At 39.2% G+C, this 144,179-nt stretch overlaps 1 protein-coding gene across 2 annotated transcripts; it reads right to left on the bottom strand.

The window, feature by feature from the left end:
• Positions 1 to 28,726: 28,726 nt before the first annotated feature.
• On the bottom strand, positions 28,727 to 132,552 carry LOC149230182 (uncharacterized). Of its 2 annotated transcripts, XR_016247998.1 has the most exons (11): positions 132,283 to 132,552; positions 131,992 to 132,157; positions 77,778 to 77,838; positions 77,545 to 77,677; positions 30,777 to 30,900; positions 30,584 to 30,640; positions 30,342 to 30,438; positions 29,544 to 29,754; positions 29,358 to 29,418; positions 29,129 to 29,247; positions 28,727 to 28,961 (listed from the first exon to the last, which is right to left on the bottom strand). XR_016247998.1 is itself a non-coding variant. In XM_089378884.1 (10 exons), exons 1-10 carry the CDS (start codon positions 132,357 to 132,359, stop codon positions 29,194 to 29,196), a joined length of 1,041 nt encoding a protein of 346 aa, XP_089235010.1. In that variant the 5' UTR covers positions 132,360 to 132,552; the 3' UTR covers positions 28,727 to 29,193. The 2 variants fall into 2 exon arrangements, 1 of the variants encoding a protein (XP_089235010.1); XM_089378884.1 differs by having other exon boundaries at positions 28,727 to 29,247.
• Positions 132,553 to 144,179: the final 11,627 nt, after the last annotated feature.

Genomic DNA, 144,179 nt, shown 5'->3' with positions numbered 1-144,179 from the left:
TTCCTATTCCCTTTTGCATAATCATTTCCTTTTTCATATTTATCTTTATGAGGACATCTGACAGCACAATGACCGACCTTACCACAAGAAAAGCATTTGAAAAGTAGCTTACCTCTGAACCTTCTAGAACCCCGTTGAAGTTTCTTGACAAAATTTACCTCATCTTCTTCATCTGAAATGTGTTTTGATTCATTGTGTTCTTCCTTTTCTTTTCCTTTTGTTGAAGCTTTAAATGTGGCTTCTCTCATATCTGATGGACCTCCTTTTCTCATCTCAAAAGCAATTAGGATTTCGTGAAGCTGTGTCATAGTGATATTCTGCAGATCCTATTTTTCTTCTATGGCAGACACTTTTGATTCAAATTTAGCAGACAAGGATTTCAAAATTTTCTCATCTAAGGTAGACTTCCTTTATTTCTTCACCCAGATTCTTCATACAATTAACAACCTCATCTATACATAAGAAGTAACTAGCTATAATCTCATCATTATATATCTTAAGAGTTTCATACTGAATTCTGAGAGTTTGAAGCTTAACACATTTTACCTGAGAGTCTCATTCATAGCCTTGAACGATTTTGTCGGATATCTCTTTGGCTTATTTGAGTTGCATGACTTTGACAAACTCTGATTGTGACGAACTTCCCAATAAAGGATTGACAGCTTTGGCATTGATTTCATATTGCTTTTTACCTGCGGTGTCTGTAGGAATTGTTGTTGGAAATTTATATCCTCCTTCCACAATTTCCCAGACATCTCTTCCAAAAGATTGTAGATAGGTTGTGGTTCTTATTTTCCAATAAACAAAGTTGCTCCCATCGAATATTGGTGGTCTGATGGATCCCATGCTTTCGTGATTATTCATGCTGATGGATCTTCCTTCAAGCAATCAAGCTTCTTCTGAAGGACTTGCTCTGATCCCAATTGTTGGAAATAATACTGAGAGGGGTGGTGAATCAGTATTATCAGATCAATATTTTTATTTCTCAAATGGATTTATATACGCTACTTCAGTGAAGTGAACTAACGTGTACACGCAACTGTGATATAAAAAACCAGCGTATATCCAGAGAGCTTGTGATTTAGACAATTTATCATGTGTTGATCTTAAACCAGTATATCAGTAACTTATTAGGCAGTGCAGTAAAAGCAGAATAAAGCAACACACATGAACACCAAGATTTAAGGTGGACACCCAATGTGGATGAAGACCACATGCTGCTGTCGTCTTTGTCTTCTTTTAATAATAAGAAAATCTGTTTATAATCTTGTACTAATGTAGACTCATACCAGTACGCAGGCTTCTACCTGCAGAAGGTTACAACCTTCTCTCGTTCTCCAGCTTCTACTGGAAGGGAGCTACAACCCCCTAGCTCTTGTACTAGCCAACATGTTTACTAGTACATAGGTGCCAGCCTACAGAAAACTCCACTCTTCCACCAGGGACCACATTTCATGAATTTTCACACTGAATGCTCCAGGCACATATCAAGACATATGAAGACCTTGACTCATCAATAACCCATCAAAAATTTAGAAACTCAAACTTCATCAACCAACATGCAGTTAATCTAAAACAATTAGATCACTATCACCAGAACATTGTGCTGAACACAGAAACCTGCATCATCATTCAGAACCAGTTGTAACCTCAGAAACCATGCATCAGATTGTATACGCTACTTGGTTGAACCCAAACTGCATGTATATGTTACTTTCGTTAATCAAACCTGCGTATACCTCCAAAGCTACTGCAAACATAAACTTTTGAATCAAGTCTGTATCAACCAGCAATATACTGAACATTAATTATCAACTTACAGAGCTTTACACAGGCAACAACAAAGATCACTTCTTCTCACTTATACAATCAATCTATTAAATATCAAACTCCTTATTCATTCAGTTTTACATTCAGATCTAAGAAGACTTCATTGACAAACAACAGTAAAATAGCAGCACTGATCTGATAGATCAGTCATCCTTGAACATCAAGCTTTTCTTTTGCATACACTACTTGGAAGAGCCGAACCAGCGTGTATACGCACCTTCACCAAAGCAAACCAGCGCACAGATCTGCAAATACTTACTTCATACCTTCACTGCACCTCCGGACTTCAAACATACCCAAATCAGAAAATTTACAGTGTAACTCATGCATTAGCATTCAGATCTAGACTATCCATGATCAAACCATATAATAATGATTCATTTTAGATCTCATGATCCTGATCCATCATTAGATATCGTCCCCATCAACCACTAAGGTTCATCCTTAGTTTAGATCAAGCAAAGCACCATAAACCCATAACATGCATATTTGCTTTTGATCTCACTCTTCATAAGATATTCATTACTTCCACACTTAGCATAATGATCTTCTCCTCATATAGTTTTAGGCCTTTCTCAATACCTTGGACCAAAACCACTTAGGATCAATACCTTGGACCATATACCTCAGACCAATACCTCGGGCCATATACCTCAGACCAATACCTTGGACCAAAACCTTGATTTTCCATCCCATACGCGTTTTTCCTTCTGTGAAAATGCGAGTATACGTATACGCCCCTTTTGTTCTGTGGACCAGCCTGTATACGCTATTTTGACTAGTTGGACCTGCCTATACTTCTTAAACTGCTTTACATCAACCTTTTCCTTTACCTTCTTTATTATGATCAGTAGACCTTAGTTCCATCTTCATGTTCTTCTGTACCAGTGCCCTGTTACCTCTGAATAGACCTATTACAATGCAATTTTCCATATTACTTCTGAAATGATTCCTTTGAACTATCTTGCATTTTGTCACATCTGTAAACACAACTCCCATGCATTTTGTTACAACTGATATCTCTCATGTAGATTCATCTAGTTACATAGATTCATCTCGTTACCATATAAAGTGAGTTGTTCTGCTACAAGTGGTTTGTCATCAAGTACCACACATACATCATAATGCCAACACCCTGAAGCTATTAAACTCACACTGGCTGACTGGACACACATACAAGTGCTAGACTATGAGCAACTCCCATTTAAATGCTAACACTGCCATGGCTATGGGCATTTTTCCAAGCACTGTAAAAAGAAATCAGAGGATTGAGTTGAGAAGGAGAAAGGAGATCAATGGACTCAGGTTCAGAAATTAGGAACAACTAAGCAGAGCAACAGGAACAAAGGGAAAGCCTTGTCCACTAGGAGGGGTGCTCCTCCCGAAGCCCAAGCAGAAGGAAGCTCAGTCCCACCAAGAGCAGACATACCCACAAACCCCTTTGAAATACTCAGCACACCAGAAAAACTCCAAGATCCAGTAGATAAAGAGGATGAACAACAGGCTAACAACATGGAAGAAAACAAAAGGCAAGAGGAAACAGTCCCTCTCCAAAGCGAAACCCCAAAAGGTGCCTCTAGCTCCCCAACCTATGCAGATATGACAAGGAAGAAGACCCCAGAGATATCGGGATCCTTGAAAGATGAAACAACTGAGAGGGCCTCGAAAAGAGTGGGGAGGAAAACACACAGAAAGGCTAGAGAAGAAGAAGCAGACAGACAAAAATGCAAGGCAACCAGGACACTATAGAGATGTCTATTGGCAAAAATACTAGAACCAGGCCTCCCAAGGGAGGTGTTGCCCCAACCCTTGCCAGTAAATAATGCGATTAGTCTCTTGGAATTGCAGAGGACTGGGGAATCCATCAAAAGTTGAAGCAATCAAGAACCTACTAAAATTAGAACTCCCCGAGATCCTCATGCTCCAAGAGACTAAAATAGAAGGCGAAGCCCTTCTGGAACTCAGCAAAGGAAAATGGAAAACAAAAGCTGGAAAAGCGGTAAGCGCCAGAGGTACATGCAGCGGGATAGCCACTCTCTGGGAGGCTGACAAGTTTCAGCTTGAGAGCTCCTTTCAGACGCAACATTGGATTTACACCGAACTTCGACACCTCACAAGTAAGATAAACTTTGCTCTCTTTAATCTCTATGTACTTGTCCTCTATGCAGAAAATGAAAAATGCTGGAAAACTTTGACTGATTTTCTAGAAGCATACTCCCTCAAGAATATAATTATTGCGGGAGACTTCAATCTAATCCTCGACCCAAAGGAAAAAAGAGGAGGAACCAGTAGTAGGGACCGCTTTCTTCCCTTAGTGGAAAACCTGATTCAACAATGGGATTTATTGGACTTCAAGCCAAAAAAAGGGCTTTACACATGGACAAATAACAAAATAGGGGAGGAGCACATATCAGCCAGGCTGGATAGATTCCTTCTTCAGAGTTCCTTCCTCTCTGAGAAGATGATCATTTCCACAAAAATTCTGCCAAAGTGGAATTCAGACCATAAACCCATCCTCCTTCTGATGGAAGAAGAAGAAAACCTGGGGCCAATCCCCTTCTGGTTCAGCCCACTATGGGCAAACAGAGAAGGGTTTATGGATACAGTGAATAAGGCATGGTCCATCCATGTTCTTGGATCGCCCAGCTATGTTTGGGAGCAAAAGATAAAAGCCACCAAAACAACCCTGAAACAATGGATAAAAAAGCCCATAGATTCTCCCACTACCCAACGAAAACAGAGCACAAAGCAGTTGCTGGATCTGCAAATGGGCCTAGAGATGCAAGACATTACCAGTGCAGAAATTCATAGCGAGCAAGAACACCAAATCAGCACCCTCCAGACATTCAGAGAGGAGGAAGAATACTTGAGGCTCAAGTCACACAATCTCTAGCTTGCGTCTGGAGACAAAAATACAACCTTCTTCCACAAGCAAATTCGAACTCGTCTCTCTAGAAACCACATTGTTGAAATCACCTCGCCAGATGGGGCTGTCCTCAAAGGCACAACTCTGATAAAAGAGGCGGCAACCTCTCATTTTTAGTTGTTGTTCAAAGAAGAAGGCGCGGAGGATGATGAGGAAGCTCATGACTTCCTCAAGCACGTTCCAAGGATGGTTAATGAGGAGGACAATGCAACACTCCTAAAGCCATTCATTGAAGATGAAATTAGCAATGTCATATGGAAGATGGAACCAGAAAAAGCCCCAAGACCTGATGGATTCTCCATACACTTCTATAGAATTTGTTGGGACATCATCAAGGGTGATTTGTACTGAATGATGAAAGCCTTCCTTTGAAAAGCCAAAGTGGGAGGAAGCATAAACTCCACCTTCCTAGCTCTAATTCCCAAAGAAGCCAACCCGGAGGCGTTTGACAGATCAGGCCAATCTCGCTATGTAATGTGTCCTACAAAATTCTCACCAAGTTATTTGCAAATAAAATAAAACCTTTGCTGGAAAAACTCATCTCACCCAACCAAGGAGGTTTTGTCAAACGCAGGGATATCCTAGACAATGTGATACTGGTGCAGGAAATCATCCATTCTAGCCATCAACGCAAAGAGAAAGGTATGCTCATCAAACTGGACATGGTGAACACCTTTGATCAAGTAAGGCACTCTTTCCTCCTCCAAGTTCTTTCTGCATTTGGTTTCAGTTCTGAATTTGTAAAATTGATTAAAGCATGCATTGGAGAACCTTGGATAGCCCCTCTAGTAAATGGCAGGCCGACAGAATACTTCAAAGCTTCGAGGGGAATCAGGCAAGGCTGCCCTCTGTCCCCCTTCCTGTATATTCTGATGGCAGACTCTCTAAGCCGAAAGCTCACAACTGAGAAGTTCAATGGGACTATTCCTAGCATTAGGGCGATAACCAGAACAACCCCAATCAATCATGCCTTATTCGCTGATGACTTTATCCTTATGGGAGGAGCCTCCATTAAAATAGCAAGAGCCTTCAATGGAGTAGTCCAAAGCTTCTGCAGAGTCTCCGGAGCTATGGTCAACAAGAGGAAAAGTGAGGTGTACGGCTGGGTAGTAGACCAACAAACTATACTCAGGATTTCCCAAGCCCTAGGCTTTACCGACTATGTCTCTTGGTAAAAATTCAAGTATCTTGGTTTGCCTTTAACCTTGGGTATCAATAAGGCCCCTCATTGGATGGAAACTACCAGCAAAATCAAGGCAAAAATGACTGCTTGGGGCAGATAGTGGCTTACCACAACCGGGAAGCTCACTCTAGTCAAGTCAGTGCTCTCATCCCTTCCTATCTACCAGGCTTCGTTCATTTTAGCTCCAAAAATGATCACCGAACAACTAGCAAAGCTGATTCGAAATTTTCTATGGCAAGGAGGGAAGGGGAACCAAAAAAAAATTCATATAGTAAGCTGGGACATAGTGAAAAGGCCAATATTTGGAGGTGGACTATAGGTAAGAGATCCTGGGTTGGTTGTACGAATTTACAAGGTAAGTTCCTCATACAGAACACCAAAGGACGCCGCTTACAAATAGATTACAGATCAATACACCAGTATTGTTGACATGGTTAAAACCCTCAAAGAGGGAAACAGTGCACGACCTGAGCCAACGCGGCGACTTCAAGCAATTTATTAATAAAAGAAAGAAATTTTACATACGCTTCTCTCATGAACGGTTACCCTACAAATGATCATCCATGCTCTTTAAATAGAGATCATGGACCAATCGGGTGTTAAGCCACGGATCAACTGTCGGTAATACCGAGGAGAGAATGAACTGTCGGATCACTACATACCATGACCGTTGGATTGTAAGTTACAAAAGTACATAGTAAAGAAACACACTTTACCTAACTCTACACTAGACCAAGTTATACTTAATTATTTCCTATCTGTCGGAATATCCTAACATTGGCCAATTTGGCAATGGGAGGCAAGATCCTCTGGAAAATCTTCTCAAATCAAAGACACCCTGTAGGTCAAGTTCTAATTAAAAAATATATGCACAAACTCTCAATAAAGAATATGGAAGGAGCTTTCCATAAAGGAACCACGTTGTGGAAGTTGTGCAACCAAGGCTGGACGTTCTTTAAAGACCAACTCTACAGAATACTAGAAAACAGGAAAAGAATTAGACTGTGGGAAGACAAGATCATGGGCCTCCAACCCCTAAATATTGCACCGGAAATAGCAGACTTGCGTCACTGGCTCGTCCAAAAAGGTATCCATAAACTTGATGACATATGCACTTGGGATTCAACAGGGAAGTGGGGTAATTGGGCCCTCCACCACCCCCCTGACTGGATGCTCCCTCAACTCCATCAATTACTAGCTAAACTCATTGGTCTGGCTCTTGTGCATCTCCATTCGAGGGACAAGTGGGGCTTGGGAAGACCAGAGCTTACTCAACACGGTTGGGCTTTGCAGCTCTACAAGAACAACAACATCAGATCCAAAGCTTTGGCAGCATGTTTGGGACCCATTTGGACTCCCAAAAATCAACTTCTTCTATTGGATTCTCATGAATAAAAAGACCCTCACTGGAGACAACTTAGAGAAAAGAGGAATCATTGGTCCCCACAGATGCCCTCTCTACTGCAAGGCTCAGGAAACAATCAAACACCTGTTCATAGACTACCCCTTTTCTCAAGAGGTCTGGTTGCAAGCAATGATGGGGCTCAACGCCCAAATCCCTGAGCAGTCATCAGTTGTTAGTCTCTTCACAACTTGGAAAGAATGCTATCCTCACACTCTGAATAGAAAATCAACATGGACTAAAATCTGGAATGCAATCCCAAAATATATCTGTTGGGGAATCTGGTTGGCAAGGAATGGCTTCATCTTCAACAACAGACTTCAATCCACCAACTTAGTGACTGCCAAGGCCAAAGCTCTGTTGCTGGAAACTTTTGAAAATAGACCTCATAAGTCTGACAATTCCCTACTCCCTGAAGAGCTCAGCTGGCTAGGTGAATCCCTGAGACGGGCCAGCATCAAAAAGAATATCTCCTTGCCTAGCCACAATCCAGAGTGGCGACTTCAGATCTTTGAGGCGGACTTTAAAAAGTGGTGGAAAAATCAGGGCAAAGTCACGATATTCTTCGACAGAGCCTCCAAAGGAAACCCGGGGATATCAGGGGCAGGAGGAACAATTTACTCCATAGATGGGCACAAAAAGGACAGCGTTAGTGGGGGCCTAGGACAGAGCACCAACAAATAGGCCAAGATTCTCAGACTGCTCAAAGCATGTCAACTGGCTCAGAGGAATAGAGGAGAAAACCTTCAAATCTTCGGGACTCTGAAATCTTGATTAAAATCCTTAACACGAGTGACCAACTCAATAGCTCTACTCTAAACAAGACCCTTGAAAGAATAAGAAAGGTGACTCAAAATTTCACTTCCTGCTCATTCTACCATGTCCTATGAACTCTGAAGAAGGAAGCTGATATAATGGCTAACAAAGGATGTCTTCTAACCCAAGGTATGCTGGCAAAGAACGATGAAGAAGCTGAAAGGTACCCAATTCCTTAACAGAAAAGGAGAGCTGAACAAGGACAGGTTAGACAAGGCAGTGGGCCTGATCCCTATGCATAAGTCTTGTCACCTTGAAATTGCAAATCTTAAAGATCATAGCATCCACCAAATTCGCATTTGAGTGTAGAAGAAATATGCAGAACCAAGGCTCTGGCACAGGCTGACATTCATTGACGAGAAAGAGTGGGAAATTACTTGATGGTTTAACATCGCGCGGAGTCGACAGGTAATCGGTTTATCGCATGGGCCATCAGTGTTGGGTGTTTTAACAGGGCGTAGAATTGAATTCAAACGGAGGACGGTTTTAAAGGACGCAAGGAGTGGTAAGTGGTTTTTATCGCACCGTTTTTGGTTGTTGGGCAGTATTTCTCAATCGGACGTGATGTACCTGAGGGACTAACACGTGGCAGGTCAAAACTGCCTATATCGCGCGCTTCTAAGGTGTTAAAGGTCGAACAGTGAGGGACGCAAAAAGCGTCGAATCTAGGTAGGGGAATATCTAACGGTTATCACGTGTTGAAAATGGTGGGGTACTAATGACACGTGGAGTGGTAAGCGATTTACATCGCACCGCTTCTGGCTGCTGGGCAGTACTTCTTAAATGGACATGATGTACCTTAGGGTCTGATGCATGGCAGGACCAAACTGCCCATATCACGCGCTTCTGAGGTGTTAAGGGTCAGACAACGAGGGACGCAAAAAGTATCAAATCTGGGCGGGGAAGATCTGACGGTTATCGCGTGTTGAAAATGGTGGGGTGTTAATGACGTGGGGAGTGGTAAGCGGTTTACATCGCACCGCTTCTAGCTGTTGGGCAGTAATTCTTAAACGGATGTGATGTACCTTATGGTCTGATGCGTAGCAGGACAAAACTACCCATCTCGCACGCTCCTGAGGTTTTAAGGGTCGGACTACGAGGGACGTCAAAAGCATCGGATCTGGGTGGGGGAAGATCCGACAGTTATCGCGCGATGAATATGGAGGGGTCTTAACCTTGACGTGGGGTCGGGTACGGAAGAGCAGCATGATATAATGGAGGTGGGGGCATGATATATATTAATATAGTTTAATATATGTGGGACTGCATTATTTGGGTTAGGGATTAAAATATATGTGGGAATTAATTTAAGTCAAGAAAGTTTCAAAGCAACAAAGAAAAGCGGAAATGTAAGACAGGATATTCAAAAGCTAAGAGCAAAGCAAGGAACACTCATCCATTCCAAAAGATTCAAAAGCAACAACTAATCTTTGATACAAAAGCTAAAATATGAGGATTCTAAAAAGCCAGAAATCTCTCAATTGACTATAGTCGAGGTTGTTTGGTCATGCCCAATCTCTTCTTATAAATAAAACTCAACCGTTTCTGTTAAAAAAAAAAACAACATATCTTAGTGATTCAATCAATTTTCTTCAATATTTCTCCATTGACATGCTCTCTACCTTAAGCTCATAGAACTCTTACATTTTCCTTTCCATAATGTTATGACAATTACTTCTTTTGAAAGTACCTTTTAAATCATATCCATGAGATTTTCCTCTTATCCAAGTGTTTGACTTCCTTGAGTTGATTCCATCACAGATTTATCTTTCCTTTTAAGTGGTAAATTGCAATTTGGGCCTCTAATTTCAGTTTTCTATTTTTATTTTCAATTCGCTACTCTTTCTAGTGTGTGTGTGTGTGTGTGTGTGTTCTTTTCCCTACACTATATACAATTTCAACAAATCGAAAGCAAAGTAGAAAGTGTATTATTTTCTATGTATGATCTTTTTCATGCACTTTGTGTGATCTCAGCGAATCAAAAACAAAGAGAAAACTTCTATTTCCTAGGTAAGCTAACTGAAATCTAACCTCATTGAAGTTGAGCTTTGAATGTTTTTTATTTTAAATTGTTGTTTGTTTTTTAATGAGCACTTTTTTCGCAATAACACACTTTGAAATGAGGTTGCAACAACAATAGCACCCCCACCCTCCCTAACTAGTATTGTTATTGTTTTGGACTAACTCACTTGGTTCAAAGTTATGTTATTTAGTAAGAGGTCATGAGTACAAGTTTCATATTTATGTTACTTTTTGAGAAAATTTATGCAAACTTAAGTTATTTCATAACTTTATTGTTAAGTGTATTTCACTTATATTATAAAAGTAAATCCTTATAAAATAAGTTAATACATTTTAAAATTATTTTTCCCACCCTCCCTAACTAGTATTGTTATTGTTTTGGACTAACTCACTTGGTTCAAAGTTATGTTATTTAGTAAGAGGTCGTGAGTACAAGTTTCATCTTTATGTTACTTTTTGAGAAAATTTATGCAAACTTAAGTTATTTCATAACTTTATCGTTAAGTGTATTTCACTTATATTATAAAAGTAAATCACTATAAAATAAGTTAATACAATTTAAAATTATTTTTCATTGACTCATTTATAAAGTAATTTCATTGTAAAACTAATTCTCACTTGTTTTATAATAACAATAATAATCTAATTTTAAGGTTGCAGCCACGCCAAACACTAAATTGGTGCATGAGACCCCTTTACTTGCAGTACAAGGGGGACCCTTTGCATAGTGATTTCACTGCAAAAGTCCACAAATGTGTAAATATTATAATCGCACCGCTTCTGGCTGCTAGGCAGTACTTCTTAAATGGACATGATGTACCTTAGGGTCTGATGCATGGCAAGACCAAACTGCCCATATCACGCGCTTCTGAGGTGTTAAGGGTCGAACAGCGAGGGACGCAAAAAGTGTCAAATCTGGGCGGGGAAGATCTGACGGTTATCGCGTGTTGAAAATGGTGGGGTGTTAATGACGTGGGGAGTCGTAAGATGTTTACATCACACCACTTCTAGCTGTTGGGCAGTGATTCTTAAATGGACACGATGTACCTTATGGTCTGATGCGTAGCAGGGCAAAACTACCCATCTCGCACGCTCCTGAGGTTTTAAGGGTCGGACTACGAGGGACGTCAAAAGCATCGGATCTGGGTGGGGGAAGATCCGACAGTTATCGCGCGATGAATATGGAGGGGTCTTAACCTTGACGTTGGGTCGGGTATGGAAGAGCAACATGATATAATGGAGGTGGGGGCATGATATATATTAATATAGTTTAATATATGTGGGACTGCATTATTTGGGTTAGGGATTAAAATATATGCGGGAATTATTTTAAGTCAAGAAAGTTTCAAAGCAACAAAGAAAAGCGGAAATGTAAGACAGGATATTCAAAAGCTAAAGAGCAAAGCAAGGAACACTCAGCCATTCCAAACAATTCAAAAGCAACAGCTAATCTTTGATACAAAAGCTAGAATATGAGGATTTTAAAAAGCCAGAAATCTCTCAATTGACTATAGTCGAGGTTGTTCGGCCATGCCCAATCTCTTCTTATAAATAAAACTCAACCGTTTCTGTTAAAAAAAAAAAAACCAACATATCTTAGTGATTCAATAATTTTTTTTCAATATTTCTCCATTGACATGCTCTCTACCTTGAGCTCATAGAACTCTTACATTTTCCTTTCCATAATGTTATGACAATTACTTCTCTTGAAAATACCTTTTAAATCGTATCCATGAGATTTTCCTCTTATCCAAGTGTTTGACTTCCTTGAGTTGGTTCCATCATAGATTTATCTTTCCTTTTAAGTGGTAAATTGCAATTTGGGCCTCTAATTTCAGTTTTCTATTTTTATTTCCAATTCGCTACTCTTTCTAGTGTGTGTGTGTGTTCTTTTCCCTGCACTATATACAATTTCAACAAATCGAAAGCAAAGTAGAAAGTGTATTATTTTCTATGTATGATCTTTGTCATGCACTTTGTGTGATCTCAGCGAATCAAAAACAAAGAGAAAACTTATATTTCCTAGGTAAGCTAACTGAAATCTAACCTCATTGAAGTTGAGATTTGAATGTTTTTTTATTTTAAATTGTTGTTCGTTTTTTAATGAGCGCTTTTTTTTTCGCAATAACACACTTTGAAATGAGGTTGCAACAACAATAGCACCCCCACCCTCCCTAACTAGTATTGTTATTGTTTTGGACTAACTCACTTGGTTCAAAGTTATGTTATTTAGTAAGAGGTCGTGAGTACAAGTTTCATCTTTATGTTACTTTTTGAGAAAATTTATGCAAACTTAAGTTATTTCATAACTTTATCGTTAAGTGTATTTCACTTATATTATAAAAGTAAATCACTATAAAATAAGTTAATACATCTTAAAATTATTTTTCCCACCCTCCCTAACTAGTATTGTTATTGTTTTGGACTAACTCACGTGGTTCAAAGTTATGTTATTCAGTAAGAGGTCGTGAGTACAAGTTTCATACTTATGTTACTTTTTGAGAAAAATTATGCAAACTTAAGTTATTTCATAACTTTATCGTTAAGTGTATTTCACTTATATTATAAAAGTAAATCACTATAAAATAAGTTAATACATTTTAAAATTATTTTTCACTGACTCATTTATAAAGTAATTTCATTGTAAAAGTAATTCTCACTTGTTTTATAATAACAATAATAATCTAATTTTAAGGTTTCAGTCACGCCAAACACTAAATTGGTGCATGAGACCCCTTTACTTGCGGTACAAGGGGGACCCTTGGCATAGTGATTTCACTGCAAAAGTCCACAAATGTGTACATATTCTACCCCCTTTGGATTTGAACATGTGGCCCCTTGAAAGCAAACACATGTTGTTAACCATTAGGCTCATTGAAGATGTACTATAAAAGTGGGTAACTTCATAAAGTACCTTGGTTGTAAAAATGAATTTATAGGTAAAGCTACTGAGGGAAAATAACTTTCTTTTGTTTCTCAACAACATCAACCACAAGGTGGGCCAAGTTTTACCTTGCATGGGGCTCTTTGTTACCATTAATATATTCTTTAAAAAATGTCACAACTTTCGTATCTAAAGTTCATTTTCAATGTTGTTTTTTTAAACAACCTGTTTTTCCAAGAGCTTTTTATCCAAATAACTAGTTTCAACTTTTGAATCAATATTGCATATTTTAATTAGTTTCATCTTTTGAATTAATATTGCATATTTTAATATGGCCACACCAAGCAAACTTTTGCTCATCAATACCAAGTACTTCTCATGGAAATCCCACATGGAGATGTACTAAGAAGCAAAGAATTGTACTGAATTACCATATGAAAAGAAAAAACCCCCACTCATGCTAATAAAAAAACAAATGGGATAACAAAAATAATAAAGCACATGGATTAATCAAAATATCCATTATTTCTTTTGATTTACAATTTCATATTTAAGGAATCGATGATTCAAATGAAACCTAAAAAAAGTTGAAAAAGATATTTGATGAACCTAATGTGATTAGATCTCATCAACATGAAAATCAAATCATGATTTTAATTCTAATGATTTCTTTTGCGTTGAAAATTATATATCTAAATTCAAAACACTTGGACATTTACTTAAAGATCGTAAAGTCAATATAAAGAATAAGTCACATATATTATTATTTCCAAGCTTGGTTCTACATATTATATTTTTGTATCTACAGTTTTTACGCCACTAGAAAAGTTGCATATCAAGATCCTACTCTTGAATCTTTTTGCCACTCTTTGATTAGAGAACAAGAAAAGCTCTTACATATTGGAGTGATCATCACTGTAGGTACATCTAACAAGGCCTTACTAGCCCAACAGAAATATGAAAACAAAAACATCCAAAGAAGCAGCATCCTCCAAACAATAAGAAAAACAAGGGTCCCAAATCCTCTTGGCTGGGTTCTACTCCCAATGGTGACAAAGGACCAAATTAAAAAAACAAAAAGACTAACAAACATCGCAATTATTGTGGGAAAGATGGTCATGTACAATCTAAATGTTTTAAGAAGATGGCGGCTTTAGAAGCAATAATGAAGAAGTACAACATAAATCTTGATTCTTTTTCTTCAAACATTTCTTCTCATGGGCAGGAACTTTTTGCTTCTATTTTTTCTCTCAATGCAACCTCTACTTCTTCTGATGAGTGGCTATCAATTCTAAAGCATCTTATCATATGGCTAAAGGATAAAGCCATTTTTTCTTGTTTTTAATTATTGTTAACACCAAACCAATAATTATTTGTGATGATAAATCACTTAGTTTTATTGGGTCTGGAACAGTTAAAGTAGATAATGGTCATTTTGATTATGTATTATGTGTTCCAAGTCACTCATGAAACCTTCTATCAAAATATCATATCACTCATTCAGATTAAGATAAAACAATAGAATTTTCACCTCACCAAGTTGTAATCAAGGATCTAAATGATTCTAAGCATTAGTTGACGATATTACTAGGTTATTCAAGTTTCACAAATTAGGGTCATCACCTTTTCCCTTAGTTTTTATTACTCATAATGATGACTTGAGCAAACTTTGGCATGAGTTATTTGTTTATCTAAAGTATTGTCCATTGCAACAATTATGCAATCAAAATATGATGATTGGTATTCCTCTTGTTTCTTGCAGATATGGTGTTCGTGGCAATCTGTTCTCGACAAACATCATCATGTTAGTCTTAACAAACATACCTCTTCACATGCCTCAAACCCTTTGTAGCTTGTTCACATCGATCTGTGTGGTCCAATTTATTCTTCACCTTTCTTTGGGTACAAGTAATTCTCAACTTTCATTGGTGACTTATCTAGATGCACTTGGGTTTACTTCTTAAAATTTGAAAGTGAAGTTTGACCTATTCTTAGCCCACAAGACCGTTGTAGAAAACAATTTGGACATCAACTACAAATGTTAAGAAAAAATAATGAAGGTAAATATGTCAACAACAAATTCACAACTTACTACACTACATAAAGCGTTCAAATACAACATATTGTTCCATATACACCACAACAAAATGTCAATCGGGGTACTCTCGGGTGGTTTGGCGTAATCACTGTTATGTTCCCCACCCAGGTTCATATCCACGTTAGTGACATAATGTACTATAATGCCTTGATAATATTGTTGTAACATATTAGTGCCTATGAATATTGTTGTATTGACTTCGAGCCTTGTGAACTCTTGAGGGAGTATATTGTGGGTTGCCTTGGTACTAGCAACCTCACTCTAGCTTTCGCACTACAAGGGAGGTCGATTCCTGTTAAATTGGAAACTAGAGCCAAACTCCATGTGGGTCAGCTTATTTAGGGCAGCTGATATTTTTATTGGATCCCTCTCGTCGATAGGTGTAGGATTGATCCAAAGATCATCCGATTCTGATAAGTATTTATGAAGATATGAATTTATTTTGTTTATGTAATTATTATCAAGCCGACCAGCTCTTATGTAGGCTCTAGAAGCCCAAACGTCATGTCTATTCAATCATCCGCTTTTAGTATAAATAAGAGAGGATTTGGAGTCATTAACATAACATATTCTTCAAGTGATCTCCTCCTCTCCACGTCTTGGGTTATTGGTGAAGGAGAGACACTAAGAAGAATACGCTGGCCTTGGATGATGCCCTAGCTGTTGTACGTTGTGGAGATGATGATCTAGCCGCAGTTCAGCTGTGCCCTAGCCACAGTTCAGACGTGCCTTAGCCGCTGTCAAGGGAAGGCCCTATCTGCAACAAAGGAAGGCTTGGATAAGGCTAGATCCACAGACATTGAGGAGACCCTATACACAGTTCAGATGATGCCCTATACGCAGTTGAGATAATGATCTAGCCGCAGTTCTGCTGTGCCCTAGCCACAGTTCAGACGTGCCTTAGCCGCAGTCAAGGAAAGGCTCCTATCCACTAACTAAAGAAGCTCCATTACACAGTCAAGTGATGCACCTAATACGTTGTCCAGAAGTTTAATATGGAAGCACTAAATACGTTGTCAAGAGGTTTAATATGGAAGCACTAAATACGTTGTCCAGAAGTTTAATATGGAAGCACCTAATACATTGTCCAGCAATTTAATATGGAAGCACTAAATACGCTACCCAGAAGTTTAATATGGGGGCACTATTACACTGTCCAAAAGTTTTATACGGAGGCCCTAATATGCTGACCTGTAGACTTATACTCAGGCCCTAATACACAGCCTAATGTAGTCCATCTTCGCTAGCCTAAGGAGGCCCTAACCACAGATAAGAAGGAAAGTTCGAGTTGCTGTAGGGGATAGCGCTGTCATAGAGACAGGATTGTTTGCGTATTCTTTTGTGATTGCATGAAGTTGTTCTCTTCTTGTAGGAGAACCGAGTTAGAGTAGCTAAGGGATAGATCTATTGGGTTCTCGTTGGAAGGACAAGAAACAAGGGTTATGTTGCTTGGAAGCCACAGAAAGACTGTGTGTTAGGCCACATGCCATAACACCACAATCTAGGATTGTGTATGAGTTTTGAGGACTTGTACATATGCCCAAATCAACAACATATCCAGAGAAGTGTCCTAGTTTGTTTGAAGGATTGTTTCAATAGTGCTTGGTACCCTAACCAGTCATCATGATGACAGCAGCAAAATATGTACAGCGTGATGATGGAGGGCAGTAAAGTTGTGTACAACAACTCAGCAATAGAACAATGTGATGCAGCATGGGCAGCATGAAGCTTGGTGATATCATGGGCAACATGGGCAGCATGAAGCATGCTGACGCATGAGCAGCTAAAGTATGAAGTCATGGACAACTTGATGTATGGGCAGTAGTGATCATGAGCAGCATGATGATGCTACACAGTAAGGTGCAGCTGATGAACAAAATGGATATGTGAAGTCGTCACCTAGGAGATTCAGTTGAAGCAGAATGTCTTCAACTAATCTCATCATTATAGGAAATGATCTATGCTCAGATCCATATAAGTCAAAGTGTTGACTTCTGTTGTAAATGTATTATCTCTCTCTCTCTCTCTCTCTTTCTTTGCTGAACTTTGAAGATAAAAGAAGATTTGATCAAAGGGTTTCCCCACTCATTGTGGGGTTTGTCCCTGGCTTGCACCACATCTTGTGTCCTCTTGTCTTGGCTTGTCTTCTACGATTTATATTTATGTTCTACTTGCAGTTTACTTTATGCTGATGTGATTACTAATATGGAAAAGAAATTAAATGCATTGCTCCAGCATAGGACATACCCAGAATTAACATGGTATCAGAGCTGAGGTGAAGACAATGCCCAAGCAAGAGTGAAAGAGCAATCACTGAAGACAGTTGGGACAAGACAGAAGGATCAATGGGTTCCTCATAATTCACCTAGAGTGAAGTTGAAGCAGAGAATGTTATCAGAATGATGCACCGGAAGTCTCCGATGACATACCTAAAGATCATTTCATTGGGAAGTTCAGATCTAAGGGTGGATGGAAAGGTAGATGTCTTGGTTATGAGTTCAGCCCTTATGTGAAGGAGTGTGTCCGAATGACAGAGATGCAAGTCATCAAAGACACGACCGACTCTTCAAGAAAGCAAGGAACCCCAGGTAAGAAGAATCAAATATTGTTTCTGATAAAGAAGTGTTATCTTGTACAGGCCCTTTCCTTCAGATTCTTTGGGAATCTGGCATATTGATTGTAGTGCTTCAAGGCACTTCATCGGATAGAAGGGTGCACTCTCTAATTTGGTAGAGATGGAAACAATCATGGGATTACACTTGGAGCCGATGCCACCTATCCCGAAAAGGGAATGGAAGTCAAAGGTTTTATGGTGGCATTTGTCAATGGAAAGGTACGTGTTTGAAAATTGAATTTTCGAAGATGTTTTTGAGTTCAGGGTTGTATCAAGTTGCAAGAAGTCCACTAGGGACCATGTCCATTAACACAACACCGGAGGTTTGTGAGTCAAATGGTGACAGAGATGCCTGAATTCAAAAAGAGCATGAAGGTACATGTCTGAGATGTACCGAAGGAAAATCTTACAAGGGGACCATTCCCCCTCATGTAGCAGGTCCACAGGTTTGGAACAACCCGTGGAGTTTGAGATTCATGAACAGGAATCTCATGTATACAGGTGGAAGAAAGCCCTCTATGGCTTGAAGCAAAACACCCCGGGCATAGTATGAGAGGATTGATAGCTATCTGATGAAGCTGAGATTCACTAGGAGTGAAATCGATCCAAACCATTACTCAAAGGTTGTGGATGATAAACCTCTCATACCGGCACCTATGTCTGACAGGTGCAGACCCTCTCATTTGTAGGAGACAGAGGGAGTTGGATTCCGTATGTGGAATGATAAACTGCAAGCCTGTGACTACCTCAAGGATATTAACTTTCAGAAGCTATATGGTAGTGATGTCAGACCAGATTTGGGAAATGCCTCTGAATTTCATAAACTCAATCACATTGATGTTCTTGGTGAACTTCCGTCCGGACATATGTTTTGCAGTTAGCATGGTGAGCTCATATTTGGTTGAGCCTCACTAGATTGGTGCTAAGAATCCTCTGAGATATCTTCGGGGCTGAATCTCTCATGGATTGAGATACACTACCGGAAATATGAAAATTGCATGATTATTCGAATGTTGACTGGGCAGGCATTGTGGAGGATCACTAGAGCACTTCTCAGTGTTGGTTCTCTTTGGATTCTGCTTCGATATCATGGATGAGCAGGAAGCAGAAATCGGTTGTTATAAGTACCGTCGAGACCGGATACATAACTACGAGTATGACCTAGTATGAAGTTGCCTGGTTGTGGAAACTCTTTAGTGAGTACACATGATGAATACCATTGTGATTCTCTGTGACAACTAGAGGTGGGATTCGATTATTGAGGAATCCCATATTCAATGATTGCTCCAGCAGATAGACATCAAATACTGCCTTATCTGGGATATGGTAAGTCGATGAGCAAGGAGGCTCCATCGCACTGAGATGATGTACAAGTTAGAGCCCCGAGGAAAGATCAAATTTGTGATTTTCCCGAACGACTTGGAGTCGTCAAGAGACCTTTGTAAAAGGGCCTTGCATGTTGCATACATTGAGCTCTGGGAGCTCTGGGGGGCTTGTGGTTCTTACTGGAGGAACATACGACCACAAGGTGACTCACCCTCTCCTAGTGGTGCGCACTGGAACAAGATGATTCGCTCTCTTGCGGGACAAGATGATTCGCTCTCTTGTGGAACAGGATGATTCGCTCTCCTGTGTAGCAGGATGATTAGTTCTCCTGTGAGACCTGGATTGATGTGTTCTCCATGGCGATTGTAGCAGGATTGATGTGTTCTCCTGTGAGGCCTGGATTAATGTGTTCTCCATGGCAGCCTGGATTTATGTGTTCTCCATGGCGATTGTAGCAGCATTGATGTGTTCTCCTGTGAGGACAGGATTGATTAGTTCTCCTGTCGAGGCATCCTACCCATGTAGTCTGGGACTCATGGGAAGTATCTCTCATCTGATCAATGAGCAGGGAAATGAAGTTAGGGAACATAGTAGTACCGATGGACGCATCATTGTATCTACCATACTCCCTACGCTAGGATGACCTCCATTGACATGGGATCAATGATACTGGTCTGGGACCAGTGGTCGGAGTGATACCCACTATGACGCTGACTTTGGGTCGGTTGAGACTAGTCTGGGACCAGTGGTACATACTCCGAGACTGACTTCGTGTCAGTGGTACATACGCAGTAAAGTTGTGTACAACAACTCAGCAATAGAACAGTGTGATGCAGCATGGGCAGCATGAAGCTTGGTGAGATCATGGGCAGCATGGGCAGCATGAAGCATCATGATGCATGAGCAGCTGAAGTATGAAGTCATGGACAACTTGATGTATGGGCAGCAGTGATCATGAGCAGCACGAAGACGCATGATGCAGTGTGATGATGCTACACAGTAAGGTGCAGCAGATGGACGAAATGGATAGGTGAAGTCGTCACCTAGGAGATTCAGTTGAAGCAGAATGTCTTCAACTGATCTCATCATTATAGGAAATGATCTATGCTCAGATCCAGATAAGTCAAAGTGTTGACTTCTGTTGTAAATGTATTCTCTCTCTCTCTCTCTCTCTCTCTCTCTCTCTCTCTCTCGTTGTTGAACTTTGAAGATAAAAGAAGATTTGATCAAAGGGTTTCCCCACTCATTGTGGGGTTTGTCCCTGGCTTGCACCACATCTTGTTGTCTTGGCTTGTCTTCTGCGATTTATATTTATGTTCTATCTTTAGTTTACTTTTTGCTGATGTGATTGTTAATATGGAAAAGAAATTAAATAAATTGCACCAGCATAGAACATACCCAAAATTAACATGGTATCAGAGCCGAGGTGAAGACAATGCCCAAGCAAGAGTGAAAGAGCAATCACCGAAGACGGTTGGGACAAGACAGAAGGATCAATGGGTTCCTCATAATTCACCTAGAGTGAAGTTGAAGTAGAGAATGTTATCAGAATGACGCAGCGGAAGTTTCTGATGACATGCCTAAAGATCATTTCATTGGGAAGTTCGGATCTAAGGGTGGATGGAAAGGTAGATGTCTTGGTTATGAGTTCGACCCTTATGTGAAGGAGTGTCTGAATGACAGAGATGCAAGTCATCAAAGACACGGCCGACTCTTCAAGGAAGCAAGGAACCCCAAGTAAGAAGAATCAAATATTGTTTCTGATAAAGAAGTGTTATCTTGTATTGGCCCTTTCCTTCAGATTCTTTAGGAATCTGGCATATTGATTGTAGTGCTTCAAGGCACTTCATCGGATAGAAGGGTGCACTCTCTAATTTGGTAGAGATGGAAACAATCATGGGATTACACTTGGAGTCGATGCCACCTATCCCGAAAAGGGAATTAAAGTCAAAGGTTTTATGGTGGCATTCGTCAATGGAAAGGTACGTGTTTGAAAATTGAATTTTCGAAGATGTTTTTGAGTTCAGGGTTGTATCAAGTTGCAAGAAGTCCACTGGGGACCATGTCCATTGACACAACACCGGAGGTCTGTGAGTCAGATGGTGACAGAGATGCCTGAATTCAAAAAGAGCATGAAGGTACATGTCTAAGATGTACCGAAGGAAAATCTTACAAGGGGACCATTCCCCCTCATGTAGTTGGTCCACAAGTTTGGAACAACCCGTGGAGTTTGAGATTCATGAATAGGAATCTCATGTATACAGGTGGAAGAAAGCCCTCTATGGTTTGAAGCAAAACATCCCGGGCATAGTATGAGAGGATTGATAGCTATCTGATGAAGCTGAGATTCACTAGGAGTGAAATCGATCCAAACCATTACTCAAAGGTTGTGGATGATAAACCTCTCACACCGGCGGCACCTATGTCTGACAGGTGCAGACCCTCTCATTTGTAGGAGACAGAGGGAGTTGGATTCCGTATGTGGAATGATAAACTGCAAGCCTGTGACTACCTCAAGGATATTAACTTTCGGAAGCTATATGGTAGTGATGTCAGCCCAGATTTGGGAAATGCCTCTGAATTTCATAAACTCAATCACGTTGATGTTCTTGGTGAACTTCCATCCAGACATATGTTTTGCAGTTAGCAAGGTGAGCTCATATTTGGTTGAGCCTCACTGGATTGGTGCCAAGAATCCTCTGAGATATCTTTGGGGCTCAATCTCTCATGGATTGAGATACACTACCGGAAATATGAAAACTGCATGATTATTCGAATGTTGACTGGGCAGGCATTGTGGAGGATCACTAGAGCACTTCTTAGTGTTGGTTCTCTTTGGATTCTGCTTCGATATCATGGATGAGCAGGAAGCAGAAATCGGTTGTTATAAGTACCGTCGAGACCGGATACATAACTACGAGTATGACCTCGTATGAAGTTGCCTGGTTGTGGAAACTCTTTAGTGAGTACACATGATGAATACCACTGTGATTCTCTGTGACAACCAAAGGTGGGATTCGATTATTGAGGAATCCCGTATTCAATGATTGCTCCAGCAGATAGACATCAAATACTGCCTTATCTGGGATATGGTAAGTCGATGAGCAAGGAGGCTCCATCACACTGAGATGATGTACAGATCAGAGCCCCGAGGAAAGATCAAATTTGTGATTTTCCCGAACGACTTGGAAACGTCGAAAGACCTTTGTAAAAGGGTCCTGCATATTGCATACATTGAGATCTAAGAGCTCTGGGGGGCTTGCGGTTCTTACTGGAGCAACATACGACCACAGGGTGACTCACCCTCTCCCAGTGGTGCGCACTAGAACAAGATGATTCGCTCTCTTGTGGGACAAGGTGATTCGCTCTCTTGTGGAACAGGATGATTCGCTCTCCTGTGTAACAGGATGATTAGTTCTCCTGTGAGGCCTGGATTGATGTGTTCTCCATGGCGATTATCGCAGGATTGATGTGTTCTCCTGTGAGGCCTGGATTGATGTGTTCTCCATGGCGGCCTGGATTGATGTGTTCTCCTGTGAGAACAGGATTGATTAGTTCTCCTGTCGAGGCATCCTACCCATGCAGTCTGGGACTCATGGGAAGTACCTCTCATCTAATCAATGAGCAGGGAAATGAAGTTAGGGACCATAGTAGTACCGATGGATGCATCATTGTATCTACCGTACTCCCTACGTTAGGATGACCTCCATTGATCTGGGATCAATGATACTGGTCTGGGACCAGTGGTAGGAGTTGTACCTTACTATGACACCGACTTCGGGTCGGTTGAGACTGGTCTGGGACCAGTGGTACATACTCCGAGACTGACTTCGTGTTAGTGTAGGACTGGTCTGGGACTAGTGAGAGGTACATACTATGACGCTGACTTTAGATCGGTTGAGACTTGTCTGGGACCAGTGGTACACTCTCTGAGCCTGCGATACTGGTCTAGGACCAGTGGTAGGAGTGGTACCCACTATGACGCTGACTTTGGGTCGGTTGAGACTGGTCTGGGACCAGTGGTACGCACTCTGAGACTAACTTCAGACCAATGGAGAATGGTATAAGAAATTCTCGATCAATTCTTCTTCTTCATAGTTCAGCAGAGCAGAGCAAGCAAAGCTGAGCAGAGCCAGCAAAGCTGAGAAGAGCAGAGCAAAGCCAGCAGCGCTGAGCAGAGCAAAGTTGAGCCAATAGAGCTGAGCAGAGCCAACAGAGCTGAGCAGATCAGAGCTGAGCAGAGCAGAGCAGAGCTAGCTGAGCTAAGCTGAGCTGAGTTGAGCAGAGCAGAGCCAGTAGAGCTGAGCAGAGTTGGGCAGAGCAGTGCAGGGCACTGATGGCAGAGATAGTACAATCGGACTTATGGATCACCGGATGGAGTTCTCCCTAGTTGAGAGGGAGTGTTAAATTGGCAACTAGGACCAAACTCCATGTGGGTCAACTTATTTATGGCAGATGATATTTTTATTGGATCCCTCTTGTCGAGAGGTGTAGGATTGATCCAAAGATCATCCGATTCTGATAAGTATTTATGAAGATATGAATTTACTTTGTTTATGTAATTATTATCAAGCCAACCAGCTCTTATGTAGGCTCTAGAAGCCCAAACGTCATGTCTATTCAATCATCCGCTTTTAGTATAAATAAGAAAGGATTTGGAGTCATTAACATAACATATTCTTCAAGTGATCTCCTCCTCTCTGCGTCTTGGGTTATTGGTGAAGGAGAGACACTATGAAGAATACGTTGGCCTTGGATGATGCCCTAGCTACCGTATGTTGTGGAGATGATGATCTAGCCACAGTTCAGCTATGCCCTAGCCACAGTTCGGAGGTGCCTTAGCCGCTGTCAAGGGAAGGCCCTATCCGCAACAAAGGAAGGCTTGGATAAGGCTAGATCCACAGACATTGAGGAGACCCTATACACAGTTCAGATGATGCCCTATACGCAGTTGAGATAATGATCTAGCCGTAGTTCTGTTGTACCCTAGCCATAGTTCAAACGTGCCTTAGTCGCAGTCAAGGAAAGGCTCCTATCCACTAACTAAAGAAGCCCCATTACACAGTCAAGTGATGCACTAAATATGCTGTCCAGAAGTTCAATATGGAAGCACTAAATACGTTGTCCAGATGTTTAATATGGAAGCACCTAATACGTTGTCCAGAAGTTTAATATGGAAGCACCTAATACGTTGTCCAGAAGTTTAATATGGAAGCACTAAATACGTTGTCCAGAAGTTTAATATGGAGGCACTATTACACTGTCCAAAAGTTTTATACGGAGGCCCTAATACGCTGACCTATAGACTTATACTCAGGCCCTAATACGCAGCCTAATGCAGTCCATCTTTGCTAGCCTAAGGAGGCCCTAACCACAAATAAGAGAGGCCTAATACACACTCCCAGAATAGACACTATCACAGCAAATCGAAGCCTGTTGACAGCAAGAAGGAAAGTTCGAGTTGTTGTAGGGGACAACACTGTCATAAAGACAGGACTGTTTGCGTATTCTTTTGTGACTGCATGAAGTTGTTCTCTTCTTGTAGGACAACCGAGTTAGAGGAGCTAAGGGATAGATCTATAGGGATCTCGTTGGAAGGACAAGAAACAAGGGTTATGTTGCCTGGAAGCCACAGAAAGATTGTGTTAGGCCGCAGGCCATAACACCACAGTCTATGATTGTGTATGAGTTTTGAGGACTTGTACATATGCCCAAATCAACAACATATCCAGAGAAGTGTCCTAGTTTGTTTGAAGGATTGTTTCAATAGTGCTTGGTACTCTAACCATTCATCATGATGACAGCAGCAAAATATGTACAGCATGATAATGGAGGGCAGTAAAGTTGTGTACAACAACTCAGCAATAGAACAGTGTGATGCAGCATGGGCAACATGAAGCTTGGTGAGATCATGGGCAGCATGGGCAACATGAAGCATGATGATGCATGAGCAGCTGAAGTATGAAGTCATGGAAAACTTGATGTATGGGCAGCAGTGATCATGAGCAGCATGAAGATGCATGATGCAGCATGATGATGCTACACGGTAAGGTGCAACAGATGAACGAAATGGATAGGTGAAGTCGTCACCTAGGAGATTCAGTTGAAGTAGAATGTCTTCAATTGATCTCATCATTATAGGAAATGATCTATGCTCAGATCCAGATAAGTCAAAGTGTTGACTTCTGTTGTAAATGTATTATCTCTCTCTCTTTCTCTGCTGAACTTTGAAGATAAAAGAAGATTTGATCAAAGGGTTTCCCCACACATTGTGGGGTTTGTCCCTGGCTTGCGCCACATCTTGTGTCCTCTTGTCTTGGCTTGTCTTCTGCGATTTATATTTATGTTCTATCTGCAGTTTACTTTATGCTGATGTGATTGCTAATATGGAAAAGAAATTAAATAAATTGCTCCAGCATAGAACATACCCAAAATTAACAACTCCTTTCTTAAGGAAAAAATACACCACAACAAAATGGTGTTGTTGAAATAAAGAATTGTACATTAAAGGAAATGGCTAATTATATGATTCAATCTAAAGGATTAAGTCTTCATTATTGGGTAGAAGTAATCAATTATGCAAATTATATAGTAAATTGCATTCCCACAAAGGTTTTAAAAATCATACCGTTGGAAGAAGCATCCACTAAAATCAAGCCAAATGTAAGCCACTTTTATGTATTTGATAGTGTAGCATGGGCACACATTCGAGATGAGAAAAGGAAAGGTTTACGATCTAAAAGTGCGAACTGTATTTTTGTTGGACATTATGAAAATGTAAAAGGCTGTAGACTTCTTTAACGTCATTCTAATGAAATAATCATTAGAATAGATGTTAAATTTGATAAAAATATATTGATCGGAGAGCAAAATTTGACAGTTGTGCCCTCCTCGATTTGCAAGCCATTTTTCGTGTTTCTACCATCTTCAGCATTTGTGTCACCCTCTATTACTTTTATCGATTCTTCTTCAGATGATGACAGTTATGATGGAAATCCACCTTTCCCTACTCACCTTCCTCTAAATGAGTCATTTGAATATGATAACACCACAATTTCCCAAATTGGTTTGTTCGACACGAGAAATAATCGGTGATCTTGTTGATGATCCTACATATCAACATCATACTCATTTGCAGTTCCAACAAGCCTCCTCTCTTTTGGCTCAAGATTCAAAGACTCGTGATCTAGAAACATTAGCAAAAGCTTCAGGCCATCCAAATTGGGAAATAACAATGAATGAAGAATATTGTTCCTTGTTGGCAAACGATACTTGGGTACTTGTCCCTCTTCGAAAGGAAGAAATTTGTCAGATGTAAATGGGTGTATAAAACTAAGTATTCATATAGAAGTATCAAAAGACATGAGGTCCAATAAGTTGTTGAAGGATTCTCTCAAGTTGAAGGAATTGACTATAACAAAACCTTTTCCCAATGGCCAAAACGAATTCCATCTATCTTTTTCTAGCCATTGCTACCTCACATGGATGGGAGGTCCAAAACATGTCTTCTTGCATGGGGATCTACAAGAAGAAACCTACGTGGAACAACCTAAGGAAACTCTCTATGGTCTTAAACAAGCACCTTGAGCTTGGTATGCAAAAATGGATAGCTTTCTTCTTGACATTGGCTTCTCTAAATGCATTCTAACCTCAATGTCTATGCCAAGAAAGTAGGAATCCATATCATAATCCTTTCTCTTTTTGTTGATGACCTTATCCTCATTGGCAGTGACCCTAAACTTTTATCCCGTGTGAAATCAAGAGTTAGTAAAAAGTTTCAAATGACAAGCTTATGCTATTTGCATTATTTCCTAGCTTCCAAGTATTGCAAACCAAGGAATGAATTTCGCTTTCCCAATCTAAGTATGGATGTAAGCTTCTTTGCTACATTCCCAACAAAGATTGTAAACTAGCCCCTTCTCCCTTCTAGTCTAGAGTCGAACTTGCTCCCACCTGCACTACACCCAAAGTTGATGACACTTTGTACCATTAGTTAGTTATCAGCCTCTTATATTTGACTCATACCATCATGATATTTCCTTTGTTATTGTTCTTACTTCCCAGATATGCAAACACCCCATGAAAGTCATTGGAAAGCAACAAAAAGGATAATTTTGTATATTTGAGGTACAATTCATTTTCGGATACATCATGGTTTAGGGGGGCCTCCTTGGTTGCTTTCACTGATTCAAATTGGACAAACGACCCCAATGATCAGAAGTATACCAGGTTATATTTCAGTCTTGGTTCCAAACCTGTCACTTGAGCTTGCAAGAAGCAAAGGGCTATTACTCTTTCTTTACCAGAAGCAAAGTATCGAGTTGGGGTTAATACAAGTTAATCAGTCTTGTGGCTTCAGCAGATCCTTTCAGAGTTTGGATTCCAATAGTAGCATCTGACCACCCTCTAATGTGACAATCAAAGTGCCATCAAGCTCACCAAACATCAGTTCAACATCAATGCAACTAACACAATGAGCTATAATTGCACTTCATCAAAAAGCTCATTCTTGACCAAGTTATTGAAGTCCTCTTTTGCCCAACAATTGATGAAGTTGTATACATTTTCACAGTGTCTTATAGAGGCAAAGTTTTCTAGCTTTGGTCAATGAAAGGAATTTAGAAATTTGTCATTAAAGGGGGATAGGCTCTAATGCCTCATTCCTTCTCCTATAGTGTCATATTCGTTAATCCTTCAATCCTATCCTAAGTTGTCATCAAGGGGGGATGTTAGGGAATTTAGACACTTAGGAGTTCATTAAGTTCAACTTGGTCCAATAAGTCTATTATGTAAAAGTGTGTTTCTTTAGTATGCATTAGTTGCATTTTAGTCCAATAGTCATAATATTTTCTAGACATAGAGTGATTTGACAGCTCATATTCTCTTCAATACTAAAGGCTATTGATCTGTGGCTTAGCACACAATTGGTCCATGATATCTATTTAAAGAGCATGGAGGGTCATCGCTGATGACCAATCGTGAGAACTTTCTTATGTATATATATATATATGTGTGTGTGTGTGTGTGTGTGTGTGAGATATATTTCCTGCTAATATTCATCTCCAACATGAAAGATTTGGATGTAATTTGATTTTTTATGGGACATTTCCCACAAGTATTTGTCTCCAACATGAGAGACTTGGATGTAATCCAAATTAACATCACATTAACCAAATTGCTAACTACATGACATATCTGCCATTATTTTTTATTTGAATACATGAAAGATGAGGATATCAACAGCACAACTTCAAAATAAGTTGAATTAATCAAGTTCTCACGGAACCTAGGTCAGTTCAATGACAAAAGCAATTGCCCAATGTTTCAATAGTGATTACAAAATGAGGAAACTCATTTTTCTCACCCACTATCTTGTACAGCATTACTTGTCATAAGGGAAAATCTTTCCCTATTCCCTGCATAGCTTATGCAGTGGTGGCTCTGTTTATTACACGACATTCATAACACAAGACGTGATCATCTTCGGACTTGCAATTCCTGATTTACTCTGCAATGCCTAAACATTATTTTTGAATACCCATGCCTCATTATCAGGTGTGTATAACCAATAATGTAGAAAAACAAAGGTATCAACGAAGAATAAGATTTTTCCAACACCAAAATATACACAGACTAATGTTTCGGTTTTATTTGTTCAGATTCAAGTTTAAGGGCTTAAATAATAGAAGGCCAATGAAAAATTGGCATGTTTACCAGATATTCTCCTAAAAAAAATAATTGGCATGTTCACAAGACATTCTCGTAAAAAAGTACCCTTCCTAATGTATCCTCAACATTTGTTGCAATAATGTTTAACTCCATCGGGTCCACGGTCCAGGTTAGTTTTCAACATTGCCAATCTGAAATTGCAATAGGGTGGGAATTAAAATGGAAGGCATGGGTGAACATTGACGTCAGAGATTCAACTGCTATATATAGACCTAACCTCAAACAGTAACATATAATTGATTTCAGTGTAGGAATTTCTCATTCTGGCTGCCATGACCTAGCTCACAAAAAGCCTCACCTGAGATTTGACAAATAGATCTTCACTTGGTTTGCAGACTGTGCAAGCTGAAATTCCCAGTGAATTTACGAAAATAATTCATGAACAAGATCCACTACTTCCCGCATGGAGGCATCATTCTACAGTCAAACAATCATAAAGGCTGATAGTGAAATATTCCAGGAAGACCAAACCAATGCAGTATAATAATAACAACAGCAAAATCACATTTTACCATGCTAAAGCCTACCGGTAAGACAATGTCGAAAGCCTGCTTGTAAGTTTCCATCCATTCCTCAACGTTGTCATTCCTGAACACACAGGTTACATACAATTCACTGAACAAGAAGGAAGAGTTGCTAAAAGCCAAACAACTGATAACTATATCAAATAACCATGCCAATGGAATTCCACAATTAAGATAAATATAACCTACAAAAATGCAATTGAGATACGATTCTCAAATTCCAAGCCATCAGACATGCCAAGATCTCCAATGTGATCCCCGAGTAGCAGGACATTTGTTCTATTCCTCACACCAGAAGCACCACTGTCATCAGGCACATCACTGCTGCCCAAGTTTTCATGAATGGGGGCAGCCATTTCAAGGGCATGTTCATTCTTATTTAAGACGTGAATTGTCTTGCCTGTAAGCCGATCCGATAATTTGCATTACAAGCTAATACAAAAAATTGATATGCAGAGAAGCCAGATTAAAGTCACAAAGTTCTGTTTTACTGTTACAATCAAGCAAAAGAAACAATTAAACATAACACTAAAAAAGGGTGGATTATGTCAATGAGAAAATTTTTATTAGAATGCATTTTAGAGATAATTCTAAGAATATGTATACAAGTTCATATCATAAAATTTGAACCTCAAAATTAATTTGATTACCCTATCCTTTGCCTTTCTATTGTATGATGCAAGTATATTAATTGGAGAAATGAAGTCACACGTGATGAATGATTACGGTGTGCTTGGTTAAAATAGGTTGACTCAAACAGGCATTAAATTTAAAGTGAAACTTTAGTTATATCGAGTTAAATTTCCAGACTTCGTGAACAGTTAGTATATTGGTCGATATGGCATACCACAAGAAAATCAAGATATTTATTCAGCTTTTGCGTGGAGACACAGTTTTCACCTTTTAGCAAGCTACTTCTTGCATCAATCTATAAATTGAAACATTAATCAGACAGGTTAGTATCACCTAAAATTGCTAGATATGTACCTCTAAACCCAGTGAGATTTCCATTGTCATCGAAGACCATACGATTTGAAACCACCTTTATATTCTTGAAATTTCTTTTAAGTTTCTGCCGCATAACCTGGCCACAGGTTGTTTTCACATTAAGTTGTACATGTGCAATGATATTTTTCCTATCACCAAAGGAATTAAATAATTCATTAAGTATTTCCAGCTAACGTTTCTAGTTTAAAAATATGAATATCAAATTATGCATATCAGATTACCTCTTCAATAATGTCTGCAAGACCTGCTGAAAATATAAGAACAGGTACCCCATTTTTCTGCAAATATAGTTTCCTCATTGAGTAGAAGACATCCAAATTACAATTGTCAAAATTCTAATTTATGATCAACCTTAAACAACAACTTGCAAAGATACTTCAGGACAATTATACACAATGGCAATGGAGTCTCTACCTCAAGAATCTCAAACAACTGGATCACATAATCTCGAAAATCAATTACAGAATTTGCAACTGAGTTCCTGATGGCTGCATAGGTCAGACCACCCTCAATAAGAAGTGCATGAGTCTTCTCCCACCTGTTCTTGAAAACCAATTTTCAAATTCAGTAATCATAATCAAACCAGAAAGATCACCAGATCTAATTCCTACAATGTGGGTCATATTTTTCCCATTAATAAAACAAATATCAAGCGGCAAATACTAAAACATATAGTGCAAAGAAAATAAAAAGGTTCGGAAAATATCTTGAGAAGATGGGCTTAAAATCCCGGAATAGTAAAACCAAAATGCAATTTTGCTTCATTTGGCGAAAGAGGTGCAATGAAAAGTGTGAAAGAGATTATGCAGTCCCCATTTGGGACCACACAAAGGGGTTGTTACTGTGACCTTCTTATAAAGGACTAAAGACAGAACTATAGGAAGAAACAAGGGTAAGCCAAGCACATTTCCAAAATCAAGACAATCTTAGAAAGTATTTCTAGTGCTAGAATATCAAAATTGACTTCCATTTCAAGATCATAACATCCTTAGACTTTATAGCTTTTTGCATCAACCTTACGTACAATATTTCAGTTGAGATGGAACATTAGGTGCATACTGTACATCATTACTAAGATATCAATTCATCAAAGAACCTTCTAGGACCCATCTATCCAAAGAACAGTGTATCCAATCTTCAGAATCTTTCAATTTTTCACCGAGATAATTCAGCCTACTCCTCTCTGTCCCGCAGTATCCTATGTCAAATTGCATGACAGAATCTTGCTCGCCAGAATCAAGTCTGTTACTTTGACCCTGTCAAATGGGCTTATTCTTGAATTTCAAGGAAGAAGTTAAATATTTGGGGCTCATATTTCTAATGTGGAAGCTCACGAAGGTCATGCAACAAGCTCAATAGACATAGAACATGTTGAAGTGATTCAGCACTATTAAATTTCTTTGCACCAAGCCCATGCCTACCTAACGAAGGACACAAGAAGGGTGCTTTTGGACATCCCCTGATGGAATGGGACACTCATTGTACTTGGGGCATATTTACCAAATTCGAATATATATACAAGTACAAATATGGTTCAGTACAGACAAACTTGTATTAAACAACACCCAATACAACTTCGATACAGAGGTGTACATCTCATACATACAAATTAATTACTAGTATTATTATTATTATTACTAACTACCAATATTAACATGAAAATTATAATATTACAAATTACTCATGGTAGTGATTTTAAAACTCATTACTTAAATTATATTATTTTATTATTATTATTATTAATACTACTAATTATTACTGGAAAAAGTCAATACAATTGTAAAATGGTAAAACGTGGATAATATTGCTAATTATATATACATAGGTAGGAGAATAGAAGCAGCATGATTCCCACACCGACGACCAGGAAGCCAATACTTAATACCCATGACGCCAATAGAAGCTCTAAAGTTGATCCCTGTGCTAGAAGGCATGAAGCCCATACTCAATGTCGATACCCACAAGCCAAAAGGAATTGCAGCCAATACTAGAAATTTTCCTGATAGTAGATACCCACTATGTCTACAACTGAAGATATGAAGCCGATACCCACAAACCACAAAATGGACGCACTAAAATTGAAACCCACCAGCCTTAGATCCATCTTAACCCTAGAATCCTAGATCTATCAAGCATTGATAGGGATCAAATCTCTCAAGGTGCAAACCTCTTTTAGAGTAGAAAATCTGAGGAAAGGTTTGCACCTCGAGATTTGATCCCTCTCGACACATAATGGATTCAGGAATAAGATGGATCTGTGTTGGTTTTAAAATTATAAAAGAATTTATATATTTAATCATACTACACCCTTGGAGTCAAAAAAATAAAAGATTTTGATCGATATAAATTGTATTTTTTAAGAATACTATTATATGCATCACAATAAATTTTAAAAATAGATTTTTTTCTAAACGAATATTGTTTTTCAAATAATTAGCCTTGCAGATAAAACAATATTAGATAAATTTAATAACTTATTATTGGTGATACAATGAAGAAGATGAGTGTTGTTGAGGCTAGGGTTTACCCTAGTGGCAGCCTGGGTCGAAGGATTACATATCCAGGCCATCCATCATCCGATTTGCACGGAAACTCTAAGAGAACAGATCCATCAATTGTCACCGGATCCAAGCAGAAGCTACAGACCCAAAGAGAGGACACATAACCCACAGGCCAGAATTATGTCCATGGATTCAGGGCATTATCGAATGCTACCATCCAAAACAAAGCCAAGAGACGAATCTCAGTAGTGTGAGGGACTTCTTTTTAAGTGAAATTCTAAAAACAAAAATTACCTATATAAAGTAGCTAGTGCCTCAGAAAACCTCACCACCCACACAATGTGCATGTATATTTTAGTTGGATAATTGATACTCTTGATTTATTTTGTAATTTTCTAATGTAACATTACATTACATGACATCTCCCCCATACTAGACTATAGAACACCTCACGACATAATGACCAAAAGTATTAAACATTGCACCCAATACCTGTAGATGATATCCATCACTACATTGCAAAAAAGAAAGATGGGAAGCCCTCAACATATAGATAGAGGAGTGAAGTCAAGATTCAAAATTTTCTAAATAATACAAACAAAGGCTAGCACATGAAGAGAAACCCTAAACCCAATTTTAACTTCAATTTCACTACTTTCACATAAGGTAATTACTACAAAAACATGTTGAAAATTATGGCACTCAGAGAAATTGAGTTCATCCATTATTGTGTTTCCACAAATAACTAAAAGAACATTTTGGGTATATTTATCATGTAGAAAAACGATATATTTCATACAGGACTCGGATTTCAATACAACTAACCTGCAATATGGCCAAATTCAACGAGGATCACACGAGGGCACAACCTCATAAAAATATACAACAAAAAAATTAACAAAAAGAAAAAGATTATCTCCTTTAACACAAGGTGAGGATCCCACCACCCTTAAGTTGCATTTGTTGCTATATATAACCTACATCATAGGATTCACCGAATTTGAACCTTGAGGTTTGAAATTCACTGGACCTCGAAGAAAAAGGTTCAAGTTTGTTGAATCTCAAAGACAAACCTCAAGTCAAACCTAAACAAACCTGAACCTACTCCCTATTTTGAACCTAAAGATGGATTTCAACGCAAATTTTTTTAAAATGGCCATGAAATTCAATTAAGGGTCTTTCATGAGGTTGATTTAAGGATTTTGCTAAAAAGAAAAAATGGAGGGTATTAACATTGAGTATAAGTTAACCGTCACCGCTGTGTTTGAAGATTAACATTGAGTATAAGCCCTTCACTCAGGCCATCACCACCACATTTGAAGAGTGAGTTGTATATATTATAAGCCATCATCACTTGGGCCTCCATTGCACAGGTGACAAGCTAGCCACATGCTTCTACAGCACAAGTTTGTCGCACAGCCACAAGTATGAGGTGAGTCACGACCATTGACACCACTCCATCGAACCATTGCTCAGCCTATAGGTGAACACAAAGTTCAGACTTCGAACAATGACAGGCATAGCACTCCACCTTCACCCGAAGGAGCATTTAGCCATGGCCATTGTGAACTTTTTCAAATTCAGCAAGGGGTTTGAGCATCGAGCCTGAGGTGATTTCTGAGCCTATTTGATTTCAATTGAATTCCCAATTAGCATTCATGAATCATAATTGCCTATATCCACTGTGTCACTATAGATTTAAACGTCATGCACAGATTACTAGGATACCAATTCTCTGCCAGCATCAAACAGTTTTCATCCATGCGATACATACTTTACAATGTTACACTATAAATCCAAGAATTCAACATTGCACATATTTGCATGTGCAGATGACAGAGCATTAGGAAACTAACATTTACTAAAACAACAAACAGTGATATATGAAAAGAACATGACAATAATCATTATTGAAGCAACAAACAATCATTATTTGCTTTGGTATCTGTTGTTGTAGGAATATTGTATGTTCTTTGTGCTAGAAACTTTTGTAATATTTCCCATTCTCTATGCTGGAAACTTTTGTAATATTGACTGTTCTCAGTGTTGGAAACCTTTATATTACAAGTGACGGTTAATTTTTGAAGGCAAAGGGGGTGAAACAATTACATAGCCTATAGCCTATAGAGTTATTCATATATGTTTAGTGATGTAAAAACATTTGCCATGGCACCTCCAAAATCAACAACAAAGAGAGGGATGCAAACATGTGGATAAATTGAATGGGTCCATGAGAGACATCTAAAATGCAAATTATGTAATGTTGAGTTTGTTGGGTCTTTAACAGAAGTGATGGACCACCTACTTTCTATTAGTAATGGTAAAAGAGGTGGTGTTAAAGGCTACAAAAATGTCTTTGTAGAACTCAAGGAGATACTTGAAAAGGATTATGACAGAATGAAGAAAGCCAAGAAGGTGAAAGAAAACAAAAGACGATGCACTCAAATAAAGGTTTCAATGAATTATAGCCCCTTTTCCTCATTTTCTTCAAACATGGTTGAAACTAGAAGTTCATCTCAACCAAGTGGGACAGCAATATTAAGCTCTCTTTGGAAGCTCATACAAAAGCAAGAAGCTGATGATGATATGGCTGACATCTTTTTTGAAGCTACAAATCCCATATAATGTGTCCAAAAGCCCTTATTTTACGAATGCATGTAAGATGATTGCAGATTTTAGAAAAGGATATGTACCTCTCAGTTCTAAGACAATAAGGACCACTCATCTCAAGAGGTCAAAAGAAAGGGTGACAAGAAAACTGTTAAAGATCAAAGAGTCTTGGAAAGAAACAAAGTGCACAATTTTATCAAATGGTTGGTCATATATGAGTCATAGGTCGCTAATTAATCTGTTGGTTTATTGCCCCAAAATGGCATTATCTTTTAAGGTAGTTGATGCACCAAAACACAAGAAGTCCTTTGAATATTGTTGAGTATGTTATCATTGATTTCCTCAGTATGCTTGCACCCATGGATGAGATGATGCATTGGTGAAACCCTAGCTCTAGGATTTGGATCCCTTGGAAGATGCCCTGCCTCTGTTGACCAAAATGACATGGCAAATCATGTCTTTTCATGACAAAACCACCTTCGTTGATTTCTCCTTGTCATGTCGATTCTGATCGTTTGTGGCATGCCACGAGAGCCCTCTCAGTTTGAAAGATATGTTTGTTCAAAGCATTATTTTAAAATTCGGCCGAACCGACTCCAAAACAGTTGAGTCAGACCGAGCCAATGCATGACTGGGTCGACTCAGTGGCCATCTTGGTTCGGCCGGTTGGGTTGCTCGGTAACAACCCGGCCAGCTAGGCGGAGTCCGAGCCAACTCAGTCAGCTCGGTGGGCGTGGCCGAAAAGCATAATTTTTTTTTTCCAGTTTGGTTTTTTGGGGACCCCAAAGCCCATTCTTATGTGCCTTTGGGTTCTTTGGGGTCCATTTCCCCCTCCCAAACTCTATAAAACCTACCCAACCCCTCTCATTTCCTCACAGCCATCTCATTGCATTTGAGTGAGAATTTGTGAGGAGTTTGTGAAGAGTTGTGGAGTTTGTTTTTGGAGCAACAGTGAGGAGTCTCGGGCAAGCATTGGAGTAGGACTGAGGAGCTTCTTGGGCAGCCATTGGAGCAACATTAAGGAGTTGGTTTGTTGGAGCAACTTTGAGGAGGCAATTTGTGCCTAGAGGTATTTTTTTTCACTTCTAAAAATCTGTTTTTTGCTTATTTATTTTTTTGTGCAAATCTGGAAATTGAAAAGAGTGTTTTTTGTGACAGAAATGAACATTGAAGCAATGCTATTTTTTTTTGTTTTCGTTTTCATATTTTTTCATTTCATTTCCAAGTTAAAAAACAGCACCTAGAGTGAAAGATGTTGCTTGGGCATATGTTGAAATGGTTGATAGTCAGATGCATTGCAAATTTTGCCATAGAAAAATTAAGGATGGTCCTAGGGGCATTAATAGGCTAAAACAACACTTCGCAGGGCTAAGAGGCCAAATTACCCCATGTGAATCACCACAAATTGGGGAGATTAGGAAGGAGTTGTTAAATAGCTTTGAGAAGTTTAAAGAAGAAAAATCTAGGCAAAAAGATATAGAGGCTGAAATTGGGAGCAAGAGGAGTATACAAAAAATGATGGCTAGCAACCCCCATTTTGATTTTGAGGGTTCTTCTTCTATCCCTTATATTGATGCATCCAACCCCTTCCGATATGTTCCTCCCTCTTTGGAGTCTATTCAAGAAAAGGGTAAGGGTAAAATGAAAAAGAAGGGTGATATGAATATCAAAATTTAATTCACTGTCACACCCTCCTCTCCATCAGATGCACATGGTCCTAAAGCTAGTAGAACTTTGCAGCCCACTTTAGATGACCATTGGAAGAAAGAATTGAGGGAGATTGCTTGTGATTACATATGTAGATGGTGGTATGATGCTGATATCCCCTTCAATGCTTCTTGTTCACCATATTATGAGCCTATGTTTGATGCCATATTTGCTGCTGGAAAAGGCTTCAAAGGCCCTACTATGCATGAGATAAGGGGGTATCATTTGCAGAAAGAAATTTCCTCCATTAATGAGTATTTGAAAGATTTCAAAGACTCATGGGCAAGAACAGGATGTACCATCATGTCAGATGGATGGACTGATCAAAGGAACCGTACCATCATAAACTTTCTTATCTTCTGCCCACAGGGAACCATGTTTCTAAAATCAGTTGATGCATCTGATAAGGTGAAAGATGGACAATTGTTGTTTCAGCTATTGGATGAGGTTGTTGAGGAGGTGGGGGTGGCTAATGTTGTTCAAGTCATCACAGATAATGCCTCTAACTATGTCATTGATGGTAAACTGTTAGAGGAAAAACATAAAACTATCTTTTGGACCCCATGTGTTGCACATTGCATAGACCTCATGCTTGAGGATATTCGGAGATTAGATTGGGTCAAAAACATTGTAGATCATGCCAAAAGCATATCAAAATTTATCTACAACCATTCATGGATTTTGAGCCTGATGAGGAGACACACAGGGAGCAGGGATATTATTAGGTCTGCCATCACTAGATTTGCAACTCATTTTTTGACATTGCAATCTATGCTTTCACAACATAGAAACTTGCAAAAGATATTTTCCAGTGATGAATGGAATCAAAGTCAGTGGTCTCTCAAACAGGACGGCAAAGAATTGAAAAAGAAAGCTAATGAAGAAATATTTTGGAGAAAGGCAACAGAGATTGTGAAGGTTGTTGAGCCACTGGTTAAGATGTTCCAGTTAGTGGATGGGGAAACATTGGCTATGGGCTTTATTTATGAGGCTATGGATCTAGCAAAGGAGCAAATAAAGAGGGCATACAAGGATAAAGTGGCTAAGTATGGGCCCATTTGGGCAATCATTGATGAAGATGGAACAATCAACTCCATCGCCCTATACATGCAGCTAGTTATTTTTTGAACCCCCGGTATCATTATAAAGCTCAGGCAGCAGGCGCTTTGAGTGGGGAGGTTAGAGATGGATTAATTGACTACATTGATCGCATGATCCCATTGGAGTGTGATCAACTGGAGATACACCGACAAATCACAACCTTCAGCAAAGCCACAAGTACCTTTGGGAAGAACCTAGCAAAGATTGCAAGGGAAGCAGATGAGGCAGGTAAACAAAAATTTCAATTTCAAATTCCTAATACATATTTTGTTAAATTGTTTATAATTTGAAAGTTCGATATAATTTGTTGAGCTAACTCATTACAGTACTATGTTTTTTGCAGCACAATGGTGGGAGGCTTTTGGTAGCCATTGTCCTCAATTGCGGAAGTTTGCAATTCGTATTTTGAGTCAAACTTGCAGTGCTACTAGGTGTGAGCGCAATTGGTCTGTCTTTGAGAGGATTCACACGAAGAAGAGAAATCGTTTGGATCAAAAACGGTTAAACGATCTAGTCTATGTCCAGTATAACCTCCGGCTCAGACGCAACCAATTGCTGAACAAAAGACCTGATTTAGATCCCATTGTGTTGGAAGATATTGATCCAACATCAGATTGGGTAGTGGAGAGTCATCCAGCAGAGTTTGATTCTGATGAGAAACTTGATTAGTTTTACAGGCGGCGGCATGGCTTGAAGAAAATGTTCAGTTGAATGCAGATCCACTTGTACCAGCCTCAGGCCCAGCCCCAAGTCCTCCAGTTGCAGGCGCTTCCTCTACTCAGCAATGACAGAAGCGCATATCTCATCTATCTTAGTGTGCAGCAGTTGCACAACCTGCTAGTGCTACCACTACTACAGTTGCAGTTGAAGATGATGATGAGGAAGAGCCATGGGTTTCCCTGTCAGACTCTGATTTAGAAGTTGAGCCAGAATCCAGATGATGTTGGCTCCTCTAGCAGTAGCCAGTAGTACTGAGGAGTGGTCACTAGTGACTAGTGATGTTTCACAGTTTACTTTTGTTGTAGAGGCCATTTCTAGCCTGTTGCCTCCTTCGTTATGTGTTTTTGTTTTGATCTTTGATTCTCTATATCATCATCATGTATGTATTGGACAGTGCACTGGGTGCCATTTTGATATAATGGATATATTCATTAACCTACTTTGATCATATGTTGTCTTCTATCTATATTCTAAAGCTTTGTGTTTGGAAACATGAATGAAAAGCTTTGAAATTATGTTTTTTTTATAAAAAAATAAATATTTAACGTATTTTTTACAACGACCGAGTCATTGAAATCAAACTGACTGAGTCAATACCGAGTCGGAGTCGGAGTCGGAGTCAACCCTCAGTCGTTTCCGAGTCGGACTCGGAGTTTTAAAACATTGGTTCAAAGATGATGCACTCAACTTGTGGTCAAAAGCCCCAAACGAGTTGATGATGTGGCTCTTCATTAAGAGTTTTTTTTATGGCAAAAGATTGCTTATGAAAATTTATTTTAAAATTAAAAGCAATAAGGGGTTTTGGCTCAAATTCGAATTTTGGGGGAAATTAAATGTTCCCTCCTAAAGTTAGGTCGGTTGCCTCTCATGAAAGGCCTATCCTTCAGTATAAAAAGAGAGACTCGTTATCTCTCCAATACGTCAATTGAACATTGATCTATAGTAATTTTCTGAAATCACCTGCGGCTTGAGGACCATTGAATCTCTGACCATAAGGCTTTTGGCAAGGGTTTCTGGGCTACATTTTTTATTTGGTTTTATGGATTTATTGGGTTCTTTCTCCTTTTGCAGGTGGTATTCGCACTAGTCAGAAGGAATAATTTGCAGCCTCTTAACTATGCTTGCAGCCCTCTTCTAGGGCACATCTGTGGCATTAGCTAACTTGATAGGACACCTCAGGGGCCTTTATTGGCAAATACATCTCTGGTTATCTTTTATGGATGCAATTTTGTATTTAATCCAGGGAACCTTGACAAAGTTCCATTTGAGTTTCATTGAAGACCTCTAAAGTATTCTCTACGCAAGAGTAATGATGTAGTGAAGTCTATGCGCAAGGGATATCATAGATCTGATGCAATGAAGTAGCATCGACTATGGTCGTAGCTTGTGGTCTGTGCTATATTTGGCATCAATACAATGCGCAGTACCTGAGTATGGTCTATGGTTCGATGTGTGACTTGTCAATTGAAGGTGTATCCCTGTTTCAGTAAACACATCAATCTAGTGTATGACAGTATTGGTGCTTCTATCCTAGGTATGACTTTTTCTATGTTTTAATTGTTGGTGTATGATCTGACGCGAGTCTATTATCATGTTCATGGGGTCGAGATTCAATGATTGTGAATCATGATATGTGACTCTGCAACGACATAGATGTTGCGCAACAGAGAAGAAAATACGAAGTTTATGGACTTGTGTCTACAATGAATTAAAGAAGCTACGCTGTGTGCGATTTGTACACTAGGCATTTGACAACGTGTATGAAGCTTGCGAATAGAGAGTGCGATTAAAGGCTTGAAGCACATATGTATACCTATGTGTTGTATCATCCACCAACCTGGAGTGTGATTTGAATAATAGTGTGCATATAAATATATAGTTCAAGACGGATGTGGCACTTAATTAAAATATTGTATGAGATCAATATTGACCATGCGATGAAGACATCTCCACTAATGTTCTACGCTTCAGCACACATAACTTTCAAGAAGTTGTTAGGGTGTTGATCTATTCTCTAACAGTCACAGTGAGACCACTGTTTGGGTATCACAAAGGTGAGGTCTCGGTAATCGAGGAAATCTTTCAAAATGGGGGCTGGAAATATTGTTTCTGATGATGAAGAGCAGCAACACAACAAAGATCCTGGGGAAGCTGAAACGCCACTGTCCAAAGATTTCAACAACAGAGGTCCGCTGAAGTACTTACAGCAGTGTCACAATAAAGATGAGAATGTATACAGCCCCACCGATATTGCATTAGAAATAGATTTTGCTTTCTGGACATCCCAAATTAGACAACTTATGAGGAAAATGGAACACCTAGAGGCGGAAAATCGCGAGCTGCGGCCGACATTGGCACCTTGTTAAACAGAATTCTATTGGTAGAGGGAGACAATGCTTCTATCAGAAAAACACTACAAGAATACTGAGAACAAAGCGCAGAGCAGAATTCCGACAAGATTTTACAAGCAGAGATCAGAGATCTTAAAAACAAATAGGGGGAAATTAGATCCCAACAAATGTCCTTTAAACAGGAAACGGAGTCGCATATCAGCACATGGGCACAGGTGGTCAAAGGAAAGGACAAGGCCCCTCCGCTCATAGCAGTGGAGGAAGTAGTGCAGGCAAAGCTCGTGGAGGAAAGAACTCGACGAGCAAGAGAATTAAATCTTAAGGTAAGAGGACTCCCTACACCTCCCCCCTCAGCGGACCCAATGGAACTGGGGAACAGGTTTCTATGCGACACTCTCGACATACCAGACATAACCTTGGACAAAGCCTGGATAGGGCAGGACTCTACCCTCTTCCTCAGGTTCCATGACTCCTCGGATAGACTTCGGGTACTCCGAGCCAAGCGGAAGCTATTCTCTCTTCTGAATAAAATGTTTTTGGATGAAGACCTCACAAGAGCTCAAGTAGCTAAATTGAAATAGGCTAGGGAACAGGTTGTAGTAGCAAGACAGGCAAGGAAATGGGTAGTGACTAGAAACCTTCAAGTAGTTATTCGGGACACCTTCCCCCCAGGATGGACATCCCGTTCAGATAGCTCCAAATGATGGGCCCGAGCGGAGAGGAGGCGAGGCACGGATCTCTCGGTTCACTGCTGGAATGGCAATGGCTCCTTCTGGTCTTCACCAAGCCTACTTTATGAAGCCCTTAGCTCAGCAGACATTCTCCTGGTTACCGAGACTCATGCGAGCCCAGTCCGACCTCTCCCCGACATTACAGGATACCAGTGGACCGCAGTCTGCAGACAGGAGACACGGAGTTCAGGAGGTGTTGCTTGCCTCGTCCGTGATAGCCTCAGGAGCAGAGTATCGGTGGTCGCGACCGATGAGTATGCCAGATTCATGTGGATTCAGATCAGAGCCAGAACATCACCTCCGAGAGACATTTATGTCGCAGTTTGTTACTTCCCACCTATCTTGTCTTCCTACGCTATTCACAATAGCTCAAACCGAGACCCTTTTACAAACCTGTACTCTAACATCACTAGGTTTTTGGCAGTAGGGGACGTCATTCTCACGAGGGACTTCAATGCCCAAACCAAAGACCTCCAGATGCCTATGCACGACCGGACAGAGGATATATTTTGCACTCGGGGGATTGACCTGACCACGATCAGCATGCACTGAACCTCCGAGGATTACTTGGGACCCACCACAGCCTATGGGAGATATCTATGAGTTGGTAATTCTAAATGGCCTACCATGCTTCCCATCCTCGCACTTCTTTACCTGTAGACCATTTTGAGGCGAAGCAAGTGTGGTTGACTACGCTATTGCAAACCCAGATCTCCTCCCTTACATCAAAATTTTCTCGATCATCCCCATCCCTCTCGCAGATCATGCACTTCTCTCACTCTCTCTGTAGTTTAACCTCCCGAATCCATCTCCTACTCTTCCCCGCAGCCCTCCCAGGACCACCTTCCGATTTGAGGAGGGTGACCCTGATCTCTTCTCCTCTATCCTCAGACAGACACTCCCATCGGAGTCCCAGTTCGCCTCTCTCAGCTCCGCCAAGGACAAATACCAGTGCCTCTCATATGCAATCTAGGAAGCTACGCTCCAATCCTTCCCCCATTCTACCCGTACCGCCACCACCTCCCGCAAACCGGGAAATTGCCCTATGAATAAATGGTATGACCAGGAATGCAAGTCTATGCATCAGGACCTCTGACACGCATTCTGGAACTCCTTACCAACATACCCAGACCTCTGTTCAGCCTACCGTCGCCTCCTTCACCGCAAGAAATGTCTTTTCACTGCCCATAGGAGACAGGTTCTTTCTACTCTCCTCCTTTGCTCCCCTAAAGATTTCTGGGGGACCATCCTTTCCCGACACTCACCTACCCCAGTCGACCTTGATCCTACCTCAATGTTCTCTCACACCTCCCAGCTATATGACATTCCTGGGCAGCCTCTGATTCAGGTTACTTCCCCCCCCCACCTCCTGCCACCTTTTCTCCGACAAAGATATCAGAGAGGCAATATGGACAATGAATAGCAGTAGGGCAGCAGACGAAGAAGGTTTATAGGCAGAATTCTTCAAGCATGGACTTCGCCCCCTAGTAGGATATCTGGTGGACCTTTTCAACCAGGTGGTTCGGGATGGATTTCCGGATGGTTGGTCACACCACATTATCTACCCGATCCACAAGTCAGGGCCTACTTCCGACCCCAACAACTACAGGACAATCATGGTTGGGCACACATTCTCCAAGCTATATGCTACAGCACTCCATAGGACACTCTCCCATTTCCTTGAGCAGAGACAACTCAGGGCCAAGGGCCAAGCAGGATTCCGCCCAGACCACCAAACAATCAACCACATCCTTACTCTTCGTGCGGTGATCGAGGAGGCTAGGCATCGATCCTCTAAAGTGTACTACTACTTTGTAGACTTTCGGGAGGCCTTTGACTCAATCCCGAGGGAAGATCTTTTCCAGATGCTAAGAGAGGTTGGCATTTCCTCGACTCTCCTGACAGCTATCATGCGCCTCTATGAGGCCGTCCTTGGCCGTCTCTGCACAGTCGGAGGAATGTCAGATTTCATCCGAAGCACCATTGGAGTCAAGCAAGGATGCCCCCTTTCTCCTACTTTATTCAGGATCTATATTGATGAGCTTGAGTCCTTTCTCCGAGAACATATCCAGGATACAGATGGGTGTCTTCTTCACCAGGTCCTAATTTCCATCCTCCTCTTCGCAGACGATATTGCCCTTATTGCCTCCTCCCAAGAAGGCCTTCAGAGACAGCTGGATGCTCTCACAGCTTTTTGTGACCGGAGGCATCTAACTGTGAACTTGGGTAAAACCAAAGTGATTGTCTTCAATGGAGTCAAGAAAACCTCAGACTTCCACTGCCTATTTAAAGGAGAAGAGATTGAGATTGTCAGCACCTATACATATTTGGGAGTTCAGTTCTCAGGGCCTCGCTTCAGCTTGTGTCCAGCCCTTCAGCCTCGGATCAACAAAGGGTATGGCTCCCTAGCCCTTCTGGAGAGGCAGTGTTTCCGGCACCATTTCCAGGACATCTCGTCGAAAATGAGCATCTTGGACACTTTGATTCGCCCCACAGTGCTTTACGGCTCATAGATTTGGGGTCCCTCTCTCCTAGAGTCAGATTGGGCCTCAGCGGAGTGGGTCCAGACCCTCCTTTTGCGCCATTTCATTAGGTGTAAGCAGACAGTTCCTTAGCACATCATTCTAGCAGAGTTCGGGGCTCAACCTTTCCACTTAGAGGTGATATTCAGGTTAGTGTCGGTCCTGCAAAGGCTCCGAGCCCTGGCAGACGTGAGGAAGGGTCGTGACAGATACCCATATTTAGCATATTGCTCCTCGGATAACATCACCCGTATGCAAACAAGCCGACCCAAATGTTGGTACACCGGTGTGACAGAGCTTCTGGAGGCTTCAAGAATCCAGATTGACCATCTCCCTCCTTTTCAGTACTCTCTGAATGCTCTAGGCCACCTCCTCCCCAATTAGTAAGAGCTGAATAAAATCATTAAGGAGGATATTTACAAACGATACATTCAGATTACATGGACCAATCCTCCCAATGGGTTGCGTCCAAAAATAGCCTTCTATGCAAAGCATTGCCTGGAAATCAGGGATGGGCTCATCATCAGACCCTAGTACACGTTCCAGCATTGGATGCATGCCCTTAGAATCCCCCTCAGGCAGTTCAGAGTTGGATCTCACAGACTCCGGGGGGAGATAGATCACCACATCAATAGGGCAGATAGGATTTGCTAGCTCTGTCACTTACAGGAGATAGAGATAGAGACACACTTCATCTTCGGATGCCCTGCTTACTATGAGATTCGAGGTCATTTCCATTGTCTCTTCAGGTCTTCTCAGACTTTGACCAGCTTCCTCAGATATGTTGATCTGAGATGCCTTGCACTTTATCTCCAGGAGGCCTTCAGATTTTGGGCCCGTTTTCTTCAGCCCCCCACCAGATCGGACACCACGCAGAAGATCACGGACTTCTTTAGGGTGCTACCATCAGCGCGGGGCACCAAAAGAACCATTGACCGACCCACAGACACTGAGACCAGATCAGTGCGGTCCCGAGGGGGCCGACCCACCAGACTGCACCAACGCTCCAGGATTGGATCCACCCCTGGGAGGCGCCCTAGAACCTCCAAGCGACAGCAACGACAGCCCAGTATGCCCACAGGACAGCAGACTTTGACATGCTTCTCTCAGTTTTCTTCTCTCGACCTCGGATGTTAGGAGTAGGATCTGGACAGGAGACCCCTGCCTTTTCTTCTCCTTCTTCTTCTCCTTCTCTACTTCATCGTAGTGCTTTGTTTCGAGGCCGAGAGCTTCTAGCTTCTACATTTACATTTACTTAGATTATAGATGTATTTTCTGCTTTTTAAAAGAAATGTTAAAGGGGACCGTTTGGTCCACCGGCTTGGCATGATGTAATCATTGTAACCGACAGTCTCGTTGACCTCTTATGGTCATTTTTTGGACATTAATAAAATTATCTTATCTTATCTTATCTTATCTAGAATACAACTGTTGATGTTTTGGACAGTGGATCTAGTACATGATGTTTATGTGTACTATGGTTGTTGCTACAATTGTGAATGAGAGTATTGGCTACAAGCATGATCTAGTAGCAGTTGTAAGGATGTTTGACTTTCATTCTATATCTGAAGTTTCGGTCCACTAATAGGGTAAGTTTTGAGCAAATATTAGTTTGTGACCAATCATGTTTTTTAGGACATCTCCGAGGTCAGTTGTGGATGGTGACTAAAGCTATTTTACAGTCAAGCCTAGGATCTGTTTTTAAGTCATTGGACATTAGCTGTTAAGGTTTCCAATTGTGCAAAGGATTCATACTTGCAAAAAATTGCATATCACTTTGTGACTACTAGTACTAGACAAATTTTGTGACACCTCCGGATTCTAGAGACAGAGACTCATCCTCAGAAGACAGAGGGAGGTTATATTTCTTTAGTTGTATCAAGCTAGAGGTAATTCATTGGACATTAGTTGCTAAGGTTTCCAATTGTGCAAAGGATTCATACTTGCAAAAAAATGCATATCACTTTGTGATTACTAGTGCTAGACAAATTTTGTGACACCTCCAGATTCTAGAGACAGAGACTCATCCTCAAAAGACAGAGAGAGGTTATATTTCTTTATCAAGCTAGAGGTAATTCATCTTCACCTTTAGTAGTTGGAAAGACTGAGATCAGTTCTATAGTAAGAAGCAAGGCTTTCAACTTCGAATTGTAAACAAACCAGTGGCAGTACATCTTCGGGTATCAATCAATAGGATATGTATATGCAATGAGGGTTTCTTCAGTTAAGAGCAACAGGGTGTCATTGTCGGAAATCACATCTTGCAACAAAGTTAAAGGAGTCTGGCAGAAAGTGTTGAAATATGTAACTAGGTTTGGTCTTCATAAATGTATTTGAGATGTACTTATCAAAAGAATGAAGAAAATAATTTTATTATTATTTCTATGACTTATTAAAGCATGGGTTTCATGCTTGGGTCCTCATGTTTTAGGTCAAACCGCCATTGAGGACTTTTAGGATTTATTATGAGTCATTAGGATCATTGTACATTTAAAGAGACCCTTCTTCGGCTTTCGAATCATGTAAAAAGAATTCATTTTTGAGTCAAAAATGAATTTAGTCTCCTCCACGCCAAATCGGCCTCAAGGAGATCAAGTCGGACTCAAGACAATTAATTCGACCTCCCTAGAAGGCTATAAATACAAGGAGTTCGAATTCTTTTGGAGCATCTCATTCTCTCTCACATAGTTCAATTTTTGAAGCTAGAAACTAGAAAAGTGTGAAATTGAGAAATGGCTAAAGGACTAGAAAGGAGTGTGATTTTCTGGAAGGAGATAGTAAACCTCAAGATCAAAATTTTGGGACAACTCTCAGCCTGTTCTGAGGTGTATCGAGGGAGATCGAAGCTCTCCAAGTTTGGTTGAAGTTACTAGTGCTACTGCTGCTGGGTCGAAGTTGTTGCTGATGCTGCTAGGTTGAAGTTGCTTGTGAAGGGTTGTCATCTGCAAGAAGGATTGAGGGCTGACTTGGTGTGGAGGGAATCTCTATCTGGGTCTAGAGTCTTGGATTATCTTGAGAAACTATTGAAGGAAGAATTGTTGACTGGGTTTTCCCCTAGATAGGGGCTTTTCCATGGTTGTCCGCCTACACCTGTTGTCCTTGTGTTATTGTTTTGATAATTGCTTGATGAACTAAAAGATAACCGAAGAACATAAAGATAAAAGATTCACAAGTAATTATCTGTATAAGAAAATCTTTTACCTTTCTGATTTTCTAACTAAAAGGATTCTCATCTTCGGTAATAAGAAGGTACTAGTGTTTGTGACGCAGAGCATCAAGCAAACTATTGTGCATTAGATATCAACCTAAGGGCATGACTTAGTTTTGTGATCTGTAGACTATATGGCTACTATGAAGAGAAGCTAGGGTTTTATCAGTGAAGAATGTTGTAACAGAATACTATAGTGGAAGAATTGTATTTGTTGCTAGTTATTCTATTGAAGCACAAGCCTATACGTTTGGTGTATAATAGTGAGAGCGTTCAGCTAGTGTTTCAGTTGCAGCCTTTGTACTCACAGAGGTTGAGTAGAGGCATCACATCAACTTTAGATTGCAGACATATTAGTGACAGTGATACTTCATCAACAAAGAAACAGAGGTATGTTGTGCATCTTCCAAATTTGGAGTGGGAAAATTGATTAGCTTGAAGTCGGGGCATTAGTGTGCAGTTTGGGTATTGTTGAAGTTGTTAATTGAATATATTTGTATGTAGGCCATTGTCCCTGGTACGGGAGCCCAAGCTTAGTCTTAATCTTGGTTTGAGGTAGCAGAAGTTGAAGTGTGGAGCAAGGAAGTTAAATTGTACAAGGGGACTGAAGACTCCTCTAGATTCAATCTGTAAAACTCTTCAAGCCTTAGGGAAAAACACTTGTTGGTAAAACCCTTGGGGAGTTTTTGTACTTCAATCTGTAAAATTATTTCCTTCCAACACTTGTTGGTAAAACCCTTGGGGAGTTTTTGTACTTCCTTCCAGTTCAGCTAATAAACTTGTATGTAATCATACATAATGAAGCTTTGTTGAGAGAAAATCTTTTGTGCATTGTCTATATGATGTGATATTGTTTCATGTTTGTTTTTGATGATTTGAATGTTTAAAGGAATCTAACCAATTGTGTAAAAAGAGTGAAATATTGATTCACCCCAATCTCAGTATTTCCAACAAATACATTTTCAAGATTTTAGCGAAATCCATTCTTGAAGTTACAGAAGAAAATGTGGTCCAAGTAGATAGAAAATAAGCTTTAGTATGTTGATATGACTAGAGAATGACTAACACAAGGTAGTGATCTATAGGGACCCATGGCAGGGAGTGCTAGGTGGTGAAACGAGAAGTATAAAAGCCACGTCGCTACAAGACTTATTTCCCGATGCTATTTCATAGTTATGGCTTATATGTTGGTGAGATTGATAGAAACCACGGAACGAAAACATTATTGTTTTCTAATGGAAGAAATTCATGTCCCACCACACTAGTTTCTATGTAAACCTTGGCATTTGTTGATAAAGCGCATGAAGCGTGGTTGACAAGGGGTGGGACGGGAATGTCTGACAATAGATTGGAAAAATTCACGTCATGCCATGAAGGATTTACATAGAGCAATTTGCATATACGTAGCACTATTAACGAAGGGTGGAGGACAAAAATATTTCAGTTCCATAGAACGGGAAAGAGTGTACTACGTCATGGAAATTTGCACTATGCATTCAAAACTTAATCACTTATGGGTTTTTATAATGTTTTTTAGAGAGGGGCAGAGTTTTGATAATGCATTTTATACAAAGGAAGGCTATATATAAAATAAAAGAAAGGGATAGATGAAATAGAAAAGGAAGGAGCCCCCAGGGGTGCAACTTATTGGCCAACGAATGCAATGTTAAGGTGTTCGTGCCATTGTGCAAGTCACATATTCAAACCTCGTATTACCCATGTGATGTGCTTGGGGGCGGTGCAGTTGCACCTGGAGGTTATAGTGGCAGTCGTCGGGGATCAACCCCGTGTCACACGAGTACGAGAGTCGATGCATTACCAATTCTGCCAATCACTAATATATATATATATATAGAAAAGGAAGGAAACATGTTAATTTTGAGTTAACATGTTCTTTGCTTAGGTCAGTTACTTCATAATCCCATAATTAATTCCATTAATCCATTAGCAATCACATTAACCATTGTCTTATAACAATAATTGATGAAAGAACATACAACATAAATGCAGAGGGCAAGCCAAGACAAGAGAACACAGGAACTGGCTCAAGCCAGGGAAAAACCCCAAGATGGGGAAAACCCTTGATCAATTCTTCTTATTATTATTATCAAATGTTCAGCAAAGAAAGAGAGTACAATAAAAATGTCTTGCCAATTGATGATCTAATAACATTGCCGTTAGAGAAGAAGATGGCCCAACCAATCTGTAATTTTGGCATTCTTTGCATGCTCCAAGAACTAATGTCTTCTTCTCTGCAATTCTAGTCACTAGTTAGGGCTTAGCAGCCTGCCACATCCCTCTTTCTCCACTTCCTCAATTACTGTGGTTTTCCATTTGTAGGCACCCAAAAACAGATCTAGGGCTTGGGACTCCTCCTCAATGCACCCTATAACAACCTCGAATCAACGACAAGATAAAACAGTCCCAAACTCATGGAAGAATTCTTGACCTAACTTCTCTCTAGCCTAGGCATATGCAGCCTAGAGAGAAGGGCTTATTCATGCCTTCACACCCTCCAAACAGCTTACCAACTAGTTGTTGTAGCAGCCCTCTTTCTGCGGCCTATATTAGAGATACACCACACCAAATAGCATAGAAAAATACCCAACAAGCATACCTCTGATTATGGCTCCATCTGGCAAGAAACTCGCACCTAAAATCAAGAAATACACTGCCCAGACAATCCTCCTAACCTCCACGCATTGTGCCTCAGACCTGTTGCTCTCTCCCAAGGAAACTGCACCCTAAACAGAGACAAACCTCTTCATAAACTCAACTCCTTGCCACCTACATCTTTGCCTCATGCTGTCCTATTTCAGAGGTGTGGATGATGCACTTGGATGTGTCAAAACGAGGTGGGAGGACACCTCTATATATACAAATTAGTGAGGGCCAAGAGACATGACGATTGGGCTTTATGAGCCTACATAGAGGTGAGGCTGACCTTGATAATTTACATATGAGTGGGCATAAATTCAAAAACCCATTTCTATTTATCCAAATTTGATGATATTTAGGTCGATTTTGGTCCTCTCAAAAAGAGGAATTCAATGCCATAATTATCTTCTTCAAAAGACCTGCCCAAAGTGGAATTTGGCCCTAGTTGCCAATTTTAACACTCCCTCTCAACTAGGGAGAATTCCACCTGCCAATCAATTCATTGTCATGCCATCCTTTCATTATTAACCATCTATGCATCTCATCTCATCTTTATTGAACACTGATATAGATAATAAAGAAGAATTGATCGAGTGTGAGTCACAAGACCTTGTCACTCTCCATTGACAAAAGTCAGTCCAAATAACCAGGGGTTGAACCCCAATCGAACTTGATCCCAAGTGATAGAGTTGTTGAACATCATGCATCCTAGACATAGGGAGTATGGCAGTACATGATGCGTCCATCGGTAGTGTTATGGTCCCTATCCACTTTTGCGAACTCATTGGCCAGATGAGAGGTACTTCCCATGTATCCCGGACTACATGGGTAGGATGATACTAGAGCAATGGCAGGGAAAGAATAAATCACATCCTGCTCACAACCACACGTAGGGAAAGGATGAATTGCATCCTATAGTCACATATCACAACCACTGTAGGGAAAGGATAAACCACATCCTACACACATGCAAACCACCGAGAGTAGGGATAGGATGAACCACGTCCTACATGCATGCCAACCAACAATCGTAGGAAGGATCCTACACGTGGGGAAAGGATGACCTACATCCCACTGACATGTCAACCATCGATCGTAGGGAATGAGCATCCTACATGTGAGGAAAGGATGAACCACATCCCACCGACATGTCCACATGTGACAGACAACAGATGCCTATATGCATCTTTCACGGTGGTATCCATAGGAGAAGGTGAACCACTTATCCTGCTCATATGCCATAGGAGAAGGTGAACCACTCATCCTATGCATGTATCATCAACCGTAGGGGAAGGTGAACCACTCACCCTACACACATGTCAACCATCATTGGGTACCACAGGGGAAGGTGAACCACTCACCCTATGTTCTTCGCTCATATCTCCAAGAAGTCCCCAAGCCCCCAGGAGCTCCCAGAGCTCAATGTCCAACTCAAGCATGACCCTCATGGGAGGGTCCTTCCACGACTCCCAACCTCTCCAAAAAAAAAGATAATCTTGACCTTACCAAGAGGGTATGACAGAAATATGTTCATCCAACCAACAATGATGGAGCTTGGTATCTCTCCATTGTATCAAAAATAAAGTGGTACCCAATACTTGGAATTGTCATGGAACATGGTTTTTCTGAAAAATGAGTCTCACTTAAGAATGATGCAACGTACAACGATGATTATCAACACATGCTCGAATGGCTTACAGAAGAGCTTCCTCAACCAGCTGGCTTTATAATAAACCATACTTGTTGCTTCATACACTCAGCCTCAATAATGCCTCCAAAGTAACCAAACCAAGATATATAGTACTAGATGTGTTTTTTCCATCCATCATACTGCCTGTTGACCACTACGTGTCAACGACCTATACCAGTACACCCCCTTTTTTTGTAAAAGGGATAGCATCTGATCGATGTGTTCGTGTCGTCCAGCTATCATCATCAGTCTGATCTTCATGTTATAATGTAAACCCATTCTGCATGTATATGATGTAAATAATCTCAACAGATCTGTGTCATGTATGTAATTGCCTAGGTAAACCTAATTTTTTGGTAACGACCTACATTCTGGGAGGTTTTTTGTCTCACCAATCCATTCTCGGATGGTCGGCAGAGTTTTCCTTCAGTCTTACCCCAAAGCCAGAATATATTTTGTCACTAGGATCTTAGGCGAGTCCTAGTGTTATAGATCGAGTCTATGTAAAAGTGATTTGGGAATAATCCTAACTATTTGGTTAGGTTATTTTATTACAAATTGTTTGGTCTGTTGGATTATATTTGTGTCGCAGAAATGGGTAGTCTGTGAGGGTCTGTTTCAGATGGGTTTTCCCCCTTATGATGTAAAGTGTCTTGAGGGTTGGAAAAATAATTTATCCCCTCAAGTTAATTAATTAAATTTTCTGGCCAAAAATTAATTAAAATCCTAAGCCAAAAATTTAATTAATTCTACGTCCTAGGTAAATTTAAATTTTCCAAAGGCAAAATTCGTTGGTCCTTAAAATTCAAATTTTAAAAGGTCCCAGGACTAAAGTAAATAATTATTTTGCTAAATTTTAAGTCTTTGGTCCTTAGGGTTTAAGTCAAAGTCAATTTTTTTAGGAAATTAATTCAAAAATTTTATCTTTGAGTTAATTAAAATGCATTTACTTGAAAAATTGAAATTTCCTCAAGAAACTAAAATTTCGATGGATGAGATTTAAAAAAAAATTAACCCTCATCAACGGTCGAGCTTGCTTTGACAAGGATCACTCGAACTAGTTGTTGGAAGATTTATCTTTAAATAGGAGGTCATCTGTCAATTGATCCATCCGATCTCTGGATTGTGTACTAAGCTCTCAAGCTCTCTTGTATCATTTTTTGAATTAATGCAAAAGTCTTTTGGGTTTCAACGTGTTGTAGTGTTCCTCTTCATGAATTTATGGTAATATTGTTTTAATTTCTGCTTAATATTATGTGAAAACTACCAATCAATAGCTCTCTTAGAATAATCGGAATAAAAGTACCTTATTCAGTTTGTTGGATCTAGGATAACATTTTTAATTCTGATTGAAGTAGCAAGTATCTCTATTTCTTCATAATTTTATTGTTGTTCTATTTCTCTACTTGATTTGATGGTTGATCTAGTGTTTGTGGAAGACCTCTCAGGTTTTCATTGAGCGTTTGGGGATAGTCTTCGGTTGGACCAGCCAACTCTCAACACATATTTTCTGAAGAGCCTACTTCATATAAGCCTCAGGATTTATCTAATGATAATCTTTTTTCTGCAGAGTGTTTTTGGGCTAGTACCTCTCTAAAATTTCAAAATCTTTTGAATATTTTGTGGAAATTTTGATAGATCTGGCTATTAAGAACCTTAGATTATCAAATCTGGGAGCGGAGTTGGACTCATACTCCTCAGATCTGATAGATCTGTAAATTATTTGTATAGATATGTTATTTACTTATGTAGAGCTGAAATTTTGTAACATAATTTTGAATTTTAACGCTTGGGTTTTGGGGATTTTCTCTATTTTTGTACATATTGGGTATTGAGTTTTTCTCTTTTCACTTGTGCAGGAATAGATCTGAAAAATCAGCCAAGAAAATCTTCAGATCTGAGCTAATTCTAGACCCTGGGGGGCAAGATCTGGGTTCAAAGATTGTTTTCAAGAATAGATCTGGGAAATCAGCCAAGTAAAGCTTCAGATCTGAGATTTTTCAAGTAGATCTGGGGGTTTTGAGACAGATCTAGGTCCTGGAGGGCTATATCTTGTCCCAAATATTTTGCGAGGCTAGCCATTAAAGATTTTGCAATAAATCTGAAGATTTGAAGCAAAATAGTTTTTTTTAGAACAAAGGTTTCAAGTTGTGGGGCTCCTAAGCCCAGATTTGCCTTCTCCTAGCCCAATGCTAGTTCTATTGGGTCTAGTGCTAGCTCTCATTGGCCCTAGATTCCCCTTGCTCCATTTCTGATTTGAATATTTGAATTTTTTGAAGCTAATCATTGGTGGGTTTTTGCAGAAAATTTGATAAAAATTTGTGTTTCAAGGATTGAAACTTTTTTGGCAACTTGGGCAAGTGATCTTCAAGGCCTAGGGCCAAAAGGTTTGATCTCTAAACCATATTTTTCCTCATTGTTTGCTACAGCAGTCATATACCTTTTTAATAGTGGTGAAAAACACATCCAAGTGGTTTGAAATTAACTAAAAAAATTGCTAAATACATTAATAAGTCATTTATGTTTGATGTGTATCAAAAATTTGGCCTAGATCTACATTTTGAGTGATTGTTATCTCTGAATAATTCTGTTTCTGAAGTATGAAATATAACAGTGGCAAAATTTCATGTGGGTTAGCCTAAAATCAGTGCCTAAATTGTCTAATACATTAAGGAATTGATTTCTTGAGTTGGGCATTCATCATTGGCCTTATTTCATGTTTTAATTGTTGGTTGTAATAAGTATATCAGATCTGATATAATTCTGGAAATCACATCATAATAGGCTGAAAAAAAAATTTAATTCATGTGGGCAAGTTTGGAAAATTTTCGGTAAATTTTTGGCATAAAGATATCATTGCTAGCTTACTATTTTCATTGTCAAATTGTTGTTGTCATAAAGTTTTTCTTACTGCTGTCCTAAAAAATAATTTCTAAAAATTAAGTACTCTGTCATGGAATTGTGATAAAATGCGTATCTTTTGTTTCATAAACTGAGTATTTTTCGAGTATCTGATATTAATTTGTGAAAATGCTTTTGTTCTCTTTGAGCTATAATTGCATTTGAAAGAATCTAGAAGATTTGAAGTAAGCTTGTGGTATAATTATGATATTGCTAAGAAGTTTATCTTTCAATCTTTGTCTAGTGAAGTGAACATTCATTTTGACAATTAAGGGCTTTGATATATAACTCTAGATCAGATCGTAGCATAAGCACTTTTCTTCCTTGAACCTAATTTCATCCATCTTCTAATCATCTCGTGTGTTTGCATATTAAGTTAGTTCTGCATAACTAAAATTTACTTCCAAGCATAAGCTTGGTCGATAGAGAGATAGGCAGTGTTCCACCAAGGTTCCGGGACGATGGGGCGAGGGAGCGAGGGGGCGAGGGAGCGGCCTATGCAAAAGCTCCCTACCATTTTTTAGGAAACGTGGGGGAGTGTCAGGGTCTTAAAAATTTATAAATATAAAATATAATTTATAAATTGAGTCCACTATGACAATTTGCCAATTTGGTTTGAATTGAAAAGCTGCAAAGCATAGCGTAGGCCTGTTCATGGTGAGATATGCATTAAACTGTTCATGGCTGTTCATGGTGAGATATGTATTAGAAGTTGTTCATATATCAAACGTTGTTCATATATTAAACGATGTTCATATATTAGACGTTATTCAAATGTCAAATGTTGTTCATGTCATATGAATATGGAACCACGTTAATGCAATATGGAGTCCATACATGGCATATACGCTGGAAATATATACATTGAATATATATGTTGGGCATTCATATAATACACCACGCAGTCATACACAGTCATGAGGATATCCACGCTGCTGATGAGGATGAGCCACGCAATAGATCCATTGACATGATACAGCCGCAGGCATAGATGGCAGCCACGCAGATCCGTTGTCATATAGCCGCAGTAAGGAAAGAAATTTAAAACACAGTCATGAAGGGAAATTACACGCAGATCAGGGAAACTTCTACGCAGTCTAAGAGACATGTAACTTACAGCCAAAAGAAGAACTGTTCACACTGAAAAATGACACGTGTGGCATCCGCAGTCAAAGTTATAAACTCAAATACAAGGTCCCACATTAATGGCACGTAGCTGTAGATGACAGCGTGGTAAATCCAAGGCTGTCTATAACAGTCTTGACATCTGATCTCGGTGGTTCTTCTGTAGCAATTTAAGCATGTTGGACAGCATAATATAACAGTGATTAGAAGATGAAAATCTCGGACGAAGGGACTGTGTTATACACAGCAGTCCTGGGATATCTCGGTAAAATCTCAGTGCCAGTACAAACATCTTGTACAGCAAGGAAACGCCCCCTCAGGGAAGGGAAACGCCCCCCTGGCACGTCCCTTGAGTTTCCTCATTTTTGGGAGCGTGGGGAAACGTCCCCTTCTAGTCCCCAAGTCCCCAGAGCGCGGGGGAGCGAGGAAACTAGACCCCTAGGGGGGGGGCGAGTCCCCGTGGAACACTGGAGATAGGTATCCATCCATCTTTGCTTGAGAACCCTACTTTTAATAGTACTTAAAACGGTGACCTTGCAGTCGTCAGAGCCACAGCTCTCTGCAATGTCTGAAGCACCAAGTATGTTAGATTTCAAGAGAGGTATCGTTAATCACACCTTAGTGTCTTTCACCTTATCTTCTTTCTGCTAATTACTACAAAATTAGGCTCAATATAGAAAGGATCAAAAGGTTAAAACTTAGATAGGCATTTAACTAAAATTAACCAAGATTCTTGCATTTCATATTAGCTTTAGGATCTGCACTTCATATAAGATAGCCATTCATCCAGGCAGTAGTTGCAAATCAATTACTTGGTCCTAAATTTCCTAGCAAGATAGTTGACTCCATAAGGCACTGGCATCAATTGCTTAAAATCTAATAAAATCCAATAAATCTTGCTAAATCTAAATCAAGTACTTGGTCGCTTCACTATGTCTCCCGAACTGGTTGGTTTCCAACTAGTTCTCTTTCATTCCATTTTCATAGAGTCTACCCCCCTTAGCCTGTTGTAGGGAGACAGCTTAAACGGAGAGATTGGAGATTAGGGTGACAGCGCCCGATCTGAGTCGTTGTTGCAGTGCCTAGACATTTTGTGCGACAACACTACCAACCGAGCCAGCATCAGAAATGGAATCTTTCATTCCAGCAGCGTACCTCAGATTATAGATATTAGAATCACAGAGATATCTCAATAAGTAGTTATCCAATATATGAGGCTCATCCATTGATTGACTCGGAGCCTTCATAGTGATGCATATGACTGGAGTGTTTATCAAGAAAAGCAGGGATCCCACAAGATATACATATACAGGCCAGCAATTTTTCCATCTCATCAGACCTTTAAGTGCAGGAAATAGTGCATCAGGGTTGGGTCTTCCATCTTGACTTTAAATGTCAGCTCCCTCTTACATTGATAAACATGAGGGTCATCATTTGTTAAGCAGACATCATCAATTGATGTATATTTACAATATCTCATTCATAGTTCCCTTTGAATATAGGGAGAGTGATCTTGTCAAAACATAAACATCAAGCAATCTGCAACCTGTTACTTTTCCTGTCATTATTTCTTTGATCCATGAGGCAGGGCCATCCATCTATTCTGACAGGGATTTTATAGCTCCGCCCAAAATCTTGCTTCATCAACCTGTACATTATCTTATCAGCAAATTTTCAGATACCAAATGCATGCACTGGCAGTTTCTATCATGTGATCTGCTTGATCAACTGACAAACCTCAACAGCAGTATATCAATAGATTTGTTGCCTGCTGCAAGAGAAGATATTATACATTGTTTCTATTTGAAACTATTCCCAAGGAAGTAGGTTTATTGTCAATAAGCGAAACCTTTGATGTCACACTTTCTTGATTATGACTTTGTTCTTCTACAGTGGGTGATGTTAACTGTTAACAACTCTTGATGAGAATGGACCACAGCCAAATCTATGTAAAAATTCCTTGTATATTGGTATTTTCTTGCTGCAAAATACACCTTACTTTTCTTGAATCAAGGCAGCTTCCCAAGAGCTCATACATATATGAATAGCTATGGCTGATTAATGCTTGGGACAGGTACAATAAGACCACACCTCAAAAGTCTTGACGACTGATTATAACTAGATTACATTCCAGGTCTGTAATGATTCACAGAGGTTTCATAATTGAATTGATTCTAGGGTTGTTGGTTTATGTTCAGAATTAACACAGTCATTACAGACAGAATTGAGATGAATATACCGCAGATGTAACTACTTCAGAACAAACTCTTATTCTGCCAACCAAATTGATCCGTAGTACCTTCACTGTTCACAGATCTTTTGATGTTGGAACAGGTGCCCTGGATAAGGGCCTATAGTCAAGAACTCATTGAACCTTTGTTCTCCTTGCAAGGTGATTGATCCTTATTTAGTACTCTTCCTATGATTCCTGCACATGAGATCATACAGGCATGTTAAGATCACCAAGATTTCTCAGGCTGCAGATGTAACACTTGGATTGAGCAAAACGTTTCTTCTCAAAACTGAAGGAGGATCAATGCTATTGCAAGATATCAAACCCTTCAAATGCTTGATGCCTCAGGTTCACCGCTTGAAGAGATTCTTCGTGAGATGACAAGACCAAGAGATGTCAGCAGGTCTTATGCTACAAATAAAGGATATCTCTTTCAAATCCTAAATAAATCTTTGAGAATAATCTTAAGAAATAGTGCAGCAAGGTTGATCTCTAGACTGGACCAGAGACATCAAATCTGAAAATGGTTCACAAATATTGACATACAACAAACTTACTGCAATATTAAGTTTACAGCAACGTCAAGGGTTAATGATTTTGAAGAACCCTAACAGTTTATCACATGTTAGACGATCATTGAACCATACAGAGAGGGTGAAGCCATACCATAATGCAGTGCAAATCATAGTATAATATGGACACTGAAATGTCAGTGTGAGTCACAATAAAGTATCGGTGACTGAATGTGTGCAATGATGCTTATACTTGAAGCGTGATCTCACTGTAGTGATGCCCATAATGTATTGAAACCCTCATTGAAACAATGCCACTGTACATAGTTAACGCCACTGTGATATGTATGGAGTGATGCCTTAGATATAACATGTGATGCCATTGATGCCTCTGTTCTAAAATTGTGATGCCTATGTTCTCAACAGTGAGTGATATCAGATCGTGTAGTAGCCAATTGAACTGTGAACTGCAGAGATCAAATATGATCGCGTTACATGCCACAGATAGCAATAGAGGCACAGGAGCGATGTCACTCAAAACATATTAGTAATAATGTGAGCCATGGAGAATCATAGAAATATGTGAGTCACATGAATAAAACAAGTGCAATTCCTAAAGTGAACCATAAGATCCACGGGCCACTGCAATATAAGCACAAAAGAAATAGACATGATCCTGTAGAAAAACAATCCCATGAACAGACATTCACATCTTTTCCAAAGATTTGACCTCAGATCCTTCCATTGATAAGATTCTCAGCCTTAAATGGCTATTTGACTATCTTCTTTGACACAAAGATCATGGGTACTTGCTCTTTACTCATTGGACTATAATTTAGTTACTGATTAGGGCTTCCAAAAAAAAAGTTTCTCTTTCCGCTTCCATTCTTCCTATTTTGAAGATGTTGAAACCCTTGACTTTTAATAAAATAAACACAGCAAATGTGCATTCATAGTCCATTTCACGTTGTCTTATTTTCAGACTCGAAGAGAAAGGAGACATGTCAATAAACTTCTCCTTGTGATTGCTTTCTCTTTCACTCTTGCTTGGGCATGTCCTCTCCTGGGTCTGATACCATGTTAATTTTGAGTTAACATGTTCTTTGCTTAGGTCAGTTACTTCATGAGCCCATAATTAATTCCATTAATCCATTAGCAATCACATTAACCATTGTTTTATAACAGTAACTAATGAAAGAACATCCAACATAAATGCAGAGGACAAGTCAAGACAAGAAAACACGGGAATTGGCTCAAGCCAGGGAAAAACCCCAAGATGGGGAAAACCCTTGATCAATTATTCTTATTATTATTATCAAATGTTCAGCAGAGAATGAGAGTACAATAAAAATGTCTTGCCAATTGAAGATCTAATAACATTGCCCTTAGACAAAAAGATGGCCCAATCAATCTGCACTTCTGGCATTCTTTGCATGCTCCAAGAACTAATGTCTTCTTCTCTGCAATTCTGGTCACTGGTTAGGGCTTAGCAGCCTGCTACAGCCCTCTTTCTCCACACCCTCAATTACAGCGGTTTTCCATTTGTAGGCACCCAAAAACTGATCTAGGGCTTGAACAATCCTAAATCAATGGCAAGATAAAACAGTCCCAAACTCATGGAAGAATCCTTGACCTAGCTGCGCTCTAGCCTAGGCATATGCGGCCTGGAGAGAAGGGCTTATTCATGCCTTCACACCCTCCAAACACGTTACCAACTAGCTATTGTAGCAGCCCTCTTTCTGCGGCCTGCAATAGAGATACACCACACCAAATAGCACAGAAAAACACCCAACAAGCATACCTCTGGCTGCAGCTCTATCCAGCAAGAAACTCACACCGAAAATCAAGAGATAAACTGCCCAGACAGTCCTACCCTCTGCGCATGGTGCCTCAGATCTGCGGCTCTCTCTCCCAAGGAAACCGCACCCTAAACAGAAACAAACCTCTTCATAAACTCGACTCCTTGCCACCTGCTTCTTTGCCTCAGATGTTGTCCTATTTCAAAATGAGGTGGGAGGACACCTCTATATATACAACTTGGTGAGGGTCAAGAGACATGATGATGATCCAACATAGAGGTGAAGCCGACCTTGATAATTTACATATGAGTGGGCTAAAATTCAAAAACCCATTCCTCCTTATCCAAATTTAATGATTTTTATGTCGATTTTGGTCCTCTCAAAAAGAGGAATTCATTGCCATAATTACCTTCTTCAAAAGACCTGCCCAAAGTGGAATTTGGCCCTAGTTTCCAATTTTAACAAAACAAAAAGGAGAAATGCATAAGGACTTAAAGCCAAAGTAATGAATTGAAGGGTCTCCATTTTTATTAGGAGCTATATAGAAAATGGGAGGTTGTTGTCATACCACAACATGACCAAATACATTAAGGAACCTATAGAGTCTAGACTACTCATACATCATGGGAGCCACCCACTCTAAATTTAAAGTTGCCTTCAAATTAGTGGTCATAGGCGTGGCTATAGGTTTGCAATCCTCCATCCAAAACCTCTTCAAGATCTGAACTATACACTTAACCTACCCAAGGAATATCTCCCTTAAATTCTACAAAAACCTCCAACCCCAAGGAGTAATGCATCATTTCGATGTCCTCTGTTTTGAACTCAACTTCCATGTCGGTTTTGCACCCAACAATGAGCTTCTCTACACCTATCAAAAACAAATCATCTACATACAACACCAAAATAAGCAAGTCTAAACAAATATATAATATAAGTTAGAATTTGTTTCACTTTTGGTGAAGCCCATACTTCGCAAATATCCATCAATCTTAGAATACCATGCTCTCCATGCCTACTTGAGTCCATATAGGGATTTGTTAAGTCTACACACATGGGACTCCTTCCCATTTACTTTGAAGCCCTAAACTGCTCTATATACAGTTCTTCTTCAATGATCCCATTAAGGAAAGTTATCTCCACATCCATCTAATACATCTTCCATACCATAAATGAAACCAAGGGCATAACAGCTCTAACAGAAGTGTACCTAGTGATTGGAGCAAATGTTTCCTCGTAGACCACTCCCTCAATCAAACAAGTCGATTGTTGAATTTAATTAATGTTGAAATTAGATTTCAAACCATAACATCAATCACTCAATAGTTAGAAATTATATAGTGGAAGCATAAAAATTAATTTTACACATACACAGGTAATTACTTTTTCAAATCAGTTCTTCGTTCCTTCATAAAACTTACAAGGAAACCTCCCCACGCTGCCCCAAAATAAACAACATTGCATGGATACCAAAAACACCTTGAATTGAGTGAAGTGATTGTTGTATGAATGTCCAGACTGTGTGTGTGCACTGTGAATTGCATGGATGCCTGTATGACTATACAGACCCATACAGTACTTTCAGTATGATTGTATGGATCCATACAGTGTTGTACATACTACGTACAACTATACATAACTAATGTTTGAAACTGCATGTTGTTTGAAATGTCTCTTTCTTGGTTGTTGGTTGTCTTTCCCTCTTGGTTGTTGGTTGTCTCTCCCTCTTTGTTGTTTGACCTGCTCAACTGATTAAGCATGTTAAAAGCCTCTACCTTGCCTTGTCTTTATATTTTTAGCATGAAATATATTTTTAAGATTCCTCCTAGTCTAAGTCATGCATCATGCATGAGATACAATTTTATACTTTGTTAACCACTGAAGTGGCACCTGAAAGTTTTTTAAGACTCCATGCCCAAAGATATGTCAGAGCCTTCCTATACCATCAGAGTTCACTATGCCATCAGAATTTTTCAACTTTATTTCTTCTTCTCATCTTCTTCTATTGTACTCAAATTCCACAAGCCCTGCAGGGACGATGTAAAAGTGATACTAGTATGATGAGTTGAATCATGTAACAGGCCTTGGTAACTTGGGACTTTGTTATCAAATGGGTTTACTCTGGGAGGTTTTTTTTCACTTGGTTAATTATCATATTCTTTTGGTCTTTAATAATTAATTGAGTATTTTCCTCCAAGCATAACCCCAAAGTTGGAGTGCAGTTTGATGGTGAGGCCTTGGGTGAGCCCTAGTGTCTAGGATCATTTTATATTATCATACTATATCACAAAAAATTTCGTGGAATTTGATTAGGTTTAGGGGTCAATTTTTTAATTTCTTAAATTTCCCACAAGGCAGAAATTTGAACAAATTCTGAAAATAGATTGTAATAAGTAATGTCTAGAGAAGTTGTATGGGGTATGTGTGATCAAAGTTACACCTCTCACCCTCAACTTTCTACTATGACACACTTTGATGGGTAAAAAATAAGTTCTAGACTTTCAAAACCCATTTTTCCTAAGTTTTGTGTAAAATGTGGCAATACTTAGCCCATCAATTAAATAAATTGGAAGAAATAAATATCCACACATGCTAAATGATGTGGAAATAAGGTGGAAAATTATCAAGGAGTTAAAAAGTGATATGGATTCCACAATGGACCAAAAATCATGGAAAAACATGTGACAAAAAGGGAAATCGAATTTCTTGTAGAAGGACCACAAATTCTCAAAAACAGATCGCATAAATTGTGGAAGATAGCTCGAGTTCCAAGTTGAGTTGAGTATCTGATGGGATTGAGTTTGCTTGAGATGAAGTGGAGAGTGGTCTCCTACCACTCCGCTTCACACAACCACATGTCCCTTTCTCACTCCAACGAGTTCTCCTCAAGGATTGTGTGGGCCTCTCTAGAGGAAATCAAATGGCCACTTGGGGTATTCGAATTTGCATGTAGAAGCATTGGGATTGTCACCCATCTGTTTTGGGATTGTCACCCATCTACTTTGGGATTGGCTCCCAATCTTTTATATAATAGAGCCATGGGCTCTCACTATGTATCATTGAAAACCGAGCTATTGTGCTTGGGAAAGCTTTGCTCTTGTGTACACTTACTTTCTATTGCAATAAAAGACTTTGGGGTTCACTTATGAGGTGTTGTTCTTCTTGAGCATGGTAATATCTTGATCATTGTCCTTCTTCTTTCCACTTATGCTATTGAGTCTATTATTTCCATTATGTTTCTAGAGATTTGTTAATGTAGAGCTACCTTACATTGGCATTTGGTTTTGAGAATTTGCTCTAGATAGGGAATGTTTTAGTTGATTTTCCAATAAATCTCTAAGATTTATTTATCACTATATTTCTTTTAACCTATGTGGATCTTGTTGACCACTTCATGTCAACGATCCCATAGCAGCACACCCCCTTTTTTGCAAAAAGGGATATCGCCTGATCGATTGTTCATGTCGTCCAGTTATCATCATCGGCCTGATCATCATGTTATAATGTAAACCCATTCTGCGTGTATATGATGTAAATAATCTCAACAGAACTGTGTCATGTATGTAACAACCTTGGTAAACCTACCTTTCTAGTGACGATCTCCATTCTAGGAGGTTTTTCATCTCACTGTTCCATTCTCGAATGGTTGGCAAAGTTTTCCCTTCCAGTGTTACCCCAAAGATGGAATGAATTTTGTCGTTAAGATCTTAAACGAGTCCTAGTGTTCTAGATCGAGTCTATGTAAAATCGATTTGGGAATAATCATAATTATTTGGTTAGGTTAGTTTATTAAAAATTGTTTGGTCTGCTAGATTATGTTTGTGTCGCAAAAATGGGTAGTCCGTGAGGGTCTATTACAAATGGGTTTTCCCCCGTATGATGTAAAAAATATGAAAATCATAATATATAGTGTCTTGAGAGTTGGAAAAATAATTTATCCCCTCATAGGATAATTAAATTTTCTGGCCAAAAATTAATTAAAATCCTAAGCCAAAAATTTAATTAATTCTAAGTACTAAGTAAATTTAAATTCTCCAGATTCGTCAGTCCTAAAAAATTAAATTTTAAAAGATCTCGGGACTAAGGTAAATTAATTATTTTGCTAAATTTTAAACCTTTGATCTCTGGGGTTAAGTCAAAGCCAATTTTTTTGGGAAATTAACTCAAAAAAATTATTTTTGAGTTAATTAAAATGCATTTAATTAAAAATTTCAAATTTCCCCAAATATTTAAATATTTCGACCGATGAGATTAAAAGAAATTTTAATCTTCATCAACAGTCGAGATTGCTTTGACGAGGATCACTCAAACTAGTCGTTGAAGAACTTATCTTTAAATAGGAAGTCATTTGTCAATGGATTCATCCGATTTTTGAGTCATGTGCTAAGAAAAACTCTCGTGTAATCTTTTTCTGGATAATAAAGGACTATAGGGTTAAATTCTGTTGGTGTTACTCTTCATGGGAATACTATAAATGTGTTGTTTTCATGCATAATTTTTTTTAAAGCCATTGATGATAGCTTCTAAAGAGTGATTTGAGTACAAATATCTTGCTCAATCGCTAGGGTTTTAATAATAATTTAAATTTTGAATGTAATAGCAAGTATCTCTATTTGTCTAAATTTTATTATTATTTTCTCGCTCTATTTTGATGGCTGGATTGAGTTTTGCAGGGAAATCTTGATTTTTAGATCCTCGGGTGTTAGAGGAAGTTTTCAGTTGGACCAGCCAACTCCTAATCCGTGCTTTGACGAGAATCACTCGAACTACCCGTTGGAGGATTTATCTTTAAATAGGAGGTCATTTGTCAGTCGATTCATCCGATCTCTAAGTCATGTGCTATAAGCAAAAAGCTCTTGTGTAATCTTTTTTCTAGATAATAAAGAAAGACTTTGGGGTTAAATCCTGTTGGTGTTACTCTTCATGGAAATACTGTAAGATGTGTTGTTTTCATGTATACTTTTTTCTAAAGCCATTAATGATAACTTCTGAAGAGTGATTTGAGTACAAGTATCTTGCTCAGTCACTAGGGTTTAAATAATAATTTAAATTTTGAACGTAATAGAAAGTATCTCTATTTGTCTGAATTTTATTATTTTCTCGCTTTATTTTGATGGTTGGATTGAGTTTTGCAGAGAAATCTTGATTTTTAGATCCTCGGGCATTAGGGGAAGTTTTCAGTTGGACTAGCCAACTCCTAATCTGTGCTTTGATGAGAATCACTCAAACTAGTAGTTGGAGAATTTATCTTTAAATAGGAAGTCATTTGTCAGTCGATTCATCCGATCTCTGAGTCGTGTGCTAAGCAAAAAGCTCTTGTGTAATCTTTTTTCTGGATAATAAAGAAATACTTTAAGGTTAAATTATGCTAGCGTTACTCTTCATGGGAATACTATAAGATGTGTTGTTTTCATGCATAATTTTTTCTAAAGCCATTGATAAGAGCTTCTGAAGAGTGATGTGTGTATAGGTATCTTGCTCAGTCGTTGGGGTTTAAATAATAATTTAAATTTTGAACGTAATAGCAAGTATCTCTATTTGTCTGAATTTTATTATTATTTTCTCGCTCTATTTTGATGGCTGGATTGAGTTTTGCAGGGAAATCTTGATTTTTAAATCCTCGGGCGTTAGGGGAAGTTTTTAGTTGGACCAGCCAACTCCTGATCCGTGTTTTCTGAAGAGCCCAACTAAATTAGCTCTGGGCTTATCATAAGATTTTATTGGTGATACACGAAGGGTTTTGAGTTAGCACCTCCTTTAAAATTTAAAAATTTAATTTTTTGTGTGGAAAATTGATAGATCTAGCTGTTGAAAGCCTTAGATTATCAAATTTGGGAGTAGAGTTGGACTCATACTTCTCAGATTTGATAGATCTACCATTTTTGTGAATAGATCTATAACTTTTTTTGGTTTTCTAACTTGGGTTTTTGGGATTTTATTTATTTTTACATATCAAGGTTCTGGGTTTTCTTTTTCATTTTTGCAAGTAAAGAGTGCAAATCTGAAGGAGAGTTTTTTTATTTGAAGCCAGATCTAGACCCTGAAGGGTAAGATCTGGCCTCAATACCATTTTGCAGGGGCATTATTCTAAATTATTTTTAGTTTGAGGATCTCAGAGTTTAGATTTGGGGTTTCTCTACAAGAGTTTCGACGAAAAATTTTAAGTAGAAAAATATATCATTTTAATCAGAAATTTCTGGGAAATTTTCTCAGGTTTTGGCTACCATTTATCTCATGTCTGCTGCCGTATTGAGCCCCTCCTCTTTGCTGCATGTGTTTTCTCTTTTTCTAACCCTCATTTTGTTGTTGCTACCAAATCGCAACCCTTCTGTCTGCTGCGTTTTTCCAATTCGCATTTCCTTCATCTCCTCGTTGTCCCTCCTCTACATCGGCTCCTTTTCTGTCCGCGTACTCGGCTCTTCCTTCTTCTTCTGCGAGTTGTCTTCCCTCTGATTATGCGTGAACCCTTTATTTTTCCTCCCGCACAGCTCTTCTTTCCACGATTTCTCTTTTTGTTGCTCCCTTGTCACGGCCCTCCTTGCATCTCTTTCTGTCGAGCTCGCAAACTCGTTCCCATTCCTCGAGCTCCCTAACCCACGGCTCCTTCCTCCCTCGTCCGCCAGCTTTCTTCGTCTACGTCCTCGTTGCCCGCATTCTCTTTTCCCTCATCGCTGCCATCTCCTACGTATTTGCATTTCTCCTCATTCCACAAGCTTTCCCTTCGTTGCCGCCATCAAACTTGCAGGCACATGTAACATTCGATTTCCCTCTTTTTGTTATTCACTTTCCCTTTTGTTTTAGTTTGGGTTGGGTTTTTTACTTCCATAGTTCGATTTGTTTTGTGAGTTTGCCTTTTTTGTTTTTCTTTGTTTTGATTTTTATTTAAATCAAAAATATATATATATATATATATATATATATATATATATATATATGATTTTAAATTTTTTACTTTGATATTTTTTTTCAAATTTCGTTTTATTTTGTTTTTCCTTTTTTGTTTTGATATTTTTTATGACATTTTGATTTTGCTTGAAATAAAAAACAAAAAAAATAAAAATAAAAAAATAAAATAAAATAAAAAAAAATTCAGTGCCATTTTTATTTTTTATGTGACTTTGATGCTTCAAAAAAATTAAATCAAAAGATAATTTTTCACATTAAAACATTTTAAATTTTTTTATGTGGCCTTTGGCCCATTAAAAAATTTAAAAGTTATCAAATCCTTTTGATTTGTTTTACTTTGGTCACATAAAAAAAAACAAAATCTTAATTGATCATTGGCCACATCAACTTGTTTCATAAGACTTAGCACATTAAATTTGCCTAAGGAATAATTAAATTGTTAATCTAAAGTTCATTCTTGGTGTTTTTTTGTGTTAACTTCTCCATATTCAAACACACTTAATTTTTCATCATCTCTAAAAAATTGACTATAGAAAATTTATAAATCTTATGGATTTGGGTCATTTAATGAAAAATCATTTTAATTCTAGGATTGTGAATTGTTTAGCATTTAAATTTCATGGTTTTTCAAAGTATTTAGATCTCTAGAAATTTAATTGCTAGAATATTTTTCATCTATTGAAATTGATCGTCATATTAATTGCTTGAATTATTTGATGTTCATTGCATGTTAGACATTTTGCGAATATTTTGAGTAATTATTAAAGTACTTTGTCATGGAATTGTAATAAATTGCATATCTTTGTTTCCTAAGCTGAGTATTTTTTGAGCATCTGTTGACATTGATATTAAATTGTAAAGAAGTTTTTGTTCTCTTTGAGCTATAATTGTATCAAAAAGATTTGAAATAAGCTTGTGGTTTAATTGTGATATCTTCAGGGGTTTATTTTTAAGTCTTCATCCAGTAAAGTGAACATTTCATTTTGGTGATTAAGGGCTTTTGCGGCACAAGTGTTTCTAATCCTCTAGTCTAGCTTCATCTTATTATCCCGTGCATTTGCATATAAGTTAGCGTTGCATAAATAAAATTTACTTCCAAGCATAAGCTTGGTCGATAAAGAGATAGATATTCATCCATCTTTGTTTGAGAAGCCTGCTTTTAATAGTAATTAAAACGGTGACCTTGCAGTCGGCAGAGCCACAACTCCCTGTAGCGCCGGAGGCACTGGGTATGTTAGATTTTTAGGAGAGGTATCGTTAATCACACCTTAGTGTGCTTCACCTTATCTTCTCTCTGTCAATTATTACAAAATCAGGCTCAACACAGAAAGGATTTAAGGACTAAAACTTAGATAGGCATTTAACTAAAATTAACCAAGATTCTTGCATCTCACATTAGTTTTAGGATCTACATTTCATATAAGATAGTCATTCATCTAAGAAGCAGTTGCTAATCGATTACTTGGTCTTCATTTCCCTAGCAAGATCGTTCATTCCATAAGGCACTGGTATCAATCGTTTAAATTTAATCAAATCCTATAGGTCTTGCTAAACCTTAATCAAGTTCTTGGTCGCTTCACTGTGTCTACCGAACTAGTTGGTTCCCAACTGGTTCTCCTCCATTCCATTTCCATAGGGTCTACCCCCCTTAGCCTGCTATAAGGAGACAGCTTAAACGGAGAGATTGGAGATCAGGGTGACAGCGCCCGATCTGAATCGTTGTCATGGTGCCTAGATATTCTGTGCGACAACAGATCTAATGTGTATTTGAAGTTGTGTAGAAACATATTTTGAATTAAGCCTCAAGCATGAGGGAAAATTCTTGGAGAAATCATCCCACTCTTGAACAAGCTCATTGGAGAACCCACATTTGTTGTCTCCCAAGGCCTCATCTTACGATTTTGTGTTTGCAGGGATCTTTGGCCTTAGCTTGTATTTCAAAGTTCATTACATTTAAATCATTTATCTCAAATTCTTGTGCTAATATCGATTTCATTTTGCTATTGAAGAGCATGTTAAAAATTAGGCAAGGAGAGGAGTCTTGCTCTAATTCCTTGGTCTAATTTTGTAAAATATTTGTAGATATTTTTTGCTAACATTCCTCTCTAGTTTCCACTAATTTTGAGGGTTGGTTTTGCAGAGAAAATTCAGATTTATTTATTGTGCTCACCCTTTTTGTGTTGACAGGATTGAGGAAGCTAAAGCTTGAAACACTAACTATTTGTTGTAGGACCCCAAGAGCACTTGAGCTTCGACTTCAAGGAGGTCGTGGGCAATTTTGAACAGCAGCAAATTGGCTTGGCCGTGGGCCTTTTGGTCCTTGTAATTTCCAGATTCCAAGAGTTTTCCATTGGCCATTGTTGTTGCCACTTCTTGGAAGGAGACTTTAGTTTCTATAGATTCCTATCTTGTAATTCTCCCTTCCATCTTTTGGGCAGCCCACTAAGGGGCCTTCTACTCATTGTAACAAGTTAATAAAAGATCTAATTTTCTTGCCGGAGCTTGCGTTTTACCCATGGCGTCCTTTCTCTCCATTTAGGGAGAAAAATATGTGGGTGGATTAACTTTTGCATTCTCTTAGTTTTCATTTTGGTTGCATGCTTAATTTGGGAATTAACACAACCTCATCCATCACATTTTGTTTATTCATATAAGTTTGCTACAATTGCACTTAAGCTTTGCATCTTCTATTTCATATTTCTTTGAGCTACAAGTTAACACTTTACTTTGGGTAATTTACTGTTTACATGCAAGCACTTTACATTTCTAGCAAGCTTTAATTTAGTTTACTAATTTCTTTCCATTTAGCTTGCCAAATTGTTTCATGATCACTTGAGTGCATGCTTCATTTATGCTACATTTGTTATCTTGAGTATTGAAGCACTATATCATCATTGTGTTTACTTGAAACAAGTTTTATTTCCAAGCAACTTACTTGCATCATTTTAATTCATTTACAAGCTAATTTCAATTTATTTCTTCAATTGAAGTTATATTTGCACTTTATGTTGAGTGCCATTTCCTTATTTTGAAGCATTGCAATCTAATAGTTTTTTGGGAGAAACTTACATGCATTCTATTTAGGCATATTAGAATTGCTTGCATTTCTATCTCAATTTACCTCCAAGCATAAGCTTATGAAGTTGGTTTGTCCCCTTGTAGAAACGAAGGCACACATGGCTCGTAACGCTGAAGGGAAGGGTATCGTTAACGACTACTAGTGAGTCCTCAGCCCCTCTTCCTTACAATCACCCCAATTTTAACCCTTTGGCAAGAGTTTAAAAGGAGGATCTCTCACTTAGAATAGGCATTTAGCTTTAAAACTAGTCAAGATAATTGCATCTAACCTTAATTAAGTGCGTATCATCTTAACTCACTTTACTTCAAAGTATTTTACTTGCATTTATATCATGTACTTGTTATGATGAAAATGTTCAAAAGTGTAACTAGATTCAGTCTTCATAATGACATGTAATTGTGATGATGTAATAAAAGTAAATAAAATTATTTTTATAAACCTTGCTTCATGGGTTTCATGAGCAAGTGATTTTATTTTAGATGGCTCCCATTGAGAGCCTTAGGATTTGTCATTAAGAATTAATGTCATGTATGAAGGGCTCTTCTTGAGCATATGTAAAAAGTATATGAGCCTATGTCTATATCTAATAGCCCCCCAATGACAAACACAGTCTTCCTCTTCACGTCGGCTTCAAGTAAGAATAAGAACCCATGTCGACTCAAAATTAAAGGGACATATCTCTTCAATAGATCACGTCGGCTTATTATGGAGACAAACTACTATATATACCCAGCTAGGATCTTCGCATAAGTTCAGTTCAGAAACTCGGATACCTCTGCAATTTCGGTGGGTAATCACAGTGAACAGACTTCGCATTAGGACACAGAAATTCAGATCTGTCTCTGAGTTTTTTGCATAATAATTACAGTGAAAAGTTTGATGATTTCGGATGGGTAACAAAAGACAGGAGTTTGGATTGTCTGAAGTTTCTGTGACAAACAACAATGAGACCTTCGCAGATCTCCCTGTGATCTCGGATGGATAGCAGCAGAATGGAGCTCGGATGTCTCTCTCTCTGAGGATTTCGGATGGGTAGCCTAGTGCAGTAACACTGTCTCGGTGTTGAGGAGAGGCCACTGTCAAGAAGATAAGAAAACTGTGTTTTGAATCAAGTTTTGTTTTGAATCAAGGATCCAGTGCTAACCTCGCTCAAGTCACAGTCTCAATGATGCTGCAATTCGGACATGCTTACAGTACAGTGATATTACAGTGATGAATTTTGGATTGCTATCTCGGTGAAGATCTCTAGTGATAAATTTTGTTGAAGTATTTCATTGATCAAGTGTAATGTCTTTGTGGACAAGTAAAGCTTTGTTTCATTTCATTTTGCGAGTCATTTTAACATGCTTTTGTGACCATGAATGAATGTATCTTTGCTTAAAGCATTTCTATACCTTGCAAATTGATATCATTTTTTTTCTAACATTCACTTGTCTTGCAAGATTACTTGGTGTTTCATTTTGAAACATTTTATTTTTTGCGCAAGTGTTTATTATTTGAAAGCAATATTGAAGGCACTGGTTTTATATCCTCATCTTATTATGTGTTGATGGTTATTAAGAATATCTTTCTTTTCATATTGCTCATCGTATTTGTTGAAACTTGCACATAATCTGAAAGTAATCCAATTGACCTTAACATCTCCTAGAAACCTCACATCATTTTTCATCTAACTTTTCATTAGGGACCACCCCCCTTAGCTTTGCCTAGGAGAGAGTTTAAACGGAGAGAGCTGGGAATAGATGACAGCCCAATCTCTTAGTATTACCACCAACCACACCTTCTGGGTTAAAGGCTTTTCTCACTAACTTAGTTGTGTGTGACAGGTGGCAACAATAGACTCAACTGCTAATAAGACTTTCACTTTTTAACTAAAGTGAATTACAAAATAGAATTACTTTTTGAAAAATACCTCAAAGCACTTCTCACAAATTCACACTGAACTTGCGTGGAATTCCCTGTCTGAGCTATAAATCTCAACCTATTTTTGTTATCAAAGACCTATTACAGAAATAAAGATAATCAATCCACAGTGAGATATTCTAATAGCATTTTCTAATGTTTTTATTATTCTGCATACTAAAATGTGTTGGTGAGTCATTTTGGCCAAGGCCTTCAATTACAGGTCAAAGCTATTATGATGTTGAGAATACATGCCATGTAGTGAACATAAGCATGGGAGTGAATTGTTGCAATTAACATGAATTTGCAATGAGTCCTTGATTGCTTTCAATTATTATCATTTCCTAACACCAACCAATTGGAGATCTGGTAATTGATTCTTGATGGGTTGTGCTGCCTAGGTATAGCCCTTACATGAATTGTAACTTGATTGGGATTCTCTAAACCAGAATTGTAACCTGGCTGAGAAGGGTTCCTCTGGAAGTGAGACTTCTGACAGTGAAATTGCTAGGGAAGTGTTGACATTGAGAGTCTTGTACATTGAGTGAGTGGCATAAGAGGGTGCAACATGAATCTGCACCAGTTTCGTTGGACTGGGGATCCATTGGCAGCTACTTTTGTTTAGCTCAGATCATGTGGCTTCTATGCATGCTTGTTTTAGTTCTGATGGTAATTTTTTCGATCACCCACAGCATTAAAAATAGATTCCATAGCATATCTGGCTTGCATCTCCCACCCAGTTGTTCAATCCATAGTTTTAGAATTCGGCCGATTCGAAACAAAAACGGTCGAGTTGATCCGTTTCATTGCCCAGAAATGTGACTCGGTGGAGGAAACGGTTCAGTAGGCCGAGTCAGCCATGACTCGGCCAACTCGGCCGTCTCCGTATTGACTCGGCCGAGTCATAACCAGTGGCCTGTAATCCCATCAAAACAACGATTTGACATTTTTTTAATGAAATTTTGAAGTGTTTGCTCATTGCTTTGGACTCCAATGTGTTTTATGAATTAGTTAAATGTTATTTGGAGTCCATTTCCCCCTCCCAAACCCTATTTACAGACTCAAATGCTCTCTACTATTGATATGCTATTCAAATTTCATGGTAATGTTAAATTCTTAAAGTAAAAGGATGAAAATGAAGATTAAAGAGAATTTTCATCCTTTTACTTAAATTTTTAACATTACCATGAAATGACTCGGGATGTTTGAGAGTGGTTTCGGCCTCATTGGATTTCATATGGAGAAAGTAGAATTTTAGATTTCATTCAAAATCCAGCAGACTTATCAGTTTTTCAGGATTTCAGGATTGGAGGATTGCAATGTTTCCATCGAATTTGGTCATGTATTAGGGTATGGAACTCGTATTTAATCAAGAGTACCAATCCCTCTATGTACCTTGATGTTAGTGACATTGGTTGTCGAACTCCTCTGGGATTCGCTCCCAAACCAAGATCCTCTGAAAATGTCGCTCCCGCTCCCGTTTTCGCTCTCGCTCCTGCTCCCAAGTGACACTGAGCCAGATAATGTTGGCAATTCTAGCAGTAGCCAGGGCCCAGTAGTACCGGTCACAGACTTTTGTTGTAGAGCCATTTATAGCCTCCTTGGTTATGTGTTTTTGTTTTGATCTTTATATCATCATCGTGTATGTATTGGACAATGCACTGGGTGCCATTTTGATATAATGGATATATTCATGAGCCTACTTTGATCATATGTTGTCTTCTATTTATATTCTAATGCTGTGTGTTTGGAAACATGAATGAAAATCTTTAAAATTATGTGTTTTTATAAAAAATAAATATTTAATGTATTTTTTACAATGACCGAGTCACTGAAATCGAGCCGGCCGAGTCGAGTCGGAGTCGACCCTCGGCCAAGTCAGAGTCGGAGTCGGAGTTTTAAAACATTGGTTCAATCACTTATCCGCTGGTGCGTTTGCCTGCTGTGTAGCATCAAATCCTCTAGGATTGGATCGCTGGCATAGGAAACAGGCTTGGATGTTGTGTGGATCATTAGCTACAGGCATACCTTTTGTTCTGCCCAAGTCAAAAACAGCCATAAACATTGCTGACCTACAGCCATATATCCCCAAGCCCATGAGCATTCCTCATGCAAAAGAATGTATATTTATTTAGTTAATGTCACATGGCTATGACATAGAGATGACAAGAGAGAAGTTGAGAACTGCTATGCATCTTGTCAATTGCTCAAATAGATGTAACGAATGGGTAGATGGGATTATTAAACAAACACTAAGCATCAACATTCAAATATATAGTATGTGTTTTACTTACAGCATGCACAATTATATATGAACCATGATGACAGGAAATTTCCAGGAATCGTTTGATTGGTTCGACTGTTCGAGTCAACACACTCCAAAATGCATACACACCACTGACCAGGCATCTCCAAAACTGTGCGCATTGCCAACAGCTACAGCCATCACTTCCCAAATACGTGGATACATAATTGCAATGTGGCAATAGTGTTTGTATTTGGAATCTTGCTTGATCATATATATATATATATATATATATATATTCAATGGACAAAGTTATGGGACTGAGTGTCGTGTTTGCACACTTAGGTATACAAGGTACATTGTTTGTGTTGGCATAACAGAATTATATAGGTGGATTTGTTTTCCTTGGCTAGGCATTGACCCTGGCAATGGAAAGCCATCAAGAAAAAACTTGAAACCAATCTGAACAGAACCACTCCTCCATGCCTGGGTGAGTAGCATCTCAAGTAGTATGATCTCTGCCTAGTTCTGAATTGCAGACATCGAATTCTTAATTCCACAGAGAAGATCTGCATTGGTGAGATGAATGGGCCATAGGCCTACAATTTACAGATCAGTTGTGCTTGTGGTTGAGTGAGATTACCAATAGGTATAATTTTTCCCTTGTCATATCATAGCCTGCTCAGGGGTGATATCTGCAGTGAATGCCCATCTTGTGAAATTCTACTGTTAATAAATAATATATGAATTGTGTTTATATGAACAAATTACATATGTTTCACTGTTAAATCTGTATGTTGCAAGGAATTTTGTGCTTTAATGTTAAAGTGTGTGAAGGAATCCATATGCATCATATATGCTGTTATGGGGTGGAATAGTTATATTTGTGTGTTTTTACATGCGCTGTGTGCGAATGGCAAAATGCACAGGTGAAGTAAAAGAATGTATAAAAATCAGCTATTTCACATAGCTAATTTTCGGATTAGATTTGCATATAAATCTCGTTTGAAATCTGAGGGAAGCTTTGGATAGAGTTGCAGTATGTGAAAGGAATGAATTTTCATAGACATGGTACCCCACTGGACAAAGAAGGCAGATGGGATATGTCACATCAACTACCTAATCAACAAAGTCTTCACTAGAGAGCTCTTCATGCATTCAGGTTTGTAGGAGCAATAAAATTGGATGAATTTTTATACATGGTACCCCACTGGACAAAGAAGGCAGATGGGATATGTCACATCAACTACCTAATCAACAAAGTCTTCACTAGAGAGCTCTTCATGCATTCAGGTTTGTAGGAGCAATACAATTGGGTGTGCAGGTGCGCACAATATTTTGTCTTCAACTCTTTCTATTATTTGAGCTTTACTTCAATCATATCGTTGCTATTCTTTTCAGTTACATGAGTAAATTTGTTGTAGTATTACTATTTTGATTATAGGCACAATGCATCATGTGTTTGTCTCCAACAAGGTTTGGGCATATCCTTGTCTTCTTGGAGGTAGGTTGTGAGTAAAAGGTTCTTAAATTTGGTTTCCAAGCTCTAAAGGTTAGTTGTTTCTCCGTTTAAAAATGCAATGGAGAAGGCACCTCAAAGAAACGCTTTTTGCTCTTAACTCTATCCTATTGCTTCCCTAGTTTTCTTCCCTTTGAGAAGGTAAAGGCAAATGACAAACAGAATCAGTTTGTGCTCTTCCTTGACCACGCTAATAGAGAATTGCTGCATAAGAGGTTTGGTCATTTATTTGGTATTTGAGACTTTTATTGTGATGGGAATTATACTTGTTCATCATGCTTCTTGGTAGGTTTCACTTTGTATTTTGTCATCATTGGGTTACAGCGTCTATTCTAGCCTGCATGGTGAACATGTTCATGACAGTTTTAGGAGCACTGTAGGATTTTCCTTTGCTTGTGCAGGTTGTTACTTATAGGACTGGTCAAGCGTAAGGCATGTTGCATTTTAATGCAATCCAAAAAAATGTCACTGTCATGTTTCTGATGCATGTCAGACTTTATTAGACCTCTGATTCTGCGACTTCTCTCCATGTTAATGCAAGTAAGGTTCTGGGTGTGGCATAATCTTACCTTCTCAAGTTGCTAATATCTGCAAAACTTTGGATATTGCACTGGGGATTAGTCCTCAGGTCGCTAACACTCAAGGTTAAGTCTAAGCCCTAGATGATCTTGATATAATAGGTACCTCTCTCTCATGGCTTCTTAATGGTCTGAAAGGCCTAACAATTAAAGCATCTGAAGAGTTGAAGGAGAATGACTATATGGCTAACTCATTAATTCCGGGGCAGGTAGCTACTCTAATTTATATCATGATTTCACATTGCTTTTTTTATCTTTCAGAACTCGTCACATTTTTCTGTAATTTATGTATTTTTTTCTATACTTTATGTACGTTTTTTTAATCTTACTAAAAATCAGTTTGTTCTGCTAAAAAATAAATAATAAAGCAATCTAGGATATTGGGATTATAAATATGATAGATCACTTATTTTGAAACCTAATTAGCTTTAAATTTCACAATTCAACTCAGAAATGAAATTATAAATGCCAGACCAAAGGCAGAATATAAAAATTCAGCCCTTTGACCCTTGAAAATAAATTTGCCTACAGAGACCATTCATGAAAAACAGATGGAAGTAGATAAACCAGCAAAAGCATCCTACCACTCTTCCATGAGCTTTGTCTTCTCATCAACTGGAATTGTAGGACAGATTTCTAATGGGTAATAATAATCATGTACTTCTCTCCGCTTGAGATCATACTCAGGTTTTCCTTGCTTCAATAGGGCATGAGTGCCTGGTGACAATTCATAACAGCGTTAGAGCCACACAGGATGTGCTAGCATTTTTCTAAATAAAGACAGCCTTTGCATGTCCAAAGAAGCAAAGCACTCAACTCTGTCCCCGCTTCTCATCAACCCAGTACTTTGTAAGTGTCATGTCAAAGTCTGCAATTACCTGCAAACTTCTGTACTATTAGGAAAAGATTAAAAAAACTAAAATTATTAAGTTTATAAATTTGAAAGAAAAAAAATTCTACAATTGAGGTAAATTTGCTTGTGCTGTTGACACAAATAATCAGATAATATCTTCAAAAATTAAAATTTCAATCTAAAGATTGATGGTTCCAAAACCCAGATCTTATTCAAAACAAACCCTTTGTGTTGCATAGACCTTGTACTTTTGCAAGCAAAATAACAGAGACGACAAAAATAATTGTTGTATACCCTAAAGAAAACCGTTTAGGAAGAAGTCAAACAACATTGTACATTCAAGAAATAGACAATGTAAATTACTAAATTTGCACAGTGGAATGTTCTGCTCTTTATTTGCTTAAACGGATAACTCTTCATTTTTTTGCATGATGGAAAGATTATTTTGTCCCAAAACCTGTAAATATGATCATCTTACAAATGAGACTGCTTTGCTCTCAATCATTGCTTAGCATTGATCAGATACATGTTTAAGTTTTAAACCAAAGCACAAAAACAGCTTCTTTGCAGCATATATTTCTCAAATTCCCTATAACATGTTGGAGAATGTAACTAGATTCGGTCTTCATAATGACCTTTGTAAACAAGACACTGTATATTTTGTATGTATAAAAAGAGAAAAAGAATTTTTCATTTATCAAAGCATGGGTTTTGTTATCTCTTAGAGGAAAATCCTGGCTGCAGGAAATACCTCTAAGGTAACCTCAAACCTTTTTGAGGTTGAAAGCTGGCCTTTCAACCTGGAGAGGGATCTCTCCCTAAACTCAACTACTCAAGGTCATTGTAGTAGAAGGTTTGCAATTGAGTCCTATGGCCAGATTTATTGAAGAATGATAGAAATTTGGTTGGGCTATGTGAAAATACTACCATTGGGCATGGAATTTAACCCAATCAGGTTTTATACAAACACAATTTCGATGAGCAAAACACAAAAGCAGGGTAGCAGTAATTCCTTTGACGCTTAGTAATTTAGAGGAAGATGAATGAAATTAGTGTAAGGGTTAAGTGAACAGCAATTATTAATGCCTGAGAAATAAAGAAACAAGAGCATAAAATATGAATCCCAATCTCATACACTCAGTCTTTCAGACATGAGGAAATATAAAACAAGGCAAAATACAGCCAGGGAAATACAACACAAGAATTTCTGCAAATGCTCATGAAGACTATTTTTATTAAGATCTGCTCAAAACATACACAAGAATGCTATATCTCAAATAAACACCAACCCTTTTTTCTTCTATAGTCTTTGCCTATATAGATAATACAATAACTAAAACAGGTTTGAGCTCAAAATTAATTACAGTGATCCAATAATAGCAATATAAATCTCTTAGATACATGCATATGAAACTTTCCAAGCCTATCTACATCTAAAGATCACGTTGTTGCTGGAGTCATAGCTGGAGATAAGGATCAGCAAGTCGAATTTGATGAGGTGGCATCCAAGTCAACAACTATCCAGGAACTTTTTTCTCATGAAATCCTAAAAAATAGGGTCCAATGATCCCTTCGACAAGCCAAAACCATGATAGTTGTTAGAAAACCGAGAGGTTTTTTTAAATGGGCTATTGCGAAAAAAACCTCTTTCGGTTTTGAAAACTTAGTTCTCATTTGTTTGGAAAGCGTGCCCGAAATCATTGTGTTGTACAGGGAAAAACAAAGTTTTAACTGACCATTTTTACAGAAATGCGCTGCTACTCCCGTTTTCAACGTATTTTCCTTTTTTTATTTTCAAACACATAATAATGTTGACACTCTTGTTATCAGTTTTAGTGTCTGTCATTCCTGCCAATCACCAGTGATCAAATGTGCTCTTTCAAAGCTTTTGTTAATGTCCTAGGTCAAGTTTTTTTTATGGTTTCAGTAGGTCTTCAAATAAAAAACTTTGATCATTGGTTGGTGTATCTAGGTCAATGCTACTCCCTTCAGCATTCATGGTTATTATTATTCATCATGGTCATGTCATTTTTCAAGTGTTACAGGCCATGGATCAATCAAAGGTCTTGGTCTAGGTCATCACTTGTAATTGTCATCATTATGTCAGTTTTAAGCTAAAAAAGCCATGTTTATGGTCTTGAGTCCACACATACGGGAGTTAGCATCTTAGCAGGCATATGTAATAAAGGTAAAGTTACTACTTCAATTCATAAAGGTATTACTACAAAACACTTCACTTTTGGTTTCAAAATGAAGGATGATGTCATGTCATGACATATGCAAAAAAGTGAATTTAACTCTTATAAGAAACCATATAAGCATTTATTTCACTCATTCCATTGGCATTGAGCACTAATTCACAAGCAAAGGCCATCTTAGTACCAGTGATGCGAAAATCGCAATTTTATCGTATTATGGCAATTTTTAAAAAACAACGATATAATCGCCTAATTTTTATGCCTATTTTTTCGCGATTTTTTGGGGAAAAATCGCGATAATTTAAAAAAAATTGCGATAAAAACGACATTATCGCGATTTGATAGCGTTTTTATCCTCGGGCTAGCGGACAGCGGGTTTATAACACCAAAAAACGATTTTTTTATTCATTTCTACAGACAGCAGCAACAGTGGATTGGGAGTGACCTAGGAGAAAAACCTTGGTCGATTGGGTGCTAATTGGAGGAGAAAACGACTCAAAAACCCTGGTGGATTGAGAGCTAAGGAGGAGAGGGTCAATTTTCTCCAGCAAACCAGTATAGGCACCAAATTTATGTGTTTTGTTTTGGTTCTTTTTTGTTTTTGGTTGGGTTTAGATAACCCATTGATTTATCAAATATTTTTGAGTTGATTTGATGGTGTTTTTGTTTGTTAAATTGTCAAAAATTCAATGTGTTTTGTCATGTTACTCATGTATGTAATTTTTTTTAATTTTTGTAACTTGCAATCCTTATTTTGCCATAGGTTCACCATTCAACTTCAAAGTTCAAAGTTCAAACTTCATCTTACAAATTTAAAACTCAAGAGTCAAGAGTTCAACCAAGTTACAAACATGCCAAGGAAATTGGACCCTCTGTGGGAATTTGGTGAACTTGATGGAGGGTTTGATAGAATAAACTTGAGTTGCAAGTTGTGTGGGCCTCATATGTCGAGGGGGTTCATAGATTGAAGTATCACCTTTCACAAATCCCTGGATTTGATGTAGGGCCTTGCTCAAATACAAATCCGGAAATCATCCAAAGAGCCATGAGATCATTGGAAAATTTAGAGCACGATAGAGAGGCCAAAGCAAAAATGAAGAAGCAACTAGCAAAGAGGGTGTTAGGCTCAGGTGAACAAGGAAGTGGCACTGGTTCTACTTCAGCATCAATATCTACAACCAACCCGGTAGTTGCCTCATCATTTTTTGTTCCTAGAACCATGCCTGGTTCACAACCATCTATCAGTTCAATGCTTAAAAAAACTGAGAAAGAACACGCTGACAACTTGTTGGCCAATTTCTCCTTTGAAGTGATATTCCTTTCAGCGTTGCAAAGAATAATCCATTTTTCCAGCCTGTTGTTGATGTTATTGCAATTGTTGGCCCAGATGACAAAATCCCTTCTTATGATGACTTTAGAGGTCGGATTCTTCAAAATGAAAAGGTTGACTGCACCAAAAGATTGGAGAAGTTTAGGGCATCATAGACACAAACAGGATGCACTGTGATGTTAGATGGTTGGACCAACCAAAAGGGGAGAACCCTTATAAACTTCTTGGTTAGTTGTCCCAAGGGGACAATGTTTATGAAATCTATTGATGCATCTTCACATATCAAAGATGCAAAAACTTTATGTGATTTGCTCGATGTGTTTATTTTGGAGGTGGGTGCAGAACATGTTATCCAAGTCATAATGGACAATGTTGCAAATTATGTTGCTGCTGGCAGAATGCTTATGGAGAGGCATCCTACTTTATTTTGGACACCTTGTGCTGCACATTGTATTGATTTGATGTTGGAGGACATAGGAAAAACTTCCTTTGTCCTAGATATTGTTGAGTCGTCAAAAAGCATTACAAAATTTATATATAATCATACATCTGTGCTTAGCTTGATGAGAAAATTCACCAAAAACAAAGAGTTGGTGTGCCCCGCCATTACACGGTTTGCCACTAGTTTCATATCTCTTCAATCCCTCTTGAATTCTATGTGGGATGTGAAGAGAATGTTTCTTTCAGAGAGTGGCGTGCTTTGACAATGAGTCACAAACCAGAGGGAGAGGCCATATGCAGATTAGTTTCATACCAGGAAGACTTCTGGGCAGGAGTGCAGGAGGTGTGCACCGTTACTAAACCTTTGGTAAAGGTTCTTCGATTAGTTGATGGTGAGAAGTCCGCAATGGGCTATTTGTATGAGGCCATGGACGGTGCCAAAGAATCCATTCGGGCCTACTATGATAATAAAGGAGATGAGGGGTTTCAGAAACAACTCCTCCTATGGGAAGTGATTGATGAACGAGGGAACAACACACTCCATCGTCCCATTCATGCTGCAGGGATCTACCTGAACCCCGCGTTATCTTACCCATGTGGGTTCGTATTTGATGTTGAGATCATGGATGGATTCTTAACCTGTGTTCAAAGGATGGTGCGATCTCCATCAGAACATACAGAAATCTTCAAAGAAATTGAGACATACAGGATGGCAGGTGGCACATTTGGCTTTGACATGGCTGTGACTAATAGGACGACTAAAATGCCAGGTATTTTTTAGTTTGTTTCAAATTTCATTGTCTCTTCAAGTTCATAACTTCATACTTTGCTTCAACTTTCAAATTTCATTTTTTTTCTTATATTTATTTAGAATTTTATTTGTAATTTTGTTGTAGATGCATGGTGGAGAATGTATGGTGCCAGGGTACCCCTTCTGCAAAAGCTTGACATTTGAATCCTCAACCAAACATGTAGCTCCTCAGGATGCGAGCGCAACTGGAGTGTATTTGAAAAATACACAACAAGAAGAGCAACACGTTAAACTTAAAATTTAAAATATTGTGAATTTCCAAATAATTTTTTGAATTCATTAAACAATATTTTTTTATAATTATTATTTCATGATATTTGTACAAGTTGGAGTCCCAGCGACTTAATGACATGGTCTACATCTACTACAATCTTCGATTGTGGGTGAGGCAACTTGAGAGGATACCTGATATGGAGGCCATCTCATTGGATGGGATTGACACCACTACTGCATGGAGGGTTGAGGCCGAGAGGCCTCTCATGGAGTCTGTCGATGATTGGTTAGAGCAGGAGGTAGTGGAAGGCGTAGAGGGGGAGGAGGAGGAGGAGGAAGAGGAGAAACAGGAGGAGGAGGTGACACCACCTACCCGGGCTACCCCTGCCACCAGTAGAGGACGTGGTCTACCTCCTATAGCTCCTAGTTCTTTAGCTTCTAGAGCACAGCAAAGTCCACTGCCAACTCCACCGGCATCTACATCTAGAGGGAAAGGGAAAGCTATTGCATTTTCTCGCAAGAGGGGCAGAGGAAATCAATAGTATTAGACTTTAGTTATTTGGTTCATTTCATTGTATATGACATTATGACTCATGATATGAAATACATTATTATATTTTTTGTTGATATTTTGAGGCTGAGTTGGGACTCAGGAGTCAGGACTTACTATTCAAGACATGATTCACTGTTATGTGTGATGTAGCACTAGAAATGATATTACACATCTTATATATTAGTTCTTTTATCATATTTATGTGTCAATGTATTTATTTTATGTTATAGATGCTTTAGATATTAAAAAAAATGAATATTTTTGTATTTTACGATTTTTTCCCTATTATTTCCCGATTTTTATGATTTTTTCTGATTTTTTCCTATTTTTCCCCCTCGTCGATAATATCTCGATCAACATTGCTTAGTACAGCAAGCATCAAAGGACAGTCCCAAAAGGTGATTGACACCCCCTCCAAAGCTCCACGCTACGTTTTCAGCAAACCACGTTGCGTTTTTGGCCCTTCGCTACGTTTTCGCTTCTAGAGGCAAAGAATACATCTTCAAAGGTTTTATGTGGCCAATGAAGGTTCCATCAGCCCATTGACAAGTAAGTTAAAGCTCTTGCCACCTCCTATCAGCATTTATTTCATCTTTTCAGTGGAGAAACCCTCCCACAGTCCCCACGCTACATTTTTGGTGGGTGAGCTCCATAGTTTGGGTTGCAAGCAAATATACCTAGTTCACTACCTATTCTACCCTTCTCCACACCCAAATACACTTCCCACAGCCTTTCTTACCCTTCCTCCCTCATTTCCCTAACCCCTAGGCCTAACCCTAGTCTCCACGCTACATTTTTGGCAGTTTTAGGGTTAGGACTGTGTTTAAATTCCCTACAGCAATCCCTTCACTATTTTCATCATTTTTCACCTCCCTAAACTTCCTAACACATCTCCCTACCTCCCCAATTTTTCTTACCCACATATCTTCTCCCTAACCCCTTCATCCCCTCACCTAAATACACTAATCCCAATCCCCTACTCCCTCTAAAAACTTTGTTTTTCGCATCTCTTACACTAGGGTTTTGCTTTGCAATTGTAAACAATGGAGGCAGGAAAGAAGCCATACAACCCATGTTACTTGGGAGCGGGAGCGGGGAGTGGGAGCGGGGAGCGGGAGCGAAAACGGGAGCGGGAGCGGGGAGCGGGAGCGAAAACGGGAGCGGGAGTGGGGAGCGGGAGCGAAAACGGGAGCGGGAGCGACCATTTTCAGAAGCTCCCGGTTTGGGAGCGAATCCGGGAGCGATTTTTTAAATATATATATATTTTTTTTATTTTTTTATTTTTGATACATATATGTCAACAAAAACATGTAGAATGATGAATTAGACATAAAAAACATAAAAAAAAAAAACATAGATTGATCATTGAACCATATCACATCAATCATCTAGAAATTATAATCGTCATCAACCATGTCCACAAGTTAGTAAAATACATATTACAACTGCAACATATTGAGTCTTATAAATCATGATTCATCAAATTCAATATTAAAGTTTCAACTTCAAGCTTTCAGAATTGAAAATTCAATAACATTTATCATCATTGATCATCAAAGTTGTACTTGTAAGCTAAGTTTAACCATTACAAGAAGTAATATCGAAGATATTTCTAAGTCCTAACTTCTAACTGTTAACATGATATGAAATGTTAAAAATTTATAAAATGAAACATGAATAATGAGATGAAATGAAACAACTTTAGTCTTTCACAAAGCATCATATTCATAATTCACAATCATTACCAATGAGTTATAATTGCCAAGGCCCAACTTCAAACTTCAAATTTTCATTGTCACAGTGATATAATGTTTACAAAAAATATCATTATGATATGAAAGAGTCAAGAGTCAAGAGTCAAGAGTCAAGAGTCAAGGACTCAAAACTCAACAGTTATGAAAACTAAAGTCTAATAGAAACTAAAAAGACAAGTAAACTGTAAATCTACATGTGGCCCTTGCCACGAGAGTCTCCAGGAGTATAAGCAGGGCGTGGTGGTCTTCTAGGAGTCTCCCGCACAGACCGACGACCAGAACTAGAACCTCCACGCGAGGGTGTAGATGGAGGTGGCGACAGCAAAGGAACAAGACTCGGACCTCGAGCACTGCTACTGGATGGTGGAGGTGGAGGTGGAGGTGGCATGGCTGCTGCTTCATTTTCATCCCTTACAAGTTCCTCTTCTAGTTCTTCAATATGTACAATGCCATCCTCCAAATTGTCATCCTCTGGGTGATTGTCCCAAATTTTATATGTGGGATCCTCATTAGCCCGATCACAGTAATGACTCAACAACCTCAAGTTGTAGTGCACATAAACCAAGCTTTCTGCTCGGTTTTCATTGAGTCTGTTTCTTTTCACATTATGTATATAGTTGTAGGTGCTCCAACACCTCTCTGCAGAAGAAGAATTTACAACCTGTGAAAGAACTTTTTTTGCCAATTTTGGCAAAAGTCCGTGGCCGCCATATGTTTCCCACCATGTGAGAGATTCAAATTTATCTTTGTCGTCCATTGCATGGAAGTTACCATACAAACCAGTGCCACTGAAGTATCTGCCTATTTCAAGGCGCACAGCTGCACATTCCTCCCTGTCAGGTACCAACTTTTCCAATGCTTCCAAATATCCTTTAGTTACCTCTTGATCTAAATGGGGTTTGGTCCTAACCCCACCCCCTGCTGCAGGTTGGCCCAACCAAGATGTAGAGTAGTATTTTGGCGTAAGGATATACACCAAGAAATGTAGTGGAAGGTTAAGCCTATTCCACCGTTCACACACATAATCATGAATCAGTTTGTACAAGTTGGGATCTCTATTATGAACAATGTCTTTTATTTCCCCCAACATGGTATCCATTTGCTCATACACCTCGCCAATCACTGGTTTGACTATATCTGCAAACCGAATCATGTGATAAATTGGCTTGGTGAAATCCAATACCTGCCTCACACTTGTCCAAAACTGCCCATCAAGAGCGGCCTCCTCCACCATTTCAAAACCTGCCATGTCAGCTACATTTGTAGCCCTTTCCTTTAACACCTGCCAATGTGGACTTGATACCATGCTAGCTAATGCCTCTCTTACCTTCAAAAGGCGCCTGAAGGTGAGGTAATAGCCACCAAATCTAGTCCTCGCAATCTTCAGCAACTCCAATCTCGAGTGACTGCGGAAAAGGCCATGGGTATTGCTATGATTTGTAATAAATTTTATCATTTGTTTGCCTTTCTTGTACAAATTACCAATCCATTGGTATTGTTCATTTTTGTTTTTGACAATATCATGCAACAGAAGGTTCAATGTGTGAACCAAACATCCAGACCAAAATATGTTCGGGTATTTATCCTCAATAATTGCTCCCGCTGCCTTACAATTAGGAGCATTATCAGTGATGACTTGGATGACATTGTATGGGCCAATATGCTCAATTGTTTCAAGTAATGCTTCTGCAATGTTGATGGCGGTCTTGAACTTGTCTGAGTAATCATGTGCAGCTAGAAAGATGGGACCACTAACAGACACAGCAAGAACACTTATCAATGGCTTGCCTTTTACATTTGTCCATCCATCAGATACAATGGACACCCCATGGTCAGTCCAAGAACTTGTCATTTTATTCAAAGAATGTGATATTTTTGCTTTTTCATGATCAAGGCCAACGGTTCTTGCCTTGTCATACCCAGGGCTCTTGTATCCTTTAGGGGCATCATTTATGGCAGAAACCATTTCGTGCCAATAAGGTGAGCGTAGAACATTGAATGGTATCCCACATGCATAGAGAAACCTGTAAACTTTTGAATCCACATCATTCCTACACCCCTCATCAAGGAAATCTGATATGGTTCTACGCCTTAAAGATGATGACCCTGTGCCTCCATGTCCATATCCACTGCCTTGGGAGGATGCTGAAGGAGTTCTTTGTGATTTTGACCTTGGTTCAAAGAAACCCCTTGATTTTTTTGTTCTGTATTGGGCTTCCTCCTCTTCCCTTGTGTATTTGGCTCTATCTGCTGTTGACACCGCTGTACAAGTTTTGATTCCTATTTGTTTCTCTCCATCCCATGGCCTTTTCCCGCAGAGGTGTCTTCTAGCACGGGTGTATGAACCTGTGTAATCAGTGTTGCAATGGGGGCAATGAAATTTAGTGGTTCCACCCCCTCTCCCTGTTTCAGCCCTGTGAACATATTTCCACAATGGATTTTGGTCTTGTTTAGTTTTTTGAGGGTCATGTTCACCCTCCTCCAGCTCCTCCTCACTGGGGTTTTCACCCATTTGACTTTCTCCGGCTTCTTCATCCCCCTCTTCAGTTTGGGGCCCCCTCCGTTTCCTACTCTCCAGCACCATAATAACCATAAAAGGAACCAGGAAGAGGAAAATGCCAACAAATATAGCCAGGTCCATGGTGTTTGATGTTTGTAGGGTTTTGATTCTTGCATCTGCAAATTAATTTAATTTATTGGGATTAATTAATTTAATTTATTAATTTAATTTAAATACATGATCTTTAAACTCAAACAGCTAAATTAAATTAACTAAATTAACTACCTAACCAGCTAAACTAACTAAATTACTAAGTTACTTACCTCTGCAGGCTTGCTCCTCGCTCCTTGGCACTTGCTCCTCGCTCCTCAGCACTTGCTCCTCGCTCCTTTGCTCTTGCTCCAGCTCCAAACTCAAGCTCAATGAAGTTAGAATGAATTTTTTTTGGCCCATTGGGCTTATAAAACCAAAAAAAAATTCTAAATTTTTTTTATTTTCGGGTCCGGCGGATTTTTTTTCCGCCGAACCGCTCCCGGCCCGGCTCGAATCGCTCCCGGAGCGATTTTTAATGTCCGGGAGCGATCAGGGAGCGATCGCTCCCGGGCATTAAAAATCGCTCCCGGAGCGCCGGAGCGATCGCTCCCTAACAGACCAGGGAGCGCAATTTTTTTTAAGGGAGCGCGCTCCCGAGCCGCTCCCGCCCGGAGCGCGATTCGGGAGCAGGTTCGGGGGGGGGGCGCTCCCTCGCAACATGGCATACAACAAAGGAGGTCAGGTGTTAAGGTTTGAGCCACTTGACACCAAATAATTGAGGTCTTCAACATTTGCCAGACAATGTTTCCAAAAGGTGGGTTGTTTAGGGTTTTGTGAGCAAATTCAACAAGTAGGATATCATGCCAAGTTAACCAGTCTTTTTTCCACAAACCTTAGGAGTGATAAGGTCAACATTGCAGGGTTCAACTTCATCATTTCAACTGAGGCCATAGCTACAGCTATAGGGATACCAAATGAGTGAGCCATCTACACCTTTGGAGCAGCAAGACATTAACAAATCCATTGAACAAGATTTTGAGAAAAATAGGGAGTATTGGTTGGATAAAGTTAATTGCCACTTGGAGAAGCTCCTTAAAAGGGCCAACAGGGCCACCAACTTGCAAAGGCACATGGCTAGACATTATTACACCAGAAACAGGGTTTCCCAAATCAAAATTCAAAACTTGAAGAGAAAACTAAGGGAAACCCTAATTCAACAAAACAAGGGGGACAAGCTTGAGTTGTTGGCTAAGGCTTCACTCATAGCTTGAAGAATCATTACCTAGCTCCAAGGAACAAATTTCAAACACTTTGAACAAATTTTGGAATTTTTTGAAGATTTTGGGCATTTTGGAAATTTTACACAGTTTTTGGGCAGAAAAGGTAGCGTGTCCCCAATGTAGGTAGGTAGTTTTGAAGATTTTGGGCATTCTTGCTGGAGGCCTCCAAATCACGAAAATTTTGCATTTTTGGATTCCTTATGACCTGCACATTAAAGTTATGTAACCGGAGATCCATGTCAACAGCTTTTGCTAGGTCAAAAAGTAAAAAAATTAATTAAAAAAACACCTTTTTGCCATGTTTTTCAGAGGCACACTACGTTTTTGGAGTAGTTGCGGGAGAAACGTTTTTGGAGGTCTAGAAGCAGTGTTTTCAATGCTTGAAGATCCTATGGTGTAGTAGATACGCAGAGCTTTCTCAAGCATTTTTTAGATCTTGATTTGGAGCTTGGGAACCCCTTCAAAAGTCACTTACAAGCAACACGCTACGTTTTCTCGATGCACGTTATGTTTTCAGGCAATTTGCTACATTTTTGCCTGGAACTCATTTTTCTCAGTTTGCTCAGTCTAGTTTGACTTTCGCTGATGTAATTTGTCATTTTAGGGGTTGTGATGATGCATTGAGGTGTAATTATGTTTGTCAAAGTAAAAATTAAGTAGATTCATGCTTGTATAGGTTCTTATGGTCAAATGAATCAGTTTTGCACCAAATTGGGAGTTGGTTTCTAACCTCCCTAGTCTTAGGTATGGTTGGAGATATTCTTGTAAGAAGTTCCTTGAATGTTGGATTCGACCCCTGAGAGGGGGAAACTGATATTTTGATCTATATGTAACCCAATCTAAGTTAGAGAAAGGGTTGGATGCTTGAGAGTCTTTTGGAGCCTTTGTACTTGATCACTTTGCAGTAATACAAGCCAGTTGCAACTATTATTCAGGAATTCATGTGGTATGATCTTGTGGCAATGTTTTTCTTCTGTGATTCACTTTTATGAATGTTTAATGTATCTTCTTTCCATGTCTATGCTTTCAATGATCTTCCTATGAGTTTGATGAACATAATTCTTAAAGTTTAAGCTCTGTTTTGATAGGAATTTCATCTTTATGTTATCTATCTTCTAATGAATGAACTCATGCTTGCCATGCTCATTTTGAACTTATGTTTTTCAACCCTACACTACACCAACAAAGCCTCGAAGTGCCATTGAGACATACCTACCTTGCTCCTTTGTATTTTTGCAACTGAGTTTTTCCTAAAACCCTAGCCTTGGTTCCTTGACTCATGCTTCATCCAGCAAAACCCTAAATTTCAAAACCTTACATGAGCTAAAATATCTAGCCTAATATCTTTTTCCCACTCCAGTCATATTTGGTTGTGAGCTTTATAGAGAGAGCCCTCTCTGGTTTAGCAAGGCTAGTTGTTGAACCCTAAGTGGTCTGAGGTTACCTTCATTGATCTCCTTTCTCACCCTTGGGATATTGTGGAGGATAACAGTCAGCGCATTTTTAAATTTACTGAACTCACAAAAGCGTTGATAGTCCAGTTATCAACAAATACCTGATAACATTGACACTCCTATTGTCAGCGTATTCCTCGAATAATTTTCTGAACTCAAAAAGCGTTGATAGTCCCATTATCAACATTTTTTCTTGTTTATTACAAATATTTCACTGACACTGTAATTGTCAGCATTAAAAAATGTCAAACTTAAATAAATGTGATAACAAGTAGCTTCACAGGGATGTTGTCGATCATGGATGGCAGCAAGAACCCCATAGACCAGAGGCCTAATCCATTGGGCTGTTTCCAGCTTCTTACCTGAAACTTGTATCCTACTCTGTGAACTTCTCTCTAACTTAGTCCAATCATTAACTGAAATTGAACCAAATCAACTGAAATCTATACTGCAATGTGAAAGCTGAAAATTGTTTATTCCAATCGAATCCACACTCGAACTTTGGTTTCAGCCTAAACACCAATTCCTGAAAACTAAAAACTAAAATGCCAAAATGACAGGATGCTCCGTTTTGTGAGCTTATTTATGTACATTGTTCCTATTCTAACCAACTGACTTTTTCTTTCTTCAAGTTATATGAAACTTCCAGTGAAACCAATCTAACATCTGATTTGAAATCCAGACTCCTTGATTATAGTTGATTAAAATAAAAATTTGACAATATAATGATAGCTTAGAATAAACTCGATCTTCACAGTGAAACCATGGTTGAAAATTTGAACTAAAAAGCTCTTCAATATAAATGGCTACAGGATCTTCAAAGTCATACATGCCATATCTTGCTTGATCTTCAATGTATTTTGTAATTTGATTACCATGGTTGAACTTTTCATGTATGTTTTCTATTTCAAATTCATAATCCAAAATAGAAAATTCCCCTCTCAATAACCGAGGGAAGCAATATGTCTTTTCGTTGTTGTTGAGAAGAAATTCCAAAAGAATGATCTTGATATAGAAAAATTTGTTGATCCTCTAAGATTACAAGCTCTATCTAAATTTCCTTGGAATACTCTTCTAAGAAATGAATCTTTTCTTCTAAGCTACATTTTCATGAATTTAAATAAGAGGACAAAAATGCAGAAAAAATTGTATCCACTTCACCATCAATATACCCATCATTCCATTCTCTAAAACCTTGAAAGGAAACATGATCTACTGCAGATTCTTTTTTCTCCATCCATGTTTCCAAGAAGATAACCCAAAACATTGTTATGGAATGAATCATTAAATAATCTCATGTATATATCTTCACACTTGACTTTAAGAAGATCAGTAAAGTAACGAAAATTTGTGATATGTTTCAAAGTCAGGCTCAAATCATCACCACTAATTTTTGGTCCATTTCTCAAAAAATATTCATCTTTGGGTAGATGATTAGGAAAACCAGGAATAACTGTAAAATCTAAACTTTCATACCTTAAAACAATAGTAGCAGCGTTTGAGTTCTTCATTGGCCTAGTGAAATAACCACTCATTTGAGCTATGAATTGTTGATTTTTGTGTAGCTTGGGAGGTACTCCAAGCCCTAGGGTTCAGGGTTTGAAGGGCAAGGTTCACTTGTGGGCTTGGAACCCAAGCATGGGGTTTTGCACCCGTTAGTATTTGGGTCTAAACCATGATGAATTTGCGCTTGGGAAAATTTGAGGTGATAGAGCTTGGCGAGTCAATTCCAACACTCCAAAGATCACTCAAATCGAAGCTCTAGAAACGAAGTTATGAATTTTTGAAGTTGACAATTAATTATGGACAGCGAAAGTCATGTAGGCTTGAGGAATTCATCCAAGAGACATGTCTCTTCAAATGAATTCGTGGAGCCCCTCATTTGTGTATAAATAGAGGGTGAAGGAGATTCATTTTACTCATCTATTGCTGCAATGCATTCTCAAAAGGAAGACTCGTTGGAGGAGGATTCTCTTGTGCCCTAGTCGCAGCAATAAAGAGGAAGGAACAACGTGGAAGGAGGAACTATCTTAAGGGTCCAAGCTTACTGTTTTGGGGGTCCGAGTTGCTGGTAGAGGGGCCGAGATCCCTTGGAGGAAGGTCGACACTGCTGGGAGTATTGCAGACTGTTTTAGGGCCAGTATGGGCGCTATTTTGGTGGGTTGTAGGAGTGTCGCAGTCAGCTGAGGTAGGCCACAGGCCTAGCCTCCCAAAATAGGCCTAAAGTTGTGTTGTTAAGGGCTGCCAATTACCCAGAACAACAGCGCATAAAGGAGGTGTACCTCCTAGCCTAGGCCGCAGCAAAGAGAGGGTTGTCAAGTCGGTTTATGAAGGGAAGTTGCAGCATGCACTTGCCCTAACCAGGACAGCAGTATTGCAGCAACGTGGGAATGTGCATTGGATCCACATTCTTGGATCAGTTTGGATCAATCTACATTGCAGGTCGTTGGGAGCTATTTGTTGAAGTTGCCTTGGACATTAAGGAACTCAAACTAGGAGCAGATCCCACTATGGAGTGATGTAGGTGCCCTAGTGTGGACAAAGTTGTTGCAGCCTGTGGAAGCCAAGGAGGTAGGGCTGACGTGGCATGTTAGAAGCCCTAACCAGTGGGCAGTTTCCACAGTGAAGTTTGGAACCTAGATTTGTGCAATAGCTCCTCTATTGCAGAGCAAAGCGCAGAGTTGGAGAAGTCTGTGAGCAACTGTGTGTAAGGGTCTCTTAGGTGTGAGGATGCCCTAACTAGGTGCAGATGCTATAGCGTGGACTAGGTCACTCGTGGACTGTTGGAGGGCAACAGGAAAGTGGACCAAGTGTGGACGTGGATTGGGCATTTATGGTCTATTGGAGGACAGTGTGATAGTGCCCAAGTTGGAGCCCGGTGTGCACCATCTTCATGGACCTAGGTGGTTGCTAGAGTGGCAGTGGTTGAGCTCAAGGGTATGATCAACCAGGAGCAGTTTGAGTAGCCCTAGACTTGTCGTGTAGAGAAGGGAAGATGGGCAGTCCTCCTAGCCCGTGTTCATTGTGGGAGATGGACATCTTGCAGTGATAAGTGGCAGCCCTTCATGCCCTATGTTAGTCTTCATTGGAGCAGCGCATAAAGACTATAGTGGGTTGAAATCCTTGAGTAGCTGAGGAGCAGTAGTGGGCAGATTGAGAGTTGTTCACAAACGGAGTTGTGAACAACTCGACAAGAGTCTCGATAAAGGCACAACTAGAGCGTAGATTGACAGTCGAGGTTTAGTGGCCAAATGGACTTGGAGCATTGATAGAGGCAGGAGTTGCAGATTGAGAGTTGAATGCCCGGGCAGGTATAGGGTACGACCAAGGGGAGCTCAGAGAGCCGACTTCATCAGCCAGATGGTCAAAGTATCTTATTGAGGGCAGGTTGGTTGTCAATGTACTGACAGCATGTATTCTTGTACTAGTGGATGTATGAGGGCCATTATCCCTGGTACGGGAGCCCTAGACTGTTGTATTATATCAGTTGGATTAATATAACGAAGTTAGGTTAAAAATTATAAAAAGTTGTCTATATTCTGTGCATGTGTGATTTACTGTTGTTTATATTCCACTGTGCAAAGTAGTTCTATTGAGATTCTTGGTTTGGTAGCGTCAGAGATTTTAAGATTCTATCCTAGACCCAAGATCGTGGAAATTCAACATGAATCCTTCTGACAATGGAGTCACCATGGAAGCTTCTAACTCTAGATTCTTGAAAATGGAGTCGCCAGAACAAACATCTTGCAGCCAAAACTGATATCCAAGTCTCGGTTTTCCCTCAGAGATTTGATCTTAAACAATGAAATCGTTTGGAGAAAATACGCCTTTCGCTCCCCGACAACGGCACCAAAATGTTATCTCTTAGAGGAAAACCTTGGCTGCGGGAAAAAACTCTAAGGTAACCTCGAACCTCTTTGAGGTTGAAAGCTGGCCCTTCAACCTAGAGAGGGATCTCTCCCTAAACTCAACTACTCAAGGTCACTGTAGTAGAAGGTTTTCAATTGAGTCCTATGGCCAGATTTATTGAAGAATGATTGAAATTTGGTTGGGCTATGTGAAAATACTCCCATTGGGCATGGAGTCTAACCCAATCAAGTTTTATACAAACACAATTTCGATGAAAAAAACACGTGAGCAGGGTCGCAATAATTCCTTTGACACTTAAGTAATTTAGGGGAAGATGAAGGAAATTAGTGTAAGGGTTAAGTGAACAACAATTATTAATGCCTGAGAAATAAGAAACAAGAGCATAAATTATGAATCTCAATCTCATACACTTAGTTTTTCAGACGAGGAAATATAAAACAAATAAAAAGACAAACAAGGAAATACAACACAAGAATTTCTATAAATGCTCATGAAGATTGTTTTCATTAAGATCTGCACAAAAAATAGACAAGGATGCTATATCTCAAATAAACACCAACCCTTTCTTTCTCTTCAGTCTTTGCCTGTATAGATAATACAATAACTGAAACAGGTTTGTAGCTCAAAATTAACTACAATAATCCAATAATAGCAATATAAATCTCTTAGATACATGCATATGAAACTTTCCAAGCCTATCTGCATCTAAAGATCATGCTATTGTTGGAGTCATCGCTGGAGATAAGGATCAGCGAGTCGAAATTGATAAGGTGGCATCCAAGTCAACAATTGTCCATGAGCTTTTTCCTCACGAAATCTTGAAAAATAGGGTACAGTGATCCCTTTGAAAATCCAAAACCGTGATAGCTGTTAGAAAACCGAGAGGTTTTTTTAAATGGGTCTGTAGCGGACAAAAACCTCTTTTGGTTTTGAAAACTTCATTTTCATTTGTTTGGAAAGTGTGCCCAAAATTACTATGTTGTACAGGAAAAAACGAGTTTTAACTAACCATTTTTACAGAAATGCGTTGCTACTCCCGTTGTCAACGCATTTTTAAATTTACTGAACTCACAAAAGCATTGATAGTTCAGTTATCAGCAAATACTCGATAACGTTGACACTCTCATTGTCAGCGTATTCCTCAAATAATTTTATGAACTCAAATAGTGTTAATAGTCCCATTCTCAGCGTTTTTCCCTGTTCATTACAAATATTTCGCTGACACTATAATTGTCAACGTTAAAAAAATTCAAACTTAAATAAATGTGATAACAAGTTTCATGCTCTAGTCTAGGTCAAAGCATGTTCTTCATGCTTCTAGGGATTTTTAGGTCAATGAAGAATTTGTGTCATGTATTATAGTCCCATTTGGACTCATTGTAACAAAAGAAAATAATTATTTTTGAGTCAAGAAAGCTAATTTATCCTCCAAGACCAAGTCGGCCCTAACAAGGACAAGTCAACCCAAAGGAAGCCTATTCGACCTCTCAAGAAGGCTATAAATAAGGACTTCGACTCATTTGAAGCACTCACTCACAACAAGTTTGATCTACAATTGACATGAAGAAAAGCAAGTGTGAAGGGAAAAAAAGCAAGAAGAATCATCTAGCAAAGGAAAGGAAGGATGAAAGAAGACCTAATTTTGTCCACACATGCGAAATCTAAGGTTTTTGGGCTAATTGCAGGGTCGAGAATTGCAGGTCGAAGGTGTAGATCTTAAGTGAAGGCCGAGACCTATTTGGAGCAGACTTGAAGAAGGTTTGATCTTTGTTGACCTTGGAAGATTTCATCTTGCTTGAAGGAGATCTTATTGAAGGGCTAACTTGGTGCTTGGAAGGATTTTTGGCTTTGGTCTTTGGGTCTTGGAAGTCTCGTTTTGAACTAATTCTATAAGAAAAGAATTATTTTCTCTAAGTTTTCCCCTTGGAGGGGTTTTGCCCTAGCTTGGAGCCTATACCTTATGTACTTTGTCTCTTTGTGATCTTCATTGTTTTGGTAATTGCTTGATGAACAAGGAATAAGAAGTAATAAAAGGCCAACTAACATCACAAGTAATTATCAAGTAAGGAAAGTCAACTATAATATACAAGAACCTTGATTTTCCAACATGGTATCAGAGCTACGGTGCAAGAAGATTGAAGATCACATCTTAGTTGGCACTTTCTTCTCAATGGCAAGGTTTATGAAGAAGGGTTTAAAGCTTCTTGGGAGCCTCATTGCAACTATCAAAGAATGCATCTTGAAGAACATCTCCAAGCTAGCAAAAGAAGTGATGGATGGAAGTTTCTTCTCCGCTCTCTTTGGCACATTCAAGGATGATAATGTATGGGTTATTGACAATGGTGCTTCCAGACATATGACAGGAAAATGCAGTCAACTCCAAACTTTGTCAAAAGGAATCTCCTCTCATTCAGTTGAACTTGGAGACAAGAAGAGCTATCTAGTGAAAGGAATTGGGTCTACTTCATTGGAGCTAGAGACCAGTGGAAGTATTCATCTCAACAACATACTATATGTTCTAGGTTTGAAGAAAAATTTACTTTCTATTTCTTGTCTAGAAGATAAAGGTGATAGGATTGCTTTTGTTGATGGAAAAGTTTTGGTTTGGGGAAAGGGCTCTAGTATTGAACATGCTAAGATAATTGGGATTCGTGAGGGGACTTTATATAGACTTCTTACACCTCTCCCTCAAGACTTCCTAATACACTTAGATGTTAGCCCTTTTGAACTATGGCATAGAAGGTATGGACACCTTCACTGCAAGATATTGCGATCACTGAATCAAATGGTCCTTGGCATCCCTGAAATAAAGGAAATATGAAGGAATCTGTAAGGGATGTGCTCTAGGCAAGAATGTGAAGAAACCCTTTGCAAGAAGTGATACCAAATCAAAGGAAATCTTAGATCTCATACACTCTGATGTGTGTGGACCTATGGCAATAAAATCTCTTGGAGGTCATCAATATTATGTGACATTAATGATTTCTCGAGGAAAACATGGTTATAGCTCCTTAAGAACAAAAATGAGGTATTCGAGAAGTTTCAAGAATTCAAAAATGAAGTAGAGAATCTGACAAAAAGGAAGATCAAGACCCTAAGGTTTGATAATGGTGGAGAATATACCTCCAAAGAGCTTATAGCATTTTGCAAGGAAGCAGGGATTAAGAGGGAGCTAATTGTTCCTTATAATCCTTAACAAAATGGTGTGGCTGAAAGGAAGAATAGAACAATGGAAGAATGTGTAAGAACCACGCTTCATGATCAAGATCTCCCTCAATTCTTATGGGAAGAAGCGTCGGCAACAGTTGTCTACTTGCATAATCAAAGTCCTCGTAAGATTCTCAACAATATGACTCCAAAAGAAGCATTTACAAGAAGGAAGCCTAGTGTGGATCATCTTCAAATATTTGGATGTCCAGTTTACATACACATTCCAAAAGATAAGAGGAAGAAGTTGGATCCTACTAGTACAAAAGGCATATTTATTGGTTATAATGCTTCATCAAAGGCGTACAAAATCTACATTAAAGAGGATCGTCGTATTGAAGTAAGCAAGGATGTCATATTTGATGAAAATATAGCTTACAAGAGATCCAAAGATATTCCAGTTGATTCTGATGAAGAAGAGATACCCATCTTTGAAGAAATCTCTAAAGATGACAATGTTCAAGATCCTACATCAATTCAAGAAGATGTTGAAGGACCTAGTGAACCTATGCAGCGTGTTATTATTCCAGAAACTCATAAGAGACCTACTTGGTTAAGGACAACTCTACAAGAGGCAAAGGGACATACTGTAGCAAAAGGAACCTTTAGAGAAAGTAAGAGACCAAAACGATATTCTGGCTATGTAGCTTATATGACTAAGCTCATTGAAGTTGAACCCTCCTCCTATGAAGATGCAACTAAACATCAAGAGTGGAGGAATGCAATGCAAGAAGAATACTAGTCAATTATGAAGAATGATGTCTGGGAAATTGTTCCTAGACCAAGTGACAAATCTATTGTCACTTCCAAATGGATATATAAGATAAAGCATGTTGTGGATGGGAGCATTGACAAGTATAAAGCAAGATTTGTGGCAAGAGGCTTTTCACAAAAGAAAGGTATTGATTATGAAGTAACCTTTCCTCCTATAGCTCAATATACAAAGATCAGATCACTTGTCTCTTTGTTTGCTATTATGGGATGGAATATCCATCAAATGGATGTTAAAACAGTGTTTTAGAATGAGACCATTGGTGAGGAAGTTTACATTGAGCAATCTCAAGGATTTGAAGTCCATAAGAGGGAGACACATTTCTACAAATTGAAGGCGGCTCTATATGGCTTGAAGCAAGCACCTAGAGCATGGTATGCCAAGATGGATGCATACCTATTGAGACTTGGATTTATCAAGAGTTCTGCATATCCCAACCTCTACATCAAAGTGGTCAAGGATGAACCAGTGATCATACTTCTATATGTGGATGATCTACTTGTTACAGGTGTGGAACATCGAATTTAGGAATGCAAGAGGCAGTTGGCAGCCGAATTTGACATGAAGGATCTTGGGATTATGCATTACTATTTGGGACTAGAAGTTTGGTAGAAACCAGGTGAAATATATCTTGGTCAAGGAAAATATGTGATCAAGATACTACAAAAATTTGGCATGATGGATAGCAAGCCAATGACAACTCCTATGATTACTAATCTAAAGAAGTTGAGGAGTTCAGATTCTAGTCTAGTGGATCCTACTTGCTACAGACAGTTGATTGGCTCCTTAATGTATCTTGTGAATACTAGACCTGACATTTGTTTTGCAGTAAATGTCCTCAGTCAATTTTAGATGGAGCCAAAGCATGACCATTGGATAGCAACCAAACACATCCTAAGATATCTTCGTGGAACCATACATCATTGCCTTCAATATGTTGGTAATGAAATCCAACTCGTGGGATATATAGATTCTGATTGGGGTGGCAGTGAGATAGATGGAAGAAGCACTACAGGTGGATGCTTTAGTTTTGGGATCTTCCATGATCTCTTGGATGAGCAAGAAGCAAGATACTATTGCTTTGAGTACTGTTGAAGCTGAGTGCATTATTGCAATTATAGGGCTTTCCATAGAGCTATGTATAGAGCAGCGTAGGGCTCTCCATAGAGTTGTGTATAGGGCAGTGTAGGGCTCTCCATAGGGTTGCGTAGAGGGCAGCGTAGGGCTCTCCATAGAGCTGTGTAGAGGGCAGCATAGGGCTTTCCATAGAGCTCTGTATAGGGCAGCGTAGGGCTCTCCATAGAGCTGCGTATAGGGCAACGTAGGGCTCTCCATAGAGTTGTATATAGTTAGGCTTCCTTGACTGCGTTAAAATCTCCTCCATGAAAGCGTTAGGATCTAGGGCATCCTCTAAGGAAACGTATCCTCTTTAGATCTCTCCTCCCACCAAAACCCAAAGACAAGTGGAGAGGAAGAGATCACCAAGAGGATGTGTGTCCAAATGACTTTCAAGGCACCTCTATTTATACTAAAACATTGAGCACAAGTAGGGTTTATTTGGTTGTTGGCCGACCTTGACGAATTGTCCCATATCACAAATAAATTCATATCTCCATGAATACTTATCGAAATCAGATGATCTTTACATCAATCCTACACCTCTCGATAAGAGGGATCCAAGAAAGATATCAGTTGCCATTAATAAGATGACCCACATGGAGTTTGGCCCTAGTTGCCAATTTTAACAACTATAGACTTATTTAGTTTTAATTTATATAACTTCTTGAAGCTAAGGAGAAATTCACAACATTGTAGCGAGCACCATGGTCATGAAAATCAAATTTCTTGTAACTAAAGATAAAGCACTTCAAATCAAAAAATTAGTTATCCCCTTGAAAGCAAAGAAAACATGTAACAATGAACAACAAAAAGCATCACGATGCAATGAATTCTATCCCATATACAAGGGCTAATGATGCAACTTAACATTGCAAGGGAAAAAAAAACCTTGTCATCAAATAAAAATAAATCATATAACTAATTATTTCAAGCATCCCCCCATGCATATCTAGTTTCACAAAAAGTAAACAATATGGAAACTTATATTTTTCTCTAAGATCTCATCTGTCTGTTCCAAGCCAAGGTTGTCATAAAATTATTATAAGATAGAATGCACCAAAATTGAAATCAACTTAAAATGTCCAGGGAGTCGAGATCACTAAGTACAATAGTGATGCAAAAGCATCCCCAGTGCAGCCAACAATCCTGCACATCTCATTTGCTTTTAGTAGTTTAGGTCTTTTTTCTAGGTAAGGCTCGACTGGTGGGACTACCCATGAGGTTTCAAATAGGTGACCTTCAGACAAGGAGTGCCTTCACAATGCACCCATTCATCAATAATTCTATACCCAATCGGATAGTAGTTTAGGCATTACTTCCAGCATATTTTGTTGATATTGTGCTACTACAGACGTTGCTACAGCAGTACCATAGAAAAAGAGAGAACCTCTCACAGTTCTAGCTATTGAAATTCCATTGCAAGATTGAATTTTTTATCATGATAATTACTTGTGAAGATATTTATTGTTCCTTCTTAGCTTTTCTTTATTATTCATCAAGCAATTATCAATTTAACCATTCAAGTATAAGAAAATAAAGATCACAGTGCACAAAAGACAAAAGACACCAGAGATTAAGGTAGAGGCCCGAATAAAAACCACAAGGGGAAAACCCAGTGTTGACCACTCCGTGTCAACTACCATATAGCAGTACATTTTTCCACAAAAGGATTTTGTCATGTTCAAGCACTCAAATATCCTAGATTCATCATCGTCAGTTGTCAGTGTATTAGAGTTGTAAACCCATTCTGCAAAATTTTGATGTTAATGATGTTAGTAAGACCAAATGTGTATGTAACAACCTAGGTAAGCTTATTATTTTCGAGATGAATTTCATCCTAGGAGGTTTTTCGTCTCACTAATTCAGCTGTGTCTTTAAACACGGATAATCAGCAGAGTTTTTCCCTCTAGCCTCACCCCAAAGCTAGGGTGGAATTTATCGTCAAGGTCTTAGGTGAGTCATAGTGTTTTAGTCGAGTCTTTTGTAAAAGTGATTTGGGAATAATTTAAGCTAATTGGCTAAATTATTTTATTACAAATCACTTGGTCTACTAAATCATATTGAGTCACAGAATTGGGTAATAAATTGAGGGTCTATAACGAACGGGTGTTCCCCCTTTGAGGGTTGAAATGTAATTATCTTATGTAAAAAATATTTTAGTGCATGGTCCCTCATACTTAGACACCATGGCTAAAATATTAGAGAGTGGAAAAAATATTTAATCTCCTCATGTGTCAATTAATTAAATTTTCTAGCAAAAATAAATTAAAATCTTAAGCCAGAAATTTAAATAATTTAAGTCAAAATTAAAATCCTCAAGAAATTAAATTCTCTCTGTGGAAAAATTCGTGGGTCTTAAATAAATTAATTTTTGAAGGTCCCCCACCAAGGAAATATTGGAAATTTCAAGAAAAATTGGACCCTCGGGCCTTGGTAGTTAAGTCAAAGTCAATTTTTTGAGGAAATTAGCTCAAAATTAATAATTTTGAGCTAATAAAAAATGGATTAAATGAGAATTTCGAAAATTCTTAAAAAATAAATATTTTCAATGATGGAGATTAAAAGATAATCAAATATTTATCAACGATCGAGATTATTTTGACAGGGATCAAGCCAACTAGCCGATATTTTCCACTTGAAGGATTTATTTATAAATTAGAAGTCATTTGCTTCTCAAAATCATCCGATCTTTGGATCGTGTACTAGCTCTCGAAACTTTCTTGTAATTTTTCTGGAATAATAATAATGCAAAAGTCTTTGGGGTTTTCATTGATGGTGGTGTTTCTCTCCTACTTCTTATGGTAATACTGCTCCTAATGCTCTACTGAATAATATTTTAGAAGTTGTTGATCATTAGCCTTTGTGGAATAACTTATTGCACAGGTATCTTGCATTGATTATTGGATCTAAGGTAACATTTTAATTTAATTGAATTAGCAGGTATCTCTAATTCTTGAGGATTATATTGTTATTTTATGTCTTTATTGATCTAACAACTTGATCTTGAGTGTGCAGAGATCATTTTATATTCGAAAACTTGGGTGCGAGGGGAAGCCCTCGGTTGGACTAGCCAACTCCCAAAGCATAAGATCTGAAGGGCCTTCTTGATTGGATCCCAAGACTTTCTTGCATGGTTTCTTAGCTAGTGCCTCATTTAAACTCATTTATATCTTAAAATCTTTTATATATGGTGCTTCAATTGATAGATTTCCTAATTAGAGCTTTGTTATTTGTAGATTTGTAAATGTTGTAAATAGTTTGTAAATGTTTTCTAACTTTGGCATATAGATCTAACCCTTGCACATATTTTTATTTATTTGGTATATATCCTTTTTGTTTTCTCCAACAAATCTGAAGAAGAGGATTGGGTTTGGTTTGGATCTCTTTCAAGATCAAAGAAAAATCAACATCATTTGAAGCCAAACTTTCCTCTTGCATAAACGGATTGGGCTTTATATTTAATTATTCTTGATGCCATCCACCATTTTGTTAGCCTATCTCTTCAGGCTACAAGGAATTTTGACTTTCCCTTGCAATTAAATTGAATATTTTTTTAAGGGTTTCTCGAGGGTTTATGGCAAATCAAAAAAAAAAAAAAATTGCGGTTGTCTTTTATTTTAAATCAGATTGAATCCTCTTGGGAGACCGTTTTCAATTTTTAGGGGCTTAGAGGGAGTCAAGTTTCAATAGCTCAAAGGAAGAAAACCTTTAGGTTCAAGAGTCATGGTACGAGATGGCCATGTAGGATGCTCAGGAGCAAGAGGTGTCTAGGAGTAGGATGTCTTTGAAGAAGGGTCCCTGTCATATAGCGGGAATTGCTTTCGTGGCATATGAAGCAGTTGTGGTAGAGAATCAAGGGTGGAAATGTGTTCTAGGTTCGAAGGCAAAGCCACTTCCAAGTGGTGTTGTGAGAATACATCCCTCGCTAAGAGGGAGTGTTGATGTTTTGGGTAGCATCAGGAGTATTCTCACGTGTGGGGCAAGTGGGCTAAGTGATGGGGCTTTGCACCCATAGAACCATGGTATTCTAACGACCCATGGTATTTTGATTACCCATTGTATAAACTCATGGTATTGCACCCTTTGGAAAACTACAAGTAGAAGGGTGAGTTGTTCATTCTTGTAGTTGGAAATAGAGCATCTTGTGGAGGAGAAGGGCAAGTAGGCCTCAAATTTGTGGAGAGCCAAGAGGGCCTATGGTAGGCCTCAGATCTATGAAGGGATGAGAAGGCCTGTGGTAGGCCTCATATCTGTGGAGGATCAAGAGGGCCTATGGCAGGCTTTGAATCTGTGGAGGGCCAAGGGAGCCTGTGGTAGGCCTCAAATCTATGGAGCGCTGAGAGGGCTTGTGGTAAGCCTCATATCTGTGAAGGTCCAAGAGGGCTTGTGGCAAGCCAAGTAAGGTTGTTGAGTATGTTGTAGTTGGACAACAGAGAAGGATTGAGTTTGCCCCTGTTTGGACAGCAAAGAAGGGTTGAGTTTACCCCTGGTTGGACAGCACAAAAGGGTTGAGTTTGCCCATGTTTTGACAACAGAGAAGGGCTAAGTTTTCCCTTGGTTGGACAACAAAGAAGGGTTGAGTTTGCCCCTGGTTGGACAGCAAAGAAAGGTTGATTTTTCCCCTATTTGGATAGCAGAGAAGGGTTGAGTTACAACCTTGTTCGGACAGTTGTTAAGGGCTAAGTTTTCCCTTGTGATTTTCCACATCTAGTGTGTGTGTGTACACTGTTTCCTGTGCCCAAAAGCTAACATTGTACGCCATGGAGGCATGTGGAGTGACTTCACTTGGGTTGAATTGTGATGTGATGTGATCTCTTTTCATGGATGCCTATGGTGGATCTTGGATGATGCATGGTGAAGCAAGTTAGTTTAATTTCTTTCTCTTGGTATCTTGCTCCTTGGGGTGAATGTTCATGTGCTAAGTTAGTTTATTTGGTATTTGCATCATTTGTCCCTTGTTGAGCTATACCCTTCCTCCTAGGTGGCATGGTATGAGGAAATAGAAACGCATATCTGAAACGAGAATGCATTGGAAACGTGACACCCAAAAAAATAGGAAATGGTGAGACGTGATATATGTGTGTGTATTTCAAAAAATTATACCAGAACTTCGAAAGAAAGCATTTAAGTTTTAACATTATAATTCAGAATACATATATAGATTCAAGAATAAATGGGCAACTATTCAATTCTCCCTTGTTCACATCTCAAATAGTGTGAGGAGAAATGATCGGGATAGTCTTTTACAAGAACTTTTTTTAATCTCTAGAGGCTTCTTTGAAAAAATATTTTAGAGAAATAACTAGAGAAAAACATTTTTTAAAAAACTAAAATGAGAAACTAGGCTATATCAGCAAGCCATATGGGCCCACACACAATGCACGACTATCGATAAACAGTGTATAGTGTTGCTATTTGTTGTATGCCACTTGATACACATAATAAGCATGTATCATTTGCATTTCAACATATCTGTACAAAAATGCACTTGATACTAGGAGGGGGGGCTCCATATCCTACAACATAGCCTTCCCCCAAGTATTTGAGGAATAGAGATAGGTTTTTATTGCCCTTAATCATCCGAAAATTTGAGGAGCTAAATATCACACCCTAGGGTAAGTTAGTTTATTTGCCCTAGTTTGTTTGGATTTAGTATCACTGGAAGGAAACCCTAGAATTGTTTGTATAATAGACTCCATATGTCGTCGATTGAGAAGGCACTAGTCCATCTCTATTGTGGCATTCTTTGTAAATATAAAATGATTTTATTTTTTTTATTTCATTGTAAATTAGGGTTGAATTATAGCAAAAATTTGTATTTTTAGCATTTACTAACTCACTGATATATACCCTAGGGTCAAATATTGTGTAAAAGTGCATTAAAGAAACAAAAGCGAAGTTTTTCATGCATTTTCAACCATTTTCTAGGGTTGGCGTCAAGGTTTTAGTTATTGTTATATTTGCCTTACTAAACATCAAAAGTTGTTGTAACTTTATCCCTCTTTTACTCTCTAATTTAGCCTTTATTTCACATAGCTTATTCACATCACAGCTAAATTTGTTGCCATTATAGCTATTGTTTTGTTGCAATTTGCTTATTTAAAACCCTAGTTTACAATATCTTTAGGTATTTTATCGATTTGGTATGTTCAAGAAACCAATTTGAGACTCTTTAGACCAACCATAGCCTTTACATCGACTATAGCTCCCTTGAACCCAAACTAAAATTTACTCCATCCACTTCAAACCCTAATTTATTGTATCTTCATCCGTTGGATTTATATTGTAGAATTCTTAGGGGGCACTTAGCTTATGATCCTTGAGTTACTTGATCCCTGAGCCCTACCAAGGAAGCCTTCCTTTTGTTGGATTGTATCCTTCATTAAAGAGAGGGGAGTCGTTACTGAGGTGACAATGGTGACACTCCCATGTGTTGCACATTGTCTAGGTCACCTAATGAGGCTTTGCACTAGATTGCTATATTTTGCTATAGAAATGCCAACTCTCACAAAAATAAGAAATCCAAGGATATGGTTGCAGTGTTGTTTGCAAATACGAGAAGCAAGCCAACTTAAATCCAATTGCTCCTTACAAAGTGCAATCTACTACACCACCTATAAAGAAATATAGAGACAAATATTTGTAGGTATTATGCAATAACAATTAAAAATATAAAATCATAGTGAAGCATTTGTGCCTCGGCAACTTGATTGCAATTGAAAAGGACAAAAGGGAACTTTCATACAAAATAGGGAAGATTCATATCTTTAAAGCATTAAGAAAGTATTAGGAATGTAATCTCAAATGAAATGCATCATCTCATTCAAATGTCTATTTTAATTTAGATAAAACGTGCATAAATTTTTTTCAACCTTGTACAAAATGGGTCACATTTATCGGATAATAAGTTAAATTATAAATATTGACTAAATCTCAATAGGTTTGATGACTTTATGAATGTCAGCGTTGGACTTAGGTATCCTATTTTCGTTTTCGTCATCAACCCCCATTGGTTTGTCACTCATAGACATGGAATCAAAAGGGGGAATACCCTTTCTTCCTTTGAAGATGCTAGATCTCAAGCTCTTGCAACATCGCTAAACATGCCAACTTCAAAGCCCATGCCATTAAATTTTGTAAAAAAAGGCATAGTTCTTGCAATAAAATTGCCCCCTTAGCTCGTTGCCTCAAAGCATTCGCTCTTTACAAGCATGGTCTTATTGGGTATTTACTAGGTTATGTTCGTCTCACAGAGCCATGGACCTTTGGATGCAAATAAATTCAACAATAATGATTCAAGGTACCCTCACTTATTAGTTTTATGGTCATGGGTATTATGCCTTTTTGCTCCAAAAGAAGATAGAGACTTCATCTTCTAGAACGAACCATCTCTCATGGACCCAAGAGGGATGTATCAAAATTGATGGACACCACAATTTGACCCTGAAATAGATGTGTCCTCAATGGTTCTAGTTTAGGTTCGCTTTCCCTATTTGCCTCTTCATTATCAAATTGTTGAGTCACTATTGACCACAGAAAATACTCTAGGCAAATACATAGATAAATTCAACCCTAAGGTTGGGATGTTTGCATGTGCTAGAATCTATATGGAAGTGCATCTAAAAAAGGATTGTTAGAAGTAATAAATTTATACCTAGACAATTGAACATATTTATAGAAACTGGATTATGAATAGCTACGGTTCAAACTCAAATTTTATCATGAGTACAACAATTTCGCTAAAGATTGCAAACTTACAACTCCAATCCATGCCCCACTAAAGAAAGACCATCAATGGCAACATGCTAAAAAGAGAACAAGTAGTCGGCAAGATTCCCCTCCCTCCTCTTTTGGGCCTTCATCCTCCAATGGAATAAAAAGAAAAACAACTCCTTTAGTGAATAAATAAGCATTACTATCATATCAATCAAAATCCAATCGCCAATTCTAATCTGCTAGTATGAACAATTTGAAAACAAATTTTCTTTTCACATAGACACAGAATTTCTCTACCAAATAGCAGCAGAATAGAACAGAATTAATTGCACAAATTCACACAAGAAAACAAAACAATTTTCTAGGGAACCCAAAACCATCGCTTGCTTCAAAATTTTAATGAAGAAGAATAAGCTATAGATCTCTTACAACCAACTTGTCTCAATCAGAAAAATACAATATTTTGTCTGCCTTAAACTAGGCTTGAAACACCTACTCAAATATTGATCTGCTCCTCGAAAACTATACAAACCTAAGGTCCTAAAAGGCTAAATCTATGTGCATTCCTTAGGAAATATGCCCCTATTTCCTAGCACATTCCTAGCTCCTAACAAATAGGCATTTCCTCCTATTTTTTAGCGCACTTCTCAAGGCTTTCTTCCTTCTCCAACTCGCACAAGAGAAAACTCCTTGGCCCGTTCCTCTCACAAGCTCACTTGATCACAAACTTGTGCTCAAGAATTATGAATACAAAGTGTGCCTTTGATATCCTTATAAGCAATTCGATTTGGCTATTGTTAGTGAGTTTCTAAATTAGTAAGTTGAACTGGAGCTTTTATAGTTAACAAAAATCAACACACTTAGTTAACTAGATCCTCCTAAAATTTAGGAGGCTAACTCCACTTGAACATTCAGTTCCCAATTTAACTCACACTAGAGGACATATAACTCGGTCGTCCACAAACTTGCACTAGTCAAACTGCTTCTTGAACTCATCTTCATCACTAGAACTCGTGCATGATTATGAAGATCACTAAATTAATTTCTTGATTTAAGGCACAAATCAAGGAATCCATTCCCTCACTACTTTTCAACACTCTCTCTTAGCGAAGAATGGATTATGTACAACTCCCAACTTATCTCTGTGATGAACAAAACTACTTCTTTCCAATGCCTTGGTCAAGATCTCTGTTGTCTGCTCCCTTATTGGAATGTACGGTAGCTTGATTATCCCCTTCTGCACGTAATGTCTAAGATGGTGATACCAGATCTCGATATGCTTTGAGCGATCATGAAACATTAGATTCTCAGAGAGTTTAATGCAACTTTGATTATCACAATGTATTATGGTAGGCTCCATCCTTTGTCTGAAAAGTCCCAAAACTAACTTCCTCGTCCAAATAGCCTCGCAGTTTCCTGACTAGCAACCATGTACTCAGCCTTTGTTGAACTGGGTGCAACCGATTTCTACTTCTTGTTGTACCAAGAAACTGCGGCTGACCCAATTCTCAAGATGCCACCTGAAGCACTCTTCCTCTCTGTGGAGCTCCCTGCCCAATTTGCATCTGTGAAGCTCTCAAGCATTACTCTATCAACCTATCTGTACCTCAATCCATAGTTCGCCATGCCTCCGAGGTATATCTCAACACATGCTTTGCAGCAACACAATGCACTTTGATCGGTTCAACCATGAACTGACTCAGCTAGTTGACAACAAAACAAATATAAAGTCATGCGTTGACCAAGTACATCAACGACCCAATGAGTTGCCTGCATATTGTAGGATCCACTCGCTCTCCTCTGCCATCATCCACCTTCCTCCAGTTTGTGACTAGAGGTTTGGCCATGGGCTTGCAATTTTGCATATGAAATGTTCGTAGAATCTATGTTGTGTACTTGCACTATCCCACAAAGATCTCACCATCACCAGCCAAGGAAATAGTGCATAAGCCCCATATCCTTCATCTCAAACTCCCTTGCAAGCTCCTCTTTGCAATCCCGGATCAAGCTCTCATCTCTAGTCAATATAAGGTCGTCGACATAGAGAACTCGAATGAGTGGAAGCCCTCCAACCATGATGTAGTAAAGGTTGACATCCGCCTCACTCTTAGTGAAGCCCAATCCTCGAAGGTAGCTATCAATTTGAGTGTACCATACTCTCGGAGTTTGCTTGAGCCCATAAAGAGCTCTCTTTAGCCTGCACACGTGTCTTTGTTGAACTGCTCGAACCCCTTTGGCTACTCTATATAGATCCCCTCCTCAACAACTCCACTGGGGCAAAAGTCTCCACCTAGTCTATTCCCTCAATCTGTGAGAAGCCCTTAGCCACAAACGAACTTCTCCACGCTCCCATCTGCTCCATGCTTCAGCTTGTACACCCATTTGGATCCAACAATTGATATCCCTTCAAGTTGTGGAACAACCTTTTAGACATCATTCTTCATGATATAGAGGAATACTCCTCCACCATGGCATCCTACCAAACCTACAAAGAAGTTGCCTCCTTGTAAGAAGAAGGCTCTGTGTCCACCAACTCTGTCATCAGCACCATATAACATGTGTACCTATGTGGTTGTTTACTCTGCCTAAACATGGTGCTAGGAGCCTCGACCTACTCCTAAGCCTCTTGGATCAACCTCTTGACCCACTTGGCCTTCTTCCTCCCTGTGGTGGATGGCTCTAGTTGACCTGTCTGCTATCGGCCTGGCTTGTCCTCCTCACCCTACTGCAAATCTTGTTGCGCTACCCTTTTGCTATAGACTGTAATTGTGGCTGAATCTGAGGTGTTAGTTGTGACTCTTGTTTGGGAGCAAGTAGCTCCTCCTCAGGTACTACAATCTACTCACGCTCTAAGGAAACTCTCAGAGCCTGATCCTCCTGGAATCTCACATCTCGCCTGAGAACTGTCTTCCTAAGTCCTAGAAGATACACCATGTATGCCTGAGATGTCTCACTATACCCCACAAAGATACCCTTCTCTGTTGTGGCATCCAACTTCTCCCTATCATCTTTGGACACATGACAGTAGACCTCTGTGCCTAAGATCCAAAAGTGTGAAACATCAGGGTTCTTGCCTGTGAAAGCCTCCTCTGGTGTGACTCGTCCAAACACCCTGTGTCGACTCCTGTTATGCAGAAATATTGCAGTGTTGCATGCTTCTGCCCATAGGAACCTAGGCAGATCCTGATCATGCCACATAGCCCTAGCTGCTCCAACAATGCTCTTGTTCTTCCTCTCTGCCACCCTATTTTGTTGAGGGTTATGAGGTGCTATCAACTCTCTCCTAATATCTTCCTTTGCACAAAACTCCTTGAAGGCATTGGAGATATATTCTCCACCATTGTCACTTCTTACTACCTTGATTTTCTTCCCGGTTTGCTTCTCCACCAAAGCCTTAAAACTCCAAGAACCTGTCTAAGACCTCATCTTTCTTTTTCATAAAATATATCCAAGTTTTCTGAGAAAAACCATCAACGAAAGTAACATAATACCTATGTCTCATTAGTGATGGAGAAGAAAAGGACTCGCACACATCTGAATGCACCAGCTCCGAAATCCCTTTGGGTTTGGTATCTTGACCATGGAAGGAAGACTTGGCATACTTGCCAAGCGTGCATCCCTTGCTCACTCCAATCTTGTCAAGGCCTCCTGTTAGTAATCCTATGGCAATTTGCTGAAAAATCTTTAGCACTCCATGATGCAAGTGTCCCATACGCCTGTGCCAAAGTTCACCTACATTTGCACATCCTACCTTGTTGCTCAAGGTTGCATCAGTCTCTACATGCAATTTGTAGAGGTTTTTCACCCTCACACCTATTTGCTTCTTACATCCAGAAGCCAAGTGTTGGAGGTAAGCCTTACCTCTGCTGAAGATGACATCATATCCTTTATCCTCAAGGATAGCTACTAAAACCAAGTTCTTCTTTAGCCCTAGAACATAGAGAACATCTTTGAGATGAAGAGTATTACCTGACTCCCTCTCAAAGTTGACAGTACCAACTCCCTTGGTAGCATACTTGCCATTATCTCCAAGCTCGATATTCACCTGCATATCCTTCTCATCCAGCTCGTTGAAATACTCTCGATTTATAGTTTTTGAAAAGAGGCTCCTGAATCAATATACCATGTACTGCTCCCTACTGAGCTTGCCATGCAAGCTATCAATGAGAAATCCTTCTCAAACTAAGAGGCAAACTCATCTACCTCAGTTGATGCAGCTACATGCTCCTTATTCGACCCCTTCTTCTTCCGGTTAGGACACTTGGAAGCATAGTGTCCAAAAGTATGGCAATGGAAGCATTTGATCTTACTTAGATTTGTCTTCTTCTTGTCACCCTTTGATTGTTCTCGCTCTTCCCTTTACCTTTCTTTCCTTTGACTTTTCCTGCAAGAGAAAGATTTTCTTCCTCCTTGGAAACCTTGGAAACCTTGCCACTGTTGCTAGAAGTCTCAACTAGATTGAGCCTTAGCTCCTCCTGAATGAAGTCAATCCATAGGCATTCCCAATCCGGCAACTTATCTCGTCCAGTAATGCTTTGAACAAAAAGTATGCCAACCTTTGGTAAACCCATTCAGAGCCACACGGACTAGCTCTGTGTCCATGGGCTTTTCTCCAACATCTGCTAGCTCATCACAGACTTCTTGGATTCTTGTGAGATAAGAAATTAGACTCTCACTCTTTTGCAACTTGATTGTCCTTAGCTTCTCTTTGAGGACCATCTTTCGGTTCTCGGAAGAGTTCTGGTAGAGCTTGACTAACACATCCTACATATCCTTAGTTGTATCTTTACCTCCAACATGAGGAACTACATGATCCTGAAGTCCATTCAAGATCATCCCTTTGGCCTTGGCCATCTGCCTTTGGAAGAGCCTGAACTCGTCTGGATCTAAAGGTTCTACAACACCTTGCTCAGCAAATTCTTTCAGCCCAAACTCGTCCAACAAAAATAGCATGCGGACCTTCCAAACACCAAAATTGGAGGAGCTATCTAGTCTATCCTACTCTCTCAATCCTAGTCCTGTATGAGTTGTCATCTTGAAGACTATGCTCTGATTGATCTCTGTTCACAGCTTTGATAGCATGTAGAAAATCCACGAAATTTTGATATGCTAGTATGAACAATCTGAAAACAGATTTTCTTTTCACATGGACACAGAATTTCTCTACCAAATAATAATGGAATAGAACAGAATTAATTGCACAAATTCACACAAGAAAACACAACAATTTTCTAGGGAACCCAATAGGGAAAACCCTCGCTTGCTTCAGAATTTTATTGAAGAAGAATAAGCTACAGATCTCTTACAACCAGCTTGTCTCAATCAGAAAAATACAATATTTTGTCTGCCTTAAACTAGGCTTAAAACACCTACTCAAACACTGATCTGCTGCTCGAAAACTGCGCAAACCTGAGCCCCTAAATATATGTGCGTTCCTTAGGAAATAAAGCCATATTTCCTAGTGCATTCCCAACTCCTAAAAAATTGGAATTTCCTCCTATTTTTCAACGCACTTCTCAAGGTTGCCTTCCTTCTCCAACTTGCACAAGAGAAAACTTCTTGGCTTATTCCTCACACAAGCTCACTTGATCATAAACTCGTGCTCAAGAATTATGAATACAAAGTGTGCCTTCGATCTTCTTATAAGCAATTCGATTTGGCTATTGTTAGTGAGTTTGTAAATTAGGAAGTTGAATTGGAGCTTTTCTAATTAACAAAAATCAACACACTTAGTTAACTGGGTCCTCCTAAAATTTAGGAGGCTAACTCCACTTGAACATCCAATTCCCAATTTAACTCACACTAGAGGACAGATAACTCAATCCTCCACAAACTCGCACTAGTCAAACTGCTTCTTGAACTCATCTTCATCATTGGGACTCATGCATGATTAAGAAGATCACTAAATCGATTCCTTGAATTGAGGCACAAATCAAGGAATACATTCCTTCGCTACTTTTCAAGAAGGTGGACCCTCATCCTCTACCTCCCCCTTCTCGATCAAGGGTCACCCCAAATCTCATTCTTGTGAATTCTGTTCAGACTACCTTCTCTAATAGCTAAAAGGATTCACAAAGCTCCCCAAAGTCAATGGTAACTCATGAAACAAATGATAGAGAAACAGGATATTCAAGATCCAATATCAGAGAAACCCTTCTTACAAAAATAAAATCCCAACAAAAGCAAGGAGATGATCAAGCAGACTTTGTTGAGAAATGGTACCTAGGAAGTGTTTCCTAGTGCTTTGTGCCTGGCATAGGAAAAGTGGTAAAGTGAACCCCTTCTGAAAAAGTGACTTTACTTATAAAGTGATTTTATTAACTTAGAAAGTGACTTTTTCTATTTGATTACTAAAAATGACTTTATAAAGTTTGAGTGGCTTAAGTGATTTTAGAAAGCGGTTTTTCCTAAAAGTGACTTAAGTCATCTCAATGAGAGATTAAGTTGTTGGATAAATTTGTCATTGATGTCAGTAAGATGGAAACCTAGGTGCATTGTTGAAGCATGCCCTAGATGAAACCCTAGGTGCAAACCCGAGGATCCTAAGTGCAAACCCTAGGTGTTGATAGCAAACCCTAACCCTAAGTAACCCTTGCATTGGTGTCCTGAGCAAACCCTAGGTACATGACAAACCCTAGCTCTTGTGAAGCATGTCTCTAGCTTAGTTAAACCCTAACTGTGTTGAAGAACCCTTGTTGAAGATGAAAACAAGAAACCCTAGGTCCATGTCCTAGCATTGTCCATCCATATGATGAAACCCTAGACATGCCCTAAATGAAGAATGTAAATGAAGCACTAGCCCTAGATATGGATAGCCTTGTTCATCAAAGGGAGTCACAATGTTGTGACTAAGCAACGAACTCTCATAAAGAATAACAAGCTCTGTGGTTGGAGATAAAGTCATTGGTTGTTGTTGATGGATTGATTCTAGCATTTAACTACATGATCTATGGGCTCAAGAGGAAGTATGATCTTGCATAAGTTGAAGTCTAAGTTCTGAGGATAGTTGGTATAATGTTATGTGGTATTGTCGAATGTGGGTTTATTTTTGAAGAGATGGCATGTTTCCACAATTGGAATAGTTCTTTTAGACATCGCATTCTTACCAAAGCTAAAACTTGGATGGCAACTACCACACATCGAACTGGTAGTTTGCAATCAAGATAACCTGACACATTGCTTGATTGAGGAATGGACAAGTGAGTTGGCTTAGTATTGAAATAGAGGTGAATTCATTAACACATTGGGTTTAAGACTTTTGAATATGATAAAGATCATAGTGTGGCTTTATGGTGCAATGCAAAGAGCAAATTAATAAAAGGCATCTCTGGCTTTGATATATATTAAATAAGTTGTGATCCATAACATGAAGTCAAAGGAAGCATATGAAGTCAAGGCAGGAAAAACCACAGGTCGCCTCCTCCTTAAAAATATAAACACTTAATACAGGTCAGCTTCAAATCTCAAGTCGACCTCCCACACACAAGTCAACTCTCCATGAGTCCTCACTGTTCAGAACCAGCGAATTAGTATAAATTCAAGTAATGGGAAGTTTAGTCGGGGTATCATCTCGGCTCAAGATAAGAAGAAGATAATTGCAGAGCGAGGAAATTGTTTCACGGCTCGTAAACTTGAAGGGCTAAAAGGAATACAACATGTGAAGACTTCTGAGCTCGGATCTATGGAGAAGACCAATATTCAAACATGTGGACCTGTGGAGAATACCCTTTTCAGACCCGTGAAGACTATCTACATTTCGGACCTGTGGAGACTATTTATACTTCAGAGTTGTGGTGATGCTTCTTTCACACCTGAGAGATACCATCTTCGACCTTTGACCATTCTTTAGGCGAGCATTGTAAACATTTTGTGCTATACCTCAATTTGGAAACACTTTAGTGGAAACCTCAAATAGCTCGAAGCTATGGAAAGGATCTAAGACTTCATACCTATTACAAGCATCACCTTCGAACTTGTAAAAGCCTTGAACTCGGCCCTATAGGTGTCTAAAACTTGGACCAATACCTATGGAAATCTAGTTTGGCTATATAACTCAAACTATTGGAAGAACTTGTGACATCTAGACAGAGCAGAATATTGTAGCAACAACCTTAGGACTTTGGGCTTGTTGGACTTGGATTTGTCGAGTTTGTTGGGCTATTGATAGCAGAACATGTGAACGTTTGCCTCAACTATTGAATAGCATAACCTATTATTTGTTGGAGACTTGTTGGAGCAATTTATGCAGACTTGAAGAGAAAACTTGTGATGTTGACATTTGTACAAGATTGTTGGAGCAGACTTATTGAGTGGAGCAGATTTCTTAACTCTTGTTAAAGCAGTCATCAGGGGAACATTCTTGAAGATTATTGTTTTAGATATTTTGAGGACTTTTTGAAGCATCATTTGGAGTTGATTGTTGAAGCATCTTGTAGCCTTCTTGATGAGTGTTTGTCTTGATTTGAAGTAGCAAACCTTAAAGCACATTTGAAGTCAATGGAGCAGCATTGTTGAAGCCCTCATGGAGTAACATTGAGAAGACAGTTTAGGTAACATGAAGAATCTTGGAGACACCTACTATGATTACTAAAGATGACCTTGATGGACTAAGTATTTTGGAGATTATTTGAGGCCATTGTTGATGGTGATCTTGGAGGTATTATCAAGGCTTGTTGCAGAAGAATTTGGAAGCCCTGAAGAAATATAGAACTCATCTAGAAGAACAAAAGCAAAGGGTTGGAGCCGTAGAGGATAAGAGTCCTCAAGAAGACCAAGTTGGAGCCTGAGCCAGAGGACAGAGTTGGAGCCCTAGAGGATTGAAGTCCTCGTTGTTTTTATTAATAAAGTTATTCTTTTGGCTTTAAATATATATAAATATGTATATATATATATATATATATATATATATATATATATATATATATATATTGTGTTTTGTTTATAAGTGATCTTAACTGGTACTAAATAACAATTGTAAAAGAAATATTGATTCAACCTCCCTCTTAGTATTTCTAGCATAAGTCACAATCGTTGACCTTGAGATAGTAAGATTTAATCTCGGCCATTAAGATCAAGGGTTAGTGGTTTTAGCAATTCATAAGTTTATAAAAGGAGAAGGGGGAGCGAAGAGGCAAAAAAAAAAAATTCTTCATGAGATTTAGAGAAGTGAAGGAGAAGGAGAGGAAAGGAGAAAAGGAGGCTCAGAAAGCAAATCCTAGCAAAGAAAGAAGTGTACAACAGCACAGCGACAAGAAAATCAACACAGATCTCAGGGACAAGAGGAGGCATGCATATCAAGGCATCTTCTTGATCTGTTGATTGAGCTTCAATGCGATTTTCGAGACTAGTTAGGCTGAAATTCGTGGTTGCTTGAGTGTGTTTTTCAAGGCAATCTAAGCGGATTTTTTAGGGGACTACCTGCGTGGACTTCGAGGTTGATTCAGTATGAGTTTCAAGACTACTTAGGCAAAAATTCGAGTGACTATCAACATGAATTTCAAGGCAAACTCGGGCACAAAATTCAAGGGAGATAAGTGAGTTTAATTGTTGTTAATTAATGTTGTAAAATTCTTTGACAAGAAAATAAATTCTCTTGCTCACTAGTTTTTTCTTCGGGGTTTTTCTAGGGTCAGTTTGACCAAATATATTGTGTCTAAATTTTATGCATACATGTGTGATTTCTTAGAACATTTGAAAGTAGAGTAGATCTTTGTGTTTCATTTTCAGATTTTAGATTCAAGTTCAAAACAGCATTAAACTTGATGTGAAAAACAAACTTGAAACCGCGGGGGGGATCTATAGGTGCAATTTATCTACATGGTATCAAAGCAACAGCGAACCTATAAGCTAACAAGTGTTGAACAGCATGCATAAACAGCCTACATACCTAGAGATTTTGTTGTTGAGAGGGAGATTGTTTTCCATTCTCAGTGTTCGATAGTTGTGTTGGTTGAAAGGGTCAAATGGTTATTGGTTTGAGGGTGGAGAATAGGTTGAGTGGGGCTAAAAAATTTAGCCCATGAAAGGAGATGACAGTTTTGTTGCTTGAGGAGTCCGGGTTGTAGGATATTGTCAAGAAGGCACTATAACCACCTATTGATCCTATTCAGTTTCCAAACTTCAACAAGTGCAATGTGAAGGCTAAGGGAATCCTTCTTGATGCAATTAAAGACCACCTTACACCTCATGTGTCAAGGAAGAAATTTGCTTACAAGATGTGGGATTCCTTGATAAAACTTTACAAAAGCACTAATGAAAACAAGAAGATGGTGTTACATGAAAAACTTAGAAACACCAAGATGACCAAAACTAACACAGTGACCTCATACCTTACCAAGATCACACAAGTGAGAGATGAGTTGGCTGCAGTGGGAGAGATTATTCCTGATGACCAATTGGTCAGGACAGCATTGAGTGGCTTCCCCAAGAAGTGGGATGGATTCATGGATGGCATTGTGGCCAGAGAGCATCTTCCAGATTGGGGAAGGATGTGGGATGATTTCATTCAGGAGGAGATCAGGAGGAATGCCAAGAGTGGCAGTCAACATGGTGGGGTGGATGAGGAGGAGAATGTTGCCCTTGCAGCTAAGGGCAAGAAGAAGTCCAAGAAGGGGTCCACGAGTGGGACCAAGCAGAAAGGGAAATAGAAGACACAAGAGAAGGACATGAGCAAAGTGAGATGCTTTGCTTTCCAGAAAATGGGGCACTATGCCTTTCAGTGTCCCAACAAGAAGGGAAAGAAGAAGAACGTTACAGATTTTGTGGAGATAGATGAGTTTGCCACACAATTTGACAGAGACTTTTTTATGTTGGCGAGTCTTCTCACAAATTTTTCCTCCAACATCTGGTACTTAGACAGTGGAGCTTCACACCACATGACAGGTGTCAAAGAGCACTTCACAGATCTGGTTGTGAGAGACATAGATCAGGAGGTAGTGTTGGGTGATGACTCTACAGTTAGAGCAGTTGGTGTGGGGACCGTATCCTTTCAGAGGGAGTCACATCCTTCCTTGAAAGTGACAAAGGTCCTATATGTTTTGGGGTTGAAGAAGAACCTCATTTCTATATCTGCTATTGAGGACAGGGGATATGTAGTGGTGTTCTGTGATGGACGGGTCCTCATGTATCCCAAGGGAAGTTGTACATACTTATGTTTCAGCTGATGGGAACATTGGTATCCACTACCAGCAATAGTGATTTATGTGAGCTATGGCACAGGAGGATGACACACTTGCATCATGGGGCTTTGCTCATTTTGAGGGAGATAGTTATAGGTGTACCAGTGTTTGGAAAAGAGAATCATGATGTGTGCAATAAGTGTGCTTTGGGAAAGGACACCAAGATGGCCTTCCTTGTTGGAAATACTGAGAGGGGGGGTGAATCAGTATTTCTTAGCAATTAGCACTTTATTAATCTTTTCAGAGCATTAGTTAATCTTCAGTTATTATTATTATTGTTCAGTAAGAGCAGTAAACAACAATGCAAAAATAGAGACAGTAGGCACAAGATTTTTAGGTGGAAAACCCCCTCCAGGTCAAAAACCACCAAACGCTTTTCTAATAAGTTCTTTAATCTTCAACCCCAACTGAAAAGAAAGCTACAACTTCCTAGAACTCTAGAAAAGCATTCTTCTCCAGCTCCCACTAGAAGGACGCCCCAACACCCTAGTTTTATCAGCAGTCAGTTGAATGGATGCCCCAATACCCTAACACCACCCTACCACCCTGAAGTGTTTATAGGCCCCAACCTGTAGATGACTTCATTCACCTGCATAGCACCACCCTACCACCCTATAAAGACAAAAATTGTTAAAATTGGCAACCAGGGCAAAACTTCATGTGGGTCATCTTATTCATGGCTAATAATATTTTTATTAGATTCCTCTCGTCGAGAGGTGTAGGATTGATATAAAGATCATCCAATTCCGATAAGTATTCATGGAGATATGAATTTATTTTGATTATGGAATTATTATCAAGCCGACCTACAACTCATGTAGGCTCAGAAGCCCAACAGTCGCATCTATTCACCCACCAACGTTGTGTATAAATATAAGAGGACTTTTCCTCATTTAGACTCACTCATCTCATCACATCTCTCTCTCTCTACTGCGCAGATATGAGTCTCTTCTCTACTGCGCTGAAATGGGTCTCTCTCTCTCACACATGTGAAGCCAGAAGCTGTTGAATTTGAAGCTGCAACTGCAGAAGTAAAGATTGACTTGCGTGGCCTAGAAGATCTCCTCTTTGGAACTGCACTGTACGTTCATCTGAACCTCCTTTGAAAGCCGCAAATTTTGGTGGTGGAATGAAGTCAATCCGACGAACGGTTTGCAAGATATCGACTGCCCTAGTTTGAAGCCGGAAACTGTTGAAACTGAAGCTGCAACTGCAGAAGTAAAGATTGACTTGCGTGGCCTAGAATATCTCCTCATCTGAACTGCGCTGTAGGTTCATCTGAACTGCGCTGTAGGTTCATCTGAACCTCCTCTGGAAGCCGAAACTTTTGGTGGTGGAATGAAGTCAATCCGACTGTCGGTTTGTGAGATATGGTCTGCCCTAGTTTGATAATGAAGCCGCTAATGCTGATGCTACTGATCTAGGGTTTGCTACTGCTGATATGAATCAGATTTATTGTACTATTTCTCTCTGCTGAATTATTGAAGATAAAAGAAGATTTGATCAAAGGGTTTCCCCACACATTGTGGGGTTTGTCCCTGGCTAGCCACCACATCTTGTGTCTCTTGTCTTGGCTTGTTTTCTGTCGATCATTTAATGTTCTATCTGCACTTTACTTTATGTACATGTGATTGCTAATCGGTGGAATATAATAAGAAAAAGAAGTAAACTGTTATAAGCATAGAACATACCATAACTTAACAAAAATTAAATACAAAAAGTGTGGACTCCCATACCAGGGACAATGATCCACGTTACAATTGATCTGAAATGATCATATGTTAAAACTGATGTAGAATTGATTAGCCATTAATGAATTGAATGTTAGCTGAAAGTGCGGAAACCGAGATAACTACTTGAGAAGAAAGACTTTACAACAGCTGATAAAACATGAGTAAGATGCAAAACAGAAGTGAAAACAGCTAAAACACAACAATACCAGACAGCAATATTGATTACGGAGTTCGTCCCTGATGGACTACGTCTCCGGGTCCGCTTTCAAGATGGGCGACAGCTTTATTAGGATTGAAACGAAAGACGTCAATTACACAGTGATTTGACCACGCTGAATGTGCACACAGGCACTTCTGGTCACTGTCAAAAGATAGCTCTCTGAGCCAGCTTTCCAACGTCACGGTTCCCAATTCCGACTCCAGATGCTCCTGTTACACTGAAAACAAAAACAACTATGACCTCCAGAACCTGCATACGAAATCCAAAAACCACTCTCCTCACTTCAATGAGCAAAACTGCCTTTTAACACCCACCAGATCCACTCAAACTCCTACATGTTGTTTTTAGGAGTGAATAAGCTCAAAATAGGGTTGGTTTAGGGTTTTAGGTTAATGAATTAATGTCACCTAGTGACATTCAGCACCTAGGTGTAATTAAATATCACAAATCCGAACAAAACCCACTTTTGGACCTTAGAATAGCCCGAAAACCGTTAGCGGTTAGCTAACCGGGCGGAGGCACTGACAACGCATGTGCACACATGGGTTAACCCCGCGGTTAGGGCTTCGTCGGTTCTGGTAACTGCCGCACGGTCTTCTGTCGTGTGTTCACACGCCCGCGGTTCCGACGCTGCGGTTAGCGTAACCTCCAACAACCTCGTCACCATAACTGTTAGCGCCTTTATCCACTCATGTGAACACGGTTCCGCTGCAGTTATGACGAACGGTTAACTATTTGGTTTCCACGTGGTTACCCTGGACACCTGCTAACCGTAGCCACAACTGCTCACATGGCTGCGGTCCCATTGCGGTTAGGGATGGCCGTTAGGGACTGGTATACCATTTAAAATGTTTTTGTAATGTATTTACATATATTTGCAAAGGCCGAGAGTTAATAAAAGGTTGTATGTATTGTTTTAACACATAGGTTTGCATTGTAATGTTTTGATAGGTTTAGAACTTATGTATGGTGTATTTACTATTTAGGTTATGGTTTAGATTTAGACTTAGGTTATGGTGTAGACTTAGATTAGGTTAGGGTTAGATGTAGTTTTAGGGTTTTAATACATAGTTTTTTTCATCAACCCGTTTACAACCATTTGTCACAAAGTGACATTCACCCACATACATATCGTCGACACAAGCTACATTTGCGACGACAAACCTTTGTCGACACCCAATTCCTACAAGGTGAATGGTCAACCCATATTGACGACCCAAATCCTGCGAGGCAGACGACAAATACATGTCGACGACCAAATCCTGGCAGAACTGACGACAACCATATGTCGACAGCGAGGTACAAAACCATATCAACTGAACACCATGAAACACCATAAACATCACCTGGACAACCTGAACCATAATCAACACTGTCAAAACTAAACGACATTGGACTAGATGCTGACAAAGACACTGAACATTGACGATGAACCTGTGCAACTGATCTTACGAGATCCTCCTGGATCAACAATGATATTACAATGATTTTCTTTGACTGATCAATAACACTAGGACCTAAACCCTTTATCCCGACATACTTTGACAATAAAACTAACTTTCCCAACAATGCCTTTTACAACTCTTAGGCAATTTGACTCTTTTACAAATATGGGCTCTCATACCAGAGATAATGGCCCAGTTACATTGATTTGACTCTTGACTTTGACAATGCTTCTTAATACATGGATAGTTGTTGATGATGTGACAAGATAGTTGTTCTGCCTTCAAGAATTATCTCATTGTAATGCTTCCTTCAAGAGATGATGATTTGTCTCTTCAATTTCTTGAATGTCTTCTTGGATGTCTGGAGTCTTCTTTTACCTGCATGCAAATTTTCCCAAACGAAACCCAATCCCAAACGGAAAACAAAAAATACCCTTCAACTTACCTTTGCCTGTAGTACACATGTAAGTACATAAAAGTAAATGTACAAATTAAATGATTACAATGCGTACCTGAAATGTGTTTGTGTTTTGAGTTCGTCCCTTTTGTTGTTGACTTGTTGCAGCAGCTGACAAACTTTGAATGCAAGCCTAGACTCTACTTAACATAGCCAACCTTGACAAAAAACCACATTTTATACAAGAGTATACAAGAGATGAATATTGACTTAAACATACATAGGACAAAACTTACCCTAGTTCGACACAACTCTAGTTACAGTTATGACAAGGCAGTTACACAAAACTGAAAACTAGCCTAATACATGGTACAGTGCAGTCAACAGTTATTAAAGTACATTATTTACACAGAGGAAGGGAATTTGAATTATACAGACCTTTATCTTTGCTTGATTACAGGTCTACCTTTCGTCCCTTTCACAACAAGCTAAGGGTTTTTCAATGTTGTTCAGCCCTGTGATGTTTTTGAATGAGGAACGAAGACCAAGTCTTGTTGTTGAACAGAAGGGCTAAGATCCTTAAACGAGTTTGCAGATCATCAAGATATTTCCTTGTTTGTCTCTGGTAGATTGGAGTGGGGTTCCGAGACCTTGATCCTTCACTTAATGTTGAATGGAGACAGTAATCCTTGGACCGAGATCTCAGACTTGTAATTTCAGGTCAAAAACTTTTCTTTGCTCAAGGTTCTATAGTATGAGACAGTAATGATTGCTTGGAAACTCTTGACCAAGACCTTTAACTTCTAGATCAAGAATTGTAACTCCTTCACCAATATTTGTGATGTTTGAAACTTCTGTGATATAGGCCTCGACTAAGACTTCACTACCTTGCCCAAATCTTCGCTAATCTTTTGGTGATTAGACCTGCAACAAAACAGAACATCGCTACCTTGCTAACCTTTGATATACCTGCAACAAAATAGGACCTCGCTTCCTTGCCAAATACTTCGCTAACAATTGATAAACCTGCAACAAACTGAGCCCTAACAAAAATTTGATCTGGGTTGATTTTCCTTTAGGGTAGTCCCGAAATTTCAGAGATTATATGTTCAGTTCATCATCTCATCTATGCCAAGGTTTCACAACATATATATAGTATAAGGTTCTCACTTAGACGTTGGATAGGGCTCCTTAATTATAGGAGACACCACATACTTAAGTAACAATATTTATCATTTGATCGTCGGGTGTTAAGGAGGGGCTTCTTAATGTACGTTGGAGGAGTAATGCATAATATAATATTTTAAAATATGTATCTTTTTGTTCTAAGGTAAGTGGATCACTTTAATATTCCTCCTAACATTTGTGTTAATACTTCTTGACTTAAATTATTTCTTATTAGTGACATATCCTTAATAATTCTTAATAAAAGCGTTAAATTTAAGCAAACCAATTATTGGCTTAGTGCATTTGGTCCTACCCGAGTGTGAATTCAATGATTGGTTTACTACCTTTGGATCTTGAAGTTATTCAACTTATACGCGGTAAGATTACGGTGAGAATCCATGTCATATATTGACAATCATTGGTGAATAAGGTGTCATGTCTCTACCCCCAGGGGTTTTAGCCCACAAAACTCAGTCTTCAACTTCAACGTCGATTTTCTCTCAAACCAAGCGGAACCACGAGGCGTACCATATATCAACGGAAACATCTCGTTGAGGAGAATCTATCTAGAAGGATCTTGACACAAGATTCCATGAATTGCCATGTCAAATTTGCCATCGAAGATCGGGGTAGCTCCTGGTGTTGTTTGGGTTGACATTAATGACAAACACCTATCAACATTCCTAAGCAGTGACAACAGGTGAGTGGTCTCCTAGACTTGATTCATTCAAATGTATGTGTTCCTATATCTTCATCTTCTTTGAGTGGATATTTGTATATTGTCATTTTCATTGATGACTACTCCAGGAAGACCTAGATCTTTTTCTTGAAGACCAAGGGTGAGGTCTTCAAGAGGTTCCAAGAGTTCAGAGCTCTCATGGAGAATCAGACGGGGAGGAAGATCAAGGTCTTGAGGTCTGATAATGGGGGCGAGTACACCTCTCATGGGTTCATAGATTTTTGTGCTAGTGCAGGCATCAGGAGAGAGTGGACAATTCCTTACACCCCACAACAGAATGGGGTTGCTGAGAGGAAGAACAAGGCCATAGTTGGGGCTACAAGAGCCATGTTACATGATCAGGGGTTACCATTCTTCTTATGGGCAGAGGCATGCAACACTGCAGTATATCTGTAGAACAAGAGTCCACACAGAGTGTTGGGGAGCAAGACTCCTGAGGAGGCTTTCATTGGGAGGAAGCCAGAGGTGGGGCACTTTAGGATTTTTGGGTGCCTTACATATTCACATGTCCCTTCAAAGAAGAGGACAAAGTTGGAGCCCACAGTAGAGAAGGACATTTTTGTTGGGTACAGCGAGACCTCAAAGGCTTATCAGATCTATATTCCAACCTTGAGGAAGGTGGTGGTGAGACAAGATGTGAGGTTCAAGGAGGAGCGAGCCTTGAGGAGGTCAAGAGATTTGGGTCATGTATAGCAGCAGAGTAGTGCATAGTAGGGAGGTTCACCACAGGGTCCAAGATCACAAGGGTTTGGTGGTTCACAGGCTTCAGGGGTGACAGGTCCACAGGTTACAAGTACATCGGGCACTGGGTCCCAAAGTACAAGTTCACTGCAGACCACAGGGGCATCATCATCAGCAGTACCGATTATAGAGGAGGATATACCCACCCCAACTCAGGAGGCTACTTCAAGGAAGAGGATGCCCTGCAAGAAGCCAAGGAGATAGTGAGAAAGCCCAAGTGGTCAGTTAGGGAGAGGAGACCACCCGATATGTTTGGTAGCTATTTGGTTATGGTGAGTAGCATTGTGGAGGCCAAGCCATCTAGCTACGAGAAGGCTATAGGCCAACAAGTTCGAAGGGATGCCATGGTGGAAGAGTATGCTTCCATCATGAAGAATGATGTGTGGGAGATTGTGCCTAGGCTTGACGGCCAGGGTTGCGAGGGAGCGGAGACCATTTAGAATTAACAACTCCTATGATTCCCCCAATTGCAATAGATGCTTACCATAAACTATAGTGGGCCCCAAAGCATCATCTGACATCCAATGAAGCCCAACCGAATCTGGATCTATCCCGTGGGTACAAAACACATCCTTTAATCGATTGTGGAGAGGGATCTAGAGATCTCTGGTAAAAGCATTGAAGTCACCTAGGAGGATGAGTTAACGATATCAATCGGTCTATTTGTGCCCCTGTCTGAAGGTAGTACCCTGAAAAATGTCGTGATCCTCTGTGTGGGGTCTAGTCTGATGGAAGGCTGAAGAATATGCATTCGAAACCTGAGAGCCTCATGCATATATAGGGCCAAACGTCACTAATCGAGATACTTGAAAAAGTCTGTGAGGGTTTGAGAGTCTCTGAACAAGCAATGGAACCTTCCTCTGATCTCGTAGTAGATAGGGCATCCAAAAATGAAGTGCACCTCGGTCTCTACTTCCTGTAAATGACATACCTGGCAAATTTTGTCTGGTCTATCAATCTGGTGGTCCGTCTCTACCCAAAGTCTATGAGAACCTACTCTGAACTGGCCTAGAGGAATGCGAAGAGCATGCATCCAGTGGTGAAACATATACTGGGGTCGAATAATGAGCTTGTCTCTCAACTCCAAGAAGTGCTCAGCGTAGAAGGCCATCTTTGGGCGCAACCCTCTCGAAGGATTGACTCAAGTGACCTGGACAAACTGCCTATAGATGTCCTCCCTGATGATCTTGTTCAACTCTTGTCTAGTAGGTAGAAGGTGACCAGGAGCATCCAAGGAATATTGGAAAGGAGGGAGACAATCCAATTGAATGCTCACTGACTCTAAGAGATCTGAAACTCTTGTAAACCAACATCTAGCCCGGCCCAAGGGAGTAGAATGGGCAATAGTCTCAGAAGAGCAATATGCCAAGTAAGGGTAACGGTCCCTACACTTTATCGAGTCTGCAAATCCCTGGACACGATGCAAGAATGAGACCAAACTGAATATTATCTCAAGTCGAAAGGACTGAGCTCCAAACTCTGCAAGGATGATGTGATGAGGTATTGTTTGTTTGCATCTAATGATGCGGCGGAGAAGAAGAATCTGGACTCTCTCAACTGAAGCCCAAACCAACTCAAGTAAAGACGATCCCAAAATCTCTGAGCCATATAGAATAGTGGGACGAATCAAGGTGGAATGAGGCTCATCTTGGACGAGATGTCGTCGAAGTGATGTCAAAAGCGTTGTCTCTTAAGAAGGGCTAAGGATCCATATCCTTTGTTGATCTTAGGCTGAAGCGTTGGTCGCAAACTATAGCGAGGGCCTGAGAATGGCACCCCCAAGTATGTATACATGTTGGTGATCTCAACCTCCTCCCCTCTAAATAGGAAGTGAAAGTCTGAAGTTTCTTCACCCCATTGAAGATCATAACCTTGGTTTTACCCAGGTTGACCATCAACTGTCGAAGATCGCAAAACAGAGCTAAGGCATCCAGTTGCCTCTGACATCCTTCTGGAGATGAGGAGAGTGTGAACTGCAGCAAACTGATATTGCTTCTACTTGTTAATTCATGCAAGTTATTTACTGTGTTACACTGTAAATATCAAAGTAAATACAATTGTAGCCTTCACAACTTAAATAATACGCAGAAACAAGAACTGAGCAAGAAAGAAATAGCACACACAAGTGTTGGACAAATGTCCTCGGAAAAACCCAATGTGGGAAAATCAGTGCAGAAGCTGAGGGTTTGAATTATTATGCAGTAATTTCTTAGTACAATTCTTCGAATGCCCAAACTAGACCTATACAGAGATCTAACTGGATAAAAAGATAGTGAGATGATCTCACCCTGTCACTGGGAAATCTGGCACTGATTTGCGCTGGAGATGAGCCTCTGCTGTCTCTCACAGTACTGCGTCACACCCGCGCAGTTACTGAATCACTGCTGCTGGGACTGCGTTGCACCTCCTCTTGATCCTCTGCTCACTGGAAACTTCAGCCCTCTAGCCTCCCGATCTCACACCCCAGCTCCGACACTAGATCCCGACTATTCCAAAGTAGAAATACAGGCTCCCTTTGAAGCTCTACGCTGCCTCAACGTGACCTAGCGCTACCTCTTTGGACTACTCTCTGCCCTCTCTGCCTTGTACCCTCCGAATCATGAAAACTCCCTCCAGAAAATTATCCCTGCCCCTCACTACAAGAAATCTCCTCGATCACCTTCTCTGGCAACTGTTGTGCTGCTCTCTTGATAAAATCGATCTCTGATCTCTCACTCGATGTGTATTCCAAATGCCCATCGAAGCCCTTCTTATAATCTTCCAGTTGAGTAATCAACGGCCCGGATTAGATTCTAATCAATGGCTCAAATCATATGACTCGATCTTCGTCTTCTTCTAGAAGATTCACACCCAGTTTCATTAATACCCTTTAATTATTTTAATTTCCTAAGTTTAGACTTAGGCACCCATTAAAAATAATTAATTATTTTAATAAAACTATTTCTGGGTAGAATTCCCAAAACAATTTCTAGGTATTCTGGAATACATGTGTCCTAGCTTCCCTGCAAATTTTGAGGCTTAGAGCACATCTGATGCTACCAGAAATCAACAGAGAGGAGAACCACGTCGTCAGCAAAGAGTAGAATAGATATCAGGACTTACTGAAGAAGGCAGCCATCAGTGTCCTGGATATGCTCGTGTAGAAAAGCCTCTAACTCATCAATATAGATCCAAACAGGGTAGGGGACAAAGGACATCCCTGTTTAACCCCAATAGTGCTTCGGATGAAGTCAGACATCCCATGAGCCATGCAAAGACGACCAAGGACGGACTCATATAGGCGCGTAATAGCTATCAATAGGGTCGTCGAGATGCCAATATCTCTGAGTCTTTGGAGAAAAGCTTTCCTCGGAAGAGTCAAAAGCTTTCCAAAAATCTACGAAACAACAGTAGACTTTCGAAGAGCGATGTCGTGCCTCCTCAATCACGGCACAGAGAGTGAAGATGTGGTCAATGGTCTGATGAGTTGGTCGAAAACCTGTCTATCCCCTAGCTCTGAGTTGTCTTTGCTCAAGGTCACTGGAGAGCTTCCTATGTAGAACAATAGCATACAACTTCGAGAACGTGTGGCCCACCATGATTGTTCTGTAGTTATTAGGATTTGGGATGGAGCTTGATTTGTGGATCAGACGGATGATGTGGTGTGACCATGCCGGTGGAAAATCTTCACGGACTACATGGTTGAAGAGATCAACCAAGTAGCTAACCAAAGCACGAAAATCGTGTTTAAAGAACTCTGCTTGGTAGCCTTCCTCATTGGATGCTTTGTTGTTGTTCATCACCCAAATGGCCTCTCTAATATCTTTGTCTGAGAATAGGTAACAGGAAGGCGGCGGGGAGGTAACATGAAATATCATAAAGGTTGAAAGTGTGAGAGAACATGGATGTAGGGTCAAGGTCAGATGGAAGAGGGGAGCGTCGAGGAAGGATGGTATGCCAAAATTATTTAGGGGAGTGGGCAAGGAGATCAAAAAGTTCCCGTCTTCTATGAGAGACAAAGAGTCGTTTCTTGCAATGAAGGAGATGATGGTAATAAGCCTTGAGGTCAGGGTAGAAGGGTTGAGAGTGGGTGAAAGCATATCGAAGTTCTCGATGTAGAGTCTTACATTCGCCATTGTATCATTTGTTCATGGGGCAAGATCCAACTTTTCGGGAGGTGGAAGTGGAACGAGCGGAGTGAGGGAAGGATTTGAGTGTTGCTTCCCAAATGGCAGATGAAAGACAAGTGTATTTAGTGGAAGCAGACCAAGCAAGGAGAATTGGGTCTCTGATGGGAGCATCTTGCGTAGGGTAGAGGAGAAGATTTCAGGGTCGCCTTTGTCAAATCGAAAGGTGGTTCAAGATGGGCCCCGAGGGGAAGGATGGGGTGGAAGGGGAGGGTCAAACTGAAGAGAGAAGGAAAGAAGTGCATGATCAGCAAGGGGGATGGGGGAGACCGAAAGATGGCAAATAAAAGGGAGCAAATTCTGGCTAGCAAGGACATAATCAACTACACTTGCACCACTGCCATATGGTCGACACGTGAAAAAGCGGGAGTCTGGGAAACAGGGGAGACCATTTAGAATTAACAACTGTGATTCCCCCAACTGCAATAGATGCTTACCATAAACTGTAGTGGGCCCCAAAGCATCATTTAACATCCGATGAAGCCCAACTAAGTCTGGATCTATCCCCTGGGTACAAGACACATCCTTTGATCGATTGTAGAAAGGGATCTGGAGATCTCTAGTACAAGCATTGAAGTCACCTACGAGTATGACTTCCCCAACAACAAAGTATTGGGTGATGTCAATGTACAAGTCTATAAAGGGGTCCCCATTTGAGCCATTGTGGATGGCAAATGGTGAAGAGACTAGGGGAAAGTAACAAACTACAATGTAGATGTCCCTCGGAGGAGAGACTCCGACGCTAACACATAAACCTGGCAAACTCATCTTCGCCTACCAAAGATACCCTGTTCCGCAGTGAGTCACTAGCCAAACAAGCAACTCCACCTGATCCTCTAACTCCTCCCGAGCTCCTCGTCTCCTACCTGCAAATTGAGAACCAATGGTAACTTGCAATATCTGGGAGAGGTCGAATAGGGCTTGCATGAGTCTCGACCACGAAGAGGATGTCCGCTGATTCAAGAGCGTCATACAAAATTCCCGGCGATGACCAAAAAGATCCATTGCCATTCCAATAGCGGATAGAGATGCTTGTACCTTGTCATCTCCCCAAGCGGGCCTGTCATTTGGAACCTCCAGTTTGGGGTTCCCACCCAGGTGGGAAGGAGTCCCAAATGACTGCCCGAAGATTCCTAATAACTGCCCATTTCCCTGCCTGGAGTCCCGAATGATTGCTCGAAGATTCCTGATAACTGCCCATTTCCCTGCCTGGAGTCCCGAATGACTGCCCGAAGATTGCTGATAACTACCCATTTCCCTGCCTGTCGTGCTGCCATAACTTGTTCTCTGGATTGTTTAAGTTCCAGAACCTGTGCTCGAGTGAGGTCCTCATCCAAGAAAATCCTGCTAGGGAGAGAAAACAACTTCCGCTTAGCCCTAAGGGCACGGAATCTATCGGATGCAGTCTGAAACCTGAGGAACAGAGTGGAGTCGTAGCCCAACCAAGCTCTGTCCAGAGCTATATCAAGGAGGCTAAAGGTCCCCTGAAAGAACCTAGCCCCCACTTCCATAGGCTCCGAAAAGGAGTGAGGTAAGAGGAGACCTCTCTCCTTGAGATTCAATTCTCTCACTCGTCTGGTGCGTTCTTCCACAAGTTTTGCTTGCACCACTTCCTCAACTGCTGCAAGAGGGGTAGGAGTTTTATCCTTTGCCCAAACCATTTGTGCCCAAGAATTGATGTGTGCCTCAGTTTCTTGTTTGAAAGTGGCCTATTGGGATCGGATTTCTTCCTGCGTGCTTTTAAGGTCGAGAATTTATGCATTCAACGTATCATTTGGAGGATGGAGATTTTTCTGCTCTTTGCTTTCATGTATTATCTTCTTAAGGGATAAATTATCCCCTTCCACCTGCGAAACTCTGATAGAGAGGGTGTGTATTTCTGAACGGAGCTTGTTGTTTTCAGTTTCCAGAAATTTATTTTTTGCAGCATTTGTTTTACTTGGTCTGTCCAGAATGAGAAATTCGACTCAATGGTTTTTTCATGGACCTCGGTTTCAAGTTGTACCCCTTGACCTTCAGCCACTATTACTGCAGGTTCAAGTGAAGCCGGACGCTCTGACAGGATTTCAAGGAATTGGTTGACATACATGTCTAAGTCCATCAGAGGTCCTGTAAAAATACTACACGAACAAGGATTGTTACTTCAGTTATACAGTTGATTCGTCAAACAATTAGTGTGCATCCTCTCTTCCTTTCCTGGTCTGCGCCTCTGTTGTTGCTGTATGCAGTCGGAGCCTAGAACCCGACCCCCACTACTCCCCTGCTGGGCGATGTAGAAGTAGAATCCTGCGTACAATGGTCTTTGCCTGCTTCTCGGTCGTGCAAAAATAAGCCAAGACGATTTAATTGTGTTCGAGAATATTGGATGCGAGAGAAAACCCTGACTTTTAGGCAGGCGGACAATGCTATCTGCACCTACTCCTTCCGACTCTCTGTAATAACAGACTTACTGTATTGGGTTTCAGGCAAACTGTTCTTTTGGATTTCACGCAAAAAAAACCTGAACTCATAAATTACAGACGCTCTCTGTTGTTGTCCCTGCAGTCTTTATTGGTGCGAGAAGCCATCATATACGCCATTTCTACAGCTGCTTAATTGATGTATTAGTCAAAGAGTGACGGTCTGAGAGTGCGGCTGAAATAATGGGATTCCTGCGGACATCTCCCAGAGTTCTTTGGAGGAAACCTGGTTACTGAGTGTTCTTTGGTATATCATTCATAATTCAGCAGACTAAACAGTTTTCAAGATTTTTGGACTGGCAGCATTATAGCATTTCCACAAAATTGGACAATGATTGATTCGCAAGGATGAATGGTTGTTATTGAATTTTTAGCATTATTGTTTCTTAGTTTTATGACTTTGGAGACAAGGGCCAACGTTCCGCGTCCCTTGAATTTGCGTAAAACTTGGGCTGCTCCCACACGTCCCCTTGCACATCTCCCCCTCCCACTACCACGCTCCCCGTCAACTTGGTGGAATATAAGGATAAACCAAAAAACTTTTCTACTAAATATTTCGCTTGGTTTAGAAATATAAGAATACCATGGCAAGTGCTTCATTCACGTACACAGTACGTTGCAAATCAGAAGCCATAATTTAAAACAGTAAAAATAAAATAAATAACACAAGGAAAATCTGGCACCTGTAGTTTAGAAGGACCAGCAGCTTTAATTGCGATCTTTTTCTTCTCTAACTCCGCCGGGTTAGAGATTATAGCTTCCCTACGTTTAGCAGACTCCACTCTGTACTGCTCCATTTGAGAGTGCGTGCAATGGCAGAAGCTAATCTTCCCTTTGAAGCCCTTGAGCCTGATCACAAGATAACAAATGCCATTCAGCCTCCAAAACCCTAGAGCGCCTTCGTTCGAACCCTACAAACACAACTTTCCAACAAATTGGGCAAAATTGGAAAAGAACAGGTACGAAGCCGGGACCTGTAATAAGGAGCAGACGTGCTTCCTCCCCAGGTGTTCCAGCTACAGCCTTCCCATAGCAATTTCCCTGCCCTCATTGAAAATAAATGAAAAGAATCTGAAATAATGATACCAATAATAATTATTTAGTACGAGGAATTGGACTGGTCTGGTTGTCAAAAGCACCCGAGAACTTCGTTTTTTCTTTTACTAAATCAAGCTATTGGAAAGCAGCACCGGGGGACTTTAGTTTCAGTCGAGTCAAGTGGAAAAGATATCGAACGATTATGGGCCCAACGTTCCCATTGCTCTCACACCTGTCCTCGAAGGTGACCTTTTAAGCTTGTGTACTCAACGTGGTAAGGTTTCAGCGATCTGTACCATAATTTTTTCTAGCTTATCAATGTTAATGGTGTGTAACATTTATCAATAATATACATATATTGTCACTTGAACCATAATGTCTTTTTCTACTTATGTAATTATTATATCAATATTGGAATGGAATGAAAGGTTTCAAAGTTAAGGGTGAGGATACGTTTAAACTTTATTCCTTTTTTTAATCAATACCATCCCATATGAAACTTGCATAGAAATTAATAGTGTTACTCCAAATGTAAACCCTATCTAGATACACTATCTCACTCATCTAGCACGGGGATCTCAATTCTATACCCTCATAGAGAGTTTGCTTTATCACGAATATGAGAGTGGGTGGCTTTTGTTTTTTAGATCTTGTAGGTTGAAATCTAGGTTTTTGTATCAAAGTTTTATGAAAGGCTTCATGATCTGCACGCATTTCTTTATTTTCAGTGTTATTATGGTTTCTCTTTAAGTGTTATTAGGGTCTTAAGTGCATGTAAAATCTCTGAGTTCAAGAAGGGAATTACAAGTACTTTATCGGCAAATCCATGGTATGATGAAGAATGCAAAGGCAAAAAGGAGATTCAAAAGAAGAGAAAGAAAGAGAAGAAGAAAAAGAAGATATGAAAATTAGTACAAAAAAAAAATGTAAATGGAAGAAGAAAGGAGTTAACCTCTCTTGGAAAGCACAACCCTAAGGGATTTTGGAAAGAGCTACAACAAGGAGAAAGCAGACTGAAAACAATATTACAGGTGGTCAATGGTTGGAGTATATGAGGCTCCTCTATGAGCAGGTGCACTAGAAAGATACTCCCCCCACAATGAACACTTCAGTGGAGGATGATATCAAGCAGGGAATAAAGAATTTAGCAAGCGGTAAAGTGTTGTGGAAAAAAAAAAAAAAAAAACAAAACAACAAACAAACACAAAAAATGCAAATGACAATAATAATAATTAATGATTAATTAGTAATTAGTTAATGAAAATATATGTCTCTAAGGACATAACCATTGGTGAAGAGGTACCTGCCTAGGGTATATAAGCAGGCCCTCACCCTCATTGTAAACATCACACATCAATTATTTTATATAATATTTAATATACATTATTTGTCCTACAATGGATGTCTTTGTCTTTGAATTATTCTGAAGATTATTCCCATGTATATGAACCTTGTTCGTTACATTTGTATCAGAGCAATCCTCTAAGTATATGAACCTTGTTTGTTACATTGGTATGAGAGCCATGTTGGCAGATCTCGTCATTTGGCCATCAACTTGTCGTCACAACTAAAGCGTTTTGCTACACAAGTTGGAGTTTCTCCATTTTCGGTCAAGCCCTTGGCCACTAAAAAAACAACAGCAACAACCTTTGGTCATTGACATTTCAATGATTCTAATAAAAAATAGTCGAATGTAAATTTTGGAAGAGAAAATTCATATATATTCTACATTATTTATCAAAAATGCATGATAAAGTCAAAAATGAATCTTTCCAAATATCTTTAAAACTATACGTAAGAGAAGGAAGAGTAGATAGAATTATTTTGATTATTCATTAAGTAGTTTACAAGTTCATGGTTTTAGCAACCCATGGTAATTTCCCATGGTATCTTCAAGGTAAAAGAAAAACAAAATGAATACAAAAACTCTTTATGTGAATGGTAAGTTTTACTTTTTATCTGGAGAAGGCACATAAGTGGACACATATTTTATATTATACCCCAAAGAGGTGAATAGCGAAGTTTCACTAGAGTTGTAACTTTTCAAACAAAACAAAACAAATTGTTGATATATATATATGGAAAAGGCTACCCTCAAACCTTAATCTCATCTCGATAAAGGCAATATGGAGCCAATTAATGAAGACAAAAGAATGGATTATAATCCAGAAACCAAGGAAGGAAAATTTTCCTATAAAAGTCTTCCAATTGCAGATTGTAAATTAATTATATTAAAAGGGAATATCCAAGGAAAGGGGATTAATATCACTATCAGCACAAGTGACGAGAAAAATTACGTCAATGTTAATTTGGCGAATCAACTATTACTTCCAGAGTCAAGCATAGGAGAAAGAACAAATAGTTTTGGCCAAAAAGAGTATGAAATTAATGATTTACAAGTAATAATTGACCACTATGAATGCATCTCTCAATTCTGAGTCGTAACTATGTTTAACCCAAAGATTGACATAATTTTTTGTCAACCTTGGTTAAAAGAATTGGGTATGTTCATGCTAAACTTAGAAAAAAGATTTTGATGTTTCCTTATAAGAAAAAAATGATCACATTCCAAGAAGTGACAATGAAGTCAAAGTCAAGATTGTCGTCATCAAAAAACTTTAAGGATATTTCAAAACTGATGCTACAAGAGAATCAAGAAACAATATCAAAGAAACAGAAGGAGCTTGAAGAAGTCATCTCTAGTAAAGACAAAGAAATTTTGCGCCTCAAAGATCACAATGAAAAACTACTTGAACAAGTCAAGAAAGCTAAGGCCACCAAGAAGGAACTCAAGCAGCACTTATCAGAATAAGAAAAGGAAAATTTACATTTAAAAAACCTTAATCAAACATTAGTAGGATAAATCAAAAGTTTAAAAGATGGGGAGGAGACTAAAAATAAAGTCAACAATCCAAAAATCGAAGAGCTTTTACGTATAAGGAATCATAACCAAAACCTTCTTGCGCAAATAAAGAAGCTTAAAAGTGACAAGAAGTCACTAAATGACAAGTTAGAACAACTTACTCAAGAAGAAGTATTAAAGTCTTCAGTTGTAACAGTCCAAGTTGAAGATAAGGGAATGAATATTGCTCCATTCAATATCACAATTAAAGAAGCGGATAAACCTACTCGAGTGAAAATTATATAAGCAACTCAACAACAACAATACCTAAAGTAAATCAGGAAACTGCCACGCACATGATAAGGGGAAATTCAACCATAAAAACTCCTTATCGACATTTGAACCATAAGAGCAGACTTTTTAATCAATCTACGTACTAGTATCATTGAGAACATAAACAACAGACTTATGTTCCAGGGAATACTAAAGTTTGCAAAATCCAATATGATGATAACAATTCATTGCAAATTTCTAGTGACAGGAACATTTCACAGAAGATTAATCTAGGATGGTCAGATCCATTTTCGATTTGACAATTTTATTTATTGCTCCAAGGATCATATCGTCTTGTAACAACGAAGATGACAGTTCTGCGATGAGTTGAAAAAGAGATCAAGGCTTTTCATCGGTAAGCTTTGAGGACAAAGCTTTTTGAAGAGGAATGCAATGTTATATATATATATATAACACAAATAATGTAAATGAGAATACTAATAATTAATGATTAATTAATAATTAGTTAATGAAAAGGTATGTCCCTAAGGACATAACCATTGGTGAAGAGGTATATGCCTAGGGTATATAAGCAAGCCCTGACCCTCATTGTAATCATCACACATCAATTCTTTTATATAATATTTAATTTACATTTCTTGTCCTACAATTGATGTGTTTGTCTTCGAAGTATTCTGAAGATTATTTTGTTGCATATACGAACCTTGTTCATTATATAAAGCAGAGAACATAGACGAGCTTAAATCTGAATTCCTAAAATGGGGAGTTGAGCTCCTTGCTCCTCATTTAAAAGGAATTTTCAATGGGATCATCCAGGATGGCTTTCCGGGAGAGTGGACTACTAGTGTGGTCATTCCTCTCTTTAAGAGTGGAGATATCAATAACCCCTCTAACTACTGCACTATTATGGTCAACCCCCTCATGGGAAAGCTTTTTGGGAGCATGATAGAGTGAAGAATTAGCAGTTGGGTAGAAAGTAAGGGAAAAGGGGAAAAGGACAAGTAGGCTTTAGACCTAGACACTCTACCATTGACCATTGTGTCACCCTTAGACATTTGATAGAGAAAGTTTTGGACAAGCAAGGTGAAACAACCTATTTTTGTTTTTTTGACTTCAAGAAAGCCTTTGACACAATTCCTAGAGACAAACTATGGAACAAAATGGAAGAGTTGGGTATCCCATACAAGAATAGAGTAGCATCTCATAGACTTTATGAGAAGTTTAGAGCTAAAATCAAAACAAGTGAAGTAATGTCTAAATGTTTTGGTAGCGATATTGGTGTTAAACAGGGATTTCCTCTATCCCCCACTTTGTTCAGTTTATATATTGATAAGTTGGAAGCTTGGTTAAGCAAAGCGGATGGAGAAGGGGTTCATCTAGCAAGTTATGTGGTAAAGTTGCTTCTATACGTAGATGATCTTATCCTAATCTCAAAAACAATGCATGGATTAAGAGAACACTTAAAGGCCTTAACAAGTGATGCAAGTGAACATTAACAAGACCAAAATCATGATTTTCTCTTTAAGTAGAAAAGATAAACCAAACACTTTTCTTTTCAAAGGTAGTCCTTTGGAGATAGTGAAAGAACACAAATATCTTGGGATTGAATTCCACCAGAAGCTCAGTTGGGAGACTTGTAGGATGAAAAGAATTCAGGGAGGATGGAGAGCCTCATACTTACTCCAAAATAGGTGCAGAAAAGTTGAACTTTGGGATTGGAAAACCAAGAAAACCCTTTTTGGTTTGTTGGTTACGCCGGTTGTTCTCTATGGTTGTGAAGTATGGGGAAGTAGCATGTCAACTTGCACTGGAGGCAGTTAGAAAGAATACAAAACATCTAATTACTAGCAATCTCAAAGTTAAAGCCACAGTCCCATACGAAATCCTTTTGGCTGAAGCAGGTACTTTTCCATTGGAGGCAACAACGATAACCAGGTTAATAAGCTATTTAAATAAGACTAGAAACATGGATAACCAACGTTGGCCCAAGATAGCTATGGAAGAGGGATTAGATTGTAGGAAGAAAACTTGGATGAAGCAAAACAAAAAGTGGTTGAGTAAGTGGAATATCAAGCTACATGAATGCCCTAGCACCAACGTGACAATATATATATATATATATATATATATATATATATATATATATATATATTGATGGAAAAATTTAGGACTGCCATGTGGACTAATCGCAATCGATGTAAAAAAGCATACTACATCAAAAAGTTCAATCCAACTGTAGAAATTCTCACTGTAGATTAAATTGATTATGCAATGTTCTAAAGCAAAATACTTACTCTACTTCTACAATCAAACTTGCGGAAGCTTAATCAATTTTGAGCAAGATCAAACAGAACACATGTAACAGAGAAGAAGATTCAATCACACATGAAACACAGAAGAATACTCTAGGGAAAGCCTCGACTAAAAACCCCGTTATTTGTATTATCATACAAGTGGAAATATCTCAGGATTACACAAAGGTTTAGCTCTCAAGCTATCCAGCTCTCAGTACAATCCCTCACTGCTGCTCATAGACATAATAGACAACACATATGCCTTTCCCTTTGTCCTCTAAGCTTCCTATTTCCTTACGTTGTTCCTCCTGGGTGATCCAACTGTAACCTGTGTGATTCTCACCTCACACACTGCTTTGACCTCTGTAGAAACTGCGCAATCCTCAAGGAATGAATTCCTTCTGCATGTAAGAGATATTCAGATGGGAGTATTCTAGCAACTGATAGTACACTATCCCTGCCTTTAAGCTCAACTGGGTCTTTGTTTGAACTAACATGCATGAGTTATTTATGAGAGAATATTCAATTATCTGAAGAACACTAGTTGCATGCATGCATGCATTAACTGACTAAACTCACAATTAGTTCCACAAACTGTTTGGAACTAATTTAACTGGACTTAACTTAGTTAACTGAGCTAACCAATTACAACTCATCCTTATCTCCTTAATTAATGGATAACTTCCTCAATCAAAGGGATAATTGTTGCATGTCTTCGCAAAGACTTCATGTTTGAATTTCACCAACTAATTAAATCAAGATGAATTAATTAATTATTTTTCAAACAGCTGGTGTGACTAAATTTGAATTTTAATTCAAGGACAAATTAAAATTGGAATTTATCCTAAAATGTTATATAGAAATGCTATTTTTAGCATTTCTTGTTGCTATTTTCAACACTCCCTCTCAACAAGAAAGGAATTCAACTCGAACCTGATCCTGAACCTTTGGAATGTTCTGCATGCAACACTTCTCTCAAGTGTCGTTACTCCAGCAACTTCAGAAACAAAAAAAATATCCAACCTGAATCAGAATGATGCCTCTGTCATCAAAGTCTCTCACTGCTATTGCCTCTGTCGACTGAAAACTCTGCACCTCTGTGCTCTTTAGTATCTAACTGCTATAGCCTCTGTCACTTTCATCTCTGACTACATCAATCACACTGATTCCTCTTGCTGCATTCGTGTTGATGCTGGTCCTATCTCCCAGCACTGCATCCGCACTGCACCTCCTCTCATCATGTTGCATCATGCTGCCCAATGTTGCACTGCAACTCAGTTACTGAGAAGTAAGTAACCGATCTCCCAACTGACCTCCCTATTGGGCTAGAAACACCCTCTGATGTTGAACCCCCCTTTGCTGCTCCATCCGCATCTGTCTCTACCCACTCAGTTAGTCCTGCTACTCCTTGTCGGGGCTCCCGTAGCAAGGTCTAATCAAAGAGGCTGGGTACCTCAAGGATCTTGCCCCTATTTCAGCCTTCTTGGGACTATCACTTCACATTGCCCCACCTCACACCTGGAGGTATGGCTGCATGTGATCCTTCTACCCACTTGGCTCAAAATTTCCCCCTACTGGAGGTCTCTACATGAGTGGATGCCTCCACTCGGTCTCCTCTCAACATCTCCAATTGTGGCTCCTCCACAATTGTTTGAGACTTCTTTTGGGGCTGCATATTGAGAGGTAATTTACTCTCCCTCTCAACCACCAAGTCTCCAACATTTGCCTTGCTCCTCAAGGCTTTGCATGCATCTTGAACCTCAAGAGCATACAGGTTCTTGACTCGTGAACCAATCTGCTTCACATGTCTCGTGGTGATGTGTCTAAGGAAAACCTTTCCCTTACTGAAGAAAACATCGTAGCCTTTGTCCTCCAACATCGTGATCAATACCAAGTTCTTCTTCAGTCCAGACACATACTTCACATATGTCAAGGTACTGAGAGCTCCATGCTCCCTCTGAAAAGTAATTGTGCCCATTGCTGAAACACTATACCTTTCATCATTACCCATCTCTATGCACATCACGAGGTCTTTCTCCTCCAAGGTACTGAACAAACTCTTATCGCCGGTCATGTGGAATGAGGCTCCATTGTCAAGAAACCAACCACAACCCATCATCGATGAAACCATGCATGCGATGAGGATAAAATCCAATTCGAACTGAGAGGCCAATGCCTCACCTTCAGATCCTTCCACGGATCCCTTCTTGGACTTCTTCAATGGACAATTAGTTGCATAATGGCCCACCTCATGACAATTAAATCATATCACTTTAGATTTGTCAACCTTATTCCCTCCATGAGAAGAATTCGATTTGGAATGAGAATCCTTCTCCTTCCCTTTCCTTGCCTTACTGGCTAAGGCAATATTTTCTTCATCATCATGCTTAGATGAAGAACCATCTCTAGTGCGTCTCCCGTTCTCCTCCTGCATCAGATCCGACCACAGTCGTTCCCAATCTGGCAGGTTCTCTCTTCCATTCACTGAAACTTGGTAGCTATGCTAGCTCTTAGGAAGACCGAGGAGAGCAAGACTCACCATATCATCATCGGCTGTCATGATTCCTACACTTCCAAGCTCATCTCTGCAAGTGGTGAGCTTGTTCAGATATGTAGAGATCATGTCGCCCTTTTCACACTTGATTTTCCGAAGCTTGTCCTTCAGCGCCAGCTTCCTCTGGTCGTTGTTGTTCTGATATAGATCCTTCAATGTCTTCCACATTGAAAATAGAGTCTCCTTCCATGGAGACTCGAGAAAAATATGGTCTCGAACTCCCTCTAGAAGAATCCTCCTCGCTCTCACCACACATTTCTTCCATTCCGCCAATTCTTGGGCATTAGTTGTTGTTGGCTTGGGGACTTCTTGATCAATGAAGTCCTTCAAACCATTGTCCTCTAATACCGCTTCCATGCGATCCTTCCATGCTATGTAATTCAAGTTGCCATCCAGGGCATACTCGAGTCTCAAGCCATTGAATGCCATTGGTGAACTTTGAGATGTGATAAGAAATTGATTTTGTACCTACAATCAAGAACTTCAACCTTCGAACTTCGAACTTCTTTGTATATTGTTCTCCGCTTTGATCACCTTTGCTCCGATACCATGTAGAAATTCTCACTGTAGATTACACTGATTATGCAATGTACTAAAGCAAAATACTTAATCTACTTCTACAATCAAACTTGCAGAAGCTTAATCAATTTTGAGCAAGATCAAACATAACACATATAACAAAGAAGAAGATTCAATCACACATGAAACACAGAAGAATACTCTGGGGAAAGCCTCAGCTAAAAACCCCGCTATCTGTATTATCATACAAGTGGAAATATCTCAGGATTACACAAAGCTTTAGCTCTCAAGCTATCCAGCTCTCAGTACAATCCCTCACTGCTGCTCATAGACAAAATAGACAACACATATGCCTTTCCCTCTGTCCTCCAAGCCTCCTATTTCCTTGCATTGTTTCTCCTGGGTGATCCAGCTATAACCTGTGTGATTCTCACCTCACACACTGCTCTGACCTCTGTAGAAACTACGCAATCCTCAAGGAATGAATTCCTTCTGCATGCAAGAGATATTCACATGGAAATATTCTAGCAACTAATAGTACATTGTCCCTGCCTTTAATCTCAACTGGGTCTTTGTCTGAACTGACATGCATGAGTTATTTATGAGAGAATATTCAGTTATCTGGAGAACACTAGTTGCATGCATGCATGCATTAACTGACTAAACTCACAATTAGTTCCACAAACTATTTGGAACTAATTTAACTAGACTTAACTCAGTTAACTGAGCTAACTAATTACAACTCAAATACAACTCATCCTTATCTCCTTAATTAAGGGATAACTTCCTCAATCAAAGGGATAACTGTTGTATGTCTTCACAAAGACTTCATGTTTGAATTTCACCAACTAATTAACTCAAGATGAATTAATTAATTATTTTTCAAACAGCTGGTGAGACTAAATTCGAATTTTGATTCTCAATTTTAATTCAAGGACAAATTAAAATTGGAATATATCCTGAAATGCTATCTATAACAATGCTATTTTTAGCATTTCTTGTTGCTATTTTCAACACCAACTCGTGACCATGGTGAGAAAACATATTTAGGAGCAACTATTAAAATAAAAGTGAGGGTGCTAGTGGCACTATTGAGGACAGGGTCACATCACCTTAGATGTGAGATTAGCATGTGGAAGATCCCCAAGGAAGTTTGGGAAGAGAGAATTTGCATTTTCTACAATAAGGGTATGGTGGAGAGAGAATGACACTTTGTCAAGGAGTGTGCAGCATATAAGGATATAAGAATTCAATATGAAAACAATCTAAAGGTTGACAACATGCACCGCCTATTTGACAAAGATAAGGTCAATCAGATTGCTAGCCTTCTAGTCAAGACTAATAGTATAAGATCTGACATTGAAAGGAATATGAAGACGAGTTAAGGTTGTTATTCTCTGGGTCCCTTAGGCTGCTCAGCCTCGTGGACGTCATTAAAATCATTCATTCATTCATCCTTCCTGAGCCAAATTCATTAATTCTTCTCCATGCATTATTCTCAAAGAATGTTGAATCACCATGAAAATATCAAAGTCGTTTTGGGCGTGGAGGAAGAGGCAACACTTGTGCAAGTGGGCACCTAGTATGTACATGGACCAGACTAGGCTATCGATATTCATTAGCCATTTATTTTGCATGGATGCGCTAGTTCTTTACTAAAATTGAGTTGAGTGGGATGGCAATTTAAGGAATGATGTTGCCTTTGTATTAGTTGAGCAATGCATGAGTATTAGAAATGACAACATTACTACCCCTCGTTCCTATGAATGATAAGTACTTGGACTTGGTCCTTTCCTTTTTTGATACAAAATGAAGATGAAAATTCGATATTAATGGATCTATAACCCTTAAGTGAACATAGGAGGATAACCTTAAACAAATAAAAAAGATCCTTCCTTTGAAATCGTACTTTTATCTACTACACCTTGATGTGATGTATCATATTGACTACTCAGCTAATTTCTAATGTTTTTTCTCACTTTGTTAATATCATCTATATGGTACAACATTATTATTTTAGGACAAGAATATTAACGGAATATATCTCATCCCCCTTACACCTATACTTGTAGGATTTTAATCGATAGTTGTACAACCATCCTTGATATGATTGTACTCCCATGTGTACAAGCACTATAATGTCTACATGGTGGTATGACTAGAATCAACATATAAAACCAACATTATAGCCTAATACATACACCAAGGCATGCACCCTACAAAAATAAGATGTATGGGTAAGCTTAAAAACACACAACTCTAAATGTACAAGGGGCAAGCATTATCCTCGACCATTTTTGAAAGTGTATATTATTATTATTTTACATTTAACAATAAAAATATTAAAACAATCAATGTGTTTTGCTTTAGTCATGACCACTACCTTAAGCAACCCTATTGTATTTGATATGAAATCCTTTGTGTGTGTGTGTGTGTGTGTGCACACGTGCGTGCGCACACACACACTCATAGACAAATCCTTATATACATCACATGCATAATAAAGTTTATGTTATGTTATCATGTGACATGAGTCTTATAATTTCCACCATGATGCATAGTTGTGGCAATCCATATCTACTAGACCAATGATGTGTTGACCATGTTAGCACTCCTCAGTGTCCCAAGGATGAGAAAGGATGTCAAGGAGGTAATCTCAAACCAATCTTTAGACTTGGCAGCTAGCCCTACCAAATCAGAGAGGGCTCTCTCAAAGGTCTCACAGCCAATGAAGTGACTGGAGAGGGAATCAGATGTTGGGCTAGATATTAAGCTCAATGGTGTTTGATTTTAAGGTTTGCTGGATGAAGCTCATAGATATAGGAACTACCCTAAGGTTTCTAATGATCAATTGCAGAGATATAATGGGGCAAGATAGGCATGATCAGTGACATAAATAGTTTGTCATGGTGGTGTAGAGATGAAAAGGTAAAGGGTCAGAATGAGCATGTAACCACAAATTCATTCATCAAGAAGAAAGAACACTTGCATGAAGATCTCCTCAAAACAGAGCATATAACTTATGAATTATGTTTAAAACTCATGAGATGATCACAAGAAAGCATAAAGATGGTAGGAAAAAGAAATATCATAGAAAACACTATCACAAAAACATACCACAAGAATCCCAAGATAATAACTGCAACTGCCTATTATATTACTGTAAAATGTACACTAGCTCCAAGCTATGATTCACAAACATCCAACCCACAATACTTCGAAATTTGAAGTATTTATACAATTATTTACAAAAATAAATATCTTGAAATAGAATTCAAGATTTGTTACAAAAATTATAAAAATAGATCAATACTGCTAATAATATCAGTC

This window comes from Pinus tabuliformis, chromosome J (genome assembly GCF_031772625.1).
Source record: "Pinus tabuliformis cultivar Carrire ecotype Pingquan chromosome J, CPIR1, whole genome shotgun sequence".
Lineage (NCBI taxonomy): Eukaryota > Viridiplantae > Streptophyta > Pinopsida > Pinales > Pinaceae > Pinus > Pinus tabuliformis.
Note: the sequence above shows the minus strand (reverse complement) of the source record. Positions and strands in the feature narration are given on the sequence as shown.

What these genes read in the sequence shown, in the direction of transcription:
- LOC149230182 (XM_089378884.1), bottom strand. Translation starts at nt 132,359, where the DNA reads ATGAGGGCAGGGAAATTGCTATGGGAAGGCTGTAGCTGGAACACCTGG. An exon ending in AAATCTCACTGGGTTTAGAG is followed by an intron (nt 29,755 to 30,341) that starts GTACATATCTAG and finishes ATCGGCTTACAG; the next exon opens with GCAAGACAATTCACGTCTTA. An exon ending in CTTTCGACATTGTCTTACCG is followed by an intron (nt 29,248 to 29,357) that starts GTAGGCTTTAGC and finishes GTTTGACTGTAG; the next exon opens with AATGATGCCTCCATGCGGGA.